General features: G+C 46.7%; 1 protein-coding gene across 1 annotated transcript; it reads right to left on the bottom strand.

The window, feature by feature from the left end:
* Window positions 1-28481: 28481 nt before the first annotated feature.
* On the bottom strand, window positions 28482-109956 carry LOC307088963 (cadherin-18; the record flags this gene model as incomplete). Its single annotated transcript, XM_079755043.1, has 11 exons — window positions 28482-29137; window positions 36039-36290; window positions 49765-49882; window positions 54958-55079; window positions 64204-64364; window positions 71188-71441; window positions 73076-73263; window positions 75883-76050; window positions 92461-92580; window positions 96714-97008; window positions 109714-109956. The coding sequence occupies 11 exons, from the start codon at window positions 109954-109956 to the stop codon at window positions 28482-28484; spliced, it is 2577 nt and encodes an 858-aa protein (XP_079611169.1).
* Between the last annotated feature and the right edge of the window lie 34223 nt (window positions 109957-144179).

Here is a 144179-nt window from a genome sequence, read left to right as displayed (position 1 = left end):
GTTAATAACCGCTCGTATAATAGAGATACAATCAGAGTACGCTGTTAATTTCAGTGTAGCTCTCCAGCTCAAAAGCTTATAAACAAAAAATTAATTTATTCAAAACTATTGCATAACAAATTCAAATGTATTTACTTGTTATTCAAGTGGTCGATGGGTGGCGTTGGGTTGTTTTGTCTTGGCAGTTTGCACGCAAAGTAAAATGGCTATTTCTAATAACTATCGAGAGATGGGGTTCCCATGTCTTAGCCTCAGGGTATTTTTCAGCCGAGGAACCGAGAACGGATACAATACCTGTATTTCATAATAGGTTAGGGACCAGCCTCTTGGCGATGCTGACATGGCAATTAGACCGACACAGAAACATTCAGCGGTTCATCGTGTTCCGGGACGCGTCGCTCGCACGCGTTGTGGCGTGGTGTAAAAGGCCGTTTAACATTTTTCACAGCGTCGGAAACAAATCGATGGACATTTTTCCTTAATGTACGCGTTTTGATGCTACCGTATGCTGACACCCGGTTAAAAATAGTTCAATGATAATAAAAGTTAACAAGATCGTCAGGGAAACGCAAGCAAATCGTTTTCTGACGCCATCTTTGGCACGTCTGTACAGGGGCATGCAGAGACCTTTAGAGGGGCAGTTGCTCACGGTTGAAAGGAGGCAAATACACGCCCTCCGCAATGGCCGTAGGAAGTCTGTTAGTAGCTGAGGTGGGGAAGGACGGACTGGAATGCGGTTTGAACGCATGTGTCCACAGTGTACCTGCGTCAGTGTACCTGCACCCTGTTCCTGCTCAGATACATGTGATTTACCTGTATGTGAATTCACCGTCAGACACTTTGGATCAAGCTAAGAAGCTAGACAATGGCCCGGTAAAACAGCGACAGCACATCGATAGTGAAAGTAAAATTCTCATTATTTAGTTGTTGTTCAAGGCGAGCGCCTCGAAGGCAAGCTTAATAGTAGCCTCAACAAGAGATAGACCAGTGTTGGAAAAGCTCCTCAGGATCTCAATAAAATGGCATTTTAAACTCTGGCTAAACACTAATTGGAGGGAGGTCTCAGAGAACGAGGTCACCTCAACGTTTTTTAACTGCTGCAGAGGGAAAGACTGTCTGTTGTGACTGGTGTGTAGGTGCTAAACTGCAGTTTTAAAGCTGCATATCCTTCACAGAGTCTTTGGGGGGAGCTTGGGGTTCCAGAGAAGGCAGATTCTAAAACGTATGTAGCATAGATAATGCAGGATTTAAGGGAGACCCTGTGAAATGCTTATACTATAGAGACACTAGATCAATTAATCAAGTTATCTACAACACAATTGAAAGTCACGGTGTGAACATCGTTGATCCTTTGTCTGCGGCGTTCTGGGTTACAGTTGCAATTCTGTTAGGGCAGATGTCTTCTGGCTGATGGAAGCCAGGGCATTTTATTCATAGCTAAATTATTATTATTCATAAAATTCACTATAAAAAAAAATCCTTGCATGTTTTTTAAAAATAGGGTGTTTGAACCTAAGGTTCAGACACAAGTTCGTGCCTGCGTCCCCACCTGTGCAATTTTAAACTAAATACACTTGATACACTTGAAGACATACAGGAAGTTGACATGGCTAAAGTGTTTGAATTTAATATGGTACAGGAACACATGATAAAAGCCACAATGTATACAATGTCTTAAATTGTGCATGGATATAGCATTGCGCAAATTTGCACAGAAGCATGTCTGTGTTTTTGATGAGGTTGCTGTGTCACAGACATTTAAATTGAAGAATTGTGTTCATAGTAGAGATGAAATGGGATATTATTGCAGGTTGATGATCAGGTCAGTCTCTGTGGCATCCTTGGACTATTCATGTCAAGTAGTAGTAGTCTTTTCATGGCTGAGACTGCCAGTACGTTTCTCTCTCACACACACACACACACACACACACAAACACACAATTTAACAGAAATTTATTGTCACCTAAGTTACATTATGTTCCTCAAAGTCCCTGTCAAAGCCAGTACGGTGAAGGACCTTGAGGATAAAACCAACACAGTCTTGTTAATAAGTCTTAATCGCGGTCACCTGTTTTGATTATATATATATATATATATATATATATATATATATATATATATATATATATATACATACATTCATTCATCCTATATGTATATCACAATGACCATCCCCAATGTGATGGTCCAACTTCAGTTGAACAAGTGGCCGATTAAACAAACTTTTCATTCTCTGGGTCCAAGTTTTGACACATAACTTCCAGAAACCACAACCAAAGCTTTATAGTAAAATGGTTGTACCTCTGAAGCGAGTGCAGTGTAGCTATACTAATCAGACCCCAAGGTTGGTAGAAATATTACAAAAATACATCTATATAAGAGCCATATCCTTTAATCAAAGAGCGCTATGAATAACATTCTGAAAACCTAAGTGTTAAAGCGTCTTTTATGTTCACATCGAGAGGCAAATGGATTAATAGGTAAAGCACATTTAGGGGCGAGTAGAGCTAATCACAGAGGGTGATTTAGGGGATGGAGTGAGAAGATTAGGCCTTAACTTCTGTTTTTCCTGTGTTTAGTAAGAGTCAGGAGCCAACACACCGGCCAGAGCTGAGCTATTGGCTGCCGCTCAGACTACCAGTGTGTATGTGTGCCCGCTCAAGGAGATTTTAATGTGACTGTAGAGTGCTTTGCAAAAGAACATGTGGACTGTGCTATAATTTGAGTCCACTTACCTTACATGACTTCCATTACTTAAAAAAAACAAAGACAGAATGAAATGGAGAAATGGATACACTTGTTGGTGGTGTGCGATAACTTTCTTGAGTTATTAAGCCAGGGCGTCTCGATGGAGCACATTACCAGAGAGTGCTCGTAATCACCCCCGGGATAATGAAGTGCATCTACAAAGCTTTCCAAACCCCCTCATCGGGCTACACTCATGTTAGATATACCAAACAAGACCGAAGGAGACCATCGGAGCCGGCTTGGAGGATAATGTGTGATATTTTGGCCGAGATTTACAAAAAATGCTTGCCGAAGACCGGCTCTGACATCCCTTCTCTGCACTTTGCATGCGGATGATAAACAACTTTGAATGCTACTCTTTCATTCTGCTGTACTCTTTATCTCTGGCACCCCTGTTGCTCTGGTCCTGGCTTTGTGATAGCAGGGAGCTAGCTGTTGGTGTAAGTGAGGTGTATTGGTTATGGATGAGTGAGTGGGGCCATGTGCGACCGTGGATCCATTATGGAGGAGGTATCGCTGCACCTGGGCAGGTTTCCAGGGGAGCGTGGGGTGTAAATGGGCCTCGCTGGTGAAACCCAAGTGCTTTGACTGTAAGGACAGAGGTGTCGAAGAGGGAGAAGGGGAAGCTTTGTGTTTTCTGTTGCACACCGGTAGAAAAGAGTGGCGGTGTGTTCATCTTATTTATTTAACCCCTTTTTATATGAAAAGTTTTATATAATGTTTTGATTGTTATGGTAACTCTTTAAAATAACGTTCAGTCATCAGGCGTTAATAAAGAACTAATCATTAAAAAACATGAATACACATTTGTTAATTAAGTGCTCATCATACCAGCCTATCCAGTTGACTGTACCAACTGGTATGCTGTCTTTTGTTATTCAGTATTCTTGTTTGATTGGTATTTTTTTGTTCCATACAAAGGCAATCACACACACACACACACACACACACACACACACACACACACACACACACACACACAGTCAACTCAATTACAATATGAAAAAGCGAAAACAACAAACGAAACAAAAAGGAACAGCCGCTCATGACAAAACAGCCTCTCTACTGGTCTCCATCAGCGAAAGTAACATTGTGTTCATCCCATCACAGATCATTACCAGTGACTCCGCCGTTGTCGTGAGCGGGTTTGACACTGTGCATAATAACTCGGTGAAGAAGCACACTTATTAACCAGCCCCTCGTATGGTAATGCGGGTGGAATATAAACATGAATCCACACGAGAAAGACAACACGCCCGGAGCCATCTCCACAGCGGCAGCGAGGATGGCGCTAATGTCAACGTGCGCTCTGCGCCCTCGTTTGTCTCGTTGCGACAGTTAGGTCATCCGTTATGTTAGCAATGTCATCGACGTGCAGTGCTAACAGTGCAAGCTCGCTAGCCAGCCCGCCCCCCCTGGCCACGGCGGTGGTAATACATTCAAACCAGCAGCAGCCAGCAGGGCCTCTGTGCCCCTCTGACAAGCCCGTACGGTTATTTATTAGCGCTAGCATAAGCTAATGGTGGTGTGGTCCCTAGCGCCCAGGGTTAATACATAGCTAGCAACCCTCCAAAGAAAGCGACTTATCAGTGGGGGGGGGGGGGTAACAGTAGCCCTTGATCTCATGCTATCTGGCAAACATTAGGGCCATTAAGTTATCTCTCTTTGGCTCTATACCTCTATCCGTCCCTCTCTATTTGTCTTTGTCTGCCTCTATTTCCATCTCTCTCTCTCTATGCGTTTCTTTCTTCCTCTGCCAGAGTCTCTTCATCTCACTGTCTCTCCCCTTCTCTCTTTATCCATTTCAGTGTCTCTCTGCCAATCTCTATCTCACTGTCTCTCCCCTTCTCTCTTTATCCATTTCAGTGTCTCTCTGCCAACCTCTATCTCACTGTCTCTCCCCTTCTCTTTCTCCATTTCAGTGTCTCTCTGCCAACCTCTCTCACTGTTTCTCCCCTTCTCTCATTCTCCATTTCAGTGTCTCTCTGCCAATCTCTATCTCACTGTCTCTCCCCTTCTCTTTGTCCATTTCAGTGTCTCTCTGTCAACCTCTATCTCACTGTCTCTCCCCTTCTCTCTTTCTCCATTTTGATGTCTCTCTACCTCACTGTCTCTCTCCTTCTTTCTCCATTTCAGTCTCTCTGTCAACCTCTCTATCTCACCCTCTGTCTTTCTCCATTTCAGTGTCTCTCTGCCAACTTCTCTATCTCACTGTCTCTCTCCCTTTCTCCATTTCAGTGTCTCTCTGCCAATGTCTCTCTATATCACTGTCTCTCTCTCTCTCTCTTTTAGTGTCTCTCTGCCAACATCTCTCTATCTCTCTGTCTCTCCCCCTCTCTCTTTCTCAATTTCAGTGTCTCTCTGCCCACCTCTCTCTATCTCACTTTCTCTCTCCCTCTCCCTTTCTCCATTTCAGTGTGTCTCTGCTAGTCTCTCTACCGCTGCCTCTCTTTCTCCATTTCATTATCTCTTGCCAACCTCTCTCTATCTCACCGTCTCTCTCCCACTCTCTTTCTCCATGTCAGTGTCTCTCTACATCACCGTCACTCTCCCTCTCTTTCTCCAAATCAGTATCTCTCTGTCTTTCTCCGTCGGACTCCATCCATCCCTCTCCCTCACAAACATCAGTATCTCCCTGTCAGAATTGTATGGAGAAGGAGCACCGTTTAATCCCCAGTCCTTGCGTTTGATTTCCCCCGCACCTCGACTCTCCCCAGCTCCGAGGTACCTGCCGGCAAAATCCCTCTCACGGCGGTGCTATGAAGAGGCACGGTACTCACAGCTCTCTCCCCTCAGGGTCCTGGCTGGAATGAGCAATTGTTCGCACTCCTCTCACCAGCGCAACACAACGTCACATTAGCATATCTGGCTGGCTGCACGGATGCTAAACGCAGGTGAAAGCACGCAGAGGGCATTATCACATTTTGTTTGTTTTGCAACACAAAGGCTGCACTCTGTCCTGTGGGTTTTCAGGTGACGGTTAACCACGGACCGCCAACAACCGGGCATTTGTTTTCCTTAATGGTGTAAGTTAGTCCGCTGGACGCGTACCTCTTTCTGTTTTTAATGGCTCCTTCTGAAGCGGTGTTTGTCAGTGCGGGGATCGCGGACCTCCCGGGGCTACGTGGATTGATCTGGGGGGTACTCGAGATTGATCTGTGATTTACCTTTCCCAACCGGTCCTGTGGCTGACTGGAGTCTCAGCGCTCAGACGTATGCAGCACGGTGTAGCAACACTCCCCACACTCTTTATCCATGACGGGGAACTCAGGCACTGAAAGAGCCGCACAGCAGGCTCCCCGTCGTTGATGAACGTTGCCGTGACAACAGCCTTTTTGGTCCAAAATCGCGCGAAATGTTTTGCCCCTTCATTGGTAACGTCAGGTTACACATTTATTAATACTTTTGACTGCAAATTCCTGGATAATATTTGGTCCATCCAAGACCTCTGACACAAGATCAAAATCACTCACTTGTGACCATCAATACCAACAATGTAAACTGTCACAGGGGGTAGATGAATGTTAAAAAGTTTGGGAACCACTGTTCTAAGGCCTTTCCTTCTCGACAATTTTCTCTTTCATCAGACGTTCATTCTTGGTATTATGAAAATTAAACAGCAGATTCACCCAAAATGCCCCAAGAAGTCCTTTTAGTATTTCTTCTCGGGTGTTGATGAGATCATCCATAATAACTTCGGGGGGGGAGAGGTCAAAGGCAAGGCAACAGCATTTGTTCAGAATGGCCGTGGGAACAGGCTGTAGGTGCAGACGTATGCCAAAGCTAGTTTTTTTCCACAGTTAAAACAATAATAACAATATTAACTTGGATTTATATAGCACCTTTCATAGTAACCAAGTTCACTTAACATAAAGGGGAGGGGGAAAGGTGGGGGGAGGGAATTAGGGGTTAAAGGAATGTTTTAAGGTGCTTTTTGAACATGGGCAGAATAGCCCTGACTTTCAATATGGCGGTGTTCAGTGAAGTACCTGAAGCCATGCTCTCAATGGCATAGGGAGGTACAAAAGATCACCATGTCCAAATAGAAGGCTATATAACAGGAATCAATTAGTCAAAGATGCAGAGCTGTATTCCCGCAATGGAAAAACATGTCATGGTGTACCTGCCTGGCAGACTAATCACAAAACAGAGACAACTCTACTTATAACGGTTATTAATTAAACCAAAACAGAGCACAATGGACTATTCTCTGACCTCACATTTTAATTTGCAAACATTTAAATAATCTGACATATGTTCCACTTAAGAAAAAATAACAATAATACCCTCAAAATGTCAGAGTCGCAGCATTTTTTGGCTTGCTTAAAGTCACATGCGTGCTAGGCTTATGATTAAGATTAGGCCCCATTTACTATTCACAGCGGTGGCTCGCTGGAGAGAGAAACAAAGCAAACAGGGGCTAAGCTAGCCAAGGTCTAATTAGCCCTGACACCTCTAACCACATGGGCCAGTGTGATAGCGTTAGCATAGCAGCGGCGCACGCTAACCCCTCTGCTCTCACTCTTTAAACTTTATCTTACACCGCATAGCACATCCCTCCTTTAACACACAGACTCCACTGATACGGCTTTCTTGAACTATTTAGTAGTATTATATATTGTAGCATTTATATTGTATCCATTGATCATATTTCTATCTTCACTAAGGCAGAAAATAAATGGCACTTTCATAACTAATTTGCTTTTGCAGTACAGACTCAGAATGTGTGTTAGCCCGATGGTGGAATGAGCTACCTAGCTCCTTATGGTCTGAAGAATCCTTCCCTGTCTTCAAAAAAGACCCCAATCCCCCTCCATTATTTTGAGAACATCTGTTGTTTTTAAGCTCTGGTGTGTCATTTAGAATACGTGGTGGAGATGGGCTTTCTTAAGATACAACTATCTCGCACTTGACTACCCCCAATAATGATTGTGGCAAACAATTCCCCTTGATTAATTAAATGCTTCAAATCAGAATCCCTGTTAAACAACAGGGACAACAAACAATGTAATGTGCCATTTCTAATAAGCAACAAAACTTCACAAAATTGGGATACTTTGTGGATATTTTCTCCAATTAAAATGGAAATGTTCGTAACCGTAATTAGATTATTCTATTTACAAAAAAGGATTATTTTTCTTGAAAACTCCAGAACCTGAAAAGAACGTGATACATCAAAGCGAATGGGAGATGCCTTCTCCATTCCACACCTGTTTTGACTCACCAAAAACCCCACCCTCTCGGACAGTATACCACACACAGAACCCCTTGCAATTCAAGCTCGTCATTGAGGTTAAAGTTACAAGTGAAATGGCTTTGCGTTAGCTTAGCGATAGCTTAGCGTTAGCGTTAGCGTAGCCGGATTTCAGATGCGTGAGAAAAAAATGCCAGGTTTACGACGACGCCTGGGTACAGGCTACTAATAGGCTTCTCGAACGGCTCATCACAGCGGGCCGCCAGAAATCCAACGCTCGCCTCATTAGCTCTTCTTATTGGATAAAATGGGATGAAGGAACTGTGTGAAGGCGTGACAATCTTCCTCGTGTGAAAGGCGGACCCCCCCCCTGAAATGTTCGCAGGTAATGATTACAACATCATCACTGCAATGTCTACCGTAGACAGAGATGAGAGACCCAGCTTTGATGTTCCAGCCCCCTCTGGCTTCCCCTGTACCTCCTGTGTTCTCCTCGTTCGTCCTTCTACCTCTCACTCCTCCCTTCACCTTCTCCCCCCAGCTCTCCCCCCTGCTCTGCTGGTCTCTCCCTCCCTGCTCCCCCTCCCACCTCTCCTCTGCTCCCCCTCCCAACTCTTCTCTTCTACTTCCTCTATCTCCTTCTCATCGTCTCCCACGGTGCTCACCCCCACCTCAGTCTCCTGCCTCTTCCCTGCCTCTTCACTGCGCCTCCTTCTCTTTCTCTCTGCTCCTCCCCTCCCTCCTCCTCCTCCTCACCCCCTCCTTCACTTCCTCCTCCGCCTTATCTTCCTCCCCCTCCTCCTATTCACCCCTCCTCCTCCTCTTCCCCTCCTTCACTTCCTCTCTACTCTTCGTTCTCCTCCTCCTCTCCCCCTCCTTCACTTCCTCCTCCTCCTCCTCCTCTTCCTCTCCTTCACATGCAGTAGCTTCCTCTCATCTGCCAACCTGACGAGCCCAGAACCGCTGACGATGAACACGGATGCACCCGGCCCTTTTCATTTGCATATTATTTTGATCAATTAAGAACCCTGGTAAATGTTGGGACCAGGGGGGCCACCGGGGTCCACAAAGGGCCCCTGGTTCGCGGTGACATTAACGGGGCTGTAATTATGTTTTTCCGCGGGTACCGGGCGTATTTACAAAGCCTCCGCCCACCAGCCCCCCTGCTCGTTGGCAGGGTCACGTTCCGCCATCACATAAAAGTAATTTGCTCTGATAGACTCTCGGAAAAACGGCTCGCGCATGCTAATGGCGTCGCCGCTCGTTAGCACGCGGCGCCGGCTTGAGATGACGAGGGCTTGGAGAGGGACCATTACCGCCTGTACCGCCGCTGTTATGGAGCGGGCGGGGGGAAGTGAGATGGATCCCTGGCTCTGTGGCCGCGTTTGCTGTGGTGGCCGCGTTTGTTTTGTGGGGAGGCGAGGGAGGGAGGGGGGGGTCTCGTCTGGTGAAGTGGGCGAGTGATGCCTCTCAACGTGTCAATGCTAACCTGTGTGTCGTAATTGACCGGGACATGCAGAGCGTCCTTGTTTCATCAGCACAGCGAACGAACGCGTATGCGTGCATATCTTCAAGGGGAGGATGTGTACGCACAAATGCACACACACATATGCGTGTGTGCACACGGACGCACAAATAGGCGTGTGAACATATGGACACACACACATTGTAACTGACACAAGTGTGCATTTTCATTTTCAGTGACTCATGAGGTCTGACAGACAGGTGTAAAGTGCTCTAAAACACAAATACACACACACACACAAAGCCCCACATACCCCCCCCCCCCCCCCACACACACACACACACAGCCGAGAGTCTAGACTTTTCTGTCTGATCTGGCTAATAATATACCTGACTGTAACCTTGGTACCACACTAACAAACTAGAACAGTGACACCTCTGTACTGAATTTTAAAAGTGACAACAGTTGTTTACATGAACAATGTATGAGACCACGTAGCTGTCAGGGAGCAGCTGAAAGGTACTGGCGCAACAGTCACCCAGTGTGTAAGACACCTCCCACCTACCAGCTCCCCAATGACCTGTATCACAATTTCCTTTTTTTTAATGTTTCTGCATAATTATATTTGTTCACATTTCCTCGACACAATCACATGGTCTGACCACAAAAAGGCGAATAAATGCATCTCAAATTATGACATGTTTTAAAATGACCTCATGACTATCAGCGAACCGCCCCGTACCAACCTCCCTCCCTCTGCTCAATGGCTAAGCACCGAGGGCCAAGACAAGATGTTTACTCAGACAACATCGCCCCACCACAAATAGGAGGAATCCATGAATTCCTAATCATTCAATTTTTTTAACAAGCCTTCAGCATTGACCTAACATAACCTTTTGACGTTGACATCACCGTGGGCAACCCACACGCGAGAGAACAGGGAGGGAAGGAGGGAGGCAAAACAAAATGGTTAATGCATTACCGCCTGGCAACTCACGACATACTACATCAGCCGGCTCTGTCAGGCGGCATATGTCTGCCCGCGATGCTGGCCTTGGCCGGGGCCCTTGTACGGGAACAGCCCTCCTCTCCACCCTGCTTCCCTACCCTATCCCCCTTGCTTCCTTCCCCCTGCTCTGCGCTCTGCAGTGCGGTGCGCTGTGTGTCAGTGCCTCCGTATATCGTCTGGGATCTCAGAGGGCCAGGCAGGTGGTGAGGCAGCAGCTACAGCAGCTCACACAACGCCACCACAGGGACAGGAGGAGAGGGGCGGGGGGGTGGGGGGGGGAGTGAAACAGGAGGCGAGGGGGGGGAAGCGAGGAGGGCGGACAGGGAAGAGAGAAAGAGAGGGAAGGGGAAGAAAGGAGGAGTGAGAGGAAAGGTGATGAAAGGCTGCTGGATATGTGTACAAGAGACAAACGGAGGGAGGGAGAGGGGAGGAGTGGGAGAGAGAGAGAGGGTGAGATGATGAAAGGCTGTGTTGTATGTGCGTACAGAAAAGTATTGGAGGGAGAGAGTGTGCAGGGGTAGATGAGAAGGCAGGTTGTGGTGTGTTAGGCTGTGGGTGTGTGTGTGAGGGAGAGAGGGAGAGAGAGAGAGAGAGAGAAAGGGAGAAGGGGAGAGGAAGTCCTCTGAGAGATGAGACTCACTTAGATGTGGGATGGGAGGGATGGGATATTATAAGAGAACCCTGAGGAGACGAATCAAAGAAAACCAAGACCCTAATGGAGGTCTTCATATACACTTTAAACACACATATATATAAATAAATATGTAGACGTATAGAAAATGCTAGGAGCCTATGTGTTACTGTGGAGATGGAGGCCAAAGTGAGAAAATTTGATAAAAAAACAATTATATAGATAAAGGAAGAGTTTGCGCGCTTGAGAGAGAGAGAGAGAGAGAGAGAGAGAGAGAGAGAGAGAGAGAGAGAGAGAGAGAGAGAGATGTATGTGTGATTGAAGAACAATCCGGTATGGGCGAGAGAGGCGTACATAGGAGTGGAGCCATTGGACAGAAAGAGAGCGAGGTAGATGCAAGGAGACGTGCGGAAACCAAGATGGATCGAGCTCAGCGGATGAAGGTCAAGCGAGCGAGCGAGCGAGGCAGGAATAGAGAGGGGGAGAGAGAGAGAGGGTGAGCGAGAGCAAGCAAGTAGGAATGGAAGCAAGATATAAAAACAGACAGGGGAGAGAGAAAGACGGTAAGAGAGAGAGGGAGCAGGGGTATAAAAGAGAGCGATGGAGGGAGAGATGGGGGAGGCGGGCGGTGTCAGGGGGAGAGCCAGTGGGCAGATGTTAGCAGGACTAAAGGTCCCTCTCCCCCCTGATCACCAACAGCTTGACTGCTGCTGGCAGCCCACCCCGCCCCACTCCCCTGAATGACCGGCCTCCCGGGTAGGGACAGGGGGTGTGGCGGGGGGGGGTTATAATAGGATGGGTCATTGTGTTGGGGGGGGGGGGTCTAATGAGGCGCCATGTGTCCACAATCACGGGTAAACATTACATGCACGCACACACGCTTCAAAGCGGCGTGCGTCTCGTCCGACAGAGATTGAACATCCTGTAAGGTCGCGCGGAGCGTCGGAACGCTCAGGGGGCTTTGATATGGATAATGATGGCCTATAGCTCGCCGCGGTCCTGACAGCTCCCGCCAGCCGACGTTGTGTGTGTGTGTGTGTGTGTGTACACGTTTACCCTTTGGTCATATAGCAGATGCTTTTAGCCGAAAGAAGGCGTTTTGATCGCTGGTGCCTACAGATAGACTGCAGACGTCGGGGTACGAACCCAGAACCTTTCAGCTTAGGTTCAACATCCTAACCAACAGACTATGCTGCTGATACCCTGGCATAAATGGTAAATAACTTCCATGGTGGTATGTGGACAATTTACAATGCAATCACTACATTGCAATCATTGCAATGATTGCAGAAGTAAATTATCCTTGGGAAAAATTATATTATAATGAGCTATGCAGTCATTTCCAGCTACAATTAGTATAGTGCTTGCATTTCGATTTCTGCATCCTTTTCCTGAGTGTAGACCACCCAACGTCCCTAATATTAAAAAGTACATTGTTGAAATTAAAAATTATAAATAATGTAACAAATGTGGCGTACAAATGAACATATACGCAAACCTCCTCAACGAACGAGTCATGTCATTTATTTTTCTCTATTAATTAATTGCAATCAACCGATTGCAACATGTAAACATTCAAAGGCTGACCAAAGACCAAAATGGGAAAATTGATTCTGAAGTTTAACAGATTCACGATTCTTAGGTAAATCTATTATGCTGACTTGAACTATTTTGAAGACTTTGACAAACTATTTACTTGGGTAAACCTGAATATGACATGGATTGTTTAAGAACATGACATGATTCGCTGTGTTTAAACCTAATCCGTCTTGAGCAAAATATTATGACTATCTCTAAGAAATTAACGACTTTCTGTCTGCAGAGGTTGTATGTCATGCTCAGTAAGAAAAGCAGGTTTAAAAGGGCTCATTCTGCATGAAATGATCCCCTTCCATTCTTTAAAAACGCTCAAGCTATTGCTCAAAATCCATTATACACTATAGTTTCCAAACATCCTCAGTCTCTATAAAGACATCCAAGCGTATGGACTGACAGTAATTTGTAACACATTTATTAAATTTGGGTGCTTGTTAACACAGGGTATCGTTTTCCTTTGAACGGAACACGTGTGAAGTCGGATATTTCCCTGTTGGGGGTCTCTCACACAGTGGCAGAGTTGGATGAAACTGGAGGCTGCAGCGGAGGAGGTGTGTGAGTGCGTGCCTGCGTGCGTGCGTGCACTTCTGTGTGTGCGTGTGAGTGTAGGATGTCTGTACGTTCCTCATCATAGGCTGGTTATTAGAGACGTCTACTAGCCTCCTCAAAGGAGGGCTGCGGGGTATTCCCCTCCCCCTAACGGCCTACCCACCGGAGCCTCTGCAGGTGTGTTGTCTCCTGCTCACCTGGATAAGGGCCCTTGGGTGTTGGAGTGTCTTGGTTCTTCTAAGGCTAACGCTGTGAGCGTCGGCGGGTGTGTAACTGCCTTTGAACTCGGCGGAAATGCAATTTCCCCCCATCTGAAGCTGTCGTCTGAGCCGTTTTGGTGTTTGTCCCTTGTGTTGGAGAGCGTTGGAACCGTTTCGCCGACGTTAACGCGTTGGTGGGGAGGAGGAGCGGTCAGGGTTTGAAAACACGCCGGTGGTGAGTGGAGGACGTACTGCCGTGACTATTACCTTGATGAAAGGTATTTTACTAAATGTAATTACAACCTCCTCTGGATCAGCCAGGAGTTTTTATGAGTTGTAATTATACCATTATGTCCGAAGAAGGCTGGCCTAACAATTCGACCAATAACAGCACAGCTGCGACATTACAGAATCAAAACACCCAACAAGTTTCACGGCACCTTTAAAGCTTTAAAGCCGCAATTATCACTAGTTTAACACAAGTCTCGACTGTTGGTAAGATTATTGGGAGGCAACACACTGAATTCAAACCTAACAAAAGGGTACAGAGATTTCTCATCAAAATATTGTTTCACTTACCACTTAATGAACTAGTTTTCCATAAAAAATATGTGCAGGTTCACAGAGTTCAGAAATGTGGCAAAAATATGCCAAGTTGAATAAATGAGCTGTTCTTATTCATTCTGAAGCACTTAACTCCAACCTCCATGTATGATGACTGATAAGAATCCAATTGAGATGAGCCACATTTTAAAACATACCATTTATGTGTCAATGAAAATCCATTAGTGTCCACGTTGAGTCAAGCCAAGAAAGAAGATATTCAAATTGAGTTAACACGCTAAAATTAAAACGTCAGTTTTACTACTAGTGTCCATGATACGCAGGTTCAAATTTTTGATTTAAGCCTCAGAGAAAAATACTGCAAAAGGTGGCTTGCGTCGAACTCAGAATTGACATGCCTGAGGCTTGCTTTATTTGTCATCATCTTGTGTTTAGTTTCAGTTGGGACCCCATCGGAGTTCCCTCACCTTTTTATTCATTTTCTTTCTTTGCAAGGAATGAGGTGTAACTGACAAATGGGAGATGTGCTTATTGAAACATGTCGACACGTTACGCCTTGGTACAAAGACAGCTATTAGCTCCAAAGGATATACAGTGTTTTGATTGGTGGACTCATCAAACCAGACTTGGCTGTCTTGCAGACTATTGGAGCACATCAACCTCTCTCACTTCGTCTCATCTGTACCTTGTTTCACCGAAGTCATAGTTTCATTCTCATACAGTATTCATCTATACATGCACTGTGAAGGAGCTGAGCAATGGAGCTGAACTGCGGTGGATGCTGCTTACGTTTTCCACATGGGCGGGATGTACACAAATATTATGGAGTAGTGTATAATAATATATGAAATGTAATAACCAATACTTAACAACATTCATTACCTACATATTATAGAATTGTATATAATTGTGTATATTCAAATACTTTACTCAAATATAATGTGGTTGGAGAGCTTTAAGATTTTAGAAAAGTTCTGTTTTTGGAAAGGAACTTAATTGCACCTTTAAATAGTTGAAACATGGCAGATGGCTGTCTGAGTAGAACATGGTGTTCTTTTGAAAGCGTCATACGTGTCATACCGTACATAATCAACATTGAATACCAGTGTCAAGGAAAAACAGGTGTATTTAGTGACCCCTAGAGGTCTGGAATAAATAAATGCACCCTTAATGACATTATTTCACCGTATGCTGCTGTACAATCAAATATATGATTCCTTCTCACATTTTTCAAGGTGTTACGAGGCGAGAGCAAGGCAGAGGTTTCTGCTTATTTCCCTGAAGAATCACCTGCCTAACTTGCAAGTCAGTATTTAATAGGACATCATTACAATGATGAAAAAAAATACAAAAAAAAAAAAACTGCACCATACATAACCAACAAGCATGCAATCAATAACTGTCCTCCCTGTTCTCTATGAGTGAGTGTAATTTATACAGTTGCATGCAGAGTTCACCAGGGTTATTATGAATCATTTGCAATCATTGTTTACTTATTCCTTTTGAATAGAGCACAATCCTACTGTTATTGCGCTGCTGACAAGAGGTTGGCTAGTAGGCTCCCGAATGCTTCAATCTGCTGACGTCCAAGGGGGCAGGATGAGTGAGATGGATTTTTATTTAGATATTGCTGTTGATGTATTTTGTATTTACACTTCTGTCCAAAACGATTTAAGAATGATTTCAGATATTTGATATAAAAGGATAAGGGAGGGGGTCAGGCCTCTTGATAAAGGATACCTACAGGTAGACGGTGGACATTGGGAATCGAACCCAGGGCTGTTTGGCTGGGAGTCAAACAACCTAGCTACTAGGTTTACATGTTTTACTTAAGTTATTCACAATATGTAAATGTTTACATTTGTACTGTATTGTCTTGCATTCTTAATAATTGTTGGGGCTATTTATACGCTTCATTTATGCTTCTACAACTAAAGCCCATTGAATCTAAATGGACTAATTCTGTCGTTAAAATGGGGAGAGAACTAAATCAAATTACGTGATCAGTCACATGGGAATGACATTATAAATTATTTTGTTTTACAATAGCATAGCAACAACAACAACCATCATGAATCTTTTTCTTCCTTTCTTTCTTCAAATGAGCCATGGCCAGAAGTTATTTCTGATTGTTCAGTGACATTAGATATTCTATCTTTTATACAAAGTGTGTTCGCAGTTGAACAAACGACATATCACAGGATTTTGAGAATGTCATTCTTATCCCTGAAATTAGTTCTCAAGTTCGAATCTCATTCATTTTTTCTTTTTTTTGGTTTGGTTATCTTTGTTTTATAACCTCCAGTCCAGTTGTTTAGTGACATTAGATATTCCATCTTTTATACAAAGTGTGTTCGCAGTTGAACAAGCGAAATGTCAAAGGATTTCGAGAATGTCGTTCTTATCCCTGAAATTAATTCTCAAGCTCGAATCTGATTCATTTTTTCTTTTTTTTGGTTTGGTTATCTTTGTTTTAAAACCTCCAGTCCAAAATACACCCTGGATTTCTTTGATAAGAGGTAAAACAAACCGTGTTAAAATTAAATTAAAATCTATGTTGTGACGTTACTTGAGTGTAAAAAAGAAAAGCAGTTGGGACTGAATCTCAAAGCCATTATCATACATTGTCAGTTGTTTTTATTTCGATGTTTTATTCTATTAATATATTTTTTCCGCGCTTTACTTGTTGTTTCCCCCTCTCAAGGGACAACAGGGGAAGTGATAATACAGTTGTGAAGCTGCATTTCACTTATTCCTTTTTGTCTTCGAAAACGTATCTAATAACAGTGCCTGAGAGACCTTTGAAGCTCAGCCGGGACTCGGATGTCCTCTCTGCTCAGCCCAACACTGACTCCAGATATTAGCTCCCGAGAAGCAAAGGGGAGAGATTCGAACGTGTGATGATTTGAATGCGTTATATATTTTCAACCGACCTCATGGGTCACACAGTATTTCCCAAGAAGGATGTCAAATTGAAGACTAGGGGAGCCAAAAATGTATATAAATTCACACATTTCTTGACGTGGCCTTAGGAAGAGTCAACACCTTGTGGCTATTTGTTTTATTCTTTTTAGCATTCAAAGTACATTTTTCCCCAGAGATCCAAACAACACCGAGTTCGTAATGTTCATAACATACAATTTTATCAGTGGGCCATGGGCTCCCTATGTGTTACATTGTTAGGCGATAAACAGTTACTTCACAGAACCTATATTTACATGGTAACATTATATTGCCGCAATGTGTTTTTTAATTGTAGAATATATCAGCTATAGGATGTTCATTAGAACATTATTGGAATCACTATCGATCAGTATTGACTACAGATATGTCCAGGAAAGTTAAAGCTCTAAGAAAGTCTTTAAATACAGAATTGAATAAAAATACTAAATAAAATGATTCCATTATGTATGTGGTGTGTTACTCAAATAATAATGAATGAATACTAATAAGGTTTGGCAGGATTAAACCCAAGCTTTTGTTGCTATTGTTTTAAAATAGACTTCTGCAAATATATTCAGCGAGAAGCTTACGTTTTACGATGGCTTGATGCACCTTTTAATATCTCAACACCGTGCTAGACATCACGCATCTCCTGAGAGCTTTGCTCATCTTGGATGCAAAGTTGCGATTATCATGAGGTTTAATGACAGTGTGCGTGTGTGTGTCTCCTGAACACACAATCGCCCCAGGAAACACGGATATCGGTTGCCATTAGCCCTCCGAGACTCTTATGCCTTTTTTGCAAGGCGAAAGATGTTCCTGACGTTCGTTCCCCATGCTACCCGAAAGAAATGATCGTCCAATGTCGAACACGGACTAGCGTGTACTGCTTGTAAAGCATGTTACTGGCTCCATCTCTGTACGCGGGCCTTGATCACTGTGCCTGTCCTTGGAGGCTGTTCCTGACACCATTGAAAGAAAGCAAATGGGTTTATCAGCCCTGAAGAGGCCTGGGACCGAATCACTTCCTCCATTAGCACCCGGGAGTTTTGTGCAAACCGATGTTTGATATCAAACATGACCCACGCACGTCTGTGTCGGACAACCGTTTGATTTCAACATCATCCATTATCGTTATAAAGAAGAAAACTTATCTCATCAATTGCTCTGCATTCTCACGCCATCCCACCGGAATGTCAGGGGGCCGAATCAATCAGAAAGCCCCACGTATTCCGAACCCCATCCGGCGGAACGTCAGGAGTGCTTGTAAGCGAGTTTATCCCAGAAGACCTCATTATGCTTCCTAATTTCCAATTATTTCGAAGACAAAAAAAGGGCGTGCAAAAGCTGGCTTGCGCAGCAGCCCCGGCGGTGGCGGGAGGAGATGCCTATCCATGTTCCTCTCACCAGGGTATAAGCGGGCCTGCGATCAAACACTGGATTCCTCATTTCGAGTCTCAGGGAGAATCAGCTCATGCATGTTTTTCTTTGCATTTGCTCATAAGCATTCTGGGTATGGATTAAAACCCCTCGAAATGGACCAGCAATCAATCGCTATGTGTCCTATTTTTCCTCCTACGCATTCCATTTCATAATAACATCCACAACGCCGAGCAGCCTCTGTTTTCGTTCACATAGAAGCAGAGTTTTGGAATTTTTTGTCCCAGGGATTCAGTTCAGAGCTATGGTGGTGTTGGAGGAGGAGGAGGAGGAGGAAGGTGCTGGTGGTGGAGGGAGAGGAGGAGGAGAAGGAGGAAGGGGACGGCGTTGGAGGAGGAGGCAGAGGAGGAGTAGGAGGTGGTAGTGATGGAGGAGGGGGAAACCACACAGGTTCTAATGAAGCCGGGGCATTCCTGCAGGAGTCTTGTGTTGTAGTGAGAAGGCATCTACCTTTTGTTTGTCAACCAATTACTGTCATATCAGCAGAGAATAGGAGTGTCATTAGAAAAATAAACAAGGGAGAGGCTGCATGGGGAAGGCACTGTATCTGGTGAGAAATTCTATCAATAAAAATCAAAAAAAAGAGATAAAGAACGGTTCAATTAAATATAGCAAAGACAGAGTAAAAGGTATCAGGTGAGAAATTAGAACAAAAAAAAATATTAAAACATATATAAAGCTTAGATATCTTAGACAAAGCATAGCGAAAGACAACATTGGAGCACTAGATGCAGTTTTGTATCCTGTAGGCAAATAAGATAATTACAAAACAAATTAACCAATCCAGCTAAGATCACACAATGCTAATGAGATATACTTCCACATGTTCGAGCTTGCCGTCATTATCCTTATCCACGGGCATCACTGAATACAAAGATCTGATGGTTGAATCTGTACCGCTGCAACCTACCTCATAAAAGGTAATAGAAAGTGTGTTTACAAGTAACATCAAGAATGTCAGCGATTACAAAAGCCAGTCGCTTATCACTGCTCTCCCTCCACTATTAGGTCACCCTAAGGCCACAGGCACATATAACTCACAAAGGGAAATAAACTCCCTCATTCCCACACACCCACTGACTAACACTCACTATAATACAGACTCACAACGGAGGCCACAGAATGGAATTATCCCCATTTCACGACTTGTGCCGTGCAGCCAAATTTAGCCAACAAGGGGAATTTGCCGGTACACTGAAACGGGTCTGCGTTTAACCTATCCTCGGTTGAGGTTAACGAGAACCTACATTTACAGCGCACTCTGGCCAATTAAAGCAGGGTCTTCGTTGACTAGGCTTGGCCCTGTACAATTCGGTGTTAACAATACTTCATGACAAGCGTCCCTAGCTCACTGCCTGCATGCTCACGATGCATGTGTGCTTGGTTGGCTGGTCTGGCTCATAGTGATTTATTGTGTGGTGAAGAATGAAACATCCACAGTTATTTAGATCAATAGAAAGAGACTGATCAGCAGCTGTAGATGCCCGTAGAGGAACCTGCGCTGTGAATAGGAACACATGGGGAGAGGCAATGCACAGAACGAAAACACCACTCGGATCCGTTTCCACGACGGCTTTAGTGTCAATAAAATGAAGAATGAAGAGAAGGGCTTTCAGTATATTGCTCTGGAAACCAACAATGTACCTTGACCTGACCTGGACTTGCTTGGTAAAAGCATTGATAAGAGCAAGATGATTTAATTCAGATTTTGCTCACCAGTGACTGAGATTGGATAATCAGTTTATTGTATATTTGAAGGTGAAACGGTTTTATTATACTTCATATTTGATAATATATTATATTATGAAGGCGAACCTTGCCTTGTCACAATTACTTCATGGAATAGAATAACCCTGGGTTATGCAATGCATTTGATAAATAAAGCACTTTACTATGAGAGGCCTGGGTAGCTTTAACTGACGCTAGACTATACAGTCCAAACGACCACTATTCACATGCAATACAATAGAAAGTGTCATTAGCTATATTCTTATTGATATGACAACCACAATATATTGTATACACAGCTCTGCATGTGAAACCCCCAATCATATGGGAAAAAAACAACAAATAGATTGATTTAACCACAATGGTTAAATCAAAGGATGAGAATATATGTTATTTTATATTTTTATATTTTTATATAATTGTCCTTATTAAATATTTTTAATAAGGACAATTATATAAAAATGAATATACAATTGTATTATTATTACTTACCCTCTACACATTGCCATCAAACAAAATACCAGTAGGTAGATAACAATTTAATTATATATATTATTTGCATTATCTATTTTGTATTATTAAAAAATATATATATTTGATGTATCTTTTTTAAACAATAAAGGGTAAAACTCACCCACCACTGCGTGTACCACGTGTTAACCTTCAGATTAATTAAGCCGGCTCTCGTACTCACGTGACGTCACGAGCCCCAGCGGACGAGCTGGCTTCATGTCGTAGACGAGCTACTGCCCAAGACGTCCAGGGACCCAGCTATCCCCGTCACTCCGGCGTATAAAGCAGCACACTAAAGTATCATAAACACACAACAATAACAAGTCATAAGTTACAATAATATAAGTAGTATCAAACAACGTATATATAGACGAAAATTTACTTACTGAAGTAGCTTCGCGCCGAAAAGTAGCCTAGCTACACGCTAACGCCTTAAGCTAATATCTTAAATCGACAACCTGAATTAACACGGAAAACTGGGACAGGCTATGAGGGACTTAATATGGAAGGATTTAGACACTATGTGTACATTTAATTATGTGAATTGAATAATTCACCGTTTTTCCCACTGAATAAAAATGATATCCACCAGACACTCAAACTTAATGATACAGGAACCCCACAACGAGGCAGTCGTTAAACTATCAAAATAAAAGCTCCACATCCGCCAAAATCCATTAACAAATGTATGCAGGCACTCGTGCAAAGACGAAGATTGCCATCTATTGCAATGTGTCAATGTTATAATTTTAACAATATATAATTAAAAGCATTGCATAAGACTAAGAGCGCCTATGTCAAAACAATACCTAGAAAAACATGTCCATGCATTTAGTATCTTAGATTATTCATTCCAAAAAGTCTCTTAGACAGCTTAATTACAGCCTGTTCACAATGCAGCTGCTGCCTGCTGGAGTTCTAACAAAGACCAAACTATTTGAACACATTACACCAAAAGTGAAATCCCTGCATTGTCCGAGGATTGATTTCAAAATACTGCTCCTCATCTATAAATTAATAAACCGTTTGGGGCTAAAGTATATCACTGAAATGCTTTCACTATATGAACCCAATAGTCTCTTATGACCAACTTGGACCAGTCAGATAATTGTTTCCAGAGTAAAAAGAAAACATGGCAAAGCAGGATTCAGCTCCTATGCAACACATAGCTGGAGATGTCCTGTGTAAATAACTGACTTGACATTATAATATATCCATTTTATATATATAATTAACCAAAATGTAAATCACAAATGTTCAAGGGCACTACATAGTGCAACTACTACTGCTACTGGGCCAATTACTGTCTTATTTTAGCGTGAGTTCTCTGAGATGTACCACCCTATCCACACTATCTGGGCCGTACCAACTGGTTGGCTGGGATTGATCTATCAGGGACCTCTTAATATTCAGCCTACTGCAGCATGTAGCGCCTGGGCTGATCATGTAGTGGTTCCAGGAGCATTTTGCTGTGGATTAAAGTGATCACACCACTACTGCATGTCAGCACCAGCACATAGGTCCCCCCCCCCCCCCCCTACCTCCTCCCCCCCCCCCCCCCCCCCCCAACTTTTGAAGGCTATGTAGGTCATCTGCCTCGCTGACGGTGGCATTTCGAAAAACCTTGATTTTTACACACTCTCTCTCTCTCTCTCTCTCTCTCTCTCTCTCTCTCCCTCTGTCTCACTCTTTCTGTCCCTCCCCTCTAGCTCTCTACCTCCCCTTTTCTATATCTATCTCTTGTTCTCTCTCTTTCTCAATGCATCCCTATCATCTTCTCTCCCTTTCTCTGTTTATTTCACCGGTGAATGCTTCTTGGCATCCAAATTAAGTCCCAATTGTGTGGTTGTTTACGCGTAGACACCCCATGAATGGATTGATCTCCATCGCACAAAACATACCTTTACAGCGCCTAGGCCGGGGTGACGAGAATAAATTCAACCTGTATCAAAGTATACTTCGACTTCATCATATTAATTTCTCAGTTTACCTGAAAGCTACCCTTTGCAGGAGTTTAAACTGGGTACTTCAACAATAGCACCTTTTGCATTTGAAAAGAATTGTTAGTCTCTTTGATCTTTTTTATACTTTTCTGACTCACCTTCAGCTGTGAAGTCACAAGCATTTAGAATATGCAAAGCAGCTCTTTCATGAGCTCATCGTCGGTTGGGGAGACCTCCGGGTCCTCTGCTCCTCTCAGAAGTATCTGACCTTAACTCCTCTGAAGACTCTCTCTCTCTCACACTCCCTCCCTTACACGCTCTCACTCTCTCTCTCACACTCTCTCTCACTCACTCACTCACTCACTCACTCTCTCTCTCTCTCTCTCTCTCTCTCTCTCTCTCTCTCTCTCTCTCTCTCTCTCTCTCTCTCTCTCTATCTATGCTTACGCTGGAGAACCTCAGGGCCACAACGTGCTCAAGACCCTCAGCCTTGCACTCACACACACACACACACACACACACACACACACACACACACACACACACACACACACATACACAAAGAGGGTCCTGACTCACACAAATGTGCACTTGTAATGTGCACTCATGCACACACGCATTGATCTGCACACAGATCCACATATGCATGCATGCACACACACATACACAAACACACACACACAAAGTCCTTCTCACTGATAAAGCTGTGAAGGAATGTGCACAGAATCTCTCTCTCACACACACACACACACACACACACACACACACACACACACACACACACACACACACGCGCACACACACACACAGCCCAAGACAAACACAGACACAGAAAGCAATGGATGTAAAAGAAAAACACTTAAGCAGGAGTTGCAGCACATCCAACACTGATATGCAAAAAGAAACGATCCAATTAAAATTGTTTTGGTGTGTATGCAGATGATGTCAACAACTCTGCCATGTGTTGAAGAAAAACGGGAGGGAAAAAAAGGTTACGGAGATAAAACAGAACTCCAGGTCTGTCAGCTGGGTCCCGGAGCGGTATTCTGTGGGGTGATTTATTCCAAACCTCAGCGGTGATTTCCTTAAACATACATCCTCGCAGGGCCAATGAGCGACTACCCTCTCCTTATCACATGTTACACATGGCGAGGGTTGTGGTGATAGATGGCCGCTCTATTCAGAAGTGACAATGTGTGACTTGTTGCGCGACTGTCGGTGCACTCATTGTCGTCTTTTTCAGCGTGGAGTCAATTGATCCTGTACTGGCGCACATAAATCAAAGATGCTTCTACATATAAAATTGGGTCTGGAGTATCTTTGCAGGCCAACATTAGGTCACAGCCCCTCACATAAAGCTCTCTAAAGGGCAAGGAAAAACACGCGTGTTGCTCTTTGGTTGACTTGTGTTGTGTTTGGTTCATTATCCTTTTTCAGTGCTATTCTTCGGTGCTATAATCAAAATAAAATAAAAATCCTCCACCCCTTGAATCAGTTGCATGTTCCCTTGTTTACGCCACACTTTGTGCCATTTCGAATGTTTCACAATTTATTAAATTTGCTCCTCACTCTACCTTTATTTCACTCCCACTTCCCTGAATCCGAAAAAGACACGTTCCGAGAAAAAGCCTGTGCACCATTCAAGCATTTCTTATGAAATTGAACATGCCTCACCCGGGGGGGCGAGCTGAATACGTGTTAGCCTTCAGTTGTGAGGGCATTGCAGACAGATGTGTTTTGTGTGCAATGCCAAATGAAGTGTTCCTATTGTGTTGTAGGTAACCAACCGTATTTTGCAATCATCGACAATAATATAAAACATCTAGCTCCCTAATGGCCATGTGCCAAACTCCTGATTCGTCCTAACTAAGTTGAAGGCAGGATGTGGAATAGGAGTTCATTTATTTTGTCTGAGATTTATTATCTCTGAATATGCCTACCTCAGACATGAAGGGGTTAAGTCTTCCTTCTCCAGTGGTCACCATGGTGATTAACCCCATCCCTATCGTCTCTGCTTTCAGCAGTATTAAATAAAATATTACTATTAATTCATTTGCTAGATGCTTTTACACTGACATTTTCTTACAGTAAATTCCGATATGTGTCAATGAGAGGCATGGAGGGATTAGGGCTTCTTCCTCAAGGATGCTAGCGGTTAGCATGCAGACATTTGGGGATTGAACCCAGAACTCAGTCATTTTGGAGTCGACTGCTTAAGCTACTTCCCTATCCCATCTCTTATGTTCAAATAAATATATATCCCAAATCCCTATATCTCATTCCCCCTACTGCAAGCCATATATATATTCATGTATTCCAACATTCTGTATTTCATCTGTTGTTGACATGGAAGCAGTATACTTAATTACATAATTCAGTCATGGATGAAGATAGTAGAAAGAAATGAACATCTCTGAGAGCCAAGACCTCTTCTTACCGAGATTCATCTTCCACACATTTCATCACGGCACTGAATTTAAACACAAATGCAGTGAAAACGACATGAATATCAATGTATTGTGGAAATGATGGTGGTTCTCTCCTTGTCAACCGTGGTGGGGGGGGAATGCTGGGGTTGCTGGAGTTCAACATAATCCACGTTCACCATTAGGGTTCAAAATAATTGCCTTCGGATTCAATTGGACTTTTAATTACACAAAACGCAAAACCGGATAAATCGATTAGAGCTAACAAATGATTTCCCAGCCCTGAGCTGGCAGACGTTGCAGACCTCCAGTATGGCGAACGTGGACATAAATGTGTTGGGATGAATGCTAGCTTTTTCGTTGCTTTGTTTTATAGAGGGAGGTGTAAAATGGGTGATAAGCAAAGCTGCTTTCCTGAATATCAATAAAAAATATAGATCCTTCAGTCAGAGGATGAAAAATGAAATGTACAATTGCCTGTCTTTCTGTTTGGTTGACCTCTCTGGAATCACCAACCCCGGGGAAAGGTTAATTGGTAATAGCTTAAGGTAAATGTTATGGGGAGGTAAGTGCTGTTTAACTTCTGACCTAAAAACACACTATAGGTTAACCTATTCTAGAGAAAGGTCAGCTGCAATCTTCAACACAATCAGACAGCATAGAAATCCGCACATTGTGTATATGGGCTACTAGTATTGTATAAGATAAATAAATGTGTAAATCAATCGAGAAAATTTATCTTATATTTAAAATGATATATATATATATATAATATGTAATAATATATATGTAATATATATATGTAATATAATATAATATAGAATTATATAATACATAATTATATATTATATTATATCATATATCATATATTATTCATAATACAGTATGAATGTTGATGTGAGCAAAAAACACAGATAAATACATTTGTTAATGTTAATCCACATGGGGAATGATGCAGTAACAGCAGAGAAGGAGGGATCGGTCAAAGGGAAAGGCGATGAAACTAGGGAGGATGGTAGTGCAGAGCAGAGGTCGGTAAAATATTCATGGTGTTACCTCCCTGGGCTGCTTCGACCCACGCTCCCCCCCGTCAGGGTTAGCAACGGTCTGAGCCCCCCATGGCAGACAAGGTGGGTGGGGGGGTGACACGACAGGGCACGGTTAAGCGGGGGGCTACGGCTGCAGTGCTTACTAAACAGGACGCCTTTAGAAGACGCACACAGAGTCTACAGCTGATGCAATTCCCCCCCGTTTGTCGGAGTTCAAGGCGTTAGGGGTCGCACACACAGGGTTTACGCAGCGGTTTGGGGGAATACGGGATCCTCCGTTGGTTTTTAAGATGTCGTTTTTATTATTTGAGCTTTAGAGACTTCCAGCCAAAGCGTCGAGGTGGAGGTATCTCACGCAAAGATGCCTGCAGGATATGTTGCAGACATTTGTGTTCAGGTGAAGTAACGTTGTGTCTGGATGTCCAGCAGCATAGCCACAAGACTATGCTGCCCCAGATCAATGTCCATTAAAGTAAAAAGTACGGTTATTTATATTATCAAAAAGTTTGCAACTGCAACCAGAAGCTTAAAAAAAAAAAAAAAAGCGAAATATTCATGTTGAACTATTTACCAACCTCCAGCCTCATCTTCCCATAGATTTAAATCTAAAGAGTTTGATTTGACGCAATCTGAATCCACCAGGATAATCTTGCTGGGGGGGGTGGGGGGGGGGAGTACTTTTCATAGTTCTGTCTGTTTTCTGTGTTTCAAATATTATGCCTCAAGGGATAAGCTCTTTACGTCTTTTTTGGGTTAAGCTATCTTTCGGGTTGCCAGGCATTGCGAAGCATTTGTTCCTCTATGAGATTTCTCATACCGATACCAAAATTAATTTAACTATAGGATGATGTGCAGTGTTGGTTTAAGCAGCCTCACCACACCCAGGTCAGACTAATTACAGTCTGACCTGGTGCATACCTGTGCATTGAACAGACAATGTGTACAGGTTGAATAAGCCATCACCATACACACTCAAGGAGATCTCCTGCATGGCAACATGGAGCCCCAGGTCATGAATCATTGTCTACAAACTTGTAGACAATGAGTGTTGCACCCAGAGAGGTGGTTTGTAGCAACTGGCATCGCGACAGCTGATACTAATGATCATCACATCCTGATGACAATAGGCGTGTTTCAGATCAAGCATGCTTTGCGTTGCCTTGCATAACATAATGCATTCTGGGATCAAAACGTCAGAAATGCTGGTGATAACTTCCCTATGCAACATGTCACATGACTTTAAGAAATCGCGGGAGCTCAATCTGTCTGCATTTATGTGCACATGGTCTCAAATAAATGCGAACATAAGACACTCCCCTCAACATATCAAAACGTTGCCCTGGATGTTTGGAATTATCACGAGGAATTTCCCACGTGAGAAATGACATAACTCCCTTCAAAGAGGCGCGCCCTCTCCAAAACTATGCTTATTAAAAAGACGACTTTGTGAACTTTCACTTCGTCACTCATCATGTTAATCTTTTTTTAGGGAAAGGGGCTTCAGACTGTTTTCTGTGAAACTACAGTTGGCTAACAAAATCCCTTGGCTGCAGAAAAGTTGACCTCCATTGTGATTACTTATTTACTTATTTAAAGCAAGCACCATTGGGTGGCCCATCTTCTTTGTTCAAATCACGAGAAGTGCACCTGTGTCTAAAAACCTTGATATGATTCACGCAATGCTCAGACGACCCACTTTGGACGAAATAGCTGATGTGGTTTTCGGGCTTTCCTGACGAACAACCACAACTAGGCTGCTTTGGACCATAAACATCGGATTGATTTTACCCCGTTAAAGAAAAGAAACTGTAACAAAACAGTGCACGTTGTGTAAACTTTATCCCTCGACATCTTCAATTTAGGGTAAGGATTAGTTTATTTTTTTCTCCCTGAGTAATGGGGACCAACGTTGGTCTGTTGTACAGCGCGGTTGTCATCCGTGCCCCGGATTTATTTCCCACTTGTCCTGCTTTGTTGAATCATAAACAACTAGACTAATGACCTGCAGCAAGGCCAGCCCGCTGCATATCACAGACACTCTGTACCGGGAACGAAAGGAAAAGCGCACACTATGTCACATACATCCACTCATATGGATTTCAGGGTTTTATTGAGCAATAAAAAATATACACCAAGGAAAATATCATTTCCCCCTTTTTTGCCTCATTGTTGCTTTTTCATTATCATAAAATTTGAGTTAGTCCTTTCCCGACAAACACCTTCCATTATCCAAAGCAACAACACGGAGAGAAGAAAACACTGGAGGCCAGTCAGTTCAGTTCGGACGGCGTGGAAAGGCGAACAACGGGAGCGTTTTCCCAAATCCCCTCACGTTCCTGATGTTCCTGACGTTCCTGTTCATATAGTTTCCATTATTCCCTTTTCGAGTCCTGAAAGAAAATCTTTAATATCATTTTTTTTGGGACACATTTGGTTTGAACGGAGGCGGGAGGAGGGCAGTGGAAAGTCGGGGGGGGGTGGAGTCAAACAGGCAGGGCTGGGTCTCCTTCCCCGTTCGTTACCAACTCTTCTTCTGACGCCGCCGTCGCTACCGCCTCCGTCTCCTCCGCCTCCGTCTCCTCCGCCCTCGCCTCTCCGCACAGTCCCGCCAGCACCTGGAACGCGGGCCCCCAGTCGTCCAGCAGGTGGCACTCGCCCTCCCCCGAGCGGGCCCCGGCGGGGGAGTCCAGCGAGCTGATGGAGCCCGCCGGCGAGCCCCCGCCCTCGTAGGCGTAGGTCTGCAGCGAGTCGTACGGCGGCACGCTGGCGTCCAGGTCCGCCTCCACCAGTTTCTGTTTGATGAACTCGTGCACGTCGGCCGCGTCCAGCCGCTGCTCCTCCAGCTCCTCCTCCTCCTCCCGCGAGAGGCCGCCCCCGCGGGCCGCGCCCCCCTCCCGCGGCGGCCGGAGCCGGCGGTGCCTCCGGTGCCGGTGCCGGGACTCGGGCCGGACGTCCCGCCGGAACTTGAGCTCCTCGGCGCCCGCGGGGTTCCGCAGCGCGGCGATGTCGAAGGCCTCGGTGTCCTCCTCGCCGCCGCCCTCGTCGTCGTAGGTTACCACGTTCTCCCGCACGTCCTCCTCGGAGAAGATGAGCGGCTCCTTCTTACTGCGGCGCAGCGTGATGAAGAGCACCACGATGGCTGTGAGGAAGAGGAAGGGGGGCTTTATTAGTGTTGAGTCCTTCTAACAGTTTGGCTTTCAGGACGGCGTCAGGGTTAACCGGCCAGCACCCCATCGCCCAGTTAAAATGTTTTGTCTGCGTGTGTGTGTGTGTGTGTGTGTGTGTGTGTGTGTGTGTGTGTGTGTGTGTGTGTGTGTGTGTGTGTGTGTGTGTGTGTGTGTCAATGATGGCACCCATCGCACTCCTGATCATCCCTGGAAGGAGGGATCCCCCACTTTGAAGAAGGGATCCCCCACTCTGTGTTCCTCCTCAAGCTTCCTTCCTTGCTAACTAAGGGAGTTTTTTCTTGCCCTCTGGGGGGCTAGGGTCGGGGGGGGGGGCAGGGTCCAGAATGAACGCCTCTCACTGGTCAATACCGGCGGATACACGTTGACTTGATACAGAGATTCATATTAAAACATATAACTGCTTGGCCAGGAGCTGCTTCACCTGGCCCCCGCAGACATGACATTATTCTTAAAGTTCATTTTGGACGCTGCCAAAGGGCAAGTCCTGCGTTAAAGCAGCTTGAAGAAAAGTCAGTGCAAACAGAGTGATAGATTAAGAACACAATTTAGAGAGATAAAGAGAGAAAGGGGGATAAATATAGACATATATATATACATACGTTATATCTATACAATGCTACAGTTCACCATCGCCTCATCAAATCAAAAAAGAACAAAACAAATTAGGCCTAGCCGCTTCTCCTCAGCACGACGTAGCTAGCACGTGGGGGCAAAATGTCGGGGACAAAAGTTTACTGCTGATGTCGTTCACTGCATGTTCCCCGGTTAATTCATAGCTCATGACAGATTAACATGTCTTGGTTCGTAAACAGCTAACCAGATGAGCGCCAAAACATCAGCCCGAGTGTTTTTTATGAGCCTATTTATCCGGGTGTTTTTTTTACGCATCAGAACGCTAAAGCTAACCAAGCACTACGGCGCTGTAAATCAGCGGTACACATTAGCAGTCATTAGCGTCGCCTCTTGATGGGTCTTTGAATCCAAGCTGCTTGATGCAAGTGCCTTGGCGAGCGAATGCGTAGAAGACCTATGGCAAAGATATATAACAATACAGTTAGCGGATAAAAAAAAGAATTAATCCACTTCTATCATGTGGAGGATAAGTGTTTTCCAAAAGCCTTTTTTTTCCATTTATTTCTTTTTATGGGCTAAGTAAGTAAGGGTACACATGAAAGTGGGTCGAAAGAGAGTGGTACCAGATGGAGTGCAGAAGTGAAGGTCATAATTGTAACCGCGTCGCTACACTGCGTATTGTCCACACAGTTAGCGCGCTAGGGGGTTGAACCCAAAACAAACCGATACTCCCAGAGGAAAACCCAGCATGAGGCCGTGGTGCAGACCCTCCAATAAGAGGCCAGTGCTAGCGTTTCCTGGCAGCTAAAGAAGAAGTCATGCAGTAAAGGCAGTAAAGTTATATATGATGACACGTGCGTCTTGGAAGCCAGCTCCTGATCGTTATGCTTCCTGAGTCGGCGGTGTCTCTGCTACAAAGTTGTAAGCGCTAACATTAAGTGGATCAAATGAGCTCTGCCGGGTAGTATATTTTTTACTGCAAAGCAATTTCCAAAGAGTTCATTATGCCACATTAGCCGGAATGACCTTGATATATTGCTGCCTCTGCTGCACGTCTTTTAGCACTGCCACATTATTTTCACAATTTCATTACCCTGGCTATACATCGAGGCTATCATAATGCTAATGCTAGCCGTGATGCTAAGACTCAAGCTAATAATGAGGGGGGTGCGGTTCGAGATTAAAGATGATGCCGTAAGATTAGACACCCTGAGATCCTTCGTGCTAAATTAAGGTCTGAGGGACACACAGTTCTCTCTCGGTTTCTTACTCCAACACAAGGTGAGAGCTCTTCCTCTCGCCTGGGAAGCCCAACACCTCCAGCAGTTTAGTGGTCAAAGAAGATTTAATATGAAGGCAGAGAGAGAGAGCCATAGGGAGAGAGAGAGAGAGAGAGAGAGAGAACGTGAGAGAGGGAGAGAGAGCAATAGAGAGAGAGAGAGAGAAAGTAAGAAAGAAAGAAAGAAAGAAAGAAAGAAAGAAACAAAGAAAGAGAGAGAGAGAGAGAGAGAGAGAGAGAGAGATAAGGAAAGAGCAGAGGAGAGAGATAAAGGAGAGAGAGACGGACAAAGGAGAGAGGGATAGAGAGGGAGAGAGTGGGAGAGAGAGAGAGAGCAATAGAGAGAGAGAGAGAGAAAGAAAGAAAGAAAGAAAGAGAGAGAGAGAGAGAGGGAGAGAGAGAGAGAGAGAGAAAGACAGAGAGAGAGCCATAGGGAGAGAGAGAGAGAACATGAGAGAGGGAGAGAGAGCAATAGAGAGAGAAAGAGAGAGAGAGAGAGAGAGAGAGAGAGAGAGATAAGGAAAGAGCAGAGGAGAGGAGAGAGATAAAGGAGAGAGAGACGGACAAAGGAGAGAGGGAGAGAGAGGGAGAGAGTGGGAGAGAGATACGGCTAGGGAAGGCACACGAGAGAGGCGGGGGAGATATATGGGAGAGAGAGAGAGAGAGAGAGAGAGAGAGAGGTTTAGGGGTTCTGGTGGAAAGGTTAAAGCTCTCAGGTCTTGATTGATGGAAACAGGACGAAATATTTTTTAATGAGATTCTTATTTCCTGTAGTGCACGGGTTTAGCGCTTCAGTGGATGCAAAAAGGGAAGACAGACGGGTCTAACAGTTACACACGTGTATGGTTACGCTGGAAAGAAAATACTTAATTGGGAATATATTTTAGAGATGTTTTCCTGGAAAGCCGATTTTCCTTTTCCTTCCGTTATTTTTAGGATGAGGAATAACCGAACGACTCTGATTGGCCCATACATAATTAATGCTAGTATTTACTATACTTTAGGAGAGCCCATTGGGCGAAGTGGGAGAAATAGCCTCTGCCTAGAACTGAAGGCTGATACTCAATATCCTGTTTCTAAGCAACCAATCGTGCTGCACTTTGGCCAGTGCGTGCCGGGTAATCGGTAAAATTGCAGAGGCCAGATTTAGATATCATCCACCTCCATGAGTTGGGCGCTTGACTGTATTATCCCCTTTTATTTCCTATTCTACTTCCGGTCTTAAGTGTAGAAACTCGAACTGTCGAAATGATCATTCACCAGTTATGAAATAGTAAGGAACGGATTCAATGCACTTCGGAAACACCTCTCTATTCTAACCGATTATGTTATACAACACATCACAATATTGACACATTTCAATTTTTTTTTTCTTTTTATAACCGACCTCCAAGATCTTTCTATCACTCGAATAATGCAGGAGGCTGCAGCAATCAAGCGATCGATTTAAAAATCTTGTTGATTATCTCTATTATCTCTACAATCAGAATTCCTATGAATTAACCAGACAATTATGTAATTACTAATTACTTACTGTAATTACCTATCCTAATAGGTCAGAAACAACCCAGAGACGGATAAGCTGATCTCCAGTCAATACAAACAGTGAGCGTTGTTTCACGGTGTCAAACACCACAGCCATGCCGCACCGTAGCTTTTCTAATTCCTCATCAGTCGCTTTTATCCACAGACACAGACACAGCTTCACAAATTCACACGGAATTCGGATATGTGTCATGAGGGACCTCCAAGGGTCTGTGCATCTTGCTAAAGGATTTCTACGGATTAGGCTGTGGCGCCCGGGAATCAAACCCGCTTTCTTACGTCTAGCAAATCAAACGGCCTATCTTTGAAATAATAAAGCTTTTCATATCCCGTCCTTTTAACTAAACTGTTGATTTATATCTAGATATGTGTACCATAGCGTTTGTATTTCAACGTGTGAAATGGTGCCTGTAACTCAACAATATTCCCTCAGTTCTATGAATAAGCGCGATAACAACCTGGCATAATAAGATCACCTTCTCTTCTCTGCTGGCCAGGATTTGGTTTTGCTGTTGACTACAAAAAGCAATTTGACTCCTCACCCCAGAAGACATCCGGCCCTAAAATAAACCTAAAGACAAACTAAAACAATAACCAAGAACAAGCCCGCGTGAATCGGGGTGACAGGCGGAAAGCATACACACTGCGGCCTTAAATCCCCCAACCATCTCTGCGTACGTAGGACTGGGTTCTGACGTGGCTCCTGTGCCCGTGTGCCTGCATGTGGACATCTCTGTTTTTCTCCCAACGCCCACAACCTATTTCAGCGTGGCTGTCTGGAATCAGCCTGACACCCCTTCTGTCCACACGGCGCGGTGCACGGCTCTCTCTCTCTCTCTCCCTCTCTCTCTCGCTCTCTTTTGTTCCTCCTTTCTCGCTGTTCTTTTTTCATAATTCATACTCATGCCTGTCTCACTTGTACGTTCTCGAGCTCTTTTTGTTCATTTATCCTCACAATCTTTTCTCTCAGCATCTGTCTACTCCCTCTCCGCCCCCCCCCCCCAACACCAATTTTATCTCTCTCACTGGCTATCACTGTTGTTTATACTCCCTCTGTTTCTCTCGCTCTCTCTCTCTCTCCAGAGAAAACGCCTGATCGTATGAATATGGATATGTTCCACACGCTGTCCAAAGCCAATCAACACAAAACACCAGTGTGGAGTGTGTGTGTGTGTGTGTGTGTGTGAGAGTGTTTGAACCTTGTGATTGTGTGTGTATGTATGAGAACATCTTATTGCGTTTGTCTACATCTTCTGTGTGAGCTATGTGACTTTGCCTTTCAATGTGTCTCATCTCGGTGTGTGTGTCTGTGTGTGTGTGTGTGTGTGTGTGTCCGTGTGTCCGTTTGTGTGTGTGTGTCCATGTGTGTGTGTGTGTGTGTGTGTGTGTGTGTGTGGATGAAGGTGATATGTAATCATGTGTGTGTGTGTGTGTGTGTGGGGGGGCTGTGTTATTTGCCCCCCCCCCGTCCCCCCCCGTCCCCCCCGTCCCCCCCCCGTCTGCTTGTGTCACCACACTGTTTGGTCCCCATATTTGTTTGCATGTCACAAACAAAGATACTGCGTAAACAGTGCCCTCAACCAGACAATAACACACACACACACACACACACACACACACAGATGACACAGTCTGACTCATAATCACACACTCACACATAAGAGTAGGACACACAAAAGCATGCAATGATACTTTGGCAAACACACAAACAGGCACGCACACACACGCGCGCACACTCAAAAGTCATAATCACACACTCACACATAAGATGTGAAATGCACACTCAAACTCATGATCACACACACACACACACACACACACAAACACAAACATCTCATGCCCCAGTTAAGGGCCGACAAGAGATTGTTTACTTTGGCCGAACTTTAATGAGTTGCATTTGATCCTCGACTACCGACCGTGTGCGAGGGTTTGTGTGTGTGAGTAAATTACGTCCAGAACGCAAAGCAATGCCTGGGGAGGGGGAGGAGAAGGAGAAGAGCAAAGAGAAAAGGAGGAGGAGAAGAGATGAAGGAAGAGGAGGAGGAGGTGGAGGAGGAGGAGGAGGAGGAGGAAGAGAGAGAGAAGGGCGAGATGATTATCTTAGCAACAACTTCATCCCCCAAGCCTCCTCTAAGTGATAATAAGACCAAGATAAAAAAAAACTTGTATTCAAAGTAAAAAGCATGAAACATTTACTGGCCAGACATTTTTGGCCCATTAGTTTTGGATCAGCCTGTCTAACAAATCACCATTTATCAACGAGGGGGGTTTCTCTTATCAGGCTGAGATTGTGTCTTCCGCGGCTTAGAACGGGCGCCGAACTTAAAAGCACTCCCTCAGAAGAACGATGTGTTCCTGGAGACCGCTCTGCCTCTTCTGGAGCTCTGAGCCGCTGCCCGCCTCCCGTCGGCCTCAGCGGCCCGGAGCATCCGTTGGCCCGTTTGCTTTTCAAATGTCGCCTTGAACCCGCAACCCCAACGAGTTCCCTCATCACTACCACTCTTGTTTTTGAACTTCCAATGTTAACGGCGCTAACATCGCTGACGGCGCTAACACCGCTATCGCCGCAAACATTGACACAAACATCACTAACGCCGTTTACGCCGCAAATATCACAAACTTTGCAAACGCTGCGAGCATCTCTAACGCTGTCAACATCGTGAACATCGCAGACCGCAAACGTCGCTGACACTGGAAACATTTGCACAAACATCACTTACGTTGCGATCAGCGCTAAGGGCGCTAAGATCACTAACGCCATGAACGCTACGCTGGGGGCCATTCCCCTCCTTTAACTCTTGTTTTCTGTTAGCTAGCCCTGTCCCCTTCTCCACCCACCTACTCCTCATCCTCCCGTCCCTGGTTCAAACCTCCTGAAGAACACACGGCCGTTACCCCTCGTCTTCTGCTCTCCTCCCCTTGCTTGTATGTTCAGCTCCATCCCTCTGATGTTTTACTTCCCTGACAGCATGGTGGGTTCCAACCCCAGCGTCCACAGCCTAACCTGTGGGCGCCCTTGAGCAAGACGCCCTTACCCATCTGACATCCGCTAGAATAACACCCAATACAAAATGCTGTCTCAAACACACACCTTGATGTTCACACAGACCTACGTGTGCATGCTCGCACACACACATGCACAAACATACAGTCCTTCTCACTGATAAAGCTTTGAAGGAATGTGCACAGAATAACACACACACACACACACACACACACACAACCAAAACCCCACTCACCCAGCCACACTAGGGCTGGGCGGTTTGGCCTAAGAATAAAATCAGTTTTTTTAAAACCAAACCAAATATATCCATTTCTTAAATTTGGATTTTATTTGAAGATTTTTACGTTTTTTTTTTTTCAATAATCTTTCTTTAAAATCGATTATTAACCATAAATTCCAATTCCGATTAAAAAGCGATTAATCGGCCAGCTCTAACCCCCCCCCCACCTACCCAGCAGTATGGCGACGCACAGCAGGATGGCGACCAGGGCGCCGGTGCTGAGTCCGGCCGCCGTCAGGAAGGCCTCCCCCTGGCAGGTGCGGGCGCGGCCCTGCCCGCGGCACGGGCACACGCGCAGGGTCAGGGTGCTGGTGCCGCTGAGGACGGGCTCCCCGCCGTCCCACACCACCACGGCCAGATGGTACAGCTCCTGGGTCAGGTGGCTGAAGCGGCGGCGGCGCGCCACGATGCTAGCTGTGCTGTCTGGAGAGAGGAGACAAGGAGAGGAGACAAGGTGAGGAGGAGAGGAGGAGAGGAGGAGAGGAAGGCTGTAAGACCGAGGAGAGACAACGCCACGATGCTAGCTGTGCTGTCTGGAGAGAGGAGACAAGGAGAGGAGACAAGGTGAGGAGGAGAGGAGGAGAGGAAGGCTGTAAGACCGAGGAGAGACAACGCCACGAGGCTAGCTGTGATGTCTGGAGAGAGGAGAGGAGAGAAGGAGAGGAGACAAGGTGAGGAGACAAGGAGAGGAGACAAGGAGAGGAGACAAGGAGGAGAGGAAGGCTGTAAGACCGAGGAGAGACAACGCCACGATGCTAGCTGTGCTGTCTGGAGAGAGGAGACAAGGAGAGGAGACAAGGTGAGGAGGAGAGGAGGAGAGGAAGGCTGTAAGACCGAGGAGAGACAACGCCACGAGGCTAGCTGTGATGTCTGGAGAGAGGAGACAAGGAGAGGAGACAAGGTGAGGAGGAGAGGAGGAGAGGAAGGCTGTAAGACCGAGGAGAGACAACGCCACGAGGCTAGCTGTGCTGTCTGAAGAGAGGAGACAAGGAGAGGAGACAAGGTGAGGAGGAGAGGAGGAGAGGAGGAGAGGAAGGCTGTAAGACCGAGGAGAGACAACGCCACGATGCTAGCTGTGCTGTCTGGAGAGAGGAGACAAGGAGAGGAGACAAGGTGAGGAGGAGAGGAGGAGAGGAAGGCTGTAAGACCGAGGAGAGACAACGCCACGAGGCTAGCTGTGATGTCTGGAGAGGAGGAGAGGAGACAAGGAGAGGAGAGAAGGAGAGGAGACAAGGTGAGGAGACAAGGAGAGGAGACAAGGAGAGGAGACAAGGAGGAGAGGAAGGCTGTAAGACCGAGGAGAAACAACGCCACGAGGCTAGCTGTGCTGTCTGGAGAGAGGAGACAAGGAGAGGAGACAAGGTGAGGAGGAGAGGAGGAGAGGAAGGCTGTAAGACCGAGGAGAGACAACGCCACGAGGCTAGCTGTGATGTCTGGAGAGAGGAGAGGAGACAAGGAGAGGAGACAAGGAGAGGAGACAAGGAGAGGAGACAAGGAGGAGAGGATGGCTGTAAGACAGAGGAGAAACAACACCACGAGGCTAGCTGTGCTGTCTGGAGAGAGGAGAGGAGACAAGGAGAGGAGACAAGGAGAGGAGACAAGGTGAGGAGACAAAGAGAGGAGGAGAGGAAGGCTGTAAGACAGAGGAGAAACAACGCCACGATGCTTGCTGTGCTTTCTAGAGAGGAGGAGAGGAGGAGAGGAGACAAGGTGAGGAGGAGAGAATGGCTTTGAGACAGAGGAGAAACAACGCCACGAGGCTAGCTGTGCTGTCTAGAGAGGAGGAGAGGAGACAAGGAGAGGAGACAAGGAGGAGAGGATGGCTGTAAGACAGAGGAGAAACAACGCCACGGTGCTAGCTGTGCTGTCTAGAGGGGAGAGGAGGGGATGGCTGTAAGACGGGCTCGGTAAAACGTCATTCGGTGTCTGAGAGACTCAGTGCATCACACATATGGGGGGGATTCCACAGTAAATTGTAAATAGTAAATGGACTACACTTATAGAGCGATTGGTCAATTGTATTTATATATAAACGAGTATAATATCCTTGATCACAGTGAAAATCTCAAAGATTCCCGGCGTCCCTGAATATTATTACACAATTTACGATGATATCGTACGTGCATGGTAAATGGTGAATGGTCTGCATTTATACAGCGCTCTTTAAGCAGTGGCCACTCAAAGTGCTTTACAATACTGCCTCACATTCACCCATTCATGCACACATTCACACACACGACGCGCTCAGGGACAACTCGAACCTCAGCTTGTAGGAGACAGTGATCGAACTAACGATATATTTAATACCTGTGTCTGAGGGTAAGGCCTCCCGGACACCTATAGTGTAACTCTGCGCTGTGTGGCGGATTTAAGATACAACAGTGATTAGTATAACGCTCATAACAGTTACACAACGATGGTACTAAAAAAGTATCATAAAGTTGCCGTGGGTCGTGACCATGGGGATAACAACCCCCCCCCCCCCCATCCTAAAACTATCAGCCCTGTCACATAGTGTTAGAAATCCATCCGAACCAGTGGGCTCACTGGCTCTTTAAGGGTTCGATTCCCTAACTCTGGAACGGTGAATGCCTCGCTCTCTTCAAAAACAGGGGAGAGGCTAGGAGGAAGCTAGGAGACAGCTAGCAAGATAAGCTACTCAGGATCCCGGTCACGTAATGTCCTCGCTTTAATGAAAATTTAGGAGGAAACTAAGATATAAAGTCGGAACATTGCGATCGGAACTCCGATCGGAACCTTTCGATCAAACGTCCAACTTTCAGCGTGTACACCAGTAGTTTCCTTAAGATTTCCAGCTAGGTTCGCTTGGCGGTATAGAGTGCTCCCTCCCTCCCTATCCCGTCCGGCGGTGTGAAAAAACTCCCTTATGCTGCAGGTTTCTTTTTTCACCACAGCTGCTCCGAGACTTTTCCTCCCACTCCAATCTCCTTTTCCACCGATGAATAATTAAAATGATAGACAGCCGGGATAACAACAGGACGCTCAGCCTTTATTTAGCCACCGCTGCCCGCCACTGGGAGGGGCTGGGGCAGAAGTGGTGGGCGAGGGGGGAGAGAGGGAGAGAGGGATGCACCAGGAAGAGACAGAGATATGGGAGGAAGAACAAGACGTATGAGAGAGGCAGAGAGAGATGAGAGGAAAGGGGATGGAAGGGAAGGTAATCGGGGAGGCAGAGAGGGATGCTAGAGACGTGTGTTTGTGTGTGTGTGTTCGTGTGTGTGTTTCTGTGTGTGTGTGTTTTTGATGCTGTACCAGTGTTTGACAGTGAGATAATGAAAGCAAAGGGAAATTGCATTTGCACTGGTAAGTGTGTGTGTGTGTGTGTGTGTGTGTCTGTGTGTGTGTCTGCGTGCGTGCGTGCGTGAGTTTGTGTGCACACATACACACGTGTGAGAGACAAAGAAAGAGGAATCGAGTAATGAAGAGGGAGAAAGAGAGAGAGGGAGAGAGAGAGAGAGACAGAGAGAGAGAGAGAGAGAGGGTACCCTGGTATTCACCGTGGGGATCTTCCTATACCCTCCGTGCTGAACGCCCGTCGTGCGCCCCACTTAACACCACCAGTGGGCCGCCTATAGTCATGCTAATACCGCCGCACACCAGGGCTCGGCCGACCGTACACTCGCTCACTTCCATACGCCCGCCAGCGGCGAACGCGTCCTCTTCTGCCCGCAGACAGGAAGCGGCGTTAGTAGTTTGTCCTTTAATATACCGCCTTTCAATTTTACCTTGGCGGTTCGCTGTGCTGCCGAAGTTACCTGCATCAAGCTGTTTACGTGTGTGTGTGCGTGTGTCTGTCTGTCTGTCTGTCGGGACGTGTGTGTGTGTGTGTGTGTGTGTGTGTGTGTGTAAATGTGTGTGTAAATGTGTGTGTGTGCGTGCGTGCATGTGTGTGTGCCGTGTGCACGTGCATGTGAGCGTCTGAAGGTGAGCAGCGCCTCTCGTTCAGACCGTCCCGCGGTACCCCTGTGCCCGCGATGTGACAGGTGTGACAAAAAACTGGAAGCGACAATGAAGTGAACAAACGACGCTCAGGCAAAATGTCCTCCCCACCTTCAAAGTGGCTCGGTGATGCTTTCACTGTGGCTCATGTGACAGCTGCAGTTAACGACGCCTCACGCATGTGCAATCACACCTGGGACGCTACGATAAGGCTGTTTGTGGAGAAAAACGGCTTTGTCACATGTTTACTTCATTAAATCTTAATGGCAGAGTTGAGGGTTTAAGTGGGTTTAAAAGGCTTTTAAAGCGACCCAGTGTTTTACATTGTTGCGCGCGCTTATATACCACACTATAGTACACCTCACTACTCTCGCTTTATCGCGTTATCACGTATACTCATATATTCTCTCTCTCTCTCTCTCTCTCTCTCTCTCTCTCTCTCTCCGTAACTAGGCTCTTTTACACCTTTGTTCATTCACACACACGCCCAAGGTCAAATAGACCAGGTTGGTTGAATAGCAATATAATATACAATATAAAAAGATGCCCTGATTTCCATACTTTTTGTATAAGAGTATTAGTACCCTTACTATCCCGTATTACTAATATAATATAACTTATAAAACTTCTGATTCCTCCTCCCCTCCCAACCTCCTTGCCTTCATCTGCTAGTATTTAAATAAAGAGAGCTTTTACTGTGCTTGATGAAACGTTGTAGACATCAAATTTACAAAAATTAAACACCGCTTTCTCTCTCCCTCTCCCCCTCTCTCTCTCTCTTTCTCTCTCTCTCAGAATGAATCTGGGAAATAATTGCTCCGATAGCAGACTATTAATATGCGTTTTAGCACTATTTCAGTCTTCCTTTTCAGAGTAGCAGCCTGTTTGTGACAGAGCTTGTCATCGGTAAGGCATATTGCAGCATGACTAAACGCTGTCATAATGCAGGCAGCTATGCCACAACGGATTGTACTTACATTCCAATTTTCACAGATCCTGCTTGTGTCAATACTCGACGTTCCCCCCGCATGGGTTCCAGTCAGCTGTGCTTTCTATCTGTTCAGTAAATAAACCTCTTGAGAACAATTTGTACTTCTGCACTTTGCATATGTGAAGAAGAAAATACATCTAACATGTATTTACTTCATTTTGTCTCAAGTCTGACACCTTTTGAAATCCATGTTATTCATCATTTCTGTTAGACTTGAGTTTCGGTTGAATAAAAAATAATTCCTGCTGCTATTGATTTTGTTTGTGTATCAAATTGATTCAAAAATAAAAGCGCAACAGCCCAGGCTCACACAAAAACACAACCATACCCAGTCCCGAACATTATATTCACAGAAACATACATTATGTGATTATTTTACTGTTGTACTCGACTGGGGGGGTACATCGAACACTGCTGCTTAGGGCCTTCGGAGGGCGGAGAGTACACAATAACCGCCGTCTGTAGGAATCCACTTACGCTTCAGCAGGCCGATCGGCGCCTGACAGTTTAGTCAGGCCAGTGGTCTGTTAATGACCTCCTGGGCACACACACTTTCTCTTTCTCTTGGCAGTCAGCTAAACATTAATAAAGCGGTAGAGCCTTAATATGTGCCCCGATCATTGACTCGGGGATGATACATAGTGGCATGTTGGCAGCTTTTCTATTTATTTTTGGTGTGGAAGAAGATTAGATGTAGCTGTGGAGACCCCCGCCAAGGGCTTGCGTTGATGAGATGGCGTTTATTAGCATGCGCAGGCTAGCAGAGTATCGACTTGACATGCACTCTGTGTATCGCACACACGCATATGATTTGGGTTTTGCATATAATTCACGGTGATTCTGATGTCAAAGTTTATAAAAATGTAAACACAAAAGACAAACAGATGTTGTGAAGCACTCTTCATCCTGTGCGAGAAACATCAATTTACTTTTTTTTCTAAGATATATTTTTGCATTTGTCTTCTTGATTATAGCGTGAGATAGAGAGGAAGGTACGGGAGATAGAGGGGGAGACAGGCAGTAAAAGACCACGGGCAGGATCGAACCCGGGTCGCTGCGTTCAGGACTGAGCCTATACGCTACGCGCTGTAGCCACTGAGCCTCAAACATCAATTAGCTTCACCTCCCACTGAGGTCTCGGCTATGGATAGACAGACAGACAGACAGACAGACAGACAGACTGATGTGGGGACGGATCTGTGATGCAGACAGACGACCCATGGGCCAGCAGACACTCTGACAGACAGACTGACAGAAAGCTGGCAGACAGATAGACAGACAGACAGACCAACAGACAGAGAGACAGACGGATAGATAGAAAGAAGGACAGACGAAAACACAAACCATTGGCACAGATAGCCCCGGTACACAGACAGACACACACACACACACACACACACAACCATGAGTCAGATCGGTAACACAGGCAGAGAAAGTAAATACACAGACAGAGAAAGTATTCACCCTCAGAAGTGCACTAGAACACTCTCTGCCTGCTCGGTTCAGCCTGCTGTTCCGGCGCGTTGTTTCGACCACCGCTGAGCACTTCAGATAATGAACACGAGGGACGGCCGTCGCACAGCTCCGTAATTCAGAGTGTGAAGTATGACTGGCAGGGCCGCTAATTACACTTCCTGCGCCGCCGCGACTCCACGGCTTAAAACCCAACATGGCTGATTAACTAACGTTGGAAAGGTCCACCGTGCTATAGGTACCGCAGAGCCGCGAGAGGAGCAGCGAAAATAAATGGATGAATGTAAGAACGTCAGGTTTGTTCAGTCGGAGATCATAGACCCTCCAACGCCCCCCCGCCCGGACCCCTCCCCAACGCCAACCGTTTGATAATTACCTATTCAGACACAGACGTCGTCGCCATGCGCCAGACGGCGGGATCAAGGCGTCGCGGCGCTCCACTTCCCGTCGGTTTTGCGACAGATGAGGAGTGAAGTCGAGTCGAATCGAGTCAAAAAGCACTTTTAACACGACGACAAAGACCTTCGCCTCCCGCCGGGGTGGAACGGAAACGTCTCCGCGTTTGTTGTGTTTCGCCATTTCATGTGTCACCCCGGATGGCTCTGACGAGCGTGGGAGGGGGTTGACCTGATTTCACCGCGGCAGCACCCCGAAGTCATCCGCCACACGGGAGGTTGATAGGATAGGAGAGTCGAGGGCCCCAGTCCTCCTGGGCGGGGGCCCGATGTCCTCAGTGTTCCTCCTCGGCTTCCCTGAGCACTATGCCCCCCCCCCCCCCACCCCGCTCCTTAATGACCCGTCGCTAAAATTAACTTTGCGTCCCTTCGGATAAAGGCGACTGCTGAATGTGTAAACGGATTGTAGGTGGTTGCCCCGCAGAATGAGGACAGACCATAATGAGGTGGTCCTTCACGTAACCGACCCTAGCTCAGCCCTAACCTCTACCTATTCCTTAATGACAAAAGGTCTCTCTCTCTCTCTCTGAGAGAGTGGTCCTTCACATAACTGACCTTAGTTGAGCCTTAACATCTACCTTTACCTTAATGTCATGCATCAGAATGTCACTGCAAGTACCTTTAAGTCAAAGCCTAAGGCATCAACACCCAGAACCATGGGCACTGGACCAAACAATGACAGTTGCCAAGCCAGCGATGGTAGATGCCTTTAATGCGAAGAGAAGTGGCCCTTTCTACACGCTTAAAAAATATATATATATACTTTTTGATTTGATATTGTTAAGCATATCTGGCGCCGGCTTCTCTTACTGACTCACATAGCGGCGGGCGATATCAGTAGCGGGATTTTAAATAAGATAAAAGCTTTCAGGAAATCACTGGGATTCAAATAAGATAAAAGCTTTCAGGAAATCACGGTTTTACACCAGCGCCTACATAAAAGCTTTTCAGAGGGGGGGGGGGGGGGGGGGAGTTGGTTGCAAAGCAGACCAAAATAAACCCCAACAAGGTGCACATATCAACGTGTATTAAGTCAACGTGTATTAGTCAAAACGAACACATTTTAAAATGGTCAAGGCAGGATGTGTGTTAAAAAAGCTAAAGGGAAACCGTGGACTCACCTTGACTGTAAGGATTAAAAGAAACAAAAAAAGTCCCATTTGCAGTCAGACACAAACCAAAAGACCAAAGGCAACACATGCACAGCCTGATACTTTAGTCATTATCACCGAAATGTAACCGAGGCAGAAAGGAGGTCAGCAGAGCGTTAGAGGCCTGTGAGTGTCGCTTGGAGAGAAAGAGAGACAGAGAGAGAGAGGGAGAGAGAGAGCGAGAGAGAGACAGAGAGAGAGAGAGAGAGACAGAGAGAGAGAGAGAGACGGAGAGAGAGAAACAGAGAGAGTCAGAGAGAGAGAAACAGAGAGACAGAGAGAGACGGAGAGAGAGAGACTAGGGTATTAAACCCTGGCACAAACTAGCTGCTAACAGTCAGTCTGTCGCAGCGAGAGAAAAAAAACAGGGCAATGAGAGGAAGAGGCCTTGTTGAGAGGAGGAGAGCTTAGCTTCATTATCACAAGACACTAGTCTGCAGCCCGGCGCTCTGGCCCTCTCTCCCCCGCCCGCTGTAAACACAGCACGCAGCTCTGGAGGGGAACGTGGGGAAAGGCACATGACAGGGAGTTTCTTCTGGAACGTCGGGACGGGAAGGGTGGGGATCTTTGAACTGGTCGGCCGGTGGTTCAGCGGCGGCGGCTCCGATTGGCCGAAGCGGAACGTTTGACGAAGTGGACCGCGGGTTAAAGTGTGTCACGGCGAGAAGTTGATATTCTATGAATCGAGGGTGATAGTGCTGGGGGGGGGAGGCGGGTTGGAGAGAGAGAGAGAGAGAGAGAGAGAGAGAGATAGAGAGAGAGAGAGAGAGAGAGAGAGAGAGTAAGAGAGAGAGAGCGAGAGTAAGAGAGAGAGAGAGAGTAAGAGAGAGAGAGAGCGTAAGAGAGAGAGAGAGAGAGATAGAGAGAGAGAGTAAGAGAGAGAGAAAAAGAGAGAGAGATAGAGAGAGAGAGAGAGAGTAAGAGAGAGAGAGAGAGATAGAGAGAGAGAGAGAGAGAGAGAGAGAGTAAGAGAGAGAGAGAGCGAGAGAGAGAGAGAGTAAGAGAGAGAGAGAGAGAGAGAGTAAGAGAGAGAGAGAGAGAGAGAGAGAGTAAGAGAGAGAGACAGCGAGAGAGAGAGAGAGAGAGTGAGAGAGAGAGAGAGAGAGAGAGAGAATGTGATGGGTATACATTTTGTATGAGGCGATAAGGAGAGACCGGGGTGAGTGTCCTCTGCCCTGCCTGAGAGGTCACTTAACTCTCAAGTGTCCGCTCCGCGTAGGGCGATTCAGCTTGTAAGGGACCCGGGTTCGATACGACATACCGACTGTGCTCTAGATCTTTCAACCCACTGTCGAAGTCAGAGTGTTTTATTCGTCATGTGCACAGTATAACACAGGGTCATGCTGAAGCGTAGAACACAGGGAAATTCCATGTCCTCTACACAGAGGGAAGATACAGAGCATCTGTCTCAGCCTTCATTCTTACCAAAGATGCCAAAGTAACCACACATTCTTTTTTATTTTCCTTTTTCTGCTTTTATTTTATGTTGTATCAAGAGCACAGGCATGCACACACACACACGCACACAGGCACACACACACAAACACACACACACACACACACACACACACACTCACACACACTCACACGCACTCACACGCACATCCACTTTCATCTTTTGCTTTCAGTCTGAACATGGCAGTGGATCAGTGTGTTAGCGTGTTGCACTCTCTACTACTACTCTGCAAAAGGAGTTTTAAAACCCCCACCCCCGCCCGGGGGAGCCGAGAGAGGTTTGATTATTATTATTTTATTTCCATGTCATGTCACGTAATTGGTCCGTCCCACATGGGATCATGTGACAGGGGCGTGTGTCACACAACAACAGCCTGTGGGAGGGGCCGCAGCAGTGGATAGGGGGCGAGGGAAACCAAAATGAAAGGAGGCATTAGTCTCTCTGCCATTCCCCCAATTTACCAATCCATTCGCCGCTCCAAAGCCTTTCCGGGATAATATTCGCCTGCCAAAATGTAAAAGAATAAAATAGCAAAACACGCTGAAAACTGGATTGATTCTACCTGAATGCCCCCTCTTGGTGTCGAAGGATAAATCGACAATTAAAACGTGATGGAAAATCCTTTAGTGTTTTGCAATATGAAAAATATCACACATTTTTTTAGGTGTTTGTAACGAGAGATAATGTCTGATATTTTTCAAATTAATCCGTTAATTAAATGTTAACTAGGACCTAGGACCTAAAAGCACTTTCGTTGTTTACAAGTGCCCTTGTGTTTGAGATAACTATGACAGTCTTCAGCCGTTACGATGGGCTCTAATCGAACAGCGGCCATCTTTGTTCCATCATATTCCTTATCACTAGCTAGGAAGGGTTGCTGAATACAGAATTCTGGCTCCCATTCTCCCCACCTAGAAGCTAGAACCAAGGCCCATAAGCATATCATATCTTAATAACCAGTGCCTTCATAACCATGACTCCATGCCTGCATGCGTTACTGGTTGTAGTTCAGATTTTAAAACAGGCGGCCTCTGTAATCCATAACTAAACAAGCAACAAGCACCCTTCTAGAAAACCAGATTTCAGAATCGTAGTTTGCCGCGTTCACACTGCACACGTCCGTTGACAGTTCTCACTGACTCTGCATGGGGCGCTCTCGAAATGCATTGTGGGTCCGTCCGTTCTGCCGGCTCCGTTGCCTGTGTCAAAAAGTTTAGAAATGTTTAGCTTTTCAGGCAGCGATGGATCCGTCGGCCAATCAGAACGCATTATGCAAATACACGCAAATACACGACTGTGATGATACTTGGAATCTGTCCAATGAAATCGCCTTTGTGACACAACCCGGGAAAACCCATCTGTCAAAAAGCCAGGCCGGCAGCGGGGCATTTAAAAATGCTGCGAGAAGCAACACCCTCCTTGCGAATACAGGAACCATTTTGCAATAACAAGCAGGAAGAAGCAGGAAAAAGATAGCTTTGTTAGCGGGAAGCGTTTTGATTGGCTGCAGGCTAAGTCTACAAAGACTACTCCCCCATAGGTCAGACACGCCCTCCGTCATCCGTCAACGGACGTGTGCAGTGTGAACGCGGCGTCACTGGCTGTGGTTCAGATTTTAAAACAGGCTGTAATACATGCCTGAACAAGCAACAAGCACCCTTCTAGAAAACCAGATTGGAGAATCACAGTCTAGTAAGCTCGCTTGAATGTTAGCACTCTGGGGGTGCTGTTATATAGCGGTCAATACTTGCCCTATTCTGAACACAAGCGCAACAAAAATAATCAACATACTCCACAAAGACTGGCGGTCTGCGGAACACAGCATGTCCAGGCTGGTCTCCCGGTCTGGACTTTGTTTTCAGAGAAGTGTTTTTTTTCACATAAAAGCCTCAGCTAGACGACCAGAATGGACTTTGTAGTGTTTTCGGAAGCATGTTTCAAAGACACATCACAACGCGGTTCCAAACCGGCCACCGCGACAACAAAAGACGTTGCTGGGCGATTTGAGCCTTGAACATTCTCGTCTGTGTTCAAGGGGCAGGGGAAAGCTTATCGTTCAAGTGTGAAAGTTCACATAAGTGTTTTGACTGGGCCATCTGGGGCTGCTAATTAGCCCCTTCTCCCAGACTAAGTGCATGGGTGAAGCAAAACCAAGACAACACACGGCCGCCACGCCAAATCTCCTCGTGTAAACACAACCCGTTTCAGCTTCCGACCCGTCTATCCCCCACACCGTCAAAACGCTCCGATGCAGGTGAAGGTGTCGTTCAGAGTTCACCTAGACTCTGCATAGGGTCCCCACCCCCCCACCCTCTTACGCACTAAATGTATATTGTACCTCCTGGCACTTAAAAATAGTACTAAGCATCGTTTAGCGTCTTACCCTAGTAATCTTTTTTGGACACAGGGAATGGGTTAACCCAGCGATTGTTAGTGCTCGGCATTTGGGTGAACATCCTTACTGGACCGACAGCGATATATCGTTTATCCTTCTCACTCAGACGTATGTTAGGTGGAGGAGCACAGCCGGCCCGTACGGCCCTCGTGGTTGGTAGGTTGACCTGTCCATTACACACCTGGGCGGGTCCATCCCATGGGTGATGTCACTAAAGGGTCGATTTAGCTTTACATTCAGAGCATTTAGCAGACGCTCTATCCTAAGCGATTTACAAGTCCAATAAGTACATTGGTCAGAAGAAGGAGGAACAATATATCGCTGTCGGTACAGTAAGGATGTTCATAGAACCAAGTGCCATGCACTAACCATCACTAGGTTAACCCATTCCCCGTATACAACAGAGATAGCTAGGATAAGGTGCTACACAATGCTAACTAAAACATACAATATGTGCATACATTAGGTGCCAGGACGCACAAACATACAATAAGTGTGTAAATGGGCTGTGTGTGTGTGTGTGTGTGTGTGTGTGTGTGTGTGCACGGGAGGGAGGGGGTAATGGGGGAGGAGATGCAGAGTCTAAGTGAGCTCTGAGCCTTTTTGAAAGGTCTTGTAAAGGCAGGTCGACGCCACGGCTGGTGACGACATCGGAGCCCTCCAGGTCTACTCTGATGAACACAGAGAGCATCGCACGCTGAGCACACAGATGAAAGATGCTTTGGCCACCGTACAAGACGCTTGTCTGAGCATCTCGCATTATCGCAGGGATTAAGGAAGGAAAAGACGAGAGAATGCAGCCCGTAGTGACTTATCTAAAGTGTGTGGTTTTATCGCCAAGAGTCCCGATGGTGTGAGAGCTGCTCTCTGTGGATCTCACACGCGTTTGACTGCATGCTGGAGAGCTTAGCACGGCGTGATGCAGATGAAGACCAACATCGACGTGAGTGTGGGTGGGGGGAGGAGGGGGGAGATTTCCACCTGAGATGGAGGGGAGGAAAGGGGGGAATGTTGTTGCTATAGTAACATCGTGGGCACCTATTTCGACGCATAGAGGCTGATAAATGGAGAGGGAGAGAGAGAGAGAGAGAGAGAGAGACAAAGAGAGGGAGAGTGAGACAGAGAGAGAAGGAGAGATAGGAGCGAGAGGAGAGAGAGCTAAGAGCATGAGAGAGAGAGTGGGAGAGAGAGAGAGAGAGGGAAAGAGAGTTAGGAGAGAGAGCATGAGAGAGAGAGAGAGAGAGGGAAAGAGAGATAGGAGAGAGAGCATGAGAGAGAGAGAGAGAGAGGGAGAGAGGGAAAGAGAGATAGGAGAGAGAGCATGAGAGAGAGAGAGAGAGAGAGGGAGAGAGCATTCCATTTGACCACACCATGGAAACACTGCTGTTACTGCTGTGTTTGACTCACCCTTTTAAATCAAAACCCCAGTAGTAAGCTTGTCTCCAACTGTCAACATTCACACACACACACACACACACACACACACACACACACACACACACACACACACACCACGTCCCTAAGGTAGCAGGGAATTGACGGAGCATCTGGTACTTAGGTATGAGTCAGAGATGACCCCTTTATATATATATTATATATAAACTAACAGATGACACACACCTAACAATTCAAAGCCATCAGAAAACTCTTCTTAACCACTTCGCTGGGAGACGGATATTCCCGCCAGATGGGAATCACTGCTCTAGTTGTTAGGCTGTCTAACGCCCAGGTAAAAGGGTCTGGGTTTGAACCCCCGATGTCTGCAATCTGCCCATCGACCAGGTACCCTCGAGCACACCTCCCTGCTCCTGAATGACACGCATCCAAGAATAATTCAGTGCTCAGCCACTTTCTGATAACAGCGAATTTAAAACACTAATTTAGGTAAAGGGTGATTGAGGGCGATGCCCCCCCCCCCTCAGGGGAAGCGCGTCGAACAACAAACAAAGCAAAACGAGGAGCTAAATCACTCCCATTAGCAAGATTGCCAAAAACACAGAATCGACTGCTGCCTACCTTCGTTGTCCTTGAGGGTGAAGTTGGGGTTGGTCGGGAGCTGGCTGGGCAGCGCGAACGAGAACCGCTGTCCGTTGGCGAAGTCGTCCTTGTCCACTGCCGCGATCGTCTGGATCACCTGGTGGGGTTTTGGCGGGAAGAGAGAGAGAGGGGGGGGGGGGGGGGAGGTAAGGAGAATGTTAAGCAAACGGACAACAACGCAGCGAACCATCTGCGACCTTCACTTAGCCGAGCGCACGTCGCCGCTCGGCTCGTCAGCCTTAATTGCGAGCTAGGCCGAGCGTGTTCCCGGCGTTCAGACGGATTCCGTATGAGTTGTTGGGGCGTAATTGGTTTCGCAAAAATTGTCAAAAACAAAATTCCCTTTGACCTGTGAACAGCTGGGCCTGTTACTCTGACCCCTCCCTCTGTCTCCCCCAATCTCTCTCCCTCCCTCACCCTCTCTCCCTCGCCCTCTTACTCCCTCTGTCTCCCCCAATCTCCCTCCCTCCCTCGCTCTCTCCTCTCAACGTCTCACTATCATCTCTCGCCCCTCTCTCTCTCTCTCATCTCTACCTCTCTCGCCCCTCTCTCTCTCTCTCTCTCTCTCTTATCTCTTCCTCTCTCTCTCTCGCTCTCTCTCATCTCTCCCTCTCTCTCTACCTCTTTCTCTCTCCCTCTCTCTCTCTTTACCTCTCTCGCCCCTCTCGCTCTCTCTATTATCTCTAACTCTCTCTCTACCTCTCTACCTCTTTCTCTCTCTCTCTACCTCTCTCGCCCCTCTCTCTCTCTCTTATCTCTACCTCTCTCTCTCTCTACCTCTCTCTCTCTCTCTTATCTCTACCCCTCTCTCTCTCTCTCTACCTCTCTCTCTCTCTACCTCTCTCGCCCCTCTCTCTCTATCTCTACCTCTCTACCTCTCTCTCTCTCTCTATCTCTCTCTCTACCTCTCTCTCTCTATCTCTCTACCTCTCTCTCTCTCTCTCTCTCTGTCCTGCAGGATCTGGGCTTGGCGAGCGTTTGGCATTTGCTCGGCAGTGTTGGCATCGAACAGCGTCAGGGGCAGCCCCTTCCACCAGCGTCAGCTTGTAAGCATTTACTGGGAGAGAGAGCGAGAGAGAGAGAGAGAGAGAGAGAGAGAGAGAGAGAGAGAGAGATGGAGAAAGAGAGAGAGAGAGAGAGAGACATAGAGATGGAGAAAGAGAGAGAGAGAGAGAATAGAGAGAGAGAGAGATGGAGAGAGAGAGAGAGACAGAGACAGAGAGATGGAGAAAGAGAGAGCAAGAGAGAGAGAGAGAGAGAGAGAGAGAGAGAGAGAGAGAGAGAGAGAGAGATGGAGAAAGAGAGAGAGAGAGAGAGAGACATAGAGATGGAGAAAGAGAGAGAGAGAGAGAATAGAGAGAGAGAGAGAGATGGAGAGAGAGAGAGAGACAGAGACAGAGAGATGGAGAAAGAGAGAGAGAATAGAGAGAGAGATGGAGAGAGAGAAAGAGAGAGAGAGCAAGAGAGAGAGAATAGAGAGAGAGAGAGAGATGGAGAGAGAGAGAAAGATAAATAGAGAGACAGATAGAGGTGGAGAGGGAGAGATAGAGAGAGAGGTTTAGAGAGAGGAAAATAGTCTGGCATATGGTGTCTGGGAAGAGGAGAGAGAGAGAGAGAGCGATGGAGATTGACTGGGGTTTGGAAGATCTGGGAAGAAGGAGAGGGGGAGATAGAAAGAGAGAGAGTAGGACTGGGGGTCGGGGGTCTGACTAGAGGCGACCCATTACCAGAGACGCCTCAGGCCCTTCTTATGCTCAGATGATGATGATAGGCGGGGCGGGGGCGGTGGACGCTGCAGGGAGTTGGCCAGCCCGCCCGCAGTACGTCGGGGGGGGGATGAACGGGGTAGTGATTGCCTGATCGGTTAAGCGAGAGATCGACAGAGTGGGTGGGGACGTGGGCGACCGGCCGAGTGAGGCAATGAGGGAGGGAACGTTGATGATTGAGTGAGTGAATACGCGAGGGTATGCCGGCGTCAGGCAAGTGCATGATTGAGTGAGCGAGTGAAACGGTGTGAATGAGTGAGTGGGTGAATGCATGAGTGAGTGAGCGAGTGAGTGAGTGAGTAAGCTGATTAGTGGGTAGGTTCGTGAGTGAGTGTTTGAGTGACCGACTCACATACTGCAATGGAGCGAACAAGTATGTGATCTCATTATCGTGTTTGTGTGCGTGTGCGTGTGTGTGTGTATGTGTGTGTGAGTATATATGTGTGTTTGTGCATGTCTGCGTGTCTGTCTGTGTGTGTGTGTCTGTGTGTGTGTGTGTGTGTGTGTGTCTGTGTGTGTGTGTGTGTGTGTGTGTGTGTGTGTGTGTGTGTGTGTGTGTGTGTGTGTGTGTGTGTGAGTGTGTGTGTGTGTGTGTATGTTTCTGCTAGAGGAGGAGGGGATCCATGGCGGGAAAACTCCATCACAGGTCCTCCGGTTTGGACACCTGCCAACCCCTGCGCACACTGCGGCACCACAGACCCACTGTGAGGGTGTGCGAGTGTGTGTGTGTGTGCGTCTGTGTGTGTGTCTGTGCGTGTGGTTTGTGCACCGTGTGTGCGGTGTGTGTGTGTGTGTGTTTAGCATGAAGTATGTGCCCAGAATAGCCAGGCCTCTCTCCAGGGATGGCGATATCCTAACACGGAGAGAGGAAGCACTCTTTTCTCTTCCCCCGCCCCGTTTACTCTCAGCATCATTACGCATTCAGCACGTCGCCTAACAGGGCGCCATGACAACCGTGTGTGACAACATATCCCTGGCCCGTAAACAAGGGGAGCTGAGCCAGTGACACTCTGTGGGTTTTTTTCATGTGTTTCCCGGAGCAGTTGAACGTCTCCCCAATACCCTTGGACACGCTGACACGGAGCCCGACCCGACCGCTTCTGCTGCCTGGAACCTGGGCGCTGGGCCTGGAGATAATGCATCCCGTTTGGCTGTTAATGATCGCTTTTAAAACAGCTCGCAGGGAAACGATTAGAATAACACCATCCGGTTGTTAGGGTCCGATCCCCCCCCCCCCCCACTGGGAGGCTGTCAATCAAGCTATCACCAAGCAGATATGTATACATATATATAAAACATGGATTTTCTTATAATGAGACATGAAGATTCTTCTTATAATGATTATAAATGATTCAGAATGATGAATAGAAAGGCAAGAATATTGTCTTATCGCTATCATTACATATGACATATCTAGGTATATATATGACAGATATAACATATTCCTGGCTATTGTATAATTGAACATGGGTATGGAAGAAAGGCAACTGTAATCAATCTCTGTCACAGGGGCATTACAATAAGTAAATGAAAGATACAGAAACACAGGGTTCAAATAACGAATGTAATCACCACCATGAAGGTGCGCTGTGTGTGAAACTGTGTGTGTGTGTGTGTGTGTCTGTGTGTGTGTGTGTGTGTCCACTCCCTGTGCTTTCTTTATTATTAATAGACACGGGTTGACTCTTTTCATTATGAAGGCCTCTTGCATAGATGGGATCCCTGGGGGTTTCCCCTGCCTCGGTTGGTCTGTCTGTCTGTCTGTCAGGGATATTTACCTCCCCATTCCTTAAATGCGATGTCACCGTGGAAACGGCAAACGCCGTTCCCAGCCCCCGCGGAGAGGACGTCAGCCGGGGGGGTGTACGGTAGGAATGGAGGTGACGCAGACCGCGGCTCGGTTATCTTAACATAATCTCTCCGGGGGGCCTGTCCCGGTTCAACTGCGGTTCGAATCCCACCGGGCCCCCCCCCCGAGATAAGATAAGATAATATAGCACTTCCCTGATCCCAGAAGGGAGATTCAGGAGTGTCTACATTTGATGTACGATGCTCCGGATAAAATGGTGCATACATACATACATAAACATATGAACTATGAATTTAAACCATTCTTCCATGTTCTCTCCCATCCTACTGAGCCCTGGCCTGTCTCCGCTCTCTCGTCACAGCCTTATTCATGTCACTGATTAGACGCGAACATCGCTATCGCCTCCTAATTCCAACAAATCACAAGCCACCGACCGCCGAGAGAAAGGGAAAGAAAAAAAGGAACACTTTCGATTCAGAGGCTGTCGCACGCTGATGCCGAGATACTGGTTTTTCAAATCAGGGACGAGTGTGATTAGCTGCCTCTCTCCCCCTCGGCCTCTCTCTCGCTCTGGTTACGTCCCATTGTCTCTCTCTCGGTATCTCCTTTGGGTCATCTCAATGTGTGCCTATCTCTCTGGTCCTGTCCCTATGTCCCTCTGCCTCTCTGTTTCTGCCTCAGGCCCTCTCCCTGTGTCTCTCTATGCTTCTCGCTCTCTCTTGTTCTTTCCCTATGTTGTCTCTCTCTCTCTCTCTCTCTCTCTCTCTCTCTCTCTCTCTCTCTCTCTCTCTCAGTGCTAGGGCTGGTCCAGGCAGCCGGGCGGCTACAGGAGACAACAGTGGTGTGCATTATGCATGTGTCCTAGACAGCTCAGGGAGGGAGACCGATGGTGATAATGCATGGCTCTCAGCACGCCCTCTGAGACTTGTGTGTGTTTCGGTATGTGTGTGTGTGCATGCATGTACGCGGTTGTGTGTATGTGTGTGTGTATGTGTGCGTGCATGTGTATGTGTGTGTGTGTGTTTGCATGTAGGGTGGATGTAGAGTGGTTTAACATTTGTATGGGGACCTGGTAGTGCATGTGTAATGAGGGTGAGTGAGAGTGAATTGGAGGTGATGGGTGATGGGTGATGGGTGTTGTGTGTGTCTGTGGGGGGGAGGGGGGGGGGGGTAGTGAGAGAAGGTTGAATTGAGGCAGTCAGGGAAAGATAGTGTGAGAGAGAGAGAGAGAGTTACAGACAGCAGGAGGAAGAGTGAGAGAACATAACAAGGGAAACAGAAGAAGGTGAGCGGAGGGAGAACGAGGGGGACATGGATGGAGAAATAGACAAAGAGAAAACGCGAAATAAAGCAAGAGAATGATGCAGCGAGAAAGAGGCTCTCTGTCTCTCACACTGAGAGAGACAGATCGAAGGAGCGAGAGAGAGCAAAAGAGAGAGAGAGTGAGGGAGAGAGAGCGAGCGAGAGAGCAACAGCGACAGAGACAGAGAGACAGAGAGACAGCGAGAGAGACAGTGAGAGACAAAGAGAGAGAGGAACAGACTTAACGCCTGGGGACTTCTTATTGTTCAGAATGTTTCTCTCTCCTCCACCCACCTGTCCCGGCCGTGAGCTCTCACACACGATGACCTCCTCGTCCGTGGCGACCTCCGGGGCGTTGTCGTTGACGTCCAGGACCTGCGTCGTCACGGCAACCTGACTCAGGAGGCTTGGGTTGTCTGGAAGGATCGGGAGAGAGAGAAAGAGAGAGAGAGAGAGAGAGAGAGAGAGAGAGCAGGGTAGTTAGGGCACGGGTTCGATCCCCATCGGCTCCAGAGAGAACAAACGCCGACCGAATGAGAATGATTTAATCGGACTGAACTATGGCTAGTACCACAGTGGTCCAGCCCCTACCTAAACTATCACTATAGTAGGGCAGAAGGGTTCAGGGACTAGAGTGGTCGACCCCCAACCCGAAGCTACTGGCTTTGAACCCCAATTTCCAACGCCAGCAAGCCTTGGAAAAGCATCTCTTAGAGGGTAGGTGAACCCCCAAATCCTTTTTTACAGGTTAAAATAGTTCTGTTTGGGTTACTTAAAGTCCTGGAGAACGTAATATTTTACCCAAATGTAATAAGGTTGACGAACAGAGGAAATGGGTTGTGGGTTTTGAATGCCCTTCACACTCTTCACGCTCTCGTTTAAACCAATGTTTCCGTTTTTTCTAAAGATTTAAAGTAACGACTGCTCAGATCGCAATTTTCTTTACTTGCGGGTGGAAGTTCCCCTGTGACATAACCTTTAAGAAAAGGAAAAAATCTAAAGACTGATATTACTGTACTGTAGTGGAGCAGGATGGTCTAGTGGTTGAGCTGTACCAGCAAAAGGTTCTCGGTTTGAACCCAAACCTCCAGCGACTAACCCATGACCATCCACGTCCAAAACAACTCACTCCTAGCTGCTCCGTTACTACATGTTGCCAAGTCTGGATAGAAGCGTCTACTGATCTCCACAATAACAGCGGGTGAGACCTTAAAGCAGGCCTTCACCATCACTCCCAGCCTACCCTCCATGGCCAGAAGCACCACTGCTATCTGTTAAATGGAACTCATTGCACAGTCCCAATTACACAACACAGGCGCCTTTGGATCGTAATTGCAAAACAGGCAAAAGGCACTTAGGAGAGTAACACAGGAAGGCAGTACACGATAATTCCTCACAGGAGAATCTTAAAAGGGTAACATCTTGGTGTTTCTAGTTTGCAGTAAATTGATTTCACCCCTACCCCACCATCTCCTCGGCCAAAACTCTTCCTCGGCAGGAAGTAGTGAGCCGCATGCAGGAGAGAACTAATCATCATCATCATCATCATCATCATCATCATCATCATCATCATCATCATCGCCATCATCATTGTGGCAGTTGTGGCAGAGAAGTACAAACACAAGGTTTTACTGTCCGAGATAGTACTTCATATAAAGCACTTCATATATTTTATATTTGCTATGTAGTATGGGCTCTTATCATCCGTCCTTCTTAAGTCTTAAGGACTTAAGGAGTCTTTAATGGTTAGGGGCATCTCGCCCATGGATGCCCACACACACACACACACACACACACACACACACACACACACACACACACACACACACACACTCTTCGATTCAAATATATATGGAGTTTAGGCAGGTGCTCAGAGATTGCCAGGACATTGGGAAGCACAGAGAGTCCTTCAGACCAAACACTAGCAGATCTCATAACACCACCATAAGGCATAGTGGTGGCGGGGGGAACGTTGTGAAATACAATCACTCAGGGCCCTTCCTGAACTAAACCCTGAAAAGGTGCTATTCAAATAGCTTGTGCTGTTGTTGTAAGTGGCAGAAGCAGTGATAGAGGTAGTATGAGCATATAGTTAGGATGCAGCATTCATTATTGTAAATAGAAAAGCTAGTAGTAGTCGTAGTCTTTGCTGTATAACTATATCACTGCCACCATCCTCCCTCCCCCGACCCCCACCTCTGTCTTTACCCAATTCATCCCTCTCACCTCAGACGAGGTCAACAGAAACATCTAACCATACCACCACCTGCCCCCTTGACACTATCCCTTCCTCCCTCCTCCAGGCTGTGTCAAACGACATCCTGCCATTTCTAACCACACTTATTAACTCCTCCCTCACTTCTGGCATTGTTCCAACGTCTTTCAAGACTGCCAGAATAAAGCCTCTCCTCAAAAAACCAACGCTTGATACCACTGACATCCAGAATTACAGACCGGTATCTCTACTTTCATTCCTCTCTAAAACATTGGAACGTGCCGTCGCTAACCAACTGTCCTCCTATCTCTCATCTAGCAACCTGCTTGATCCTCACCAGTCAGGCTTCAAAAAAGCACACTCCACTGAGACGGCTCTCCTCGCGGTGACTGAGTCTCGTCCCTCTCATCGGTTCTCATTCTCCTTGACTTGTCTGCAGCATTTGACACTGTGAACCACCAGATCCTCCTCGCCACTCTCGCCGAGCTTGGCATAGCTGAATCTGCCCTTTCCTGGTTGACGTCCTACCTGATGAATCGCACTTATCAGGTAACATGGAATGGCTCCTTGTCCAAACCTTGCACGCTTGATACAGGTGTCCCTCAAGGATCGGTACTGGGGCCTCTTCTGTTCTCCCTCTACACCAGATCTCTGGGCTCTGTAATTACATCCCACGGCTTTTCCTATCACTGCTATGCTGACGACACTCAGCTATTTCTCTCCTTTCCCTCATCTGACAAAGCCCTGATTGCAACACGCATATCTGAATTGTCTGGCAGAAGTCAGCACCTGGACAACTGCCCATCACCTGAGGCTTAACCTCAACAAGACTGAGCTCCTCCTAATACCAGGGAAAGATTGCCCACACATGGACTTACTGGTCACTGTTGAGAACATCAGTGTATCTCCTTCTCCAACTGCCAAAAACCTTGGTGTAGTGTTGGACAATCAGTTATGCTGCACCGCAAACATCACTGCGGTGGCCCGTTCCTGCAGATTTGCACTTTACAACATCTGCAGGATCCGGCCCTTCCTCACAAGGGAAGCAGCTCAGCTTCTAGTCCAATCACTGGTCATCTCCCGCCTCGACTACTGCAACTCGCTCCTGGCTGGACTCCCTGCCTCTGCGATTAAACCCTTGCAGCGCATCCAGAATGCGGCAGTGCGCCTCGTGTTCAACCTACCAAAGTTCTCACATGTAACCCCCCTCTTCCGAGACCTCCACTGGCTCCCTGTAATAGCTCGCATCAGATTCAAGATGATGGTACTGGCATACAAGGCAGTCGATGTAACTGCCCCTGCCTACCTCCAAGCATTAGTAAAGCCACACACCCCAGCTCGATCCCTCCGCTCAACTACCTCAGCTGGACGTCTGGTACCGCCATCGCTAAGAGCAAGCAAATGTCGATCAGCAAAGTCAAAACTTTTCTCTGTTTTGGGACCTCAGTGGTGGAACGAGCTCCCTACCGATGTCAGGACCGCAGAGTCGCTCACCAGCTTCCGCAAAAGACTCAAAACTCACCTGTTCAGAGTTCATCTCAACTCTGCATAGAAACCAATGCACAGCCACCATTGAATGTTGTACATCCTGGCACTTGTACATTGCACTTATTCAAGGTACTTAATTGTGTAGCATCTACAGTAGCTGCTATCGCTGCTTTACACGGGGAATGGGTTAGCCTAGCGATTGTAATACTTGCACTTGGTTCTATGAACGTCTTTACTGTACCGACAGCGATATATTGTTTCACTTCTTATGACAAATGTACTTATTGTAACAAATGCATTTATTGTAAGTCGCTTTGGATAAAAGCGTCTGCTAAATGCCCTAAATTTAAAAGTAAATGTTATAATATCATATATATTAATATAATTATTAATATTATTGTAAGTAGTAGTAGCAGTAGTAATTATAGTAGTGGCAGTAGCAGTATCACTACATGGTTCAGTTTTACCATTCGTCGTTATTAGTAGTACAGTAGTAATAGAAGTTCTGTATGATTCTGTTGCAGTAGTGAGGGAACAGTTTTGCAGAAGTCCAGGAAGTGATGTGTTATGTGTCTGAAGACAGACGGCAGCTTGTTAGAGAGGGCACTGTGCCCATGCTAGCTCCATAGAGCGTCGCTCACATCAATATCCCTTTCATTTCCTTCCTGCCTGGTTTTACTCACTGTTCCACAGCAGCAGAAAAACAAAATAAATAGATTGTCAACCTTTACCGCCGCATAGTTTCAGGCTTCAGTACAGGATGTAAATAATACGGAAACTAATGATGCAGCAATACAACAACTATTTGCATCACACTTTTTCAACAAAAGTACAATGTACTGTTCCTTGTGGTTGTAGTGTTTAAATCCCAGCTGAAAGGTTGTGTGTTCTGACCCCATCGTCCTCAGACTAGCTGTAGGTGTCCTTAAGAAAGACGCCCTAACATAAACCGAAAGTATTTAAATAAAACCCAGACAGACAATAACTTTGCAGACTTGAATTGTGCGGATACATTTTACACTAACAAACCCAGCCCTCTAGTCAAAGTCCTCTTCTCTGTGAGTCACCCACAGAAAGTCAAATAACACTTGACTAACATTCAGCGAGGATACATTTGGCTTTGAAGTCAAAAACTCAATTTGCCTAACGAGAAGAGGAGGTGCACACAGGTGGATTGAGTGTGGCAGCTGTGCTCCTCTAGCCGATTGTAGCTGTACGTACGCACGCAGGCTTTATCTGTCTCTGTCAGAGCTAATCTTCCCCAACACCGATTTGGAGACATGGAGGGGAAATTAGGGTGAGCGAGGCGAGCCAAACTAAAGTTAATGGTGCGTTCATTTTAAACTCTGTTGTATTGGAAACCTGCCGCCTTTACACACACACAAGCACACGTAAACATACACATACACATACATATACACACGCACACACACACACAGAGGGTAGGTCAAGCTGGTTGTCCACTAGATGATGAAGGGGGGCAACCATCTTGTAGAATCATCACGATGTCACTAAATCTATAATCCATTTAATTGGGTTTGTTTTGTTTAACCAAATTTCGATTGATTTATATTCCGGTTCATTCATACGATGAGGCCCCAGTGACGGCCCGGGCCATAATATAATCGTTGAGCTATATCAGGTCCAACAGAGACAATAAAACAAACCCAACCAAAAACAAACCCAGCAGCAACATCATAATCCAGAATGTTGTGGAAGAATAACTGCCCTGATTACTGCCAATTTACGACACGCAATCCCTCCTTCTTTACGATTCCTCCTCTGTTTACTACCCAACCAGCTCTCTCCAAAACACAGCCCGGGACATCCGGCTTGGTTATTCACAAATCATTATACCCCACAAAAACATCACGTGTACACTGATTATCATCAACCAGGAGCAGCAGCAGCCTTTTCTCTGCAGATTAAAGAATACACTACACATGAGGCCATTGTCTCTCGCCGCTAAGTGCTTATTTAACCCCCGGGCTCAGAGAGTGGAGCGTTCCCTCTGAGCGAACCGTAAGAGACACCGATGGCAGGGGTCCCGGCAAAAACAGTTGGTCATTTTGTAAGCAGCGATCTTCCCCCGTTCATCTCCCTCAGCGTGGATAACTGTCACTTTCCAAGTGGAACACGCCCCAAACCGAGGGAGAGCAGCTTGGAGCGGGATTTATACAGAAAACAATAACTAAATAACGGTTTGTCTCATGTAGTGTCGTCGGGGGGTGGTGGGGGGGCAACAAAAACAAATCCCTCTTGACACTGTACAGAGAAGTGACAGGAGTCGCAGCTGTCTGTGTGCACGGCCATCTACATCCACTTAACGGAAGCGCTGTGTGTTGTTGCCAAGGCGACTGGGAAACAAGGCAGTTTTCTTAACGGACACAACCAACAGAGAAGAGGCTCTGGGTTCGCCTTCTTCAGCGGGGAACGAGCTGAGCTTCGAGAACGGCAGGAAGACGCTAACAGAAATAAATCCACTGCGTGCACGTTCAGCAGTACGTCTCTCACGTACTGCTCAACCATGGATGAGCTCCGGTAGAACACACTGCAAGGCGGCGCACCTGCAGACAACCTGAGTCTGAGGAGCACGACCGCTGGAGTCTCGTGTGGCGTGGAATTATAGGCTTAAAACAGACAAACAGTGGTCTCCTCTCCAAGTGTCCTCCTCGCCGAGTATTTCTGTTTCGTTTAGAGTGCTTCTGTGCGGAAAAACGTATCCGTCTTAGCCTCTGAGAGAGCGAGGGCGTTGGGCGTCTGCATTCTTGAATACTAACAAGCGTTAGGGAAAAAGGGAGATAAGGAAGCATTAGCATGCAGGGCCTTCGTCGGCTGGTAAGGGATTTGCCTAATTGCGATTACAAATTAGCCAAGTTACCTGATAGGTATTCTTGGAGTCAGCAAGGGCTGGATTGATTTAATTAATTTCCAACATAGCAGTGGAGGTAAAGGACATTGAAACAATTGAGACTAATTTGATTTGGTAGTTGATTATAATGGAAATACACTCTATTCCATTCAAACACATTCTCATCAATATGTAAATGACTGGTCCACTTTTGGCTTCTCTTTGCACACTTAATTGTTAATTTCACTATTTAGGCATACAAAATTAGACGTTGTTTAGGCCTTCATGATAGCCTTCATGATAATACTATTAATAATGTTACTACAGTGGTATATACTGTGTCTTGAACAATGTCAGAATGACATTCAGCAACAAAAGAAAAACTCAATCCAGTGCAACTACATTTCCCAGAGTCCTCTTCCCCTCAGTTGAATTCAAACACTGTTTAAATGCAAGTTCGGACAGCAACTGACAGCGGACAAATGTATGTTCTCATGAGCATCTCATCCGATTCAATCAACCAGAGTCCTCTACTCCAGCTCTGACATTCAACGTCAACATTAATGTTTTATGTTTTCCCTCTTTCAGCCTATCAATGAGGGACAAACATTGGCTCTGGTAATTGGAGTGGCCGTTAAGGCAGGACAGACCCATAACTAGAAGCTACTGTGCTGTAAATGTGACAATGAAAGTCTGAGCAGTTGCACCGTCTCCACCTAGCAGGTCCGACTGTCCCACATAAGCAGACCGCTGCGGATGTGGTCATTAGGCCCGCACCGTGAAATGTGGGCTAGTGCGGAGAGGTTAGCTCAGGATGTAGAGCGGGTTGACTCGACTTCGACCTGAATGATCCTGACGAGCTGCCGTCGCCCTGCGTGGTGGACTCCAACGTCGGAGTGTGAATGAGTGAATTTGGATAAAAGCGTAAGCAAAATCCCCTAAAAGGTAAAATGTTAAATATTAGGTAGCGAGCGTGGTTCCTGACGGAGTGTAATCTGTGGTTTTATTCACACAACCTCTTTAGGTTTTTAATAAATTGGGTTTGAATATATTTAAGGATATGTATTATGAATACAGCTTGGAATTTATTCATCATCGTCATCGACGCTATGAACCCTCATCATTTACTTAATTTGTTATTTACCATAAGTTTGCCTTGCAGCCATGTTTTTCATTATATCAAAACACACTTTGAATATAAAGTACAGCGAACAAAAGTACGCTGATCTGACCGCTTGCAGTGCAATCTTTTATTAGTGTAGTGCTAGCCTCCTATTTTACTAATGTGTAGCGAGGGTATGTGTGGCTGGGGAGTTTGACTCCGAGCCAACGGGTTCTGCATTTCAAACCCCAATTATAGCACTTATCTAAAATGACAAAACATTGTCTAGTTCTGTAACTTTTCGAGTACAAATACTGTGCCTGAACGTAAATGTCAAATGTGAACCTGTTATAATTTGAATATTGTGATGTTCATTTGATTCTGAAGTCAATGCTCGGCAAAGTGATAAACGAAAAAGAAGTGTTTTATCACATTGTGTGCGAAACATGTCAATGTCCATTTGGACAAAAGCAACTCTTACTCTGCAGTCTGCTGTGTGCCTCGGAGAATCATAACCGATTGTCAATTCTACCCAGAGTGTCTTGCAGTCATCCAGGAACATGTACTGAAGGAGCAGGTTGGGGGTGAAGGGGTTGGCTGAGGCCATGGTGGGGAAGGGGTCGAACCCAGAACCTCTCCTCTGGGAGTCTGAACACCAGTAACCAGTCCCCCATCCCGTCGTACGCTAAGCAGCTAATTATATACAGGTGGGAGGGAGCGGGACACCGGATGGATTTTAATGAGCACAAATAAATCAATTGACCCCCCCCCCCCTTTCTGCAGCAGAACCCACAACATGGCCGCCCAGTGATCTCCAGGGTGACTTTGTTTGTTTCGTCCGTCCGTCCCGTGACTCCCAGACAACAAGCCCGACACCCAGGGCCACCTCATGTTACCTGTGTCTCTGCCGATCCCCGTCCCACTCACTACGCCTCCACCGCTAACTGTAGTGCCACCCGCTGTGACCCGGGTTCTCAGGTTAAACAACAACAACAACAACAACAAATAAATAGGCAGGCATCTGCGTAGCCGTGCTCCCACGCGAGGGTTGTATGGTTGAACTTAAATCGTTTAAGCTAAATGTTCTTAGTGAATGTGCTGCTTACAGACAGGCTAATGCACTGCTACATTGTTGTAATGTGGTTCAAAGTGTGAAAACAAGAGTTACAGTACTTCCCGAGAACTGCGTGGGTATCATCCACTTGACACCCTAACACGTGTTGTTATCTAGCAGCATTATATTTATATTCAGGGCAGATTTCAAGAGCTTTTGGTATAGGCTAGATGAAAACATGTGATTTAAAAATAATTTTGAATCCTCATATTCCATATGTGGATTCCCATCTTGTGACAGATGTGCACACAAGGAAACCAAAACACACAACAACCAAAACAAAAATGCATGCACGCACGGCAAACATACATACACACACACACACACACACACACACACACACACACACACACAAGCAAGCACGCATGCCGAACAAACACCCACACTCACACACCATCATACACACACACAAACGCTGAACATACACACACACGCACGCACGCATGCCGAACTTAAACACACGCACACACACACACACACACACACACAACAAGCACTCAATAACATACAACACTTGGCAACAAACTAGCCTACAACAAAACAAAGCTTACTGAGGAAGAACTCAAAGATGCAACATTGTTGTTCACAGAGAGTTAAACACTGTGAACAAAACGCACACAACTACAAACACACACACATACACACACACATTGGAACACAAACAGTCCCAGCAACCGAGCGCCGCACACGGACCCCGCAGCGGGCATGTTGCGCGGCTGCGTTTGTGCGTCACGTCTGTTTGACCTCAAGGACTGGCTGGGGGTACTCACCAACCTCCGAGGCCATCACGGTGATGTTGTGCCAGGGCTGGGCCTCTCGGTCCAGCGGCCTGGTGGTCCGGATCACCCCGCTGTCCGCGTCGATGGTGAAGTACCTCACCCCCTCCTCCCCCCCCTCCTCCTCCTCGTCCTCGTTGCTGCCCATGAAGTACCTGCGGGTGGGAGGAGAGACGCACGGGTCACACCAGGGGGCTGGATGGACCCTACGGGGGGCAGGTCAGGGTGGGCCCTACGGGGGGCAGGTCAGGGTGGACCCTTCGGGGGGCAGGTCAGGGTGGGCTCTACAGGGGGCAGGTCAGGGTGGACCCTTCGGGGGCAGGTCAGGGTGGGCTCTACAGGGGGCAGGTCAGGGTGGACCCTTCGGGGGGCAGGTCAGGGTGGACCCTTCGGGGGGCAGGTCAGGGTGGGCTCTACAGGGGTACTGCCAGGCCCGGAGACAAGGCGTGGCGTGAAATGCTGCAGGATTCAACACATACTGCAGGGTACTCACAGAACGTAAGGCGAGTTCTTGCTCCATTTCAATGCATATTTAATAATCTAATAATGCAATTGCCTATTTATGAACCTGCATCCATTGGATACTTTGGACGACCAGCTGCGTGTGAATTGTTGCTCACATTGCTGACAATGCAGTTTATATAATTATATGATGTAACTCTTATATAAGTGTTGCATCATAATCGTGCCCTAAAACTATAAGCTGGTGTGCCCTGCATCTCTGGGAGAGACGCTGGTGTTCCTCAGCGCAAGAAGGTGGGTTGGCACTGGTTTAGGGTGTTCCCAGCACAGAGGAAAGAGGGACTTTGATTTCCACAAGGTAATCCACTCATGATAAACAGGGATAATTTGTTTATTTTCTCTTCTAGTGGCTTGCATATAACTGCTGCGAGCTAAGTGTGAAATTATTTCTTTTTACTTTAGAGCCTTGTTTCTGCACACTCCTAACAGCAATATGTCTTCATCTCCAGAGAGACTGGAAATGCCAACTATGTTGGTATATTAGTGTTTTGTCTCAGTACTCTCTAAGTAGCTTACCATTTCCCCCTATTTTATTACACTGCCTTGTGTTTTCACAATGATGAAATATGCTAATTCCTATAATTGCTTGTTCTACGCTCATAGACATTAAAAAGGCCATTGTTTTTAAAGTAGTCCTATTCAAGAGCACTCAGAAGTGTATTCTTGCATATGTTGCATGCGAGTGTAAACACTGGCTTTGTTGACCAACACCACATGAAGTTCTCCTCCATTCATCCTTAAATAAGCTTAGCTCCCCTGGAGCTAAGAGGTAGAGCAGGTTGACTGGTAACCGGGAGGTTGCTAGTTCGATCCCCGGCTCCTCCAAGTTGAGCGTCAAGGTGTCCCTGAGCGAGACGCCTCACCCTGACTGCTCCTGACGAGCTGGCTGTCGCCTTGCATGGCTGACTCTGCGTCGGTGTGTGAATGAAAGGTTGTAAGTCTCTTGTCCCCTGAATGTAAATGTAAAAAAGAAAGCCTCTCATTTGCTCTTTTAAGTCAAGAGTGGTTACCTCAAACATTGCGTGATGATAGAAGCAGGACACCGGCCCTAATCTGGTTATGTTTACACCGTCACTGTAATGGTTCTCTGGACCCAACCTAGTCATTAAACTAGATAAAAAAGAGCAGGGGCAATAACAAGGAGAGAAATTGGTTCAGCTTCTCTCAAGGGTGAAGCCATGAATGAACGTGAAGTGTGTATTTCCTAATTTATCTCCTAATGGCCTATTTACACCTTTAATTCGTGTACGCCATCCCTGGAGAAAGCTAAGCAGACGCCTCTCAATTGACATGGAAAATACACGATGGATGCGGTTATATTTTTATTTATTATTTTTGTATTTTGGCAGTTGGTGCTCGTGTCGGTTTCCTGCTAGCGCTTGCGGGCAAATTTAGCACAAGTGCAGTTGTACTTGACTCGATGCACCACTCAGCACCAAGCGAGGCTTTTCAGCTGGAAAAGTCCGGTTTTCACGGAGCTGTCGCATTCCATAAGAGAGAGGAGTATCCCAGCGCAGGGACCACTCCTGCTGCCCGCCATCACATCAAATATGCATGCGTGCGCTTGTTTAGTCAAAACACTGCCGTCGAAATTGTGTCCACAGTTTAACAAGTTTGAATGGAAGAAAATATTCAAGCTTTATCCGAGTTTGTGTAGTCGTCAAAAGAGTTTACTTGGAACAAGTCATTGTGCAAGTTTAAAAATAGCTACTATTTAACTTCTTAATATAATCAGGAAGTATGGCTTGTTACTGTATAGGAGAGTTGTAAACTTTTGGAAATAACCTCAATTGCTGTGGACAATAATCACTACTTTGATTGGTAGAAGCAGCTTTATTGCCTAGGCTGTTGGCAGCTTGTTATGCTAAAAGCGGAAAGCTTTAGCTAAGGCGATGGTGCTGCTAAAAAAATATCAAAAAAACATTACTAATTTCCTTAATACGATTAATTTCCATGTAACACAGGATATTTGCCCAGGACTAACGATAGGACCAATGTGTGTTAGCATATCATGATTTAATTTGCAACCATATTATCATTCTTAGTTTATTCCTTTTTAAACTCGGTGGGCGTAATCACAAGAATGTTGCTCTCTTTTCCTTTGAAAGAGTTCGAATATTTTCATGATTTTGGTGTAGAAACTAAATACCAATTTGTATTTAATGCCATGTTTGGGGACATGGCAAGAGGCTTCACATTAGTCACAAATTCAGAGGCAGAATGTCGACGGATGGTCTTCTGCTTGTTCTGTTCTGTTTTTGGATTGCTGGATGATTGCCCAGGGCAATCATGGGAAGTATTGTTTTTGCGACAAAAAAACGCCACAGAGAGGTCCCTCTCCCTGCCAGCGATTAATGAAACACGCGTGTCAAAAACATAAAATGGCCGGGCCGGCAACAGAAAACGTAGAGTGTATTTATCCCTTCTTCTCCTGACACACCCACTCCACTCTGGCGTCCTCCTGATGCTGTCAGGCCCCGTCCTAACAAACAGGCCTTTTCCATTTCCAGAGCTGTATGTGGAGATTATGTGCAGTACAGTCTTTAAGTAGGCGATTCGGTATTAGCATACGGAGGCAACCTGTGTTATTTTCGCTTTCCCAACTGTGGTGCGCTTTTGCATTCTCCCAAATCATACATTTGAATAAACAAAACAAAAGACTTGTTGGAGACGGAGGCATCTTGCTTTCCTTCGCTTCCTGTATGCTTCAAGCAGTTATATCGCCGGCAGGGGAGTTTCATTATCACGTGAACATCTTAAATAGGTGTTCTGTGAACATGATATCGCTGATAATCCTTTGCCAGCCATGAAACAACTGCCAACTCCATCTGAGAGATTAGATCAGTGTTCACGGTGAGTTGGGAGGAAATTCCTCCACCGCACTGGAAACGGGAGTAAGCTCCGCATCACAGCTTCAAAGCTCTGGTTCTCCCAGATAATCAACTTTCTGATTCTTACTTGATGAGTCGTGAGCTGTGCGGGGTATCACCTACATAAACAAGCAGTAAACCCAATAAAACCAGGTAGCAATGCATTGTACCCGCTTACATTTAATGCCAGACACAACGGCACACTCATTCAGGGGAATGTATCGAATAGGAGGAAACTCATAAGAGATGTGAAATAATAAACACTTTAATAGAACTACGGGCCGACGCGTTGTCAAAACAACAGCCACAAAAAATAAACCCCAACGTCAGTCAACATAAAAGGAATATCGGAATTAATTTCACCCTGAGGACCGGCTGTTAAAAAAATAACGTCTATTAGCGGTTGCTGTAACGGGACAACCGCGCGGCACGCGTCAGTTGATACTTGGCTTAGCTTAGCGCCCGGGCCTTTCCCTTTCCCGCCGCATCCGTTTAGTGTGACAGGGAGTCCTCGAGATTGAATGACGGTTCAAACGTCTCCGTGTTGTGCCGAGCGGCGTGCGCACGGGAACTTCGAGACGATCCCAGAGGCGGCATCAAAGACCGGAGACGCGAAGCGCCCCTGTCACGAACCCGACGACAGGACAACGCAAAAGGGAGACGGAGGCGCGGGTTTGATTCCCGAGTGCCTTGTTCACCGGGGTTCAAACCGAGGGCTCGCCGTGCTCAGGACCCTTCCTGTAATCACTCGTGCAATAGGGGGAGGGGGATCTGCAGTACTCCTGTATACCGTTAGCCTCATAGCATCATTGTCTAAGAAATATTTTGGCCAGATTGTGATATCTAACCTAACTCTACCCTCCTGACGCTGCTGATTCACTGTGCCTCATTGGCTGTAACCTAAGCCAATCAGAGTGCTTTTTACATTCCATTCTCAGTATCTGCCATGTCTTTCTATTTGACTGAGGTACTTTTGTTGCATAATACAAGATGAAGCTTAAAATACCACTTCGGCTATTATGCTATGAGACTATGAATAAGTAGGTTGTATCTCTTAGAGGTGGACTGGAGGAGGGGGTACTAGAATAGTTTGGTGGCATGGAGGTTTTGACTCCTGGCTGACAGTACCCTGTGTTCAATCCCCAATGTCCCCGGAGTAACCTGTAGTCATCCAAGAGCAGGATGCTATAGCTCCCCACCAGCTCCTTAATGACCCGTAACCAGATTCACTGTAAGTGTCTCTGGATGCAAACGTCTGCTAAATAACTAAAGACGAAGGTAGGGGGTGGACCTGCGGCATAACAACCGGAGTCTGCATTCACACGCGATCCTCCAGCAGCGAACAGAATCTAACTCTGTGGATAAAAGCAGCTCCTAAATAACACAAACAGTAAACAGGAATGTGGTCTTCTGGGATATTTCCAGATGGATATTAAACCCCTCCCCCCCTCTAAAATGTTATCTTGCCATCACAGCACTTTGGTATATCAACAAAAGATCCGGTCCTTGCTCAAACCCAGGCGCCTCTCCTCTCCCATATTGAACACCGTTCATCACGCAGGGTGGCGCGGGGTAAGTGTTGAGCGAACCCGAAACAGTGGGGCCTCTTAAGGAAGCGCCGGCGGGTGGCAGAGATATAGCCCTAATAAGACTGCACTCACTGCAGGTAGAGGAGTCCCTGGGCGCCTCTGGCAACGGCAGAGGCACTAAACTATGACCCTATAACACGTAATAGCGGCAAAAAATTGCCAACTATTGATGTATGAGAAGGAACTCATCTAGGATTGCAGTGTGTGGGAATTTCCAAACAATTTTTGTCATTTGTTGGGGTGGGGGGTGAGGAAAGGGAGAAGGGAAAGGGAAGAAAAGGTGAGATGAGAGGGCGAAATCGATGCGGGCGGCGTAAGAGAAGCTTAAGAGTAATACCATGAAAGGGGATGCCTCTGCAAAGCAAAACATGGGATTAAGTCACTGGCTAATAACAGCTGGCTGTTTCTTTCCCCGTCTTTCGACAGACGTACTCGAGCATGTGTTTTCCGTGCATATAAATGCGTTAAGCTGTTGTAGTGCCCGGGGCCAAACTCGCAGTCACTCGCACCGAGCACGCATTCGTAACGTTTGTGGTGGAGAAAAAAAACCAAAAAAGAAATACGGCTGCAGGATGTTTATTTCTTATATCTTCATGGATTCACATTTGCTTTGATGGGAGTGTTGGGAGCTGGGGTCAGGTACAGCGACCCCTTAAAGACTTCACATCGATCCAGCAGGAGAGGAATAAACTCTGAAGCACACCTCTCCCCCCCCCATCGCTCCTGCCGTCCTCCTCGACTATCTCCAAGCAGAGGCAGGGTTGGATTTGATGCCCACTCCCCCTGTGGTCACAAAGGTATTTCACTGCAGAGCCCTCTTTTTGTTGCAGCCTCTAGTATATTGTGGTGCCAATGAATCCACACAGCACATTTTCGTTCCCTTCTTTCTTTCCTTTCCTTCTTTTAGCACCATTGACCCAGAGGGAACAGCGAACACCTTAACCATGGCAGTGAAAAAGCCCACTTTTTATGCCGCGATCGCCAAGGCAGCATGCTGACGCAGCAGAACAAAACGGTCGCGGAGGGGACACTGGGAGGGGGGAGAGAGGTTTTGGCTGGCAAGAGCAGCAGCGGGGACATTGCGTTTATTCTAAAGGGGACACCTACTTTACACCTGGTGGTGAAATAGGGCCCCCCTTAATCCTAACGGTTTATTTTACAGTCCGCATCAAAGTGCTGTCACTGGACGCTCACCCACCATACAAATACATCTAAACTGATTGCCCAGGCCATTATCCGGTCGGAAAGCACTGCATCTTTTCATTTTCCGGAAGGTGTCGGGAGAGTCGGAGGGGGGGACGTGGCCGGACTCTATCAGTAGGCGGGGGGGGATAGTAATAAGCCGCTGGAGTCGACCACGGGGCATCACACCTGGCTCTTGCCACCTGGAGCTCGCTAACTCCATTTATTCTCCACGAAATACATTCATGGCAGCGTAAGTGGGGACACGGCCCTAGGGGTGGCGTGGTCAATTTCCGTGCCGACCCCCCTCTCCCCGACCCCCCCGTGGACACGCCGCCGCTGGGCTAGCCTGTAGCCTCTAAGCCTAGGGTAGCTTTTTTATAGCTCTTATTGGAATGGAATGGACTGCATTTATACAGCACTTTTCTAACCAGTGGCCACTCAGAGCGCTTTACAACACTACCTCACATTCATCCATTCATGCACACATTCACACACCAACGGCGGAGTCAACCCTGCAAGGCGACAGCCGGCTCGTCAGGAGCAGTCGGGGCGTGGCGTCAGGGACACCACGACACTCAGCGAGGAGGAGCCGGGGAATAGAACTAGCAACCTTCCGGTGACCAGGCAGACGGCTCGCCAGGAGCAGTCTGGTTGAGGCGCCTTGCTCGGGGACACCTTGACACTCGACACTCGAAGCCGGGGATCAAACTAGAAACCTTCCAAACAGTTACCAGCCGACCAGCTCTAACCTCCTGATCCACATGGCGCCCCTCATCATTTTTACGGCGTTCTCCCGCGGTGGCGAGACTCACCGCACAGGGCTGTTGCGGCTGTCGGGGTCGCGGGCGGTGACCACGCCCACCTCGGTGCCGGGCGGCGCGTTCTCGTACACGTCCATGATGTAGTACTCCATGGAGAAGACGGGCGGCTCGTCCACGTCGCCCACGGTGATCTTGAACGTGGCCGTGTCCTTGAAGGAGCCCAGGTAGGTGAAGCGCGGGTCGGTGTGCGTGTTGGTGCCCTCGATGTGCAGTGTGTACGTCTTCTTACGCTCGTAGTTCAGCGGCTGTGGAGACGATAAGGACTTTAGTTCATCCCATGCATGACGAATTCACTTGCCACAGCAGCCCATGGAATATAGAAAGATGCAATGATAAAAGAAAGAAAGTTAGAGTGTGTTGAGCTTACGCACACACATAAAAAAAAAATATCACACAGCGATTGGATAACCACGCCATGGGGCATAGACCTACGAGACTTTAGTTTAGCGGCTGCGGAAGAAAAGAAGTTGAGGTCATCCCATGCATGAGAGGTTTACTGATTACAGCAGCCCATTGAATATAAAAAAAATGCAATAATAAAAGAATGACATTTATCATTGTATGTCTAACATGCGTACATACAGAAAGAATCACACAGATTCCAACACCATGCCATAGGGGCATAGATGTAAGAGCCTGTGTTACAAAACAGTTCATGCCAAAATGACCTTCAATACAGAATGAATACTTCATTCACATGTACAGTGGAAAGTGCACATTATTTATATTGAGGTATTTGGTGAAGACGAGAGGTTGGACGGGAAAAAGAACAAAAAGGTCAAGATGTCACTTTTTACCGCAACGGTTTAATGTGTTAGACGGCAGAGGGTTTTTTTGTGCAAAGAACCACGTTTGGAATATGAAGATAAAACCGAAACGTACAGGTTTAAGATATTACTTTTCTCGCCTATGCCGAGTGGTTGAGCTGCAGACACTTTTCTGCTCCCCAAAGATACAATTTTGTTTAACTTAATGTCATGGCAGCTGGGGGTCAGACGTCCTGCTCAGGAATGCCTTTAGGTGGACTTCAAACCCATAACCCCATACCACTGCACAACCCTACACCCACTTACTATTTATTTATTTAGCAGACACCTTGATCCAAAGCGACAGTGAGTTCAGATGCGTGTCATTAAGGAGCCGCTGGGGTGAGGGCCTCTTGCAACGTCTGCCTTCATTGGCTGAGATTCGGAAAATCAAATCCAGCAAAGACACTACATGATTTGTTCCCTCTTGGAGGAAAACTGTTTTTGTTACTCGTGCTTAATTGCATTTCCCTTTTCAAATGCATTTTCATTGATGACTAATGACAGGCCTATCCCATCACTGTGTGAGTATATGAATTTGGGTAAATCAATTAATATGATAGAAGAACCTAATTAAGTACAGATGATCGAGAATGAATAAAAAAAAATTCGGTGCCGGTGTTGTTAGCTAATAAAGATCACCATCGCGTCGGAATGCATTGGCAGATGCATTGATTTAATTTAGCTGGGTCCAGAGTGGGGATTTTGCCGGCTTTAGCAGAAAACAATAAATAGATAATTAAAACGATGACTATCCCTCAAGGAAACAAGCGACATCGAGAATATAAACAAGACAAGACGCGGAGACTAAACCAAACTCACGCCCAGCATGGCTCTGGGTCCTTTTCATTACCGCAAACTTGTTTTTGTTTTTTTGCTCTCCTATTAATCATTTGTTTATTGTCATTTAATATGTCACACTCTAACCCCCTAGAAACAAAGATAACAACACAAAACGCAAAAACAATCACAAAAAAGTACATAAAACACACAATAACAGTACCGGAATAACACGCACGTCAGCGACAACACAATGGGTTCGTTGTTTGTTTGTTTGCGTTGTTGTTGTTTACCTTCTTGAGGCTGATGACACCCTCCCGGCTGTCCCGGTCGGTGGAGATGGAGAAGGTGTTGGCGCCCTCTGAGTTGATGATGGTGTATTTGATCTCAGCGTTCACCCCCAGGTCCTCGTCGTTGGCCTTGATCTTCCCCACCGGCTTCCCCACCTGGGCCGACTCGGGCACGTACACCTGGCAGATCTCTGGGGGGGCCAAGCGCTCGGGGTTAGCTACTGATTGGCCGACACAGGGTGTTCTATTGGCCACGCTATTGGCTATATAGGTCGATACCGATGTTCAAATGATACGATAGGTTGATACCAATGTTCAAACTATACGATAGGTCGATACAAATGTTCAAACAAAAACGGTCGATACCAATGTTCAAGCGATACGATAGGTCGTACCGATGGTAAAACTGACACGATAAGTCGATACCGATGTTCGTACCATAACATAGGCTTGTACTGATTTAGTATTTTTTTATTAATTTGTCATCAACAGTGAGTCATTTTTTTTAACAAAACAGCACAAAAAGGTAATATGTTTATGTAAATGCATATTGGTGGTTGGTAATGAATAATGAACATTGCATTAGGTTGTGATGACATTTGAGGAGATATCAGTTAACTAATGGATGCAACCCTAGCATTAATTACTAACATTGATATATCTACTCCTGCTACAAATACCACAATTACAGATAATATAACCATAAATACTTTAGTAGTGTTCAGAATCCAGACATTTTCTGGGTTTGATTCCCAATGTCTGTTCTGTGTCTGTACCTGCTGCCTGTCCCTTCAGATAAAAGCAGGTCCCAAATCACTTCATAATAATAATAATAGTAGTTTGATTTTTCGATGATACTTCTCAAGGCCCTTTACAGCACATTACTGTGGATCCATTCTAAAAAACGATTAAAAACAAAGGTGATCTGTTCCACAGCATTGTTTTACTGTTCTGCTGGAGAAGAAGCTTAGCTAAGCGCTTTGAGTCGGACACCCAGTGGCTCCTAGGGGAACCATTAATAAGGATTTCCGTTAAGGTGATTGACGTTAAATTCTCCGCCGGGTTTTATAGCTGTATTATGAAAGAGATCAAACTCTGGGGTTGATATTTCCTGAAAAGGGGCTGTCTGGTTCAAAGCGGTCTGCATTACAGTGTGACTTCAAACCCCACACAGATTAACATTTATAATCTTATGAAATACTTTTATTACAAACCAGATCGACCAAATGTTTTCCATAGTTTGCGGCTGAGTTTTGGAAATACTAAACATACAAAAATAATCACAATAGAAATCCTTATATTGAGAATGTAAATAGAGAGTTGAAACCCTTTTTTTAGGTCAAAAACTAAATGTTACGACTCAATATAGAAGAAAGATTATAATGAATACTGTTTGTATCACTTGGGCCATTCAGTTGGTATCATTGTGAAAACCACTCACGATAACACGATAACACTGTTTTCATTTTACTTCCTTCACATTATATATTCATACATTAACTTAAACCATTTTCACTTTCTCACATCAGTATTTTAGGATAAAAAAAAGAAGTATTTTTTTGTATTCATTGGTTTCGGGGGGGGGGGGATTTAGATGTAAACCCCGAGTGACTCATCAGAAGCGTTCAGTGAGATCCTATCACTGTCTACTTTACCATCCCTTGGGCCGGTGAAACGTTCACAATCACAACTATTTGTATAATGGACTGCATTTATCCAGCACTTGCTAACCAGTTGCTCCTCAAAGCGCTTTACAATACTGCCTAACAGTCACCCCTTTCACGCACACATTCACACACCGACGGCGGTGTCAACCACGCAGGGCGACAGTCAGCTGGTCAGGAGCAGTCGGGGCGAGGCGTATCGCTCAGGGACGCCTCAACACTCGGCTAGGAGGAGCCGGGGTCCGGCCGAGCCGGTCTACCCCCTGAGCCAGATGCCGCCCACGTATAGCCCCGCTCTATTCCCCAACGTTCCAGGCCTCAAAGGGCCTCCATTCAGCAGGGAATAGAAGGAAACAAAACATAAACAAGATTCTCCTTTCAGGAACGAACAGACAGAGCTGGAACAGGCTCTGAATAAGGAAAGACACCGCGCCTTACGCTGTGCCGGAGCGGTTGTTCTCCGCGGCATCGATCCACCGTCTCATTGTTCAACAGCCACGTGAAATGTGCTCAGGACAAAGAGGGGAAAAGTGGTCTGCCGGATCGATAGATGTAAATGTCAATATCGCTGTGCCTGCGCTTCACTCTGGACTAAAGTTGGTAATAAATAATACAGAGGACAAAGCCTGATACATGGGCCTCGTTAAAACTTCCAGGAGAGTTTCCATCACGGGGTCTGGTGCTCCGAGAGCATGGCATCTTGGTTCTTCTTGACCAACGATTCCAGAACAACCAAATAACCAGTAGCTATTATCTTTATTACATATGTAATACAATTATAATATCTTAATTATAACAGTGAAAAATCACAGACACGGCGGCTAGGAATGTGCGTGACATAATTTAAAACCGTCCTTTTACCTTAAGGTACGCTAATGAAAGCCGAACACACGGCGCACTCGCCAACGCCGACTCTAGCGCTAATCACAAAAGGTACACGCAAACCGCCTACGATTTTTTATTCATTTTACATTTTATTATATTATAATAACGGTGAAAAATCATTGGCTTGGAGTACGCGTGACATCATTTAAAACCGTCCTTTTACCTCAAGGTACGCTAGCGAACGCTGATTACACGCGTGTCACCTCCGACGCGAGCGCTGGCCACAAAAACACCCCTGCAAACCCGTCGCTCGCTACTCACTCTGCGGGAACTTGGGCGGGTTGTCGTTGACGTCGGACAGGGTGATGTTGACGGTGGTGGAGCCCGACAGCCCCCCCACCTGGCCCGCCATGTCCTTGGCCTGGATGACCACGGCGTAGTGCTCCCGCGCCTCGCGGTCCATGTTGTTCAGCGCCGTGCGGATGATCCCTGGGGGGGGGGGGGGGGGGAGGGGAGCACAGAAGATATTAATATCATGGTCGACCCGGACAGGCGATGTGTTTGTCACAGCAGAAGGCGTAGGAGGGGAGGAGGTTTGAAATTCAAGAAGAAGTACAAAATAAGAGTGAAAAAGGGTGAGGGAGGGGTGGGTGAGAGAGTGAGAGGGAGGGGAGGGTGGTGAACTGAGAGGGGTGAGGAGGGTGGGAGGGTGAGGAGATGGGAGGGTGAGAGGGAGGGGAGGGTGAGGAGATGGGAGGGTGAGAGGGAGGGGAGGGTGGGGAGGATGGGAGGGTGAGGAGATGGGAGGGTGAGAGGGAGGGGAGGGTGAGGAGATGGGAGGGTGAGGAGATGGGAGGGTGAGAGGGAGGGGAGGGTGGTGAACTGAGAGGGGTGAGGAGGGTGGGAGGGTGAGGAGATGGGAGGGTGAGAGGGAGGGGAGGGTGAGGAGATGGGAGGGTGAGAGGGAGGGGAGGGTGGGGAGGATGGGAGGGTGAGGAGATGGGAGGGTGAGAGGGAGGGGAGGGTGAGGAGATGGGAGGGTGAGGAGATGGGAGGGTGAGAGGGAGGGGAGGGTGGTGAACTGAGAGGGGTGAGGAGGGTGGGAGGGTGAGGAGATGGGAGGGTGAGAGGGAGGGGAGGGTGAGGAGATGGGAGGGTGAGAGGGAGGGGAGGGTGGGGAGGATGGGAGGGTGAGAGGGAGGGGAGGGTGAGAGGGAGGGGAGGGTGAGGAGATGGGAGGGTGAGGGGAGGGGAGGGTGAGGGGTAGGGAGGGTGAGGAGATGGGAGGGTGAGGAGGATGGGAGGGTGAGGAGATGGGAGGGTGAGGAGGATGGGAGGGTGAGGAGGATGGGAGGGTGAGGAGATGGGAGGGTGAGAGGGAGGGGAGGGTGAGGTGAGGGGAGGGGAGGGTGAGGAGATGGGAGGGTGAGGAGATGGGAGGGTGAGGAGGATGGGAGGGTGAGGGGAGGGGAGGGTGAGGGGAGGGGAGGGTGAGGAGATGGGAGGCTGAGAGGGAGGGGAGGGGCGATGGCTGGGGAGTTAAGATAAGACGGTACTTTCGTGTCACACTGCGTTTTTATAGAAATAATCATCTTTCTTGGAATGACGATCCATTGTCTCGGCAGTCGAGATCCGTGACCAGCAAAAGGGCACACTAATTAGTCTTTGATCAAGGCTAATTAGTCTTTGATCAAGGCCAATTTGGGAGCTAAAGCTAAACCCTATATGCAGTACGTCCTGATTTTTTGCAAAACCTTGAATAATATTTTGTGCATTGTCCTGTTGACAAATAAACAAAAACAGCAGAAGGTACACATCAGGAAGCAAATAAATGAACTGTGGAAGGAGTGAGGGGAGGTGAGATGGCGAGGGGGGTCGGGGGGGTGGAGAGGCTGAGGGGAGGTGGAGGCTGAGGGACGGGGGTGAGGGAGATGAGAGGGTGAGGGGTTTGGAGGGAGACAGGGAGGACTGTGACAGCCCTGGTTAGAATTGATTATCTCTCTCTCCCTCTCTGATGTTGCACAGACTGGTGTCTAATTAAATGAGGGGTGCATGGAGAGGGGGAGAGATGGGGGAGAGAGAGGGGAGAGGGAGGGGGAGAGAGAAACGTGCCTTGATAAAAGTACTTGATAAAAGTGAATTATTTAAATCCTGAATAATTGATTGAGCTGGTAGAACGACAAAACTGATTGACGGATCGTCTGATAAATAGATCGCTAGATAGTGCATATAGATAGATATAGTAGACAGGCAGGCCAGGTAACCATAAATAACCATAAAAAGGTGAGAGATACAGATACATGGATAGGTAGAGAGATAGAAAGAGAGCTAGACAGAATATACAACCGGTAGATAGATAGATAGATAGATAGATAGAAGAGGGATGGACGGCATAAATAAAGAGAATTCATAAACACGTCACGTGTAATGTTGTTTTTCATTACCAATTCCGCGCTCGATGTCACATGCTGTGCAAATGCGATGATTTAGCCGCCCTAAAAACAGCCGTGGACCCGGGGAGCGCGACTCTGAGTCTGACCTCTCCCCCCGCCCCCCTCCCTTGTCAAGGTCAGCCCCTTGTTTAGTTTTCACTGCGTTTCAAATGACTATGCAACCTTGGCACCTTCGCAGAATGCAACTCTCTATGGCGCGGCTCAATCACCTTTACGGCCGGCGGTATGACTACTGGGGGCCGGGGGCTAAGGGGAACAGCGGGGGGGCTTGTTGTTTGAGGTGTCCGGACGTTTAAGAGCATTGGGTGAGATGTTGTTTTGTAAGATGAAGCAGATTTACTCGCACACTCGGCATTACCTTTGTGTGTGTGTGTGTGTTTGTGTACGTGTGTGCGTGTATATATAATCTATATATATAACACCCTGTCATACTGTATTGCTTGCTTGCTTGCGGGTGTATTTGTGTGTGTGTGTGCGTGTGTGTGTGTAACGTGCATGTCTGTGTGTATGCGTGTTTGCATGCAAGAAGTCATCGCACACACAATGCTCCTCTTTTGTTTCACTCACTTTGACTCACACATAAAAGGAAGCCATTTCCCCCAATCCCAGAGGCCCACATCCCATTACTCTCTCTAATCGAATGTGTTTCCCTCACCTAGGTCTCAGTGTAACCCCCCCCCCCCCGACCCTCCCCTGGGGTTATAGCCTCCAGCAGTCTGGCGAACTTTTGTCCTGGTGAACTTGTGAACCCCAGCGTGGGCCTGCTCTCTACGGCCAAAATGAGATCTGGCCGGTGATAGACAGTGGTTGATCAGTGAGGGGAAATGGACCTGGCCCTGGTGTTTTGTGCCTCCCTCTCTATTTGTTATCGGTAATAACAGTCATCGGGGATGAGATTAGAGAAAGCATCTGCACAGCCGCTAATGGACAACAGAAGTCGCGGTGAAAGATGTTGTCGATTTGAAACGCCACTTTGTTTTTCCACGGAAGGATGTTTGCTTCCAGAAACTATAGAAGCCCGGTTGACGACAACGGCGAAAAACAACGGCGCAATTAAATCACTCGGAACCACGAGGGCTGTGTGACAAAGTCCCTCGGGCTTTGAAGACCCAAAAAAAAGGCGATAAGCGGGGAATCTTATGCAATGCGCTGAAACCCATCATCTACTGTTCCCATGTAACATCGAACACAAACAACCCGACAGATACCACGCCGACGACGCAGCCGTGCATTCGGCTCACACTGCGCGTACATTAGCCTAGCACGCAACACATTTCGAAGACGAGATTTGTTTGAATTAATTGAATTAATTACACTTGTTGTAATCCCCAGCAACCGGAATAGCGGTTAATCTCGACAGTGTTCAGTGCCAGAGCCCGATCGATTCAACAACACCAACGCGGCGGCCAAGCGGCCGCTGTGTCTGTGCACGGCGTGTGTGTCGATGTGTGTCTTTGTGTTTCTTTGTGTGTTTTCTCGGGATTCGAGGCCAGCCAGCCACAGTGAGACATAATGGGACTCATCAAAACAAGCTGCTCTAACAGGTACTCTGAGTAACACACCCAGTAAGTCAATCCATTTGAGTGACTCCTCCACAAAAGCCAACCATCTGCTACACAATGGCAGAAGCCTTTTGGTGTCCTGCCTCCCTTTCTTTTCTTTCCCTTCTCGTTTTTTTCACACGTCTAAAAAGGCAGAAGTTAATCCACTCTCCTCGGGCGGAATAATCATTAAAAAGTAAAGTGGATCAGGGGGCGGGCGAGAGGAACGTCCAGAGGATCTCCGGGCGGCGCCGGCGTCTGACCTCCGCATCCCCCCCACCCCCCCGTCACCACGCTGGACTGGGCCCGAGAGCCGCTGGAGCGGAACGCCACCAGCTGGGCATCCACACACCGGCTCCTGACCAACTCGGTAGAGGATGGACACCAACGATTCGCTGAAGAGATAAGCGAACATCGCTTCTGTGAGGAGAATATTCTGATGGGTGGTGTTAGTGGTTCCGACATTAGCTTCTAAAGTTGGAGGGTTTTAAAATGGGAAATGGTGGGAGCATTTATAGAGCGAAATGATTATGGGATGAGGTGGATGACTTTTACAATTATATAAAAACCCGCCAGGCAATTGTTTTAATGTGTTGCCTGCCATATGGCAAATCATCTGCCCTTGGCTGGCGGCAGGTGTTCGCTTTGACTCGCAGCTGAAAGTATCCAGGTTTGAACCCTAGATGTCTACGGTCGAACTGTCGGCCTCCCTGAGCAAGACGGCCCAACTCCCTTCACACTGCCCCCAATAAAAAGTCTCTAACACTCCCAGTAAGGCCCTTTGGATAACAGTGGGCGGTAAACGGGAAAGAAGCACCCTCACAAAAAGGAAAGGCCAAACTTTATCTCATCGCTAAAGATTCATGCTTTCCTGAGTCCTTCTCCGCTTGATCTCGTGCCATCCCAGATACGTAACCTTTTCCAGTGTTGGGAAACAAGGAGCGGGAGTCCAACATCATTCCAACCGCTGGTCCCCTCAGTGAGTGGGAACGAGCCAACCTTTCAGTCCTTTGTCATTACATTTACTAAGCCCTTGATATTGCCCTGGGATCTCTTCCTTGACAAAATCTATAATCTCCATTCAAAAGTAAAGCTAGACCTTAAATGCCATGGTTATTATTACTTCACGGCCGCTAATCTTGGATCCAGCAAGATTAGAGCAGAATTTCTGGGGGGGGGACCCAGGCAGAGCCTGGTGCTGTAAACCCCCAAAAATGTTAGGGGGTGGCTTTACACCTTGTTTACTGTTTTACCACGGAGATATTATACAGAAGATAACCTAAGGGTAGAGGAAGCTCAAAGGGGATTTCGCAGTGTTATTCTTCAATGGACGCTCCAAACGGTTGTTGATTTGAAACCTTAACAGACTCTCTTTTTCAGTTTAAGCTTTTTTTCAGTTTAAGCTTTTTTTCAGTTGACTAGCGCTAGGCTAAAAGCTAGTTCCTGGTCTCACCTGTTAATAGCCAATCGTGCGCTTACACATCCCCGTCATAATCAACCAGATTTATCGAAAACAAACGACGACGCAAAATAAAGCGAAACCGCCCCTTTAACCACGATCTGAACTCCTTTTGCTCTCACACTATAGTTTATTAATCTAAAGTCGGATTTGCAAGAATACACGACCATATCAACAACTGCACTCTCCGGATGCCTTGGCTCGGCAGATGCAGGCCGACCTTGCCTCGCCCACAGGGATCTTTAAACGTCTGTGAGCTACGATGTGTGACCACCACCTAGCACTAACCGAGAGGAGATGGAACTGTCTGTTGTGCGTCCTGGGAGATATCAAGGCAAGGGGTGAGAGAGAGAGTGAGGGAGAGAGAGAGAGAGCGTGTGAGAGAGGGAGAGGGAAAGGGAGAGAGAGAGAGAGAGAGAGAGAGAGAGAGTGAGAGCGCGTGAGAGAGGGAGAGGGAAAAGGAGAGAGAGAGAGGGAGAGCGAGATCTCAAGGCAATGAGACAGAAATAAAGAGAGAGGGAGAACTCAAGGCAAGGAGAGACAGACACAGAGCGAAGGAGGGAGGGAGAGAGAGAGTGAGGGAGGGTGATAGAATGGGAGGGAGAGGGAGATCTCAAGGAGAGAGACAGAGAGAGGGAGGGAGGGTGGAGTGAGGGAGGAAGAGAGATAAAGAGAGATATATCAGGGCAAATAAAGGCTAGCCCTGGTGGGTTATGAACTGCCAAGCTCCTCAGAATATCAAGGTAAACAATCCGACCGTGAGATACGAGCCAAGAGAGCTGTGGCGTCTCGACGCTCACCCCCGCCGTTTACCGCTAACGTTACTGAGGAGATGAAACAGCGGGAGGCGTGGCCTGCCCGGCCCGCTTTGGGGAACTGTCGTTGAGTTAGAACTCTTAGGCGGCGGAAAGAAAGGAACAAGAGAAGAAGAAAGGAGAGAGAATGGAGGTAGCGGGAAGGGAAATGTTACAGGGTTGCGTCAGGAGCAACGTTAGCGGGAGGGTGTCGTCCGTCTGTATCAATAAAGGTTACGTTGTTTTGGTTTTTCGTGGATGTCAGATGGTGTGTGCTGTAGGTGCTGCTCCACTCAGCCTCTTAATCTTCAAGGAGCTCTCCTTCCATTGTCTTGATTGTGTTGTTCTGTGTTCCAAGACTTGTCAACACGAGGGCTTTGGAGACGGCTGTGGGGTCAGCTGTCGCTGCTGATGACCGCCCTGCCGTCCCCGCTGTATTCAAACCGCCGTCGGCTTGTTGGCTGTCACAGAGCGTTTTGTTGCCAAATCATACTCACACGGGCTGGAGCCGTGTGATTCCCTTCGTATTTATTTGGTCTGCACATCAATCGTTTTTATTGTGGTAATGGATTATGAAAAACGTTACTTAACGTCTATGTCCTTTTGTTCTCTTCAATAATTTAAGATTAAATGTGATGTTTATTAGTCCCAGATGGGGAACGCGGGTGCCATAGCAGAAGTACAGGACATTAGGCACATTTGGAATTAAATATTGAAGACAGAAAGTTGGAATATGCACAAACGTACCACAAAATACAATATACCATAACACACTCATAAACACATATTATAGAGTTAGCTTCCCATGTAATAAAACTATAAGAATATAATCCTGAGCATTAACTTCCTTCCTTGTTCAGACCACGGTTTCTTCTCGGTGGCTCAGATCGCTAACTAGAGTTTAAGCGTTACTTAACCCACTGCTCCAGCAGAAACACGCTGTTGACAGACGGCCGTACTTTTCATTAAAAACACAATACCAAGATGGATGGGGTGACCTTTTGCGTGCCGTTATTACAGAGCATTACTCAAAAAGCACAGCAACCCCCAGAACCCTACCCCACCCACTCTCGGTCGCGCCTTGCTAGCTAGCTTCTAAAGGCGGCGTGGAAAACAGAACGGCGCGAGAGGAAGAGTTCTGCGTGATTGATGTGAAACATGTGAGGTTTCTCTGTAGTTGAGTTAAAGGGACACAGAGTTTGTAATTATCTGGGTGGTGGGGGGGTGTAGGGGGATTTACAGATTTATGGGTTATGTGGAAATCATGTATTTTTCGTGTCATGTACTGTATCGCGTGTGTGTTTGTGAGTGAGTGAGTGAGTGTGTGTTTGTGTGTATGTGTTTGTGCGTGTGCACGCATGTGTGTGTGCGTGTGTGTGTGTGTGTGGTGTACGTGCATGCATAGTCAGCTGTGACAGGCTGGATTTTATAACTCATACTGTTTACATAATTCCAGAAACTTGTTGGCTCCGAAGAGAAAGTGTGTAGACGAAGAACACGTTACAGAAATTGTACAAACTATAAGCAAATCTTTGAATTCCACACCAAAAGCAATTTCCCGCTCCAATATATCACTTAAAACTATACGCCCAAGGTGTTTTCGTACTTGGAGAATGTACGAAGAAAACCCTGCATTGAACAAGTTTGACACAAATATCAAACTGACGTTCACTACCTCACCCCCCCCCTTTCACCCCAAGCCTCCCTGTTGCCGTCTCCTTGGAAACACCTCTTCATTTAGAAAATAATTGAGAGAGTGCTGACTGCAATGAACCCTGAATGTATTTGTCAGCGAGTTGGTTAGCCTTTTCTTCACCCCCCCCGCCCCCTCCACACACAAACACACGCACACACACCCGTCTATTTGAGTTGATGCAATCATACTTTCCACCTCTTTGTCTGGGTGGAAAACTTCTGAAGCAGCACAATCTCCTGGGTGAACAAAGAGGATTAAGGAAGATTACTAAAGCACTCTTCCTTCTTTCGCCTCAGGAAATGAAGGGCTTCTTTTTTTTCCCTTTCTCTTTTCCTGATGCGTCTGGTTACAGCACAAACTAGCATCTAGCGTCTCGCACAGAAGAAACCGCAAACACTCCAGTTTTCTCTCCTAATACCGTCAACGTGTTGGTTCCCTCTCTTATCGACCGGGCGTTGATGGATGGACGATAAACGCGTCCGCTTCAGCGGTTAACTGACAGCTGTTCTGAGTTCCTCTGTTCTGACAGTCGAGTCACGCTCAGACGGTCGTCCATTAATTACTGTTTTTTTTAATTACCGACCAGCTACAAGGTTAGAGCACTTTGGCAGTTGGGAAGTCTACTGACTGACAAAGTGACAGTTATTTTCCATTGATCCATAATGGGGGGGGGGGGGACTGGATCTGTGAACTCCGTAGACGTTTCCATCTGTTGGCTCCTTCCTTCCGTCAAACCCTTTGAAATCCCAGATCAGCAGAGAAATTAGCCTACTTTAGAAGCAAAGGGGACTGGGGGTTGTGTGTGTGTGTGTGTGTGTGTGTGTTTGTGATTATCTGTGTGTGCTGTGCGTCAGCATGTATATGCGTGTCGGCGATGGAAGTTATGGAGGGAGAATTACGTCACCATCAGAACAGATTCTTGAGCATTTCTGTTTATCTCGTGATCCACAGTGGGGATGGAAAATATGGGACAGTCAATGTATGAACATCATATAAATTGATGTGTATTTAAGTAGTGTATAAGTGCCGTCGATTGCTGGATACTTAGGAAAAAGTGCTTACAGCCAGAAACGCTGGCTAGTATTCTGTGAGATTTTGCAGACCATGTAATGCGAAGTAAATCCATAGCAGTCAGGAAGATGCAAATGTTTAGGGGTGAGTGGTACACTTCAACGCATCATCATTTACCTGATATTTAGCAATATCTCAGAAGACTGTGGACGCAAGACAAGCTAAATGTCCTTTTTGCCTGCGCTGATGAATCGATCCCGTAACTCATTTCGAACACGTCCTAGGGTTATTTTATATACAGACGGTAGTGAAGCAATGCAGAGTACCAATGTATTGATTACATCCTCGCAGTCTACCGCTCATATTCCTGACTGGAGTGAACTTGAGTAACCTCGGAGCCAGAGATTTCGCAGGCATTCTCGAACCGTTCAATAAGGTTTGTGTACTGTGTGTGGTGTATTTAATGTGCACCACATGTTATATGTTCAATAGTGCTTTCATTATGTTATGGACAACCTTGTCGCGTGGGATTGACGTTTCCTTTGTGCACTTGGAACAATTGTATTGGATGACACAAAGAGGGATTTCGTTGGCGAGATGGAGTCGTTGATTTCAACAAAAAAGCCACTGAATTATGTCCTCCAAATGATTCTGGTGAATAGAGAAAGTCGGAGAGAGAGGAACAAAGAGTCGCAGAAAGAGAGCTGGAGAGAGAAAGAGAGAGAGAAAACAAGAGAGAGCGAAACCGAGAGACACAGCGAGAACAAGAGAGAGGAGGCTATATTATCCATTAACATGGATTTTAAAAGAGTTCGTTGCAGTCACCACTATCTCAAAATTAGATAATCGTGTGATTAAATTAATTCACAGATGGGGAATTATGTGTTATTGTTATCAGCACAATGCCGATGGGAATTCATGCGCCTGCACCTATGTGTTTGTGTGGGTGTGTTTTGTGCGTTTGTGTGTGTGTTTTCATAACAGTTAATGTGTGACACTTGCGATACAAGTAACTTAACAGAGGCGTTGATTCAAAGCGCTTTGCTCAAGGGCCTACAGGTAGGCCGCAGGCAGCGGGGATCTAACCAAGGACCTCTCAGCGGGGTGCCACACTAGAAGTCTCCCGCAACAAATCACTGGGGTTGAAAGCAAGCTGCCCTTGATGTGACTCAAACCGGCGACAACAACAACATCAACAACCCAAACACCACCGCAACGCAAGCACAGCGAAGGATTAGTTCATCAACGTCCTCCGTTCACTCCACTCAAATATCACTCGCCGCATTTCGGCGGCGCTCATGTCTTCGCTCCTTCCCTTGCTCTTCCTCTTCTTCAGGGGCGACGGGGGAGGAGGGGGTGGGGGAACGAGGGGGGGGAACGCATTCTGCGCGTCATTCTATTTCTCTTTGAATGCCGCTACGAGGCCGGCGCCGTCGCAGATGCACCAATTACGATTTCACATCCATGATTGCGTCGGATTCTCCTCGGAGACCGGCAGCTGTCTCGCCGCCGTCGATTGGATTTAGTTAACAGATATGAACCCCTGTGACTGGAGGAATTGTACTTTTTTTTATTGAGCTATTAAGCAACGCTGCCATTGATCTCCACGGTGTTGAAACGCACGCTGAAGAGCATGGCGGTGAAACTCCCAAGGCCTTCGAGTGCCGGGAGGTTCCAGGGGACGAAGAGATGTTACTGCCAGAGTTATGCTCCGGCAATCTAAAGTAGGGTCCCGTGAACTACTCTGACTACTGCAACTGCTTCACCTGAAATCCCCCAAAACAACAGTCGGTAAAGACGTTGTAACTCCCGGGAGGGGGGAAAGCAGAAAAACGATGCTGGTTCAATATCGGTTGTTTTTGTAATGAATTTGAACCACTTGAATTGTGTCCTCACTGCATCACAGTTCTTTTGTGATGCTGATGTGTTGATCCAATCAGACTTGCATTGCTTTCAGGGGCGTGTCTTGAATGAGCTGGTTTGGGGATTCTTGCGCCAGGATGCGTACATTGGGGATCTACTGGTTAAGGAGTTGGACTGGTAACCGGAGGGTGGCCGGTTCGAATCCCGACCGGTAGACAGAGAGAAAACGTGGACGGGGGGAGTAGTTGTGCAGCACTCTCCTACGTCCTCATCCACGGATGAGGTGCCCTTGAGCAAGGCACCTGAAACCCCCGTCTCCTCCCCGGGTGCTGCACTGCATCTGCCCACTGCCCCGGGTGTTCTGGTGTGCCCCCATGTGTTCACCGGCTCCAGGATGGGTTAAAAGCAGAGAAAAGAATTTCCCCCAAAAAGCGACAATAAAGGATAACTTAACCTTACTTCACTTTTTAGAACATTTGGTCCGAGTCTAAAAACCCTACACTTAGTGTAGGGGTTTTTTTTGTATAGTCCAGTCTTCGGGAAAAGGTTTCCAAAGTGCAGAGATCTGTGAACGACCAAATATGTTCTCCGGCTCGAAGCCCATCCTGTGGCGTGTACAATTAAAGATGCAATAGAAGGACAGCCCGTTCATAAGAGCTATTCCCATTTTGTCTAGAAATTAAAGTCTTTCTACAAAACCCACGGTGAAAAGAATCCATGTATTTCTCCAGTATTTTCTTCAAGGCGATATAAAATACTGTGAAGAAGGTACTCTGTTGGCATAAATGATGTCAATCATTACAACTCACCAGTTTATAGGGATGACCTGACCCATTACTGTACCTGGCAGATGGGCTAGCATTTGTGACTGTGTATGTGTGTGTGTGTGTGTGTGTGTGAGTATGTGTTTGTGCCTGTATGAATGTGTGTGACTGTATGAATGTGTGTGTGTGTGTGTGTGTGTGTGTGTGTGTGAGAGAGAGACTGAATGGATGTATGTGTGTGTATGTCTGTGTGTGAGAGAGAGCATTGGAGGGTAAATAAATTGTGTGTACGCAAGAGTCTGTTTGTTTATCTGCATGTATTTGTGTAAAAAGACAAATTGTGCTTATGAAAGAGGGTCTGTTTCATTATGTGCATGATTTTGTCTACAAAGATAGATGGTGTGTATGCAGGGGGTTGTTCCTTTCTGTGCATGTATTTGTGTAAAAAGATAGATTGGGTGTGTTCAAGGGTCTGTTTCCTTATGTTCCTGCATTTGTGTTAAAAGACAAATGGTGCACATGAAAGAGAGTCTGTTTCTTGGTGTTTTTGTGCAAAGATGAACTGTGTGTGTGTCTGAGACAGTGAGAGAGGCAGACCTTGGGTTTGTGTGTGTGCCGTTCCTTGTACGTGTAAATTATCTCGAGATGGACTGTGTGTGTGTGTGTGTATGTGCATGCGTATACGATGTGCACGTGTATGTGTATACGATGTGTATGTGCGCATGTGCCTGTGGGTGCCCAGCTGTGAGTAGATCAAGCGGCTCCTCTATTAATCCCACTACTGAAAAGCGACCCTTCTGTGATGGTGGGAGGCAATGCTGGGGGGAGAGGGAGACGGGGTGCGTCAGAAGATAAAGGGGGGGGGGGGTGCGTTAATGCAACGTCTCCAGCAGACAGCGGACCCCGTCCATGACCCGGCGTGAACACAACGTCCTCACTGATCATCTCCATAGCCGTACCATTCATCCACTAACACGGCGCCACCTTCCTCCTCGCTTGTCCTCGCACCCTTTTTGTTGTGCCTTGGAGGAAGACACCAACAATTTTGGGAGGGCGCTTGACCCTTGATTGGCCGGTCGGTTTGAAGGGGCGGAACGGGAAGCTCGACGGACCAATGGCTGACATCGAACACGAAACAGTTTGCAAAACGGACGTGAGGGAGCTCAACTGGTGAAAGCAACACAATTGGGAGTTAATGTTCGTCTGGGATTTATGAATTAAAGCAATTATTAGTTGTTTTTAAAGAAATTATCCTAGATTTATGTCATTAGGGAGTTAGGTTACCTTACTGTAGCGACAGCGATATATTGTTTTTCTGTCTTCTGACAAATGTACTTATTGTAAGGCGCTTTGGATGAAGTGTCTGCTAAATGCCCTGAATATAAATGTAAATGTTAGGGGTGCCTAGCTACAATGATGCCTAAAGAGGTAGCCATCACAGGTTCAAACCCTAAACCACAAAACAACCCTGGCCCCCCTACCCAATATTCTACCATTAACAACCATCATCTCTTCGCATTCAAACCAAAGTTCTTGGTGTCTTGGTTGGAGAGCGGGAAACAGCAGCACTACCAGCAGCAGTAATACCAGCAGCAGCAGTAATACCAGCAGCAGTAATACCAGCAGCAGCAGTAATACCAGCAGCAGTAATACCAGCAGCAGCAGTAATACCAGCAGCAGTAATACCAGCAGCAGCAGTAATACCAGCAGCAGTAATACCAGCAGCAGCAGTAATACCAGCAGCAGCAGCAGTAATACCAGCAGCAGTAATACCAGCAGCAGCAGCAGTAATACCAGCAGCAGCAGCAGTAATACCAGCAGCAGTAATACCAGCAGCAGCAGCAGTAATACCAGCAGCAGCAGCAGTAATACCAGCAGCAGTAATACCAGCAGCAGCAGTAATACCAGCAGCAGCAGTAATACCAGCAGCAGTAATACCAGCAGCAGCAGCAGTAATACCAGCAGCAGCAGTAATACCAGCAGCAGTAATACCAGCAGCAGCAGTAATACCAGCAGCAGTAATACCAGCAGCAGCAGTAATACCAGCAGCAGCAGTAATACCAGCAGCAGCAGCAGTAATACCAGCAGCAGCAGTAATACCAGCAGCAGCAGTAATACCAGCAGCAGTAATACCAGCAGCAGCAGCAGTAATACCAGCAGCAGTAATACCAGCAGCAGCAGTAATACCAGCAGCAGCAGTAATACCAGCAGCAGCAGCAGTAATACCAGCAGCAGCAGTAATACCAGCAGCAGTAATACCAGCAGCAGCAGTAATACCAGCAGCAGCAGTAATACCAGCAGCAGCAGTAATACCAGCAGCAGTAATACCAGCAGCAGCAGCAGTAATACCAGCAGCAGCAGTAATACCAGCAGCAGCAGCAGCCTATGTGTGTACGTTAATGCAGGGGGACGCTAGACTGCTGCGTGGAGGAGAAAGCACCTGGCCCCGGCTCTCAATCACACCCTTACACCCGGAGCTGCATCCCCGCCCGCCGCGGCTGAATTATAATGAGACGGAAGCTGCAGACTCAGCTCGCAGGCAGCAAACAAGACTTCCTCTATGCGTGTCCAAATACATACAGCAGGGAGAGAGGGAGAGGGAGGGGGGGAAAGGGGGGGAGGGAGAGGGAGAGGAGGAGAGAGTAGGGAGGGAGAGAGGGAGAGGGAGGGGGGGAGAGGGGGGGAGGGAGAGGGAGAGAGAGAGAGAGAGATAGAGGGAGGGGGGGAGAGGGGGGGCGAGAGAGAGGGATGAGGAGGAGAGAGGGGGGGGAGAGAGAGAGAGAGAGAGGGAGGGAGGGGGAGAGGGAGAGAGTAGGGGGAGGAAGAGAGGGGGGGAGAGAGAGAGGGAGAGGGAGGGGGGAGAGGGGGGGAGGGAGAGGGAGAGAGAGTAGGGAGGGAGAGGGAGAGAGGGGGTAGAGGGGGGGAGGGAGAGGGAGAGAGAGAGAGGGGGAGAGAGAGAGGGAGGGGGAGAGAGAGAGGGGGGAGAGAGAGAGGTAGGGGGAGAGAGAGAGGGGGGAGAGAGAGAGAGAGAGGGAGGGAGGGGGAGAGGGAGAGAGAGAGAGGGGGAGAGAGAGAGGGAGGGGGAGAGAGAGAGGGGGGAGAGAGAGAGGGAGGGGGAGAGAGAGAGGGGGGAGAGAGAGAGAGAGAGGGAGGGAGGGGGAGAGGGAGAGAGAGAGAGGGGGAGAGAGAGAGGGAGGGGGAGAGAGAGAGGGGGGAGAGAGAGAGGGAGGGGGAGAGAGAGAGGGGGGAGAGAGAGAGAGAGAGGGAGGGAGGGGGAGAGGGAGAGAGAGAGAGGGGGAGAGAGAGAGGGAGGGGGAGAGAGAGAGTGGGGGGGAGGAAGAGAGGGGGGAGAGAGAGAGGGATGAGGAGGAGAGAGGGGGGAGAGAGGGGGAGGGAGGGGGAGAGGGAGAGAGAGAGAGAGTAGGGGGGAGGAAGAGAGGGGGGGAGAGAGAGGGAGAAAGGGAGAGGGAGAGAGAGAGGGAGGGGGAGCGAGAGAGGGATGAGGAGGAGAGAGGGGGGAGAGAGAGAGAGAGAGGGAGGGAGGGAGGGGGGGCGAGAGAGAGATGAAGAGAGGGGGAGAGGGAGAGAGTAGGGAGGGAGAGGGACAGAGAGGGGGAGAGAGAGAGAGAGGGAGGGAGGGAGAGATAGAACACAGCCTAGGCTGTTGTGTATGAAAAGTTTTCTTTTTTTAATGCTCTGCTGCCTCGCCCTTCTTCAAACTGGGCTTGTCTCCCATTGCACCGTTCTGCAGAAACAGAAACCGTGTCATTCCGTATCCGTCAATTAATGTGTTTACCATGGTGCGAACGAGCGCTCTTACTCAAACCCCGTTTTGTGGGGCATGGGGTCCATCCCTCTTGGCTTATTTTAGCTCTGAAATTGAATTCCCCATTCCACTCTGACTACGTTCGCTGAATAGACGAATACAACATAAATTCTCGGGGAAGCGAGAACTCGTAAATATCCAAATCGAAAAAAAAAAAAAAAAACAGGGAAGCTTGTGCAGGCGGCAAATGATGAGGCTAAGATCACGCTGTCAGTCCGAGATGCGCTTCCCCCCCCCGGACGCAGTGAAAATACTCATCAATGCGTCCGCGTTCCCTGTTTATCGACGTGTTTATGCTTTAGATGAGGGTAATGTTGTCTCCAAGGAGCCATGTGCCGCTCCATAAACCAATGTACACACACTCACACACACGGTAGTTTAGAGAGACACACACACGTCCACACACACACAATACAAACATGATGATAAATATAATCGTCACATGCGGACACATATGTTGACACATACGCTTAGATGCACCTCGAACGTACATAGGGATACACACGGGATCATAACACACACACACACACACACACACACACACACACACACACACACACACACACACACACACACACACACAAACACACAGACACACACACACACACACACAGAACAGCAATGAAGCACTTACTTTGTCTTTTATCTCTCATGTGGGCCATATGAATCCCTGTTGTACACGTTTGCACACAATCACACACAAACTCACAGCAAGCACACACAGCCAGCACAAAAACACACACCACACACGAACAAACACATCTCCATCAAATGAAATTTCCACTTCCATATATCTTCCACTCGGGGAGCTCTATTAACATTTAATAGCGCCGGCGTCGTGAACAAAAGATAGATTTTCCAAACACTCTCCACAGATACATAGCCCGTTGTGTTCTCCCCCCCCCCTCGCTTTCTCTCTTCGCTGCCCTCTCCTAAAAGGTAGGGAAAAAAACAAAAGTGTGACACAACAGCGGCCTTCTGAAAGGCAGTTATGACCTGGAAAGGCTGCGTGATCAACTACATCGCATCGCGCCGGGAAACACATAGCTCTCCTGCGGTTGCATTAGCTTTTATGATCGCAGACACACACACGGTTATCACCGACAACCACTATGTGCCTGCTGCCGCGGCCCGAGAGAACAACACCAACACACGCCGGCCATTTTAGAACCGAAGAGCTTTCTCTCTCCAGTGTGTTCTAACAAAGACATTTTCGTTTTTCATTTTTGTTTATGGGGAAGGGGGTTGATGATAACCCAACCACAAAGATGGCAGGGATATGGAAAATGGCATCCACTTTCCTCCACACACACAAACACAGACACACACAAACACACACACACAGACACACACACTTACACAGACACAGACACACACACACACACAGACACACACACACACACACACACACACACACACACACACACACACACACACACAAATCAAAGTTTGATCTGATTTCCCAGAGCCAGGTGGGTGCGGTGGAACAAACCTGTTTTGGGGTCGACGGAGAAGTATGGCTGTCCCTGTAGGATACTGTAGACGATCCGGGCGCTGTTGCCGTAGGTGGGGTCGTCTGCGTCGGTGGCCGTTATCTGAATCACCGAGGTCCCTGGGAGGACAGAGAGACAGCAGCGTTAGCAGGATTAGGACCCTGCAATGATACAGCTGTGTTACAGTGAAGGTTTGATTCAAAACAGTTCATTTAGTCAACGTTGTGGATCTGTTGTGAATGGTAGAGTTTAAAAGTAGGAATTATCACGAGAAAATGTACAACCATGACTCATCCTGAGAGCTATCTAGAATCAATGCTCAATTAAACTAGAGTGGTCTTACAATAAAACGAACCACAAATGAATTGGCCATTACATTAATGTGCATCCATGTGTATAACAATGGCTTTGTCACATCAGGGGTATCCGTTTTCAGTATATCAGGAAGCCCACGGTGTGACAGATACACCGTTGTCTGCACAACACAGCCACTGATGAACGAGTGAAACGGCAGCAGATGCATGGGTATCTCTCCCTCTCATCCCGCTCATCTTGTTTGGTGTGCGGCGGTGCACACACACACACAAACACACACACACACACACACACACACACACACACACACACACACACACACACACACACACACACACACACACACACACAGGCAAACCCACACACACACAAACAGACACACACAGGCACACACACCCAGGCACACGACACACACAAACAGAGTATTTTTCTCTTTTCATTACCAGTCCAGTCCCCATACATCATCCTATCCTTGCCGCCCCCGTCGCCTCCCATCCCCTTCTATCACCTCACACTGCCTTCCATCCATCCGCTGCCACTGTCCCGTGTTGACTTATCGCCAGGGGCAGCACACATAATGCACTTCTAAAAAGTCAAGGCTGGCATTCTGAAATAGGATTACGCACGGAGCACCCTCTTCATTCTCTCCCCCTGTACGGAAATAAAAAGTACCCCAGCACTCCGACAAAGGCGCGATTACTTTTTATGGGTCACAGTCAGCACGGAGAGTCCTAGGACACGCCCAGGGTTTGGGGCGTTAAGTCCTGCCTTGTTGTCGTTGCATTTTCACTTTAGTAAGGAGAAGCAGTGTTTTGGAAAGAATAGCTGTTGTTATTCTCGGAGGTGATTCTTAATGAGTTGCAGGGTTATGTTTTGAAAAATATATTTTTTTCACCTGATAACCCCCAAGGTTTTCCCTTTTGCACTTCAAACACATTTTTTAGTTTGACATATCTCCATATTTAAATGTGCAAGCAAGTAGGAAAAAGCTAAGCTGTTCCATTCAAGGCACAATAGATTGATGAACTCTGTTTGGTCTGTCAAATGTCAGAAGTAATTTTCCTTTGAAAAATGTATTTGAAAGGCAGATGGGACTTTTGCAAAAAAAAAGTCGAAATGGATTTTGTTCTCTGAAGAGCAACCTAAATCTGTCTTGATAACCACTCTTCTAAAAGCGTGTGAGTGAGTATTTTCCACAAAAAGAGTAACCTCCTTGAAATCGTACCTGTGCCTGGTTGAAATTGTACCCATGTCTGTCTAATCAATTTCCAGACCGAAGAAAAGAACATCACAGGCAATTAGCCGCCACCTAGCCAGACAGCTGGTCCGCCCGGCGGGCTTGGAAGCCTCGCTATCGACTAACGCTCGGGGATTAGTGTTCTGGCGGCCGTTGGGGAGAGGGCAGGAGGGTGGTTCTGGGGTAGCAGAGGGTCGGCTGCTGCTGCCGGGGCTGAGATAGTTTCCTTCGTGGGAACGACCTGAATCTGACCGCGAACGCAGAACGAAATGAAGCTAGCCGACATGTGGAAGCTTAGCGTGTGGCTGACCAAAAGTGAAGGCGGTGGGGGAAGGCGGTGATTAAAATAGTGCAAACTAGTGAGTGTCAATGTCATGGAAGCATCAAAATAGTCAAACTATACTTCGATGTTTATACATTTGTGCTAGCTCCCTTGATTCTTTTGCCAATGTTAAATCGAAATTCTCCCATGTTAGCCCTTTGTGAAAGGCGCTCAAAGAATAAAGTTATTATTATGATAATTATCTAGTTCCCAGTAGGAGAACTTGTTAAAACTATTTCCTGCATTTGGCTTTGAAACGTACAACCAAGATGGCAAAACATTACAACCCCCCCCCCACCAGCGGAGCTAGCCAATGAGGCTGATTCCTTAAGTAAGGCTCATCGCTGTTCCCGCTCTGAGCTTGATGGCCGAGCAGACAGCAGGTAGTTAGGGCTGCTGCAGACATGACAGCGCAGACTCCCCGGCTGAAGAGGAATTACTTTAATAAGCGTTTGTAAAAGGAGGAGAAGGAAGGGAGAAAACCCTAATTATCTTCCCCTTCACAGCCTTTCACTTCCCCTGGGTCATCACTGGTGATGGATAACGTCTGGGAAACAAACGCAGAAGTTTGCAGGTGACCCCCGCTAAGGTGCTGAATGAGCATCTGGTTAGTTGCGAGCGATCAACATGTCGATATGGTAGATAAGGTGTTGTGTGGAACACGTTCTTGCCAGGTAATTACCCGCTAAAGGCACATGATGTCTGCAGATAATGTACAGGTCTTTAATTCAGGATTATTTTATCTTTATCAAAATAGGATATAGAATGATTGGATATGATAATAAAAGCACACAACACACACGCATATAGGGGGTAAGGGGGGGCGGGTGTGTCGTTAGGATGTAGTTAATTCGACTCCTAGCCGAAAGGTTCTTGGTTCAAACCCCGATAGCCCCTACCTACCTTTAGACAGCCTTAAGCAAGACAGCCCGACAAACAGCCTGCTCCGTAATGACATGCACCTGAACCTTAATAACATTAAGTTGATTTGGATAAAAATAATCTGCCAAATGACGAAATAGCAGATAAAATAAAGACCTGTTTACCGACTAAGACCGGTGATGTTGCCCGCCAAAGTTGCACATCTGATGACTACGCCGGCTGCATCTGGCCGAGTATTAAGTCTTTAGAAAGAGGGGGCCTAAAGGTCTGTTGAGGTTTGTGTATTTAATTGATTTGTGTGGATCCGCATCTTTTTGCTTCCAGAAACGGTTAACTTGCTAATTCCCTTATTCAATTGGGGCCATTAAGTCCCTGCATTCGTATCCACAACTTATGCATTAAGTCGAGGTCAACGGAAACAGGGAAAACGCTTGCTTCAGACTGGACGCTGCCAGCAGTCTGAAACCCTACCCTCCATATATCCCAGGTTTAATCAGCCTTAATCAGAGGTTTAGCTCAACGTGGGGCCAACGCACATATGTTTTCATAAGAATCCTTCTGAAAACCGCAAAGCGTGATGCTATTGGGGCCATTGCACTTGCAACGCGCACAAGTACTCCCAATTCAACGGACCGTGAAAAGAGGAGCTTTTGTTCAGCAGGCCTAAAACAGAATGATAGAAGACAGAAAGGGAACATGAATAGTGCAGAAAGAAGCTGGCTTTGCTCACAGGAAGAAGGGTATACCATGAGTAACACTCTCCAGAGGACTTGGATTTAGGCCTTCCCTTCACTCTGTGATGAAAGACAGAATCCAGCTTTTGACAGCCATAGTTCCATAGGGACACTATATATATATATATATATATATATATATATATATATATAAAAAATATATATATATATATATATATATATATATATATATATATATATATATATATATATATATATATATATATATATATATATATATATATATATACCTGGCCAACTGGGGGGAACCATCACCGAACAAGGAAATAATACAAGGGAATAAAATGGACATAACTAGCTTGCTTAAGAACACAATTCCCTAGAAGGCCTTCCCGTAGAGAGGACGTTTTTACGATGGAGATTTATGTGTTCCTGTGATCCTGATTCTATTCTATCAATGATATATTGCACGGATTTAAGGCCTATCGGGTGGTTTTGTGAGAATGGTTTCACACACATGGAACAATGAAGAGACAATGGTTCTGCCGGAGATATCACCACTTTATCGTTGGGCCGTTGAGCTAATAAAGAACGACTAAATGCTATAAATGACATCAAATGAAACAGCAGCACAACAGGAAAGGGATAGCTCTCAGCTTACAATGCACAAAAACACAACATAAACCGAAGCAGGCTCCATGCCCAAACCCAACACTGTGGAGCCAGGCGTTCCACCGCTGCCAGCAGAAGGAATCAGCCTTCTGGAAGTCAAGTTCAGAATGCCTTCGCAGCTTCACTCACCCACTTCAGACATCTCCGGCACCGACACTACAAAGGGTCCTTCTGGAAATTTGGGGGCATTGTCATTGATGTCTTGTACTTTGATGATGAATTCCGATTTTGGTTCCAGCGCTTCCTCCGTGTAGCGGTCCAGAGCCTGAGCGTGGAGAACGTAGTGCGACTTCCTCTCCCGATCCAGGCTCTTCGCGGCGTGAATATCTCCCGTGACTTCGTCGATGATAAAAATAGTCCCCGCGCCTTCGCCGCTCAAGATGTACCTGACGGAGCCGTCGCCTTTGTCTGAGTTGGAGTGGAGCTGTGGGAGGAGAGAAGAGACAGAATCAGAGGGGAAGGAATCTTAGGGAAAACACAAAGCAAGGCCCCTTAATGGGTTCATGACCGCTAAGCACATCATACGGTGGTTACAGGCCAAGGGGTTGTCAGCGTCTCAGGTGAACAGAACCATACTGTATTCTGTACACCCGTGATTGGGCAGCCAGGAGAGAGCAGAGAAAGTGCACGAGGAAGAGCAGACAGCCGCAGAAAGCCGCAGACAGCTTAGAGGCCCCATGTGATGGTGTTTTTCTTGCCGGGCGTACATTGAATACCGGTCTATTCTCAGTAAAGCGGGTTGGACAAATCTTCTTATTTCCACTCTCCCTTAAAGGTCTGCACCAGTTGGTGGAATACGGGAATGTGGAAAGGCTGATTTATGTTTCTGCAGTAAAGCCTCCATGGGCACCATGCTGTAGGACTTTACAACTGTGTTGTGGCGGTTGTAGTTCTACGTTTAGTTACATTTTCAAAGAGCTGTACGTTAGCTAACATCGGTCACTTTTGGCTCTAGAGAACCCCGGCGCTATTCGATGCACTAGTACAAATCTTTAGAGTCTGTTGTAAAGGAAGAGGATTCGAAGGTCGCACCGTCTAATATTCAGCCTCATCATCTGCATGGGGAATGCATCCATTCCGTTTGCATCATGGGAAAAGTATGTGTGGAATGTGTACATTCAACAGAGATAAACACGATGGGTTGGGCCGGGTTTGGATTGAGTGAGTCAAATCAAAATTAATAAATAATAAATAATACGAGTAAACACACGCTGGGAAATAATGAGGAATATTCTCAGCACCCCAACAGTTCCCTCACTTGTCAGTGAATCTGCAGACCTATCAGTTCAGCACCGCAGGAGAGCGGACAGCTCCCCTCCTTTTACAGGAAATCATTCCAAAGGAACTGTTCTCCTGGGTCTCCCTCCCAGAACACACCGCATACGTCTAACTGGTATCGCCAGCGATGTAACATTGCGAAGTTACATCGCTTACATCATTTTCTCTCTCTAAAGTCTCCCCGCATCAAGATCGTCTGACAAGGATTGTTTATTTTTATGCGTAGTGCATTGATCCACTTCCACTCATTTAGTAATTAATTGGTCCATACACTTGCGTCTTTGAAATTAATACAAATGCATTATGTTTTGTGCTGCTTTTAATTAAATCGGGAGAATAACAAAAGAAAGCCAAAGAAAAAAAAAAAAGCCAGTTGTTCCGGCGTAAGAGATACGAAAAAAATAGCAAACGCCATGCCAAACTTTGAATTTTCAAAACTCAAGGGAATTAATTTTCACAAAATTGCTGCATTCCTACTTCGACACCTTGTGCGTGGTGCTTGTGTCCCATTGACGAGGCTAATGTCGCCTTCCATGAGGGAGCCGCTGGTCCCAAGGAGACGCATGGGAGATGCGTGGTTGTCACCATGCATAGCTGAGGGCTCTGGTGCCCACGATGCAGATGTTGACACATTCACGTGTACGTTACGCAGCAGCCAGCAGAAAACCCTGACAGGAACAACACCCAGTTCTCCAGAGTACCTTAAGCTCAATTAGTACGGCAGCACGTTGTTCATTTATCCATGCATTCACTCCTCCAGTTGTAAAATGTTCGATGCATGCCCACATCCATGCATGCACTCATTCATGCATTCACTCTCTTTAATTCACCCATTGAATCCCTTATCCATGTACTCAGTGATGAATGCATTAATTTACCCATGCACTCATTCAAACATTCACTCATTGATGCAGTAAAAATCATTCCTTTTAATATTTGAACTCCATGAACCTACACAATTGTCATTATAATGAGCTTGCTCCTTGTTTCTGGGCTATTATTTGGCTGATTCAGGGTTCAGACTCACACTTGAAGCACTTTGCAATCACAGCCCTGTCTGACTTTAACATGCAAGAAATTAAAGGGTTGAACATGCTTATTAGTCAAATGGGCAGAGCACTGAAACAGAAACAACAACACAAATTAGACTGAAGACACGACCCCAGTAAACAAACAGCCGCAAGCCCACGCACACGCACACACACACGAAAACAAAGTAGTGCCCAGTCACAACCAGCTACACGCAGACCTGCACATTCTCTCTCACCCATACACGGACATACACACGCACACACACACACACACACACACACACACACACACACACACACACACACACACACACACACACACACACACACTCACACGATTTAACAAGCTTCACGGTGGAGGTGCTATGATCTAATCAAAACTTGGTCAGGAAATGAATTCCCAATTAGAGGGCTGCTTTTTGATTGCAGTCCTGTCTCTTGATGAGAGCGAACTGTCCTTTCTGTGGTAAATACCAAGCCAGCAGTAATTAGGTGACAAGTCAAAGATCCAATTTAATCTGCTGCTTAATCAGTTGCTAAAACACTGCAAGATGAAGAACCACTCCCAAATCCTGGATTAAATAAAGCTTATATCACACCATGGACAAACATAATATCTTTGTGTTATTGTATAATAATTAATTTGAAGATGTATGCAAAAAAGTGCAGAGTGGCAGTCAAATCACTTCGGCATTACTTTGACATTTATAATATCTGTTGATTATATAAACACATTATTACACATGATTACACATTAAATCATGTGTTTGTATATACTTTTTTGCAGTTTAAAGATTCTTTAATTTTCTTATTTCACAATTCGGTTAGGGACAAAGAACACTGTATCTTATCATCATATGAACATCTAAACCCGGTCTATACCTCAACGCAGTGTGTATCTTATCATCATATAAACATCTAAACCCGGTCTATACCTCAACGCAGTGTGTATCTTATCGTAAACATCTCAACCCGGTCTATATCTCAATGCAGTGTGTATCTTATCATCATATAAACATCTAAACCCGGTCTATATCTCAACGCAGTGTGTATCTTATCATCATATAAACATCTAAACCCGGTCTATATCTCAACGCAGTGTGTATCTTATCATAAACATCTAAACCCGGTCTATATCTCAACGCAGTGTGTATCTTATCATAAACATCTCAACCCGATCTATACCTCAACGCAGTGTGTATCTTATCATAAACATCTAAACCCGGTCTATATCTCAACGCAGTGTGTATCTTATCATCATATAAACATCTAAACCCGGTCTATATCTCAACGCAGTGTGTATCTTATCATCATATAAACATCTAAACCCGGTCTATATCTCAACGCAGTGTGTATCTTATCATCATATAAACATCTAAACCTGGTCTATACCTCAACGCAGTGTGTATCTTATCATAAACATCTAAACCCGGTCTATATCTCAACGCAGTGTGTATCTTATCATAAACATCTCAACCCGGTCTATATCTCAACGCAGTGTGTATCTTATCATAAACATCTAAACCCGGTCTATATCTCAACGCAGTGTGTATCTTATCATAAACATCTCAACCCGGTCTATATCTCAACGCAGTGTGTATCTTATCATAAAAATCTAAACCTGGTCTATATTTCAACGCAGTGTGTATCTTATCATAAACATCTAAACCCGGTCTATATCTCAACACAGTGTGTATCTTATCATAAACATCTCAACCCGGTCTGTACCTCAACGCAGTGTGTATCTTATCATAAACATCTCAACCCGGTCTGTACCTCAACACAGACAGACCCTCCTCAGACCCAGGGAGAGTTAATCTTCCCTGCTGGGTCCTGCTACGAGGATAGCCCTCACCCCGCTCCACCCTGCGTCTGGGGGAGGACTTCTCCACGCTGGCACAAACATTTAATCCAGCCCCCGGTTGTGGCGCTAATTTAGCCATTGACTTGCAGCGGGCGATATATCATGCTCGGCTGGGGGGGGGGTCCACTGGGTGTGTGTTGACTAGTGGCCCGGCAGGACGGCCCCGGTACTAAAGTGGTCAACATGGGGTCCCGGGTCATTAGGGGAACATGTAGCGCTGATCACACAGATACGCTATAGGGCGGAGCGACCACGGGGACAGAGGGGAGGGGAGGCCTCAGTGGAGGGGAGGGCCTTGGGAGAGGAGGGGAGGGAGGTCCCGGAGGGAGGGAGGGAGGGCCTGGGGGGAGGGAGGGAGGGGGGTGAGGGGGGGGGGGTAGAGATGGAGGTAGTCGGATGTTTGCAGAGGTACAGATACTTGTCTAGATCTATAGATGAGTATAGTAGGATGGATGGATGGATATAGATGTATGCTTCAATATTCAGAGATATAGTTGGATCCATATCGATTTATATATATATATGGATGGGTAGATAGATACTTAGGTAGATAGAAAGACAAATAAAGCCCTGTAACAAAACATAGATACAGTCAATCAGATCAATTATTTGACAGGTACAAGGAAACTTTAAGGATTGACACCGTGAGATGGATGGATGTACTGATTCAGACAGAAAAATGTCTTGATATAGACCATTCAACCATATTTGTATGAATATAAATGTGCTGTATGAATTATTATTTTCACTGGATTTCATCCAAAGTAAAATTCATAACTATGAACCATGCCATTCCGGTATGTTATGACTCAATCCCATCTGTTTCCAATTAATAAACCAAATTACTGCGGTTGACGACATGACTTCTGTCATGTGCGTTCACAGAAAGGCCCCTCTATTTCTGCGGAAGCTGTCCCTAATGGTCCATATTTAAATCCTGCCATATTCTATTCAGAGATCATTAAGTTTGATCGCGCAGGCCAAAAATTCCATGACTCCCTGACCCTGGTGTTGCTTTTAAAAAGTCAAATTAATCATACAAGGGCCTTAAGAGACGTTTAACACGTATCATTCACAGCACTCTGTGGCTAACTGTAGCAAAGAAAATGGCCGCCACCCAGTTGTAACCGACCCCCCCCTCCGCGCGCACACGGAGCAAACAATAAAAATCAAACCCATCTGATGCAGAATGATTGCTGACGGCAGTTACGACTCCATTAGCCCCCGAAGGAGGAAATGATGAACCTCTGCAACTGTGTGATCGTAAATGTGCCCTTCCAACAAAGACCCACACAAACACACCACACACACACACACACACACACAGCCACCTTGTTATTTTCCCTTCTACAGAGGGAGGATGGGATAAAGCGAGGGATCCAGGCTGATCTTTCTTACTCTATAGGGGGGGCTTTGTGGAGGGCTATTCGGAACGGATGATTCACCAAGAGCCCGAGGAAAACGCAGCATTTGGTCGGAAGCTCAGAGGGACGGGGGTGAGTTTACTGCGGAGAGAGAGCGGTAAAGTCCACCCGTGCCAGTTCAAACCTCTGCAAACAGATTTCATTAAAAGTCCCCCCGAGTTGATCCACAGGAGGGGAGAAAACAACCCAAATATGCTACTAACTGCATCGGTGGATTGGGGTGGCCATCCAATTTTCTCGAAAGCCCAAAGCCACAAAGAGGCAATTATTGGATGTCAGTTGGCGTTCATTTGAAATAGTTGGTAATAATTCGGTAATAATTCTTGCCATGCGCATTTAGGGTAATAGTTGGAGGATTTCTTGCTAAACCCTCTAACTTGTGTCAGTATAAGAAAAGGCGTAAAGTAATGGTGTCAAACCTGTTCTGATTTGGATTGTGAATGTACTGGAGTATTACGATTAGTTAGACCTACTACAGTAGAGCTACACTGATTCACGATGGAAAGAAATTTAAAGAAAAAAGGAAATGTGGAGAGCACTGAGATATGAGTATTAAAATCCAATTATTAACATGAGAGTATTGTTACCATCGTATTGTATCATAATTCATATTAAGGGAGTTTGAAAGCCGATGTTTTGGAGAATAATGATAATTTCAGTTGAACAAAAAAAATGTGTACGCCTATAGATAATGTTCCCTTTCAACTCTAGTCAAATATAAACAACTGGAAAGTAGCGCACTCGAGCGCTCAACGTATTCAATGTCAACAATTCATACCATTTCTCAAATAGGTTTGATGAAAAAGTTACAAACCTAATCTAAGCTACTTTCTCACGTTCGAGACGTTGCTAGTGTACTCAATCATGAATAGAAGCTTTCTACTGGAAATGTTTAGGAGAGAAAACACACAAAGAGCAAATGGAGTGCTTTGCACGGTAAAGTGTCTTGCCAAAGGGTACACACACATACAGTATATTGGAGAACCGATGCACTGGGGAATACACCTAGCAACCATTCTCCACTTGCCCAAGGTCCATTTTAACCCTCCGAGCTCCAACCTTGTGATAAATTATTAGGTACTTCTTCCTTTTTAGCAGGTTGTTTGTATACGATACATTTCTACAATATCAGAGGGATAATAAAAAGTTATAGGTTGGTCAGCAATCTCCATCTCAATCTCAACGTCGGAGGGGAAGAAGATTCAACGATTGCAGCGGTTAAACGTCTGTCAGAAGGAGAAGCCGTAGAAGTACACGGTTACGCTTTCATACTTCCCATCTCTGCAGTAATCAAATAATCCTGGGAGAAACATTCAGGACATATACGCCACGCAAGCACAAAGGAATTTATTACAGAGGCATCCCCTTTTTGCCTTGGGCAGCCAGCCTGCCAGTGTAGAAACACGAACAGCTTGTTAAAGGAGGTGGAGGTGGAGGTGGTGGAGGAGGAGGAGGAGGAGGAGGAGGAGGAGGAGGAGGAGGTGGAGGAGGTGATGGAGGAGGAGAGAGTAAGAGGAGGTGGTTTGGTGCTGTCGAGGGGGCACTAAGGGTGGGCCTTAGTGGATGATTAGTACCTTGGCGTGGTATTTGCAATTACCAAAGGGGTTGGTGGTGTGTGTTTCTGATTAATTCTACCCCTCTCTCCTCCTCACCCCCCCCCCCCCCCCCCCCCCTTTATTTTTTCAAGAGGACTTAATCACTTTTTTTTCTCTTGGCGTCACCGAGGGGCCTTTGATTGTCTGATTATTGGCCCGTTGTCGCCCTGCAGAGTCGCGTGCGTCCCTCTTTTCTTCCCACAATTGATTTGTAACGGTCATGGGAGGCCCTGATGATGGAGTGTGCGCCGCGGCTAATGGCCATACATCAGCCGCCTGTGATTAGGGGCGTGATCCAGACGCCGTCGGCACAGCGGCGGCGGCTAGCGCGCTAACCGGCCCGCCCTAATAGTTGTCCTCTGCGGTGACTTCTAGCGAAGGGGGGGGGGGGGGGGGGGGGGGGGGGGGGGGAACGAGGAAATGAAATGATTCATCTTCGCCAAGCGGGACGGTTGGCTTCTTGATGTACAGTAATGAGATTATTAAAGTCCGGGATCCACTATAGGGGCAGTCGTGTGTGGTTAGGGGGGGAGTCTTTGGTACCCCATGAAGGCTGGTTAATGATTCAGATATGAAAGCGGTGGCTGATCAAGATTAGAAGACATAGATGTAGAACTTTTATTTCTTTATTTGTTTTGTGTGCTCGGTAAATACAGGCAGCTTCTTTGATCTCTTCTGAAGTGTGATGCTAATGAGAGCTAACATTTAACCACACGTAAGAGGAGAAGGAACTTTGGCTCCGTGATTAATGCTTGCGGTAGAAATGAACCCGTAGAATGTGATTTGTAATGGTTGAATCGATGGTGATTACATTCCAATCTGGCCCAAAGCTCTGACTGTGTTTCCCCGGTTATTTTCGGCGGTTTGTTTTGGATATATTAGCGTTTTCTCTGATAGTGTGACCTTATCCAGAAGTATATTTCTTCCTTCCTTCACGTGACCGGATTATCAATACGATGGTATACTTTAATACATATTATTTACCTCAAGGATGAATATTCCAAACACACACACGAGTCCAAACACACACACGCATACACAAAACGCACACATCTAGTCCATCTCCCCTAGTGCCGAAATTATCCTAGGTTTGTAATTGACCACCTTAAAATTCATATTAAGGTTCTTCATTAACACGATGAAAGTCTTCCATGTCATCAAACGCCAAGAAAAGTCAGGTAAATTGTATTTATATATAAATGAAAATAATATCCTTAACCACAGTTTACAATGCTGCCTCACATTCCCCCATTCATGCACACATTCACACACCGACGGCGGAGTCAACCACTTAAGGCGAAAGCAAGCTGGTCAGGAGCAGTCAGGGTGAGGCGTCTCGCTCAGGGACACCTGGACACTACGCTAGGAGGAGCCGGGGATTGAACTGTCAACCTTCCGGTTACCAGCCAACCTGCTCTACCTCCTGAGCCACATAGCGCACCTTTCCTGTTCTCCTACTTCCATTCAGTCATGGAAGTTCAGTCACTCAATACCAGCCGTCGTCCGATTTTGTCACGGTGGCGACGGCGGCCATTTTTAGCATGCATAAATAAAACATGTCGGAAACCTTAAATAGGGGGCCTGTCAGTTTCGCACCAGCAAAACGATAGGACATGACCGCACAGAGGGCCTGAACTCCCGTACTCTCTCACAGCCCCCCCCCCCGGGTTCTCCCAACACACTCGGTTTAACGGCGGTTAGCTTTCCCTGACCCAGAAAAGCGGTCGGGTTTAGTCGGTTTTCCACAACGGCGCTGGGAGAGGCGGCGGCTGTTAAACCGTCACCGCAGCCTTCGCTGATTGCGAGTGTCATCACACGACGCAGAAGCAGGCAGGGTAGCACGTTGTGTTGTATTAGACACGGAGCAGTCACGCAGAGGGGATTACCCTGTCTTTTCCCACCCAAAACCACGGGCCTGAAATCACATCAGATGGAGCGCAGTGTGTTTGCGCTACACACTGTGTGGGCTCTCTTCTAAAAATTGCAACCGCAGAGTGCGGCGGACGCACGCCAGCAGCGAGCGCTCTCGCTCGCGGCTGACGTCGGCGCGGTCTCAGACGCGGCTGATTGACAGCGAGACATTCACACCTCCCATGGAGACGGTAGGCTGTCTCCCGTCTCCCCGCAGGGTGTCTGGACAGGCCCTGTCCCCGTGCCAGCGCTACCCCTCTCGCTCGCTCGCGTCGGGCTGTCATTCTCCCCAAATGTGGGCCCCTCCCTCCCCCTCCTGTCCGCTTCCCGTCCGCCATCGCATGAAGGGTGTCACTGGGGATTATGGGATACCTCAGAGGGATTAAAAACGTTCTCGACAGGTCGGCTCCATTTGCTCGTTTCCCAGAAGTCCCTGGGAAGTCCCACACAGACGGACCCGTATCTGTGTGTTGTGTGTTTTTTTGTGCGTCTCGTTTGCTCGCGTCTTGTTCGGAGACGATGGCGACCGAGGCGCCCGGGTTCATGCGCTCACCTTGCCGCCTGTTTCTCTTAGAGGTCATTCACTCATTTCTTTTGCTTCTGTGTGGCAACCAGCCTCGTTGTGTTCTGTTTTGAATGAGTTCGAGTGTGTGAAGGTGTCTCTCATTTCCTGCCAGAGAGGAAACTGGCAGCAATGAATCATCAGCTCTGGTTGATGATGTCCTTGGTTTATTATTTTTCCTTTTCTGATGATGTCCACAGTTTTAAAATCAAGGGTAATAAAAGAGAGAGAGAGAGCGAGAGAGCGAGAGAGAGAGAGAGAGAGAGAGAGAGAGAGAGAGCGAGAGAGAGAGAGAGAGAGAAAGAGAGAGAGAGAGACTCCTCCACTCCTCTCCCACTAATTCTCTCGCCTCGCTCCCGTTGTCTAATTAAGGGTCATTCCGTCTTGCGGCCGCATCGGAACAGAGCAGAGCCGTCCTAGCCTGCGTAATTAAATGTTTCCCTGCGCCCGCTGTCATGGGACACCGTCTTTAAACTTGCTTTAAAACTGTGTTGACTGTGTTTCGCTTTACAAGGGGCTTTGTTATCATCCCGGATTAGATACTGCTGTTTATGTTGTTTTCTGCGCATCAACAGAACACATTAATCCCCCTGCTGAGACTCTCCGCCGCACCACCACCACCACCACCACCACCACCGCCACCACCACCACCACCCCCACCACCACCACCGCCGCCACCACCACCACCACCGCCACCGCCACCGCCACCACCGCCACCGCCACCGCCACCACCACCACCACGTTCCTCTCAACCAATAACAGCAGCTACTCTGCCAACCTCCACCAGCTTCAACTACAAATAAGCATAAATTTGTTTAATTTGCTCCACCTGCCACAACCTTCCATGAGAAAGACCACCACCCCGTTCTTCTCCAACCACCATCACCTTTGTAGCCCTCCCCAACCCCCGCCTTAATCTCCAACCAAAACCCAAACAAATCCTCTCCAAACAACCATCTCTGACAAACCCTTACCCTTACTCCAAACCTCCGTCAACCCCAACCCCCATCACCATAACTCCAACCACCATAACCCCCAACCCCACCACCGTAACCCCCATCTCCATACCTCTCAACCCCATCACCTCCACCAATACTTTCATCTCTAACAAGCACCACATTTATCTCGAGTCACCTCCACCCCCTTTACCTCCATGCATCACCACAAACATCGTCAACAACCAACACCGCTCTTATGCCTAACCACCATCAGCCCCACCTCCAACCATCAATTCTCCCCCATCTCCAACCATCATCCCCACCGCCATTTTGAACCATCACCACCTCCATCTCAAACCATAAACAACCCCCATCATTGTCACCACATCTTGAAACCACTTTCACTATCATCTCTGTCAAACTCCATCGTCGTGTCCCACCAACACAGTCTGCATCCTCCACCACCAACCTCATAGCTAACCACAGGACATAAAGCACATGTAAGCAATGCATGAACCCACCATAGCTGGAGGCAGACACACAGCCAACCCTTCAACAAGCAAGGACTTCAGAGACAGCGTGTCTATGTGTGTCAATATTGTATATAATCCATGGGAGTAATTACCCTTTCATGCAATTAGCACACTGATAAACTGCCATTATGCAGAGAACAGCACTTCCCCAATACTCTCCCTCAGGGATACTTGTGTGTACACGCTTTTCTGTATAAATACTATGGAAAACACTTTGCTGGCATTGGGGATTGCATGATTCACTCATGCGTATAATGGTTGTGTAAAAAAAGAGCCGGCACAAAAAACAACAAACAAAATAAAACCCATGTTGCTCCAATAAATGCTCTCCAAACGAACTTCATCTTTCACTCAATTCGTTCACACCGCAGCATCCTTCATGACTCAGGCTCTGTTCTCCATCTGATGGGAGGGGATTTGAAAAGGACGTAACTGGGGAGGGTATCGAATTATAACCCCGTCTGTCTGTCGGTCTGTCTCACACTTTCTACTTTACCGCCCATCATGGGTTCTTCCCTTTTCCCGCTTTGAATCGTCTCATTGTGGAACCCAGACATATGTGCAGGCAGACAAGCTATCCACCTCCCCTCACTCTCTTTCTCCACAAAGGGCGGTCAGGGCAGGGGGTGATGGGCGGGGGTGGATTAGCCTGCCTGAGTGCCTGGAATAATGATCACTGCAGTGGAGAAACACATTTTCACATTTCAGGAGATAAGGGCCAGGCAATCTGCAAGCGGACGACTTAACTAGGTCCCTGTGGCTTATTTTGGCAGAAAAGTCACCAGCGACTAGTGACAACTATTCAGGCGTATAATGCCTGCACGTGTACAGTACAGGACCAGCACATACCCCCTGGGGAACTATAAAAGAACAGACCTGGAATAATTGGGTTTCTGGTATTACCCAACCTTCCGCAATGAAATGCCCAACTGTTTATTTTCCTTTTGCTAGCTTTCTCACAAGTATAGCCGGTCTGGCGGGCTGCAGATATATTGCTTTCTCTCCCCACCATTGTTTTGTCAGGAGCCCATTAAAACAATTCACAGAGGCTGTCGCCGTAGCTTTGGGTCGGGCAGTGGGATTCATCCTCGGAATTAGGTCGGCCAGTGCCGCGTTTCCTTGGAGTCATGCGGGACGCGGACGGACCTTCCATGCAAAGTACCTTCCTTCCATGCAAATCGTCCGGAACGTCTGAGAGCAAAACATCCCCTCTGGCGGTCTCTTGAAGTGATGTACAGCCCTGTGCCGCGGCTATAATGTGTTTTTAGACAATAACGGGAGGCGCACAGCGATGGTGGCACCGCTCTCTTATCGGACAAAACATGCAAGGTGAGGCTTACAAAGAAAAAAAAACTGAAACAAAACGCTTTTATGAAATATGTGCATTATGGTACATTTGCATTATACCGGGCTTTAGGAACTTGTTATGGAATGGTAAGTTCTTAAGAATATTAAATTGGGAGCCATGAAGCAGCCGGATGTTTGTAGCCGGAGCCACACTGCGCTCTAACCATGGAGACTCACTTTTCACAGGGCGAAGAAAAAAAAAAAGAGAATCTATTTATACTCTTCAAGGGTAGGTGGACACACAGGGCTATTTTCCCCTGGAAACCTAATCTACTTAAATGGGGCCAAGTTCCTCAGAGTAGCAAGCGCGCTTTGGCTAGTTGTATAATGACGCAGAATATGTATGTAAACTCATTAAACGTGGAGCAACACAGCTCAGTCATCTCGGAGGGTGAAAGAAAAACACCCAGCACAAATTAGATATGGATTTCCGCATCTGAGGGCGAAAAAACCCCTGCTTATAACGCATTGTTATTCCGCCTTGAAAGACACATGTGTTTTCCCGCCATAACAGCCGGCCTCAGCGGGAAGTAGAACGGCAGAGAACCCAATTAAACCGGGTTCAAGGCATGTGTTTCATTTTTACAACAGTATCGACGGGAACAAATCCCGACGCAAACAAAAGACATAGAAATCGTTCCCTCACCTTTCCCACGTACTGCGAGTCCGGCCCTATGTGTTCTTCTAAAACAAAGAACTGGTTCCAGATCCATCCGCGCTTGGGTCTGTGGTGCACCTCCGTCTGCCCGTTGGCCAGCCGCGTCCCGTTCCTGGAGGGCACCTTGGCGGGCGGGGGGTGGTGGTGGCTGGCCCCGTAGCACCTCTGGATGAAACAGAGGCACACCAGAAAGGGTGGCAGGTATCCCCGGGAGCTGCTAGCTATCCTCATGGTGCTCTCCTAGGCTCCTCGTAGTAAACCTCCGTAGATCTCCACCCTGCCACCGACGCTGGCGGGACCGCTGCCACTAGCCACTGCTGCAGCCTCGGGCCGGGGTCGGGCGGTGCTGGTGGAGGTGGAGGTGGTGGAGGTGAAGGTGGAGGTGGTGGTGGACACACCAAAAAACTCCCTAAATCCAAATGGGGAAAGGAGGGGAGCAGGCGGATCCTATCCTATGTCTCATGGCCGCTGAGGAGGGTCGTCGCTGAGGCAGGACGAGAGGGAGGAAAGTGCGGAGGAGAAGGTGGAATTCATTTACATCGTGGAGTTGTCCCGGGTTGGTAGAACCGAGCGGGGAAGGGCCCTCTTTCGTGCGGCGTTACCATGCAGGGGAGTTCATCGCGGCGGCCATTTTGTATCTCCTGAGAATTAGAAGAAGGAAAAAAGAGACGGTTATTCTTTATTTATTCTTCAAACTTTAAAAACTATAACTCTATTTCGCTTGCCCTGAAATTCGAGTTCATTAAAAAAACGGCTTGCATTTCAAAAACCTTTTTTCATTTTGGTTTGAACTCACATTATCTCAATGAAAATCCGACACAAAATGTCTCATTGTCAACGGTGCGGTGAGAAAGGTTGTCGGCGAGGTAACTGTGAGAAGGATTGTCAAATAGGGTCAGGGCCCTGTGTTGACACAAGGCCATCGACTTTGCCTCAAAAGAAGAGTGGGTTTTCATAGAAAAGATCAATACAAAATCGTTTTGGTTTCCTTTGCTCGGGCATGTTCACACAGTTGTATCCTCTTGGCCTGGTGAGTAATGGAGTAACAGGAATAAAGAGTAACTGAAAACGATTGTTTTAACATTCGCTGTTATAATGACAGACATTAACTTCCCAAAACCATAGAGACTAAAGGCGTTGAGATAGTGTGCAGAACATAAATAAATTGACGAATAAAGATTGTACAAATACAGGGAAGTGCGTGCCAGGAATATAAACCGCATTGGTGGTGGTTTTAGTACTTGACATTGCAAACCTGAATGTCTGCATACCTGTGGGCCTGCCATTTGATTTGGCTTTTGAGTATTTTGTGCAGAGCTGGGAATATTGACTTGTTTAGTCTGACTCTAAGGTCAAACACTGAATCCAAATGGGATTTAATGTGCCACTGTTGCTTCTCCCCTCATTATTTTCACCCAGGGATTTGAATCACCTTTACTAATATAATCAATACTAGCGCTAATAGTACTACATGGAACAAAGCAACATACTACATAGTACCAGTACTACTAATACATCTTTTAGTACGACTTTCAACAATATTACCTCTTATGTCAATAGAAATACCGGTACACTGTTTGCAGGAACCAGAAATCCCTGGTGGGTTCCTTACATGTACATTTTATTTTTGTTATTGACGACACATTAAAGACTATTCTGACGACAAAAAAATAAATAGATGTATGTATGGATAAAAATAAAAATAAGGAATTCAATTTGACATCCATGAGCAGTGCTAGTATGCAAAGCACGCGCTGGTGGGGAATTATTTAGAGGGAGACACACATCTTTTGATATTTAAAACAGGGATATGGAAAGTAGCAGGCTTCAGAAGAGAGAGAGGAGCCCCCCATCTCGGTACATACCATATGACACCATCACAGACGATACGCTAACACCAGTCTTAAACACAGTTTTAACTGTCACTCACTTTGCCATCCTGTCCTATTTATTTCTCTCTCTCAGTACGCTGTACCTATAAGGAAAAGGGATACGCTAGGAAATTGCTAATCCATGTTTGTTGTTTTCTTTAATATCCTAAAATGCAAATGTACCAGCTCAAGCTGTACTTGACTACGCTGGTGTTGGCTTGAAAGGGGTAGGCTGTGGAGGGATTTGTTATACCTTTGCCCAGCCAATAGAAAAGCAGACAATGGCTTTCAAATTACAGTGGATTAAGACAGGGAGGGTTGAATACTGTTGAAACGTAAAAACATTTGTAATCTCAGACGGGCTTCTCATCTGCATAGGTGCCGCTGTGAAAGCCTGCCGCTCCAATCCTCCATTATCCCCGGCACAAAACCGCAAAGCTGCACAAAGACTATAACCGTAGTTCGACTACCGTGGCGTGGGTCGCAGGAGGAGGAATCAAGCAAAGAAACAAACAGTTCACAGTTTGTTTGCCGAGTTTATCATTCTTCCAAAACCGGAGTTTTGAGGATTTGTTTGTGATCCTACTGCTTTCAAGGGCTACATCAATGAGGTACTTGTAATTTTGGTAACAGTTGGTCTCACCGCTTGTTCACATTTTCACCCTCTCCTGGGCTGGCATTGTCTCGCCGCCTCGTTATCCCTGCGATTTAAAGTGGAATCCATTTTAAGACAGCCTTAATAAAATAGAGGGAAAAAAAGATCAACAGCATCTGGCTGTGTCATGTGAATCATTTCCCCTGCAGTTTACGACCGACGGTGCTGTTCTGCGAAGCGTAATGCTCTCAGCACATTTTTATGTCGGAGCACAGATGTTCCTAGCGTGTGGCTGTGTAGGTGATTAATGTATATAAATATATATATACCCGCATATTCAGCATGCGAGTAGGCCATTTAGCGGGTTGCCGTTCAACCACTGTCTCACAATGCTGTGGCTGTGGACGTATATCAGCATGGTTGGACACAGTGGGGCTCGTACCCCCAGCCGAGTGAATGTTCTATCAAATTAAGCTGGGAGCAGTAGAGGGTTTGAAAACCAAACGGGTGAGACAAAGATGGAACGGGACGGATGGAGGGAGACGAGGAGAGGGGAGACATTAACCGCAGTCTATCCCTTAATGGCGATATGTTTTTGGACTCCCCGCTGAATTCGATTTCACAGCCCCAGACCTCTGGCTGTTGACTAACACCCGATAGCCGAGGGAGCCGGGGGGGTCAGCGGCCTATCAGAGAGCAGCCCGTCAAACCTGCCCGACTAACACTCCTCCGTTGTAGAAGACCGCTGCCTGCCAAACTGTCTCTTGACCTTTGACCTCTCGCCCTTAATGGAAAAACAAACTAACAACCAGGAATGAAGACACAAGCACTTTTCTCTCTCTCGCTGCGTCTCTGTAGTGGCTGCCTTTGGTGTCAGTCCATTCTGGAGAATGCAAAGTTGTGCATTGTTGTATTTATGTATTTAATTACCGTACAGGTTTTGAAGATAAGAAATCGATTGTTGAAGAAAGGAGCGAAAGAACAAACAGGGAACGGCGATGTGTGTCTACGTGAAACAAACAAGCAAATGCCACTAATTGCCTGGAACCAGGTGGAAGACATTATCAAAGACGTATTGGTTTCCCCTAATGTCTTATTAAAGGAATTATCCCGGATCGATCGCGTCCAGACTTGAACCTGGCAGCAATATAGCACGTGGTTTGAACCTTGCTTATGATTGCATATTGTTCAAAGCTAGCTCCCGGTGCCAAAGAAAATTATAATTTCACTCATAAGCAAAAACAGCTTATGGACCACAGAAAAAGTGAATTGCTGTCTTAAAGTCTGGTACTGCAGTGCCAGAGCTACATAATTGTAGGGTAGCAAAGTTCTAAAATGGTTTCTAAGGGGTAGGTTAAAGTAGTTGGGGTGCTTGCCGAAAGGTTCTGGGTTTGAACCCCAATCCCTAATAAAGGCAACTCCTAAATGCCTGCGTGGTAATACAATGTGTTTTTTTGGGTGATATCTATCAGTTGATTCCATTGTTTGGAGAGTGAGGAGATTATACAACGCTGTGCCCAAGCAGTGTGTGAGCTTAGCCATACAATCGCAGAGACCACAAAACAGTTGCCAGCGTTTTCTGTGCTTAAAGTCAAACAAACAGCGATATCGCACCGGCAACGGCATTCAGCTAGCGAGCTAACAGCCAAGGTTTGTTTGACCGAGAGGATATCTCTGTTTATCCTTTATTCCCTCAAAGAGCGATACACTAATCCGCCACATGCTGTTCGGCCAGGAATTCCCCCTACGTCGAAGGATACTCAGGACTGGAGTCGCCCGGCGCAAACACGCTAACACTTTATTTATTGACAGTTGGAGCCCAGGGTTTGAGTTCCCTTATTAACCGATGCATTATTAACCAGCAAAATAAAAACTAATCGGATGACAACAACATTTAGATCGAAACTTCACATACAATTATCCTGGAAGTATTCTTTTAATTTCCATCGCACGCCTTTCAAATTCATAATTGGTATCTTCCCGGCTGCGATCGACATTCACATGCATAGCCAGCCGGCCGCAGATGAAAGCCCAGGGTTGGATACGGCTGCAGTGGGTGGACAGGAAACACGGCCGGGGTTATCTAATAATAATGACCTGGCTCCACTGATAACACCTCTCCTTCACTCTTCCTCCTCAACTCAGAGCCATGATCCGCCCCACATCAAACCGTCTGTCTGTCTCCCCCTCCCCTGCACTCCGCATTCCTCCTCCACCGCACTCCCTCTCCATTTTAGGTTTTTCTGGGGGGGTTTCTGTTTAGAACCAAACCGAGTATGTTTGGAGGTTGAAAATAGCAGGATTGTTGAGGGTAAATGTGAGTTTATTCGTTGGGGTGAGTAATTAAAGGTAATGGCTCGGCTATCAAGCGAGTTGATGTTGAGAGAGAGCCACAGGGGGACTCCAAACATTTTTATGTACGCAGGCTGGAAAATTGAAGAATCGACAATCTACAAGATGGAGCCTCAGCTACGCGGCTTAACAGAACGCACCGAGCATCTGAATATCCTGACACAAGCGTCGACAGACACACACGCAAAAAAAAAGTAGACAGAATGAACACCCACAGAAAAAGTAACACATACCTTAAACACACACACACACACACACGACACACACACAAACATACAGCAACACACAAACACACACACACACACAAACGTCTGCATCTGAGTAGCAACACATGCACACCCATTAATATATAACTACACAAACTCAACCAAACAAACAGACATACACCGACACAAACAAACAGACACACACGCGTCTACATCTGAATAGCAAAAAACACACACACACACACACATAAATATATAACAACACAAGTTCAACAAAACAAATAGACAGACACAAACGCACACAGACACACATACGTCTGCATCTGAACAGCAACATAAACAAATCCAAACACAAGCTCAACAAATCAAACAGACAGACACAAACACAAACACACACGGACACAAGAGACACAACCCGGATCAGAACATGGAAGGACCTTGCATTTGAATTCTCTCCCAACACTCGTGTATAATTACAGCCAATCAACAGAGGGTTTTAAACACAGATTAGACCTGCTGCTAATTAGAGCCATAGCTGTAATGACTCCCAACGATTCACATGCACACGCTGGCGTGTCACTCACACACACACACACACACACACACACACCCTCCCACCTCCTCCACCTAAAGTCAACAGTGTCTTGCCCTTCATATCTCTCTCTCTCTCTCTCTCTCTCTCCCCTTCAGTCTCTCTTTCTCTCTCTCTCTCTTTAAGTCTCTCTCACTCTCTCTCTCTCTCCCCCCCGCAGTCTCTCTCTCTCTCTCTCTCTCTCTCTCTCTCTCTCTCTCTCTCTCTCTCTCTCTCTCTCTCTCTCTCTCTCTCTCTCTCTCTCTCTCTCTCTCTCTCTCTCGCCATCTGTCCTGACCGCCCGGCCAATCACCATCCCCGCTCTCTCCTCTCAGCCAACCGGTAAGTATGCTGACTGACTTGTGTCGCTGCCGCCGCCAAGAGGGGGAGGCAGTTTGTTTGGATTGATTGGGTAATAGAAAACAAATTAGGAAGGAAGAGGCTTGTTGAGCTTTCTAGTGTTGTCCTTTCCATTCCTTCCTTCCTAACTTCCTCTCCCGCCTTTTGACATTCTCCACTTTCTTCCTGCTTACTTTCCTACCTATCATTTTATCCCACCTAGCCTCCTTACCTCTCAACCGCCTCCTTCCCTACAACCCTTAATACCCTTATCCCTTTCTCTCCTTGATTCCTCCAATTCCACCTCCCCAGTTCCCTCACCCACCCCCCCCTCCCTCTCCCATCCCTTCCTCCTGTGCCTCTCTCCCACCCTTCAGCAATGTGGCCTCCCTCTTTTCATCCTTGCTTCCTCCAATTCTATCTCCCCCCTTCACCCTGTCCCTTCAGCGGTGTGTCAGACCTGGACCACTACATATTGTGTCACAGTCTCTATATGTTGTTTGGCTCGGTACTAGGTGGGGGGGGGGGGGGGGGGGCTTGGCAGAGGCTGGGGTGAGCCCCATCTGTTGTAGCATTTAATGGCTGCTAGAGGGAAGCCAGCAAGGTGCAGACAGCCTCCATCTGCTGGCCACTGAGGGGGGATAAAACAAGCATCCACTCCCATCACTATCACCGGCGCTATCCCCCTCATCCATCTCTCTTCATGGCTCACCATCACCATCGCTGGGTCTCTCTCTCTCTCTCTCTCTCTCTCCTCGATGTATGTGCATACGTCTGCCCCTCCCTCTCTCCATCCCTCCCTTTATCTGTCTCCCTCCTCTCTCCGTCGTTTTCACTGCGTCTCTCTTCCGTTGCCATCCCTGCCTTTGTAAATCTATCCCTCTTTTTCACTCTCTTTTTTTGCATCTCGATTCAAAATGTTTTAATGGCATGAGAGTGGCTTGAATAATAGCATAAAAACACAATCGCATAGTGAGGCAATAAAAAAACAACCACAAAGCAATACGAAAGAACGTGAATTATATATCTAATTAAACAGACTGTCAACAAATGATCACTTATTCTATGATATTATGTCACATATCGTACTGCAAGCGTGGACACGCATTCTCTCTCTCTCTCTCTCCCCCCCCCATTGCTTCCATTACTCCCTACCTTTTTTTATTCCTAGTGTCCAGGTACTACCAACCCTTCTTTTCTACATCCTACCTGCCTAACTTCCATTCATTCATTCATTTATTCATTCATTGCTTCCTCCGTTCCTCTTTCTCTCTCTCTCTTTCCATCTACCCCAGCCACCCTCAGAGACAAACACGTGAAGAGTTACACAAACGCACAATGAATCAAAGTGTGCTGAGAGACAGTAGAAATGGGGAAAAGCCAAGGACGGCGTCTATTGATGCAGATCCCACAAAGGCAGGAACACAAAGAACCATCCCAGGGGCAGAGACGGGGGGACTTGATGAACCGCGCGGATGCAGGTGACCCTGATCACAAATACACACACACAGACACACACTGACACACAAAAGGTGACGCACATTTCTCGGGGGCACAGGGAAAACCAGCAGTGCAAAGGGTTCCTACCCTCCCATCATCCTACCTACTTACAAACCTGCCTTCCTTCGTTCATTCCTACCTCGCTTCCTCCTACCTTCCCCCCTTCCTGTGTTCACTTCCTTACTCCCTACCTACACCTCCCTTCTTCCACTGTCTCTCTCTTCCCTCCTTCATTCCTCCCTCCTTTCCTACCTCCCTTTTCACAACATGATGGCTCTAACCCCTCTTCTGCCTCCATGCAGCAAACCAAACCGATTTCAGAGAGCTTCGGTGAGGGAGAGAGAGATGGGGAGAAAGAGAGAGAGAGAGAGACAGTGTTAGGGAGAGAGACAGTGTGAGGGAGAGAGAAAGAGAGATAGTGTGAGGGAGAGAGAAAGAGAGAGACAGTGTGAGGGAGAGAGAGAAAGACAATGTGAGGGAGAGAGAGAGAGAGAGAGAGGGAGAGAGTAAAAAAGACAGTGTGAGGAAGAGAGAGAGAGAGAGAGAGAGAGAGAGAGAGAGCGAGAGAGAGAGAGAGAGAGAGAGAGAGAGAAGGGGGGGGAGAGAGAGAGGGGGGAGAGAGAGAGAGAGGGGGAGAGAGAGAGTGAAGGGGGAGACAGAGAGAGAGAGAGAGAAAGAGAGAGAGGGGGAGAGAGAGAGAGAGAGAGAGCGAGGGGGAGAGAGAGCCAGGGGGAGAGAGAGAGACAGAGCGAGGGGTGGGGAGAAGGGACACGCTCCATACCTCGATCTTCCCAACTGCCTGGGCTATTCCCATTAGCATTTCACACACAGATTAGCTGGCCTGCTGGCTGGCAGGTAGGTCCCCCCCAACGAGAGGATGAAGAGGGGAGGATTGGGATGGGGTGGGGGGGGACATCCATCCTTGAGCTCTGGTCCTCAAAGGCCCGCAGAGACACTCGGGGTGGGAGGGGGGGGCTGATAAATAACAAGGTACCACTGAACTCTACGGGTCAGCTACACAGAGAGCGAGAGCGAGAGAGAGAGAGCGAGCGAGAGAGAGAGAGAGAGAGAGAGAGCGAGCGAGACAGAGAGAGAGAGAGAGAGAGAGAGAGAGAGAGAGAGAGAGAGCGAGAGAGAGAGAGAGAGAGAGCGAGAGAGACAGAGAGAGAGAGAGAGAGAGAGAGAGCGAGCGAGTGACAGAGAGAGAGAGAGCGAGAGAGAGAGAGAGAGAGAGAGAGCGAGCGAGAGACAGAGAGAGCGAGAGAGAGAGAGAGAGAGCGAGAGAGAGAGCGAGAGAGAGAGAGAGAGAGAGAGAGAGCGAGAGAGAGAGAGAGAGAGAGAGAGAGAGAGAGAGAGAGAAGAGGAGCACTTTAGAGCGAGATCAATTGCATAAGAATGCTTAATTTGCGACAGGGAATAGCAGTGTTTGTTACCTAAGCCGTGCATCAGGGTTAGTGGCCCTTAATGAAATATGTCCACTTGACAAGAAATCCTGCTCTGATTGATCGGCCTATCATCGATTAACTATTCATTCAAAACTTTTTTCATTTTGCATATGAATTCCTCTATGGTTACTGATGCAGTGAATATGGATCACATCCTATTGATGCAAGGTTTTGTAAAATTGATGTATGTAAATGTAGCTAATTAATCATTGATAAGGTAATTAACCATTAAGCATTGATTAACTAATTAGCCTGTTCAGTATTCGTTAAATGCTAACTATTAGCTCGCCGCTAGTTCATCATGAGTGGTGGGTGCATCGTGTTACAGTTTGCCGGGGGGGGGGGCACAGGTACGAAGAGGAGGAGGCGAGAGATGAAGAGGGGGCAGGAGCAGAACGCTAAGCCTCATGGGTAATGTGTGGACAGTGCCTCAAGGCTCACCTTCTCATCCACCGCGATATGCCAATCAATACCGGACAGCCGGCCCCGCCTCGCTCCCCGTCTCCCTGCGTCTCTCTCCCCTCTCTGGCCGCCTGACTTCCTGTGTCTCTCTCCCCTCTCTCACTCCCTGTCTCCCTGCGTCTCTCTCCCCTCTCTGGCCGCCTGACTTCCTGTGTCTCTCTCCCCTCTCTCGCTCCCTGTCTCCCTGCATCTCTCTCCCCTCTCTGGCCCCCTGTCTCCCTGCGTCTCTCTCCCCTCTCTGGCCGCCTGACTTCCTGTGTCTCTCTCCCCTCTCTCACTCCCTGTCTCCCTGCGTCTCTCTCCCCTCTCTCGCTCCCTGTCTCCCTGCGTCTCTCTCCCCTCTCTGGCCCCCTGTCTCCCTGCGTCTCTCTCCCCTCTCTGGCCGCCTGACTTCCTGTGTCTCTCTCCCCTCTCTCGCTCCCTGTCTCCCTGCGTCTCTCCCCCCTCTCTGGCCCCCTGTCTTCCTGTGTCTCTCTCCCCTCTCTCACTCCCTGTCTCCCTGTATCTCTCCCCCCTCTCTCTCGCCCCCTCTCCTCCACCCCTTACCATGAAACATTGGCATGGTCCAATTAGCATCTTGCTAATCTCTCTCTCTCGCTCCGGTTCTCTCGTCCCGGAGCGAGGAGGGAGGGAGCGAGGAGGGATGCAGCGAGGAGAGAAGGAGCTAGGAGAGAGGGAGCGAGGCTGACAGGCCTGCCGCTCTAACGTTCAATCAGATCACTGCAGTGCATCTACTCTCCGTCTCCTGACCGAAGAAGAGGGCAGGCTTCCCCTTCGCTAAACCTTGGCTCTTTTGTAACACGCGGCGTGTCAGAAGAAATCCGTCCTTCTCTGGTTTCCATGACAACGACACGACTCATAGACTGTGCCGGCATTTCCGAACGTGGAGTTCTTAGCGGCTTATTTCGTGTTGCATACACCGCCGGTTCAAAATGTCAATATGTTGTTTAAATAGAAGCTCAACGAGCACGGCGCGCTGACTCGGAAAAAGACACAACTTTTGTCTGGATTGTTTCTAGGAAAAGTCTTTCTTGTTTTTTTTGAGACTGTTTTGCTCGTGCTCTTTTGGAGTTTCGCTTCTCATGGGGGAAATGCTTGGTTTTTCTGGGCCTGTGTTATTGTCGTCAGATCGCAGCAGAGAAGGCTGCTGTTGACTGAAACATCGAACCGAAATGGAAAAGGGCTTTGGATGCTTTCATTGGGAAAATAATTCTCAATGGTTGAATCCAAATGGTTTCGGTGAAAACATTGACTTCATTGACATTGAATCATACCCATTTTTAAAAGATTTGTATATGTCTTGCTGACATGACAAGACCATGTATGGTTTCCATCATATGTACAAATGTGTGGTTGCCATCACATTCACATCTACCTCGTTCTTGTTGACTGTAGATGCTCATAGGTGACATAATCGTATTGCCATCACACACATACATGTGGTTGTGAATACATCGACTGAGCATAAGCCACAATCATATGTTATGTTACTTATGTGCGTCCGCTGTCACGCACCTCCACTCAGCAAACTGAGTCTGACCTGGCTCTCAGTGACAGACCCTCACCCCCCCAAAGACACAGGAACAGGAAACGTACAGGGGGGAAATGGTAAATGGTGAATGTACTGCACTTATATAACGCTAACCAGTGGCCACTCAAAGCACTGACGGTGGTGTCAACCCCTCGAGGCGACAGCCAGCTCGTCAGGAGCAGTCAGGGTGAGGCGTCTCGCTCAGGGACACCTCGACACTCCGGGGATGGAACCAGCAACCCTCCGGTGAGCAGCCAACCTGCTCCGCCTCCTGAGCCGCGTGCCGCCCTTGGTACACAGAGAACAGCGAGCGAGTGTGCCTAGGCGGACAAAAACGAAAAATTGTTAAGAGAAAATAAACCCGAAAAAGACGAGAAAGCCTCCGAATTGTGTCCAGGAGGCAGAGCGGGCCGACCGGCTGGAGGAGGGGGAAACCAAACGCTTCTGAGAGGAAGCCCTCAGGACTCTGAGCACAAAAGTGCACCGATTACATAATGATAATTCCCTCCTTAAGAGCTCCTTAAAAAGGGGAAAGTCAGTGAGCAAACACTTCCAAATACACATGGGGAGGACAATCCCCTAATGGGGCATTAAGTATTCATGCAATGCATTGCCAGTCAAATGGCTGTGGTTTTATTTTGCTCTTTTCCTTTTTTCGCCTTTTATTTCCATCATCTGCAAATAGGCCTTTCTATTAAAACCAGACTGCTGGCCAACTATATACAGAGAATGAATCATCTGTCGGCCTTCGCCGTGGTTGGCTCTCTACATGTTTTATCTTGGATCACGCGTTGAAGGACTTCTGTTCTTATTTTCCTGAAAAAGGTTCACCCTCCATTCCGAGGGAGAACGCAGCGTAGCTGCGATGAGAAGCCAACCTATGATGTTGTTTTCAATCCCATTTAGCCGACAAAAGTAAAACGGGAGACGTGTGAGGGTAAGATCTCCATGGCGGAGGACCCATTTTGTGACACGTCCTTCTCGGAGAAGAAAAAACCGAAGGAAGCGGCCAGAGCGACAAACACTCGAGCGCACTCATACTCCGCCCTCTCACATAGGTGCCGGGTTGTTCTGGAGAACAAGAACAGGGTTTGCCTTCCATTTGTCTCTGCCAGCGAGGCGAGCGGGGAAGGGGGATGAATCACCACAATGTTCCCCCTCACCCCGCTCCCAGTTGTCGGAGAGAACCAGGGGGTGCTTGGACACCGCAGTGTTCCCATTGTGAGCTCCTAAAGACACAATTACAAGACACAACGGCGAAGAGGAATGAGGAGGGAGGGCGGCTACAGGGGGGAAAAGGGAATGAGACACCGACAGGCCCGGGCCCGGCGCTAGTCGGAGCCTGGAGGAGAGGATAGTTGGGTGGTGAAATTATCTGGGATTTAATGCACACTCCTGACACATAGTTTACTAATATAATAGCTGCTTTTTATGATTTACTTCATTATTGTGCCAAGTAATGGAAGTTCTTGCACCATTTTAACACATAATTGCCGAAAAACGCAATTGCCTTTTTATGAACCTTACTTTTTTGACAGTATGCTCAGTGGTTAATATTACGAAAATTGGTTAATAACCTAGTATATTTAATAACCCGGTAATGATGTTTGTGACATTTTTCATAACCATGCCCTACAACTTAAAAGTTCTGGATGGAATCGTGGCGTGCCTTTGGCGCTTGTCTCCCGACCGAGAGGTTCGGGGTTCAAACCCTGATGTCCGCCATCTCCCTTGAGCAAGACGCTCCTAAACTTGCTCCCTGCTCCCGAATGACATGCATTCAATAGGGACTGAGTCACTCAAGTCGATTTGGATAAAATCGTCCGATAAACGACTGGATGTTAAAAAATGGACACAAGAGCCCCAGTCCTCTCGCCCCACTCGTTCCCGTGGCGTTGATGGGTTAAACGCACTTGCTTTTAATCAAGAACTTTCCACGCTTGATTGATTTTTCCACCCGCTGCTGATTGTCTGGGGCAGTGGAGGTAGTCAGCACGTAGGGAAAGGCCCCTCGAAGGCGGCCGCGGTGCTTATTATGAAACTTATCAGGTTGATCGATAGATTTGTAGCACCAGAGTATTCACATGGAAGACACTTTGTGGGAGAACGGCTTCTAGGAAAAATAACCAAAAGGGGCACACTGCTCATCACAGGTTAGACGTGCATCACGGTTGATATTATGACACACATTGTGCGGAGGAAGTTATTCTCACGCTGACGAGGGTGTGCTGTGGAACCGCCAACAGAGCGGCTGCAGTCGGAAAACGTTCCTCTTTAGTTTGTTTTTTTCCGGGTCGTGATGGCTTCAACAATAACACGAACAAACGCTAACACGATTCTACGTCTAAATGTGCTTAGATGCCAAGATCATGATGGAAATACGTTTCCACTGAAATGTAATTTGATGACTAAATCTCAATATATTCCCGTCTTCTGCACCTGCTCTGAGATTTGTGTGCCTGTTTGTCTCACAGCTGTCGTGATTGTTTTCCATGTCATATGTTTGTGGCGGCGTCTCGTTTCCAGTTAAGGGATTACTCAAGTTTATCGCATCATGTTTCCAAGCGTCATATTTCAGGTGAAATTACCTTTTTTACCATTTGGATACTATGAAACCACTACTATAAAATGCTCCATTCTATAAAACAGTCTGTAAGCATGTATGATAAATGGAATCTGTCACAACTACATGCAAATAAATATATTTCACTCCACAGCCATCACGCTAAAGTTGGATGTGTTTTTTATTTTGCCCTGTGTTGAGACTGTAAATTTGCACCCCAGGAACCAGTGAGGAGTTCCCTAATGAACATCTGTGACAGAAAAGCACTCACCATTGGGACATCGCTGAGTGGCTATCCTCTTATGGTCCTAACATTAGATGACTCAAGCAGCGCCTTTAAGAAATCACAAAACCCATAAAGCTTCAGAGGTACAAAAAAAAGGGCAAAAAAACGCGAGGGAGTTCTTGTGTGGAGTCGAACAGAAAATATATATTTTGTGTGCAACATTTCAGCAAAGATACGACGGTTTGTGGAGAAAGCGAAGAGGGAGTCACCACAGTTCTAGGATATAGCTGAGTAAGCCCAGGTCATTGAGATTGAATGAAGTAAAGAATTCAACTTCATTGTTTGTGATTCTGACGTACATCACATACACGATAACTTGCATGTGTCAAGAGAAATGTTGTTGTAGAACAGTAGTCAGAAAACATTGGCACATTTTCCAAGCATCCCAGACTGCAGCATAACATTGTTTGTGTACAAACATGTACACACAACACAATTTTGTGTCTATGAAAACAGAAATAGAAATAAAAAATAATGTTTTGAGGATAAAAAGGGAAATATGTCACTGGACAGAAATGTGTGAGGTTAAAAATAAGTGTGTGTGTGTGTTTGTGTGTGTGTGTGCGTTTATGTATACATGTCACTGTGTCATGTGCGCACACACACACACTGCTGTTACTGAAGATAAATAATTCCATGACTAAATAAAATTGCCCGATGCATTGGTTCCCCGAGGCCATGTTCCGGGAAGAAAATACATTAGAATGTGGTAACTGAAACTTTGACTGATTTGGTTTTAGCCTTATCTTAAAGCTGTGGGAGCAGATGGGGAGGGGCGGTGGTTAGGGGGTGTTGGGTGAAAGATGGACTGTCGCTTCTGCTGAGGGATGAATCTGAGGCTGCTCACTCTTCCCCCTAGCCTAGTCTTAGCCATGGGCAGAATTGGTGCTGAAACAGTGGGGACACCGCCGTGCTAAAGCTACCTGTCTGTCTGCTACCTGGGCAGCTAGCTAATAGAGCTAGCAGAGGCTGCTGTGATGCACACTTGTGTTAACATTGGAAGAGACGAATGATTCATTCGTCCCCTAGCGGGGCCCTGGTTCAACGGGACGGTGGCCGGTGGAATGCTACACATCGCCTGGCTTCCCGTTTGGTACAAACTACCATGGAAATGGTCACCTTGGTAAATGGATGCTGATTGGCTGATAGATTGAGTTTCAGCCGGCTCTCGCTATGGGGAGGCTATTTATGCTAGGGTGCAGAGGTTTGTCGTGTTTAACTCCATCTTTGTAAACTTTACAGCCAGAATTTGCATTTGACAAATTGTCTACAGAGAGAAAGTGGAAATTTGACTTTCACGACAGTAGTCACTACTTTTTCTGATTGTCTTTAAAGAAGGCAATGATTTTATTACTATTCAGAATTATCTCGGCTCATCCTGAAATGACTCTAACACTCCAATTGGCTGATGACGAATCAAAAGAAAGTTGCTACTTTGCGACTTTTAAGGAAAGTATGAAATCCCTCCTCCCATCGCCCATGGCCTCAAACCTTTTTAGAGAAATACAAGATTTATGATGATGTTAGGTCTGTAAACTCTTAAGGGACAAGGGATTTCAGCAGTGCATTAAATTGGAATAGAGAAAATAATTATTCATGCAATGTCAGCTGCTTCTTGAAAATACAAAATAATAATACGTTTTTGGTGTTAATGCAGCCTATTATATATATATATATATATATATATATATATATATATATATATATATATATATATATATATATATATATATATCCTGAATGTAGCTAATCCTATATATATATAATATATTCCAATGAAGTCCCTTACATTGTGAGAAAAGGTGAGCAGTAGGGTTGTATTAAGTGGTCCATGGTAATATACCATGCATGCAGTAGATAATGTGAACATCTATGACTGTGTGTAAATGACCCTCATTATTTGCTAAATTGAATACATGCATAAGGATGTGCAGCTTAATATATATATATATATATATATATATATATATATATATATATATATATATATATTCATGAGAATATCCTCCAGGCCCAACTTCAGCACACAAACACAAAAAGCCAACTTGAGATATCAGCAGTTAATATCTATCCATTTGTTTTACAATAAAATTGGCAAAGTCACAAAGACACACCACACAAAAATATCCTACTGTCAATTCAAATGGAATACTCTGTGTAGATACTGCACAATATACAAACTATGTTATACATATACAGTACAAACACTATACTACTACACTTTATGATACAATTGCACACTACACTGTACTACAATACAGTATACTACACTATATTTGTACTGTGCTTCATTCAACTGCTACCCGACAATATTTGAATAGTACGTTAAACTACTCCAGTGAATCTCAACCGGTGGGTCACAACCTCATAAGTGGGTCATAAGCAATTGAGTGGGTCGAATAGCATATGCCAAATCTCAAAGGAAGTGCAAAATCGAGCTAATGCTTCAATGTTCATTCATGATTCAATGGCTCACTATTTCTTTGAGTTTTGCTCCGATCTTTGCGGCTTTTTGTTTTGAGTGTTTTTAACAGCACCTGAAGGCATTGTTGAATACTGCAATATTACATGAATACATTTGAGCAATTTCTGATTCTGACTTAATGACTTACGTGGACTACAAATGTGTGTCCCGAGGCGAGATACACCGACCTGCACTACTTTGAATTATTACTACACTCACCTAGAAATACTCATGCTCATACCGCTCAGAGGTAGACGTTGTAGTTCAGTATTATCCTAATGCCACTGTTTCACCACTAGGCCACAGAGGCCTACGATTATTCCTCAAGCTGATTCACTTTAATGAACTCATTTGACCATTTTATGTTAATAAGGTTGTAAGTTCACCCTTGTTTTCCAGTCTTTAATTGTTTGTTTGTTTATTATTATGTCTGCTAGCATTCAGCGTGGGAAGAGACTGTGCCACCGCAGACACACACGCACACACAACCCAACGCAAACACATACACAACATTAGCATAGAAACACAAACACAAAAGCACGACACAAACGCAGGAACACACAACACAGGGATACTGTGTATTGGCAGTGGCAGACAGGTACTGGAGAGTGAAGCAGGGAATACAGAGAGAAATAAATAGAGCAGGCTGCTGATGGAGCGATCACACTACAGGGTTTGATGCCACGATGGGGCACGAGCAAGGCACTTAACCCCTGACACAGCCTGAACCTAACAGCAGCTGATGTGATAAACACAAGGCGTGTGTGTGTCAGTGTTGCTGTGTGTGTGTGTTTGTGTGTGTGTGTTGTTTTGAGTGTTTGTGTTTGTGTGTTGCTTTGTGTGTGTGTGCATGTTGTTTTGTGTGTGAGTGTGTTTGTGTTTCTGTGTGTGTGTGTGTGTGTGTGTTGTTTTGAGTGTGTGTGTTTGTGTATTGCTTTGTGTGTGTGTGTATGTTGTTTTGTGTGTGAGTGTGTTTGTGTTTCTGTGTGTGTTGCTATGTGTGTGTGTGTGGGTGTGTGTGTGCGTGCTGCTGTTGAGTATGTGCTTGTATCTTTGCGTCTGCCAATCCAATTCCTGCTCTTCTTCCTGAAAGATATTATCCGGTAATATCCCTCCACCGACGAGAGACTGAAATATTCAGTTATCATCCTGCTCTGTGCCTCACTTGCCTGCCTGTTATTAAAGCAGTCAAATACAAGAAAATAATGGTCTGAAGTGCACGTCAATCACATGAACGCCTGTCCCAGCGTCTGTCAGAAACATGAGAAACCGTACAGACGTCCATTAACCCGACACAACCCCAATCCAACCCTTAGCCTTTACAAAGGTGGGACTCCAACCCTCGCACCCACGCACACACACACACATGGACAGACTCGCACACACACACACACACACACACACACACACTCACAGGTAACGCATTTTAAAATAGGCACTCCAGTGGTCTTTGTGAAGCTGTCTGCGGTATGTGCTGAATAGAAGGGGATGGGTGGGGTGGAGGTGGTGGTGGAGGTGGTGGTGGTGGTGGTGGTGGTGGAGGTGGTGGGGGTGGTGGTGGTGGTGGAGGTGGTGGTGGTGGAGGTGGTGGTGGTGGTGGTGGAGGTGGTGGTGGTGGAGGTGGTGGTGGTGGGGGTGGTGGTGGAGGTGGTGGTGGTGGTGGAGGTGGTGGTGGTGGTGGTGGAGGTGGTGGTGGTGGTGGTGGAGGTGGTGGTGGTGGTGGTGGGGGTGGTGGTGGAGGTGGTGGTGGTGGTGGAGGTGGTGGTGGTGGAGGTGGTGGTGGAGGTGGTGGTGGAGGTGGTGGTGGTGGAGGTGGTGGTGGTGGTGGTGGTGGTGGTGGTGGTGGAGGTGGTGGTGGTGGGGTTGGTGGTGGTGGTGGAGGTGGTGGTGGTGGTGGTGGTGGGGGTTACGTGTGTGTGTGTCTGTGTGTTTGCGTGCTGGTGTGGGGGGGTTTTGGTTCTTTGATTTCACTCGCAGCAGAACAGAATCTGATGCTCGTGCGGACCTCAACTAATAAAAGGGGCAGCGATCAATGATGGGACTCGCGTTTCCTGCAGTGCCTCGCGCACCTTTTCCGCTCGCCCCTGCCTCTCTCTCTCTCTCTCTCCCACTCTCTCTCTCTCTCTCCCTCACCCTCCCTCTCTCTCTTCCCCCCTAGTCTCTTTCTCCCTCTCTCTCTCTCCCTCTCTCTCCCTCTCTCTCTTCGCCCTCCCTCGTCTCTCTCTCCCTCTCTCCCTCTCCTCCCTCCCTCGTCTCTCTCTCCCTCTCTCCCTCTCCTCCCTCCCCCGTCTCTCTCTCTCTCTCTCTCTCTCTCTCCCCCACTCTTGCAGCAAATGCATCTCTTCAGTTTCAGCTAGTCACTCCTCACCGTCTCCCCCCCTCCCTCCCCCATTCCTCACTGTGTTAGTGAAGTCCGTCTCTCAGGCAGTCTAGCGCCCCCCCCCCCCCCCCAACCCGCTGTGGGATGGAGAGAGCTGGGGGGGAGGGGGTGGGGACACGAGGCGTTCTCTCTCATTAGACGTGAAAAACGACTCTGAGAAGTGACTCTCTCTGACTCCCGTCGGGGGGGGGGGGGGAGAGGGGCTTTTTGTAATTGTACACGCACACGCGCGGTCACAAGCAGGGGTGGGTGGAGAAGTACGCACTCAAACACACCGTGCATGCCTTTTCCTTTCTGGAGATGTTGTTAATGAGTTCAGACACACACACACACACACACACACACACGCACACAAACACACACACACACAAGAGCATCCGCCCACACTCACACACACCTCAACATGCTCCATCTCTCTCTGTCTCTGACACGCACACACACACAGAGGCACAAACACACAGCAGACTCATGCAAACGTTTCAGCATGTCTTTCGAGAACACTTGAAAACAAGAGCCCAAATGCCCTCGCCCACAAACACACACACACACACACTCACACCTTCTCACACACACACACTCACACCTTCTCACACACGCACACACACACACACACGCACCTCTGCACACACACAGGCTGAGGCTCCGCGCCGACGGCCGCTCTAGAAGTAAAACTTGGAGTGCCTTACCTGCTCTGCCTCCCCTGAAACAACACGACGGCTCCAGGAAGCCCAGCGACATCCACGACTCCCGGTGCAATCCACATTATCCTTCCCTTCTCGCTCCGTCTTTCCCTGATTGTCCCTCTGTCTCTCTCTGTCTCTCTGCCTCTCTCTCTCTCTCTCTCTCTCTCTGCCTCTCTCTCTCTCTCTCTCTCTCTCTCTCTCTCTCTCTCTCTCTCTGTGTCTCCGTTACCTCCCTCGACCGCGGTCCCTCTCTGGGGCTGCACTTAGTGGCTGACTAGCGGAGAGCCCACTCTCTCGTCCCCACTGTGGCTTGCGTGTGCGCGCACTGGAATGAGTGAGTTAGTTGTGCGCGCCTCTCTCCGGCGCTCTCTCCCTCCCTCCCTCTCTCTCTCTCTCTCTCCCCCTGCCTCTCTCGCTCGCGCCGCTTCGTTCCTCCAATCCTGCCCGGCTACGGCTGTGTGACTGCAGCAGCATCGCGGTGAGGGGGCACCCGATTGGTCCGTTTCCAGCTCAGTCCCTGTCTGTCAGGCTTGCCTCCCTGCTTCTGCCCCTCCCTCTCCTCCTCACTCCCTCGCACTGGTCTCTGGATCCCATCTCTGTGTGTGTGTGTGTGTGTCTCTCTCTCACGCAAGTCTCTCACCCTCTGCTCTCTGCTATGTCACTATCGCTCTTTATTCTGTCTTTCTTTTTACTCTCAGTATATATGTCTCATCTCTCTCTCTCTCCCTGCACATCTAGCGTATCTCTCTCTCTCTCTCTCTCTCTCTCTCTCTGTCTCTCGACGCCCCTCTCTGTATCTCTGGTGTATCTCTCTCTCCACCTTATATCTCACTCTCTGAATCTGTGCATCGCGTTCTCTCCCGCCAACTCGCTCTCTCACTTTCTCACTCTCCCGACCGGTCTCACCCCCCTGCTATGCCTCACTCCTTCTCCGGCCACCCCTCTCGCTCTCTCTCTCCCATATCCCATCTACCTCGTTTTCTCACCTCTCTCCCACTTTTATCTGCTTGCTCTCCCCCTCTCGCTGTCTCTCTCTCCCACTCCATCTACCTCCCCTCTCTCTCTTTCCTCATACTCCATCTCTCTCTCTCTCTCCCACACTGCATCTACCTCACTTTCTCTCTCTCCACTCATACTCTCCCTTCCCCATACTCTCTCTCTCTCTCTCTCTCTCTCTCCCCCATACTCTCTCTCTCTCTCTCTCATACCCCCCTCTCTCTCCCTCTCCCCCCATACTCTCTCTCTCTCCCCCATACTCTCTCTCTCTCTCTCTCTCTCTCTCTCTCTCTCTCTCTCTCTCTCTCTCTCTCTCTCTCTCTCTCTCCCACACACTGTCTCCCTCTCTCATTCTCTCGTAGTGTGTCTTTGTTGTTCTCTCTCTGGGTCACATGGGCTCTCTGCTCCCCTCCTCTCTGTTAACACGTCATTATAAAGGACAGTGGAGGAAGTGATATATTCCCCCGCTCACACACACACACACACATGCATGAGTGCACACAGCGGTGCATGTGTTCATGAACGGCAAGCCCACCCACACACACACACACACACATACGCACGCACACACGCACGCACGCACCTGCACACACCCACACACACACACTTTAAAGGAAAGGGATTTCCGCCCAGACCCAGCTGGGTTCTGGTTTAGTCCAGTTAAACTGGTTGACCTCCAATTAAAACCACATTTTGATTCAGATCATCATTCGGAAACACAAGCTCCGTACAATTCCCCTTTTTGTAACACAAAATGTCAATATCCCTTTTAATTGCTTCAACAGTTTTTACAGTCCCTCTCACACTGTAAACCGATCCGTTCATTTAAATGACCCATAGATCCCACAGATGGAGGGACGCCGCCCATCAAAGAACAGATTGATCATGCTATCAACATGACCAGGGGTGAGTGTGGTGGGTTAGGGTGCTATCTGTAAGCAGCTTCTACTGAAACCCTCGTGGCACTTTACAAGCACAATCAATACCTCTAATGATGAGGCTGAAACACTCCACAGCAAATGGTCCAGGATAAATATATACCATATATAGATAGATAGAAGGCAAAACGGAACCAGACTCACAGACCAAGATGGACCATAGAGGGAGAGACAGACAGATGGATAGATACACAGACAGACAGACAGACAGACAGACAGACAGACAGACAGACAGACAGACAGACAGACAGACAGACAGACAGATAGATAGATAGATAGATAGACAGACAGCTAGCTAGCTAGGTAAACAGGGGAGTTACATGAACAGACCATAGAGAGATGTTTATACAAACAGAGAGAAGGTCATGATTCAGCCATGCAGTCATGACTCAAAACCGGCTTTTTCAAGGCAGTTAAAACATTCATTTCCTGTATCAATTCATCTATCGTTCTAACCATCTATCTATCTGTCTGTCTGTCTGTCTGTCTGTCTGTCTGTCTGTCTATCTATCCATACATCTTTCAATGTATCTATCTATCTATCTATCTATCTATCTATCTATCTATCTATCTCTAAATATATATATATATATACATATCAATCTTGGTAAATACCCTGACACAGACAGTAATGGTTAGTGAGGTTGACCTCTGACATAGACTATCCATTTGTCTTTTTATCTATATATTAATGCATTTATTGACTGATTTAGGTTAAACGAGCCGTGGTGGCAGTGCTAAGACTGCTCACAAACACCAAACCCAAGACAGCCATCCATATGTCCGCTGTTGACGCCAAACTCCCAAACCAAGAGGTGTCATCGCAACACCTGCTTTCTTTTGCCCATTTCTCCAAAAATGCACCTCTCTCCAGCCGCTGCCAGCGGTAATTGCCCACAGAGGGCTGAAGTGATGAAACTGTAGGTTATTTATTAGTCATCTCTCCAACCCTCCTTTGCAGTGCTCAGAGAGGCGCAACGGTACGTGTAACTGATACTTATTGGAGCAAAGTGTCTAATTTACAGCGAAGCACAGCCCGGCTCAACAGGTATATACCTTCTGAATCTCACAAGGTCGGAGCAACACGCCCGCTGTCTGCGTACCTGGAAATCCCTCCCATTCCCCACGGTTTACAATTAGAGGGTGTGTTTGATGTTTTATAATCCGACAGGATATACAAGGGGAGAGGAGTACAGTGCATACAGATATAGTCGGATATAAGTGCGCGCGTGCAAACACACAAAACAGAAAACACACACAGACACACACATACACACACACACGCACGCACACACACATACACAGGCAAAGGGGTTAGGCTACTTGCTCAAGGGTTATTGCAGTAGGCGGACTGGAAGGGATGGAACCTAATACTTTTCAAGGGGTGAGAGTTGAAGCAAAAGCCAATTGACCCCTTCGACAGTCGATGGTTGTGGGGTGTGTTTTACGACAGATTTGCTGTTTTTCCGATTCAAGCAGCTCTTGTAAATGACGGTGATAAGGAAGTGCTGTATGCCCTCCCGCCCACACACAGAAACACATATTATACCGATGATTAATGTAAAAAAAACACTATATCTGAGATCATTTTACCAGCGTCACATCCAAATCAACGCGCCCCCCCCCCCCTTTAATTCTACTCAATCAAAGAGTGTCAAGCTGTAATCAGTCAAAAAATAAGAGCGATTTTAAGTGTAATCACAACCATTTGACCATGAAGCTTATATTATAACGGAACAACGCACAAATTTTGTCAGTTGGCCAAATCGAGTACACATCCTAGTTCACCAAAAGCAGGACGACGGGGGAAAAAAGCCGAACATCACAAATACAATAGAAAATCATACCTGAACAGGTGTCCAGGCACGACGAGTTGAAAGAAACAACTAAGGAATGTAATTGTATATTCTAATCCATTACGAACTAATAACTATTAAGAAGCTTGTCAGGAGTAATGAGCAGCTATTACTAGCAAATTATGATTACACATGCTTGGTTAACAAGCAGTGACATGCACGTAACACACGCGTTGGATCTCAAGACTCCATTAACCTTGTTCGCCGCTCCATTCTCCGGCTGCGTACCTAGACATGGCTTCATAGACCGCCAGCCGACGTACAGAAGGATAAATAAACGTGACTCCGTCCGACCCGGCGTCCTGTCTTCGTATCTCCTCCTCTGTTTTTCCTCTGTGTGTCAGTCTGTTGGCGTTTCATTGCCTCCACTCCCTTCTCCTCCGGACTTTAAGATAACCTCACGCACCTGAACAAACAGGCGTACGCGCACACAAACAGTCACTTTTGGGTAAGCTCACGTGCGCACCTAAACAAACACGCATACACACGCACAAACACGCGCGCGCGAACAGCACACAAACAGCCACTAATAAACACACAGAAGAGAACCCCCCCGGAACGACACACACACCCCGGCGCGCCCGGGGCGGCGTGCGGGGGCTGCCTCTGAAGTCCTCCCCCCCCGCCTGCCCCCCGATCCAAAGGAAAGACTGAATGAATAATAAACGCACAAGTGAAAGAGACAGTTGGGGAAGGGAGGGGAGGCGACAGAACAGGAAGAAGCTCTTTCAGATACCGAGAAAACCTTTCCTAGCAGCAATTTGTTTGGGGGGAGAGATGGAGAAAGCGTGTAAGGCGAACAGTGAATACTAGGAGCTGATTTGGCGAGATGATGGAGGTTGGTGGTGGTCTTATGCTTCGGAGGGGCTAAACCTCGTAGCAGAACATGGAAGACGATGGTTTTAAAGCAAGAAGCCACCGGAAGAGACCAACATGGCAGACTGGAGCAAGTAGTTGCAGTTGTTGGGCCGCAGGGGTCTGGTTACTAAAAGCAGAGAACAACACTGCGTTCACCTCACCTTCCCTTTTACTGTCACGAGTAAAATGAGACGCTCTTATCCTCAGCGACTCAAGGGGGAACCAGGGGCAGTTTATTAATGTGCTGGTAGATGTTAGGTAGCTAGTCGTAGTTAGAGGTAGCTAGTTGTAGTTATTTGCTCTGGGTATCCGACAGGTAGACTGCGGACGTTCATTCTTCCGTTCTGTCTGACAATTGTACCAAGCCTCACATCTCTATTATACTTTTACATTTGTAAAATTAACCATTTTAAACCAAAAAACACGACGCAGCTGGGGTTCTGCCCCAAGATACGAAGACAAATCATCTAACAATCTTTTACGCAAATTATGAGATAATAAGGCGGCATTATGTTTGGGTGTGAAACATAATGACAAATAAATTACATTAAACACATTGTATTTATATATATATTTATATATATATATACAATGTGTTTGATGTAATTAATTTGTTTTATATATATATATATATATACATATAAATAAATATAACGTTCAGATCATGCTTCTATATAAAGGTTTCTGATATCGAGTTTGCAGAAAAATGGATAGAAACCCATGAAAACAAATGTGTCTGTTTGTTAGTTAGTGTTAGTGTGTGTGTTTGTGTTAGTTAGTGTTAGTGTGTGTTTGTGTTAGTGTGTGTTTGTGTTAGTTAGTGTTAGTGCGTGTGTTTGTCTTAGTTAGTGTTAGTGTGTGTTTGTGTTAGTTAGTGTTAGTGTGTGTATTAGTGTTAGTTAGTGTTAGTGTGTGTTTGTGTTAGTTAGTGTTAGTGTGTGTGTTTGTGTTAGTGTGTGTTTGTGTTTGTGTTAGTGTGTGTTTGTGTTAGTGTTAGTGTGTGTATTAGTGTTAGTTAGTGTTAGTGTGTGTTTGTGTTAGTTAGTGTTAGTGTATGTGTTTGTGTTAGTTAGTGTTAGTGTGTGTGTTTGTGTTAGTAAGTGTTTGTTTGTGTTAGTGTGTGTGTTTTTGTTAGTTAGTGTTGGTGTGTGTGTTTGTAATAACACGTTAGCAGGGCTTACACGGTGAGTCGGAATGTATCACATTAGCAGATAAAACGGTAATCCCTGTTAGTGTGGACAACTTGACGTCTCAATAAAAATGGTCCTCTTCAATGATGGAGGCTGGTTAAATTAATGAATATCATGTAATTAGAACCGGGGCTTTTTCATTACGCTTTAAAAAAATAGGTTGATCCTATTTCTGAGGAATACAGAGTGGACAAAAATAACATCAGTGCATCTATAAAGACAGCTCCAAGGTAAGAGCATTCATTTTTTTGCGGCCGGTAAAATGAGGACGTAGAAAATGGTAGCTTCTGAGAGACATGAGAAGTGTACCCTAAAGGGAGGTCTTACATACTCACACTCCCCTCTCCTTGTACCAGAGTGTCTCGTCCGGTTGTTAACGTGTCAGAAAGCCTTGGGAGAATACTCTACAGTATGTTGCATTGAAACATGACTTTTTCCTAACCCTTGGATGTTGCATTGAAACGCTGTGTTCATGACTATATACTGCCACAGTATGTTGCATTGAAACACACCAGCTACGACTCTATCCTTCCCTAATATGTTGCGTCGAAACACCGTGTTCATGACTCTATACTGCCCTAGTATGTTGCATTGAAACACTGGGCCCTATTTTAACAGTCTGAAACGCAAGTGAGAAGCGCCAAACGCAAGTAGCTTTGTGGGCGGTTCTATGGCGATGTTGCTATTTTACCGGTAGATAAATGACTCTTGCGCCCGACACAAATCTATAAAGCATTGCCCAGAAGTAGCCTAATCACCCGTAGGTGTGGTTTGGGCGTAATGTGCAATAAACCAATGAGAGTGGTGTCTCCATTCCCCTTTAAGAGCCATGACAGATTTGATCTGACGAGTTGATATTTTGACAGCGCGTCTGCAGTCTCCGATGAGACAGATTCATGAATTTCAAACTACAAATGGCTCAGTTTATGGCCAAATAATATGGCCTGACTCACAAATGGAATAGCGTTTTCTTCCACAACTTCAGAAATACTGAGTCCTCAAATAAATTTTGGCAAAAAAACTTAACACACATATGATATGCGGTAACCGTGGTTCTGTTTAATGATATATGCAATACATTAACAAGTTTCTTAGCAGTATTATATGCATTATTGTTATCGACTTGTGTTCCTAATATGCATGTGTCCCAACGGTAATATACATTGCCATGGACTGTATTATGCGTTACGTGTTTAGTGTGCCTGTGTTTAAACAGATGCACACACGCTCGCCCACATTCATTAATTATTTTACACATACACACACGCGCGCGCACATTCATTCATTATTTTTAACACTCACTAATGGTAAAACAATGTTTTCTCACGATCAAATACTCATCAATCCTAAAAGTTATGGGCTTGTACACAATGTCTGTGTTTCAGATGCATTGAATTAAGTAAGTACAACTTATTACCACTGTATCAGCTGTTCTTTCCCAAATAATTTACCTAGAATGTGTGGCTAGGTAGATGAGAGAAGCAAAGTGTATGCGCGAGGTGCACAAGCAACATTATGCATGCGCCCTTAAAATAGCATCTGAATAATGCGCCACTGCCTTTAAACCAGGTATTTCCTGGTTTGTGGCGGAATTGTTTTCTGAAACTGCAAAATAGCACCAGGGAACGTTTGCACCAGAACAAACCTCCTCCTTTCGCCGTACCGCCCCTTGGGGCGCAAGATCATTCCCTAATTTAGCGACTCGTGCCTGTGGAGGGAAAAGAACGCTCCGCGCCAGTTCCAAACAAGCAACGATACATGCGTCAGTGTAGAAAGTCAATTGCGCTGGATGCAAGATAGGGCCCACTGTGTTCATGAATCTGTTCTACCCCAGTCTATTGCATTGAAACACACCAGCTATGACTATGTCCTGCCCTAATATGTTGCATTGAAACACTGTGTTCATGAATCTGTTCTACCACAGTATGTTGCATTGAAAAGCACCAGTGATGAGTCTTTCCTAACCCTGGGATGTTGCATTCTGATCATGACTCTATTCTGGCCCAGTATGTTACATTGAAACACTTTCTTTACGACTCTTTCCTGCACCAGAATATGGTGCATAAGGACATATGGCCTTGAAATAACATATGTTCTTTCCTTTTATTTTGTTGTTGTTTTTTTCGTTGTTGCCTTATGTTTTTAGTTTTGTAGTTTTGGAGTTTATGTTTTTGTTTTTTGGGGGGGCGGGCCGGGGGGTGGGAGGGGCAGGGGGTGGGGTAAACCAGCACTGCAGTTGGTTTCTGTTTAAGAAACATTTGGTCAATTAATCACAGCTAAGCAGAACTGAGGGATTACGCACTTGAGTGAATCTCATTTCAAGCTGCTGGTCCCTGTGAGTGTGTGTGTGTGTGTTGGTCGGTGGGTGGTCGGTTGTGTTTGTGTCAATTTGAGTGGGTGGTTGTGTTTGAATGTTTGTGTTTTTTTTTTGTGTGTGTGTGTGTGTGTGTGTGTACCCATGCATTTCAGCATGCATGCATCCATATGCGATTGAGTATGCATGCATATGTGCCTGTGTTTGTGTACCCATGCGTGAAAGTGTGTGTGTGCGTGTGCTTATGCGTGTGTGTGAATGGCTGTGTGTGTGCTTGTGTTGGTGTGTGGTACAAGCTCAGGGACACAGACAAACGAGGAAGTCAGCAGTCTCTCTGTTTGAGCCGGGAGAGGGAGACGCATCGCTGGGGCACAATCAGGGCTCTGTTTGCCTCCGACAACACGTTCCATTTGTTAATGCCGGACAAACAGCAAGGTTAGCCCCGGCTCCAATGCTATTCATTAAAAACCCATATATACTCTGCCATCGACCCATGGAATATACTCCAAGTACTGTTAGCTCAGAGCATTTACCAAGCCAAACACACAAAACAGCCCACCCCCCCAGCCCCCTAGCCCCAGTCCAAGTCCCAGTCCCAACCATCAACCACACACTCTGTGAAGCGCTTGTTTATTTACTCATTACAATGTAGCCGTTGTCCCGGCGATGGAGCGATGCGCCACTTCCACCAGCCCTTAAAGGACAGTGTTCGCTTCATCCCCGGCAGCTGAGAGCTGCCGTTTGATTTGCAAACTGAACATTTTTATGGGTTTCCATTATGGGGCGCGTATCGACCGGCCGCTTTGCGCGGTCGTGTGGCGTGGCGTAGAGCGAAGAGGACGGCGTTTTGTAGTGTGGGTGGCAGCGCCCCCGTGGACGGTATCTCTGAAGTATCGGAGGTATATACATGATAATCTGTTCCTCTACTTTCTTTTGTACCTGATGGTCTGTTGTTATCTGTCCAGGAGGGGGTGGGTAGTCAGGGATTGTGGAGAGCTACTGGGATTGATTCCCCAGTGGGATTCTACAATGGCTATTATTGACCAAAAGACAGTTTGAAAAGCCTTAGAGGGAGAAGAATGAGAAACGCGTCGCATGCCAATGATTTTTTTGTTTTTGATGCCTCAAACTTTTTTGTGAATGAAATGGATAAGCATGGATGAGCAGTCGGGCATAGCCAACAGAATAAAACGGAAAGAAATAAATAAATAGTAAGGGCATGAGATGATCATTGACCCTTCGTAAGGATTTCCAATGAGCGGATTAACCAATTTCAACAGCTAGTGGACAAGTAGCCTATGCTCTAGAAAAGTTTGGTTAAAGGGTAACTTTACCCTGAATCCTAGTCTAGACGTTTTAGCAAAAAGATTTCTAGAAGAGTTTAATTTTATTTTTAGATTTCATTGGCAGGGAAAATTAAAGACAAGCTGCTATAAGCAACGAAATGTTTAATAATTTATGTATGAAACAAGGCAATGTCTACTTTCCAACTCATAAAAAACGAGCATTTCATAGATTGACAGTTTTAGCACGAAAATATATATTTATGCAGCCGACTCGTACAGAATATAAATATGAGATGATTTTAAGGAAAAAGTAGTACTGGTATCAGCCTCTCAACTAACGTGGCACGAATCCAAAATAAAGATGAAACGTAATATAACTGATTTTATCTTATCTTACAGGCACTTTTGACCACCATTTAAATGCAGCAAACTGTGTTTGGACCCAGGAAGGAGTGACAGAGTAAATGGAATGCATTTATGTAGCAATTCCCTAAGCAGTGGCCACTCAAAGCCCTATACAATACTGCCTCACATTCACCCATTCCCACACACATTCACACTCCGACGGCGGCGTAGACCACACGAGGCGACCACCAGCCCATAGGGAGCACTTAGGCTGAGGTGTCTTGCTCAGGGACACCCCAACACTCAAGCTAGGACGGGATCGAACTCGCAACCTTCCGGTTAGCAGTCAACCCGCTCTACCTCGCTCCCTCCCACTCGCTAACATCCAGATTTTAATGAAACTATTGTTCTCATACAGACATAAACAGTGGATCCCAAGATGATGAATACAAACGCCACAATAACACAAGTGGGTCGCGGAGGTCAAGCACAATTCTTGAATTTCAAGAGATTACAGAGAAAATAATAAAAACAAAAACATCGTACAGGCGCGGCACCGAGAATCGTCCTCTTAACAACACCGACCAACATCATGTCAACAAACAAACAAAGAAAAAATACGTTCATATGTTTGATGGAAGATAGTTGGCCTTCTTTTCAAACTACGGGGGGCTCTAGCCAATAGGAGCCCACTAAGGACAATGACTCACCGATGCAAACTGAGAAACGTGCACTGCCTCGATACTATGGGCCATCACCAGGAGAAGGAGGTGCAATGAGGAGCATGAAGAGAGGGGATGAAGGTGCAAGGAGGAGCAGGATGACCAGACACAATGAGGAGTAGCATGAGGAGAAGGAAGGGGGATTCACGAGGAGGAGAAGAAGAGGAGGAGGTGCGTTGAGGATCAGCATGAGGAGGAGAGGAGGAGTCGATGGTGAAATGAGGAGCAGGACAGGAGGAGGTGCGTTGAGGGGCAGCATGAGGAGGAGAGGAGGAGTCGATGGTGAAATGAGGAGCAGGACAGGAGGAGGTGCGTTGAGGATCAGCATGAGGAGGAGAGGAGGAGTCGATGGTGAAATGAGGAGCAGGACAGGAGGAGGTGCGTTGAGGATCAGCATGAGGGGGAGAGGAGGAGTCGATAGTGAAATGAGGAGCAGGACAGGAGGAGGTGCGTTGAGGGTTAGCATGAGGAGGAGAGGAGGAGTCGACGGTGAAATGAGGAGCAGGACAGGAGGAGGTGCGTTGAGGGGCAGCATGAGGAGGAGAGGAGGAGTCGACGGTGAAATGAGGAGCAGGACAGGAGGAGGTGCGTTGAGGGGCAGCATGAGGAGGAGAGGAGGAGTCGACGGTGAAATGAGGAGCAGGACAGGAGGAGGTGCGTTGAGGGGCAGCATGAGGAGGAGAGGAGGAGTCGATGGTGAAATGAGGAGCAGGACAGGAGGAGGTGCGTTGAGGGGCAGCATGAGGAGGAGAGGAGGAGTCGATGGTGCAATGTGGAGCAGGAGGAGAGAAGGAGGAGGAGGAGGAGGAGGAGGAGGCTCCTGGCGGCTGGGCGGCCACCTTGAACGCTCCTCTAACTCACAGCGATCAGTCAGGCTCCGCTGCGCTCCTTCCCCGACCTTCCTCCGGGCTCCTCGCCGAGGGGTGAAAGGTCACCTAACAAGACACCGCTATCCCCCTCCTCCCTCCCCTCTCCTCCCTTTAGAAATGCGGAGCTAACCTTGATCACAGTGCCTTTGAGTAATGGAGGAATAACAATTATGGCTGGAGGCTGGTTCCTTCTCCCTTCGCCCCATCGTTTGTTTTGGTTTCTGTTGCTGTTTTTTGGTTTATTTTTTCACCCAACCCGCCCACCATTTTGATGAGCTCCAATCTGGGAAAGAGAGCTCTCAGGATCAATGCCATGTGTTCGCCTCGGTTATGTTCGTCCCTCAATAAGGCCGCTCTCATGTGCTCTCATGTGACAAACTGAAAATCATGTCCAATTTATGTACCCTGTGAATTGAATTACCTTTGTTTTTTGGGCGTCGTCTTCCCAGTCGGAGAGCTCCAAGAAATGCTTGCCTGTGTGTGTCCTAAATAATATTTACTTTGGGAATTAATTAAGTCGGGCGACCTGTTTTGGTTAACAACTCACTGAGATGTTAATGCATTCCAATGTCGTCCAATGTATTTATGATTTTACTGGCAGCTTGTTCTCATCCTACTTTAAATTTGTCTCATATTTTTCCAATGTTTTGAACATGATTAGTTGCACTGCATCCATCTTCAATATTTACGGGGGTTAAAATACATTTTATACTTTTTTTTAGATGTGAAGTGAAGAGGCACTTAAAAAATAAATGTCAAGTTGCATCTTGTAGTCAAGCAATTCTACTTGAAATAAATCGACTCAAAGTGATGCTAAGCTCCCAATAAGCAACGTTTGCTCAAAATAATGTCAACTTGTATCAGTCTGTCGCACAGCTAGGTACGGGTTAAAAGTTAGCGTGTTGGCTAAAACCGATCATTAAACCACACACACACACACACAGAGGTGGATACAACGGCATCCACTTGTAAGCTATGCATGCATCGTTCAGCAGTGACAGCCCATTAACTCTGCCTGCGTGCACTCTTGTGCTTCCATGCAAATGAGTAACGGCCGAGCGGAGGGGGCGATTGCGTGTGTGCGTGTGCATCGCTCACACATGTGCACGTTTGCCTCATCAAGCTAAACCGCCAACCTCTCCTCTCTTGCCTTTCTGCGCGCCTAGCTTGGGGTAGCGCCTCAGGAAATCCCCTCTCCTTCCTACACGGATCACACCGTCCGCATCCGAATAACAAGACGGCTTTCGCTTTCTACAGACCCCCTTCAAAGCCCTTCTCAATGCCAATGTATGTTAATAATAATATTAATTATATTGTGACAGTAATGCACATCACCAAAAAGATATAGCCCACGATTACATCTGGTGAATTTAATTTGCACAATGTTGAGATGTGACTGCTTTTACATCCCGCAAATTGACTATGTACTTTGGCGAATGCACTACCTCTGATGTAACCATTATGCATGACCATCATCCTACTAGCCTTCTGTTCTGGCTCCTATATCTTCTCTGCACACTTTCCATTCGTGTTTTTCCTTTTTAATGAACAAGGCTGTGCAGCCTTTTTTTTTAGCAACTCCTATTCTCAGCCTCACTTGTATAGAAGTGCAGGCTTGATGTAAAATAACCCCTTCAGAATGATATTGCAATAAAAGCCCTGGTTGGGATACAATCAAAACCAACACCTAGATGTTCTTTCATTGTTTCCTTTGCTTGTTCTCTACGGTGTTCATGTGGTTGTTTTTATTTGTCAGTTATCCAAGTTAATGAGAGCCTGGCAATTGGGGCCCCTAGAGTTGTGACTCCTGGTTCATTTAGCAGGCAATACACCCACGTAATCACACATTACTTTAGATAAAACATCAAACTGAAACAAATTATCAAATGAGGTCGGTGGACTCAATGCACAAATGGAGGAAAAAAAAGTCCCCTACAAACCTTTCTAGTTGTTCGCTCTGGGTGTTGATGGAAACAGTGTTATGGAAAACTCATAAAGATTAGGAGATTACGCTCCGAGACAATTAATCTTAATCGTAATATCCAAAAGGTCAAATATAAGATGGGTTGTTGATGTCTTCCCAAGGATTTACAATAAGGGTTTTATTGTAACATTATGTTGGTTATGTTACTTCTGGGTTCAATACCCATATCCACAGTCTACCTGTAGGCATCCTTTAGCAAGATGCCTCAGACGCATGTAATGAACACACTGGTAGGTAGGTAATGGGATGCATGTCAACGTGACTGTAAGTGTCTCTGGTTAATCTCGTCTGTCTGCTGAAATGAAGCAGGGATCTAGTTGATCGCTGTCAGAGAAAGGCCGGCTGGGTGACTTACTTTGTCCTTTAACTGGCTGAAGGATCGATAGTTGGCCTGAGTGCTGCTGCCCTGCGGTAACCCGAGACGTCTGCTGATATTTCAGCGCACACAGAGAACCACAAAGCTATGGGATCATCCATAATCATAGCCAGACAGGCTCCGTGCCGCATCGCATTTGGGATGTTATTTATTAAGGATACCTATAGTAGTGCCTCATTCACCTCTCACACAGTCAGACAAACACGCGCACACACAGGCAGGCAGACAGACAGGGAGACAGACAGGTGGGCGGCCGGATCAGATAGAGCAGACAGGCTGATAGAAGATCAAAACAAACACAAATACAATTCAACATGCCGTGGTATAACTCTGAGACACAGACTGCCACTCTGGCAAGGACGCGCCAAGGGCACCCTGCACTCAGACGCCTCTCTCCAATAACTCAATAAGCAACATCTCCTGCATGCCAACCCAGAAGATCCAGCCGGCCGGACCAGCCAGACCAGGTCATCTCATAGTCCCCCCCCCCCCCCCGCTCAACAGAGCTCCACGTGATGGATTCCTCCGTCGGAGGATGTCAAGTCATACGAATTTCCCGGAATCCTTCTGGTGGAATGATGACATTCTGAGCCATTGCTTTGGGGAGCATGAGGACTGCGGAATATCCCCTGGCAAACAAGAAGAGGGACTGATTCGGTCGTGGGTCGGGGGCACAGCCTGGATCAACATGAGGTGGACATTGATTAGTAGTTACTAGTCGTACGGTGTTTCATCATGTTAACTTTGGAGTAATGTGTGTGTTTTGCCCTACGTCGTCATGTCTCTCAAGGTGGATCGGGGGGGGGACCGTTGTTTCATTAGTCTTGCTAAGATCTAGCTAGTTTTATAATAGATAGCCCACGCTAAAAATAGACAAGTCTTTATCTTTTGGCCAAATTCATCATCATGTTCGATGACGTGTCTCTAGGTAAATGGCTAAAGCAAGTGGGGAACGTGGTTGTCATTTGTCTTTATTAAAACCGTGCTATCTTAAAAAACAGCCCCGTCTTCGACCATTAGCCAAATTAAGAACAGTGAGACTTTCAGCCCACATCAAGTTAACCCGCCGCATTGTGATAGAACTACAGAGGTTCCACACACTGGTCCTAATATCCATGGGCCCAATTAGAATAATACAGCGCTCTGTGCTGAAGCTAATCAGACTCCATCCGGGCCCGTGTCCCACGCGCTCACACTAACATCCATGAACGCTAATAGGCCCCAAAGATCACTTCCAATATATTCTACAAAAGTCTCCGGTGGTTGAAAGGAGTTTGTTCAAAAGGCATCACACGCATCTCCATTGAGAAGGAAGTCACAGATCATTCAGTGAGGGAGCTATCTGGGGGGGAGGAAAGGGGGGAGGGAATGGGGGAGGGAGGCCTTTGAGTCAGCCCCCTCACCCCACCATTATGCCTAGTAGGGAACTCAAGATGAAACATGGAAGTGACACAGAAACAGCCACCGCTAAC

The sequence above is a fragment of the Pollachius pollachius genome, assembly GCF_949987615.1.
Source record: "Pollachius pollachius genome assembly, chromosome: 17".
NCBI lineage: Eukaryota > Metazoa > Chordata > Actinopteri > Gadiformes > Gadidae > Pollachius > Pollachius pollachius.
The sequence above is the reverse complement of the archived record's forward strand: the minus strand, read 5'-3'. Positions and strand labels throughout refer to the sequence as shown.